The sequence below is a fragment of the Elaeis guineensis genome, chromosome 9 (genome assembly GCF_000442705.2).
Source record: "Elaeis guineensis isolate ETL-2024a chromosome 9, EG11, whole genome shotgun sequence".
In the NCBI taxonomy this organism is placed as follows: domain Eukaryota; kingdom Viridiplantae; phylum Streptophyta; class Magnoliopsida; order Arecales; family Arecaceae; genus Elaeis; species Elaeis guineensis.
Genome location: NC_026001.2, coordinates 52,286,363 through 52,430,541, shown reverse-complemented (window position 1 = coordinate 52,430,541; position 144,179 = coordinate 52,286,363). Strand labels below are relative to the sequence as shown.

General features: G+C 37.3%; 1 protein-coding gene and 2 non-coding genes across 4 annotated transcripts; 1 reads left to right on the top strand and 2 right to left on the bottom strand.

Moving 5' to 3' along the window:
* Positions 1-28,306: 28,306 nt before the first annotated feature.
* Positions 28,307-109,820, top strand: LOC105035553 (uncharacterized). Of its 2 annotated transcripts, XM_010911145.4 has the most exons (8): positions 28,309-28,522; positions 28,676-28,847; positions 29,646-29,731; positions 59,239-59,351; positions 84,226-84,291; positions 104,144-104,250; positions 104,557-104,622; positions 109,153-109,820. In XM_010911145.4, the coding sequence occupies exons 1-8, from the start codon at positions 28,413-28,415 to the stop codon at positions 109,552-109,554; spliced, it is 1,122 nt and encodes a 373-aa protein (XP_010909447.1). In that variant the 5' UTR covers positions 28,309-28,412; the 3' UTR covers positions 109,555-109,820. The 2 variants fall into 2 exon arrangements, with proteins under 2 accessions (XP_029117817.1, XP_010909447.1); XM_029261984.2 differs by lacking the exon at positions 84,226-84,291 and having other exon boundaries at positions 28,307-28,522.
* Positions 51,178-51,283, bottom strand: LOC140851880 (small nucleolar RNA R71). Its single transcript, XR_012134637.1, has one exon. It is a non-coding gene; the product is annotated as a small nucleolar RNA R71 (small nucleolar RNA).
* A 12,903-nt stretch (positions 109,821-122,723) lies between the features above and the next one.
* On the bottom strand, positions 122,724-122,829 carry LOC140851870 (small nucleolar RNA R71). The gene has a single exon (XR_012134627.1). It is a non-coding gene; the product is annotated as a small nucleolar RNA R71 (small nucleolar RNA).
* Between the last annotated feature and the right edge of the window lie 21,350 nt (positions 122,830-144,179).

Here is a 144,179-nt window from a genome sequence, read left to right as displayed (position 1 = left end):
TGAGTGTTATGATTGCAACTCTTCGACTTATCCGGATGTCGGGTACTATTGCTAGATGGTCACTTCGATTAGTACAGGAATTGGTTCCTGTGCTACCGGCTTAGGTTCGAACCTGCGGGTCATACACATTAGAGATTCCTATCTGATCTGATGGCTGATGTAGAATCCTACATGTTTGAGACTCAGTGATCGAGAATCAGGATTCTCTGATCACAAGTTCCACACATTTTGGGGTACCGGGACAAGAGTCCCACTGATTGGGACTTTTCGATCAGGATTATATATCGATGAATTCTGATGCCCGATTGCCCTTCGGATTTGGACTCAGTATTTATGAGAGGTTTAATTAGTGATTTGATCGCTAATTAACTCAATTTGATTGAGTAATTATTTTTGGATCAAGTCCAATTGAATTGAATTCAGTTGGGTTTGACCTGATCAGGGGTTGGGCTTAGTCAATTGCTGAACCTGAATCGGATTTGGTTAGATCAGATCCGGAGCCCATTGTTCAAGCACCCTTAAGGCGATCTGGTAGAGTACCATGTCAACCGGATATATACTATGGTTTCTTGGTCCGGAACGGCGATCCTATCGAAGTTGATGAAAATGATAAGGATCCGATCACCTACATGGATGCAATGCAGAGATCTGACTCTAAGAAATGGCTGGAGGCCATGAAATCCAAAATGGAGTCCATGAAGGTCAACGATGTGTGGACATTGGTTGACGCACCCAAAGGAGTAAAACCCATAGGGTGTAAGTGGGTCTTCAAGAAGAAGAGAGACGCAGACGGAAAGGTGGAAACCTATAAAGCCCGTCTGGTTGCCAAGGAATATCGTCAACATTATGGTATAGACTATGACGAGACATTTTCTCCTGTGGCAATGCTCAAATCCATTCGGATTATGCTTGCGATAGCTGCCCATCTGGACTATGAAATCTGGCAGATGGATGTGAAGACAGCTTTCCTAAACGGAGAGCTGGATGAAGAGGGTATATGATACAACCTGAAGGATTCACATCCACAGATGAGTATAAGGTGTGCAGGCTACAGAGGTCCATTTATGGACTTAAGCAGGCATCACGGAGTTGGAACATACATTTTGATAAGACGATCAAGACGTATGGCTTCGTTAAGAATGGAGAAGAGCCATGTATTTATAAGTGGGCTAATGGTCCAGTAGTAGTATTTCTTGTATTGTATGTCGATGACATTCTCTTAATCGAAAATGATGTCCCTGCATTATAGGGAATAAAGATTTGACTGTCGTCATAGTTCTCCAAGAAGGATCTGGGTGAAGCTTCCTACATCTTAGGGATGAGGATCTATAGGGATAGATCTAAAAGGTTGCTTGATTTATTTCAGTCCACGTACATTGATACTATGCTGAAGAGGTTCAGCATGGAGAATTCCAATAAAGGCTATCTTCCGATAGGCCATGGAATTTCTCTCTCGAAGAGGGATTGTCCAACAACACCTTAAGAGAGAGAGCATATGGGTAGGATTTCATATGCTTTGGCAGTGGGATCTATCATGTACGCCATGACATGTACACGACCAGATGTGGCATACTCACTAGGGGTAGTGAGCAGATACCAATCTAATCCAGGGGAGAATCATCGGAAGGTTGTCAAAACCATCCTGAAGTATTTAAGAAATACTAAGGACCAGTGGCCTGTTTATGGTGAATCAGACTTGAGACTTATAGAGTTTACAAACTCTTGTTTTCAGTCTGATCATGATGACAGCAAAAGTATTTTGGGATTTATTTTTACCCTTAATGGTGGGGCTATCTGCTAGAAAAGTTTCAAGCAGCAAACAGTGGCTGATTCAGTTTGCGAGGTGGAGTATGTCGCTGCATCAGATGCTGCCAAAGAAGCAGTGTGGCTGAGAAATTCATCACCGAGCTCGGAGTAGCACCCTCTCTTGTTGGTCCAGTTCTGCTCTACTGTGACAGCTCTAGAGCCATTGCTCAGGCGAAGGAACCAAAGGCACACCAGCAGACGAAGCATATTCTGTGCCGCTACCATCTCATCCGAGAAATTATGGATCGAGGTGACGTCGATCTTCAGAAGATCGATGGAAAGGAGAATCTGGCTGACCCATTCACTAAAGCCATTGCGGTGAAGGAGTTCGACAACTACAAGTCGAAGATGGGTATTAGATACTGCACCGATTGGCTTTAGGCCAAGTGGGAGATTGTTGGGAATAGTGTCCCAAAGCCAATCATCAGTCTGTTGACGGTTGTGCTCATTTTTGTATTTGTACATGAATTATGAATTAATAAAAATTATTTTGATATTTTTTTATCATAAAATATTTCATCTTCTAATGAACTCCTATATTGTGGTGAAGTCCTCAGGACTATTTAGACTCGACAAAGGAGAATTTATCGTTTAGTCTTTAAATCTGTTCGCGATCAAATGATACGTTGTTACCAAGGACGACAATGTTTATCAAGCATAGGTCGTTGTGTGCCATATAGGCTGGTTGTCCTCTTAACCAATGAGTGTGGAGACACTGGTATGACATACAAGTGAGATATAAGGGTACATCTGCACTGAACGTGACCGACTCCAAAGCTATTTCTGCTGTCAAGATTTGCTCCGATGGAATATGGGTATAAATATCCCTCCGACCTGAGATCGCAACGGTGACTTGCAAGCAACTCACTGCACTTAGGCACTGGACTACCTGAATTTTTAATTCAGTGACGGAAGGCTGCTGGGTGTAGTCAAGTACTTGACTTATCGGTGTGCGTGTCAAGATGGGATTGACCACTCCAGTTTAGGAGCTGTGTACAATCATGTTTCAATTTAGTAAAACTTTGGCCAGGGTAGTCCTTGTGAGGAGTCATAGGACTATTTGAGTTGAGCACGACTCGGATGATCTGATCAGGATTGACGATTTTACCTTGAGTCATCCTAAACACAGGGGTCAAAAGGATGAATTATACAGTAACCATATTCATGTAGGTTCTGAGTGTTATGATTGCAACTCTTCGACTTATCCGGATGTCGGGTACTATTGCTAGATGGTCACTTCGATTAGTACAGGAATTGGTTCCTGTGCTACCGGCTTAGGTTCAAACCTGCGGGGTCATACACATTAGAGGTTCCTATCTGATCTGATGGCTGATGTAGAATCCTACATGTTTGAGACTCAGTGATCGAGAATCAGGATTCTCTGATCACAAGTTCCACACATTTTGGGGTACCGGGGACAAGAGTCCCACTGATTGGGACTTTTCGATCAGGATTATATATCGATGAATTCTGATGCCCGATTGCCCTTCAGATTTAGACTCAGTATTTATGAGAGGTTTAATTAGTGATTTGATCGTTAATTAACTCAATTTGATTGAGTAATTATTTTTGGATCAAGTCCAATTGAATTGAATTCAGTTGGGTTTGACCTGATTAGGTTAAGAGTTGACCTAATCGTCGAGATGGTTTGGTCCTCGATTTGATCAGGGGTTGGGCTTAGTCAATTCCTGATTTGATTAGGATTTTATTGAGCCTAATTAAGCCTAATTAAGTTGGATTTAAATTAGTCTAATTGGATCTAACTTATTTGGTATAATTAAGTAGGTTTAAATAATTAAACCACCTTGACCCAATCTCCATGCACCACCTCACTTCCATTGCACCCATTTGAATTCATGAGAAGGAGGAACTTCTCATGAATTTTTTCCTCACGCCAAGCCCTCTCCACGCCCCACTTTAATGTACCAAATGAATGGATAAGGATGATTGGTTGGCCATTCAAATTCAAAATAAAGTTTGAATTTGAATGGATAATCAATTTTTGTACCGAAGAATCGACAGACATCGATCGAAGGAGTTCGATCAGCATCGATCATCAAAAGAGCTCTACAATGAGCTAGCACTCATGAGGAGTCGATCAGATCGGAAGCTTCATGTGGATGATCTGCAGAGGCCGGACACACTGTGTGGCTGCATCGCGACGATCAGACTCTCCCAACGATGATCAGATTGTGGCGATCTACTACCCGTACAAAGGTATTGTGTTTTGAACACATTACAATAAAGTATTTATTGTTCAAATTCAAATTTTAAATTTAAATGTATGCATGCTATATATTATATTTAGATCCTATTGTAGGATAAATTTAAGTTAATTAATTAGATTAATTAATATTTTTCTGCTGTAAAATCGTGATTTTGAAAAAATTTTAAAATTACCATTTTATCCCTGCACTGAATTTCTTCACAAATGGTATCAGAGCAGGTTCTTAAATATGATATATATATTTGCATGCGTAGATTAAGTTGTAATCTAAAAGTTTAAATTTGAAATTTGAAATTCAAAATTTTGAATTTTGAATTTTGAAAGTTGTTCGAAATTCAAAATTCAAAAAGTTAAAATTCAAAATTTGAAATTTGAAATTTGGTTGAAATTTCAAATTTGAAATTCAAAATTTAAAATTCAAAATTTGAAATTCAAAATTTAAAATTCAAAATTTTGAAATTTGAAATTTGTTTGAAATTTGAAATTCAAAATTTAAAATTTGAAATTTGAAATTTGAAATTTAAATTTTAAAATTGGTATATTTAGATATACTTGATCCAAGTAGCAAGTAATCGAATTGGGTTGGTTGCCATGGCCGTCCGATCATAGGAGAAAAGTAGGGTTTAAAGGCCCTCTCCTCCCATTCGATGGGGTCTCTTATGGCGGTAGCGGTGCCGCTGCAATTATATCCCATGCAGATGAAGCAGCGAAAGGAATTAATTGTAAAGGTTCAATTGTAAAATTTATCATGAATGTGTTAGATTAGATCTAAAGAAATATTCATGATTTATTTTGATTGAGTTATTTTCTGTTATGTAATTAGCAATAGGATTGCTATTTATGAAATGTGCTGATCTATTTGTGAAATGAGTCAACATATTTGGTAAACAGAAAATAAAACCTTTCAAATTTGAAAATTATTTTTGAAATGTCAAACCTTGACCTATCAGTCCAAATACTTAATTAAAAGAATTAAGTGTTGTCTAGTAGGTCTAGAATTATGAATTAAGACCTAAGACAATTGCATAAACTTGTGGGTCAATGGGTTAGATGGATTAGGTCCATAATTGGGTTAGACCTAAGGTTAGCTTAAAGAAATAGACTAAATTAGAGTAATTGATCAAATCTAATCAAAAGTTGAATTAGATTAGGTCAAGGATACTCTAGACTCAACTCCAATAGTTGTAGTTGAATGGGTCCATGTCTTTAACTAGACCAAGATGGACTTAATTCATGGCTATGCGGTGGAACCCTATTTAATAAGTTGATCAAATTAAAACTAATGACCTGGTTGGTGTCTAAGGTAAGTTTGACATTTTGACCAGTGATTTTTAAGTGTGAGCTACTCATAGTGATTCGATCTCTGACGAGTTAATGGCTTATCCCCACCACTGATCTCACTTACCTGACCAACCTGGTGAATTAAGTTTTGATTAGATCACTCGTGATTAGGGCTCACCCATGTCATTAGGTAAATCAGTTTGACTGATTTAGGTGCTCCTAATGCCAGCTTTAATTAAATCTATTTTTTAATCTGACTTGGTGAAGTCAGTGGGAGGATTGAAATTGGCTGGATATTTTCTTCTCATCTATCCTTTAATAAAATCCTCAAAAATTATTAGGTCTCTAAAAATGATTAAGTTATATTCATAACTAAGTCATAGCCTCCCATTAAGTGAGTGATAATGAGTCCATTAGTTTAATAATCATTGGAGGCCTAAAGGCCTGGTGCTTATTGACTAATGGAATTATCATTCATAATATGATAATTTGGTTTGAGTCTTTCTGATGGTGGTCAGGTTGGCCGGCCAAAGTCGGGCCTGATCATTTATTGATCCGATTCATCAAATCAAATCATGTTAATGGTTGGACCTAACCAGATCTTTTCAGTGGAGGCCAAAGCCTACTGATTAGGTTCTGGGGCAAAATCAATTACTAGAAGTTGTTTAAAGAAACAACTGGTTATGAACCTACCCATAGATGCACATGGGTTGACCAACCAAAGTTGGGCTCGTGTGTAGTCTGTGTGGATTCTAGTACCCACTAAGGAATTAAAGTAATTCCTCAAATTGGAGGTTGAGGCTACCAGTTCGTAAAAATACTGGGAGAAACTTTAGACTAAAATCCAAGTCTTTAGTATTTATAATTTATGTACTAATAGAGGTCTTGTTTTTCTTTATGCAGCTATGGCCACTACCCTGTCCCTTCGGTCATTATTAGATAATGACAAGCTCATGAGACCTAATTTCGATAGCTGGTATCGAAAATTAAAAATTGTCCTTGAGCATGAGCGGATCCTTTATGTAGTAACAGATCCGGCACCTGAGGAGCCAGCCTTGAACGCTAGAGGGATGGTCCGTGACACTTACCAGAAATGGCTCAACGACCGCACCACCGTCCGGTGCATTATGCTGGCGGCAATGAATGATGAGTTTAGCCGTAGGTTCGAGAATGCCCAGCCATAGGAGATGCTTCAAATGTTGAACGACTCCTTTGGCACGCCTGATGACGTTGAAAGGCATAAAACTAGTTGTGCCATTTTCAATGCTCGGATGAGGGATGGAGCCTCAGTCACTGATCATGTACTGTACATGATCGAAATGATTGAGCACCTAACTAAACTGGGCTTTCCCTGCACGAGCAGCTCGGTAAGGATGCAATCCTTAATTCATTACCCAAGTCCTTCCTCCCCTTCCTTACTCATTTTCGAATGACAAAGCCTGCAGTGAACTACCACGATTTGTTGGGGTTGCTATAGAACTTTGAGAAGGATCACCAGCTCTATAAGGAGTCGGTGAATGTAGTGGGAGGGTCTTCTTCTGGTCGTCGACCCTTTAAGAAAGGGAAGAAGAAGAACAAGAAGAAGAAGAATAAGAAGTGCAGCTGCATGCTGGGACGTTTGCACAGGGTCAGACAAGAAATGCAAGCCCGACCAGAGCCAGGTGGAGTGCTTCTTTTGCAAGAAGCAAGGACACTGGAAGAGGAATTGTCCTCTATACATTGCCTCCCTAGACCCGAACAGGCCGAAGAAGAAGTAAGGTACTTATATGATAACACCTTGCAACTTTTTTATTTGTGATACTACTGCTTAGGTATTGGATACCGAAAATCCTTATCATATTTGTAATTCGATGCAGGGTCTGCAGGTCAGTAGGAGATTTGATGAAGGCGAGAGATTCCTGAACGTTGGAGATGGAAGCAAAGTTTCAGTTCTAGCATTAGGAATCATGAACCTTGTAATCAATTCTCGAAACGTAATTCTGAGAGAATGTCACTATTATCCAAGCTTTTTATTAAATATTATTTCTGTAGGCCTTTTGGCTATGAACAGTTATCAATTTTTAATAAAAAAAAATATTTGCAATATCATTTTGAATGGTGTGACAATATTTGTTGGACCACTTAATAATGGAATTTACTTTCTATCACAACCTGTTAATGTGGTTCAAACCTTCGATAAATGTCCTAGAATAGATAATGTGTTAGAAGTCTACCTTTGGCACTGTAGGTTAGGTCATATCAATAAGAACAGGATAAACAGGTTGGCTCAAGAAGGAATTCTTGAAGTAGGTGATTGTGAATCACTTCCAACCTATGAGTCCTGTCTTCTTGGTAAAATGATCAAATCACCTTTTACTGGAAAAGATGAGCGAGCCAGTGAACTCTTGGGTTTGGTACATTCTGATGTATGTGGACCCATGAGCTCAAGTGTAAGAGGTAGATATTTCTACTTCATAACCTTCACAGACGACCTATCGAGGTATGGGTATGTCTATTTAATGAAGTATAAATCGAGTCGTTTGAAATATTCAAACTATTTCGAAATAAGGTAGAAAAATAAACTGAAAAGTGTATTAAAACTCTTCGATTTGATCGAGGAGGTGAATACCTTTCCAATAATTTTCTGACATATCTTGGGGAGAATGGGATTCTCTCTCAGTGGACTCCTCCGGAACACCACAACATAATGGTGTATCTGAAAGGAGGAATCGAACCTTGTTGGACATGGTTCGATCCATGATGGGGTTTGCTGGTCTGCCGATCTCCCTCTGGGGATATGCGCTCGAATCAACTTATTACCTTCTAAATAGAGTTTCGAGTAAGTCTGTAACCAAAATGCCATATGAGATATGGATAGGATGTAAGCCAGTACTCTCGTACCTTTGGGTTTGGGGGTGTCCGGCTTATGTTAAACATTTAATTATGGACAAGCTTGGACCTAGGTCTGACAAGTGCAATTTTATAGGATACCCAAAAGAGACCAAAGGGTATTACTTCTACCTAGCTGATGAGCAAAAAGTGTTTGTCAGCCTTAAGGCAATCTTTTTGGAAAAGAAGTTCCTTGGTGAAGGGACTGTTGCCTCTAAGGTCAAACTTGACGAAGTTCGACAGGTAAAAAAACCGACACAAGTTGCTGAACCTGAACCGGATTTGGTTAGATTAGATCCGGAGCCTATTGTTCAAGCACTCTTAAGGCGATCTAGTAGAGTACCACGTCAACCGGACAGATACTATGGTTTCTTGGTCCGGGACGACGATCCTATCGAACTTGATGAAAACGATGAGGATCCGATCACCTACATGGATGCAATGCAGAGACTCGACTCTGAAAAATGGCTGGAGGCCATGAAATCTGAAATGGAGTACATGAAGGTCAATGATATGTGGACATTGGTTGACCCACCCGAAGGAGTAAAATCTATAGGGTGTAAGTGGGTCTTCAAAAGGAAGAGAGGCACAGACGGAAAGGTGAAAACTTATAAAGCCCATCTGGTTGCCAAGGGATATCGTCAACGTTATGGTATAGACTATGACGAGATGTTTTTTTCCTGTGGCAATGCTCAAATCCATTCGAATTATGCTTGCGATAGCTGCCCATCTGGACTATGAAATCTGGCAGATGGATATGAAGACAGCTTTTCTAAATGGAGAGCTGGATGAAGAGGTGTATATGATACAACCTGAAGGATTCACATCCACAGATGAGTCTAAGGTGTGCAGGCTACAGAGGTCCATTTATGGACTTAAGCAGGCATCACGGAGTTGGAACATACGTTTTGATAAGATGATCAAGACATATGGCTTCGTTAAGAACGGAGAAGAGCCATGCATTTATAAGTGGGCTAATGTTCCAGTAGTAGTATTTTTTGTATTGTATGTGGATGACATTCTCTTAATCGAGAATGATGTCCCTGCATTACAGGAAATAAAGATTTGGCTGTCGTCACAGTTCTCCATGAAGGATCTGGGAGAGGCTTCCTACATCTTAGGGATGAGGATCTATAGGGATAGATCTAAAAGATTGCTTGGTTTATGTCAGTCCACGTACATTGATACTATGCTGAAGAGGTTCAGCATGGAGAATTTCAAGAAAGGCTATCTTCCGATAGGCCATGGAATTCTCTCTCGAAGAGGGATTGTCCGACAACACCTCAAGAGAGAGAGCGTATGGGTAGGATTCATATGCTTCGACAATGGGATCTATCATGTACGCCATGACATGTACACAACCAGATGTGGCATACTCACTAGGGGAAGTGAGTAGATACCAATCTGATCCAGGGGAGAATCACTGGAAGGTTGTTAAAACCATCCTGAAGTATTTAAGAAATACTAAGGACCAGTGGCTTATTTATGGTGAATCGGACTTGAGACTTATAGGGTTTACAGACTCTAGTTTTCAATCTGATCATGATGACAGCAAAAGTGTGTCGGGATTTATTTTTATCCTTAATGGTGGGGCTATCTGCTGGAAAAGTTTCAAGCAACACACAGTGGCTGATTCAATTTGCGAAGCGGAGTATGTCGCTGCATCAGATGCTGCCAAAGAAGCGGTGTGGCTGAAAAAATTCATCACTGAGCTCAGAGTAGCACCCTCCCTTGTTGATCCAGTTCTGCTCTACTGTGACAGCTCTGGAGCCATTGCTCAGGCAAAGGAATCAAAGGCACACCAGCGGATGAAGCATATTCTGCACCGCTACCATCTCATCCGAGAAATTATGGATTGAGGTGACATCGATTTTCAGAAGATCGACGGAAAGGAGAATCTGGCTGACCCATTCACTAAAGCCATTCCGATGAAGGAGTTCGACAACTACAAGTCGAAGATGGATATTAGATACTGCACCGATTGGCTTTAGGTCAAGTAGGATATTGTTGGGAATAGTGTCTCAAAGCCAATCGTCAGCCTGTTGACGGTTGTGCTCATTTTTGTATTTGTACATGAATTATGAATTAATAAAAATTATTTTGGCATTTTTCATCACAAAATATTTCATCTTCTAATGAACTCCTATGTTGTGGTGAGTCCTTAGGACTATTTAGACTCGACAAAGGAGGATTTGTCATTTAGTCCTTAAATCTGTTCGCGACCAAATGATACATTGTTACCTAGGACGACAATGCTTATCAAGCATAGATCGTTGTGTGCCATATAGATTGGTTGTCCTCTTAACCAATGAGTGTGGAGATACTGGTATGGCATACAGGTGAGATGTAAGGGTACATCTGCACTGAATGTGACCGACTCCGGAGCTATTTTTGCTGTCAAGATTTGCTCCGATGGAATATGGGTATAAATATCCCTCCAATCTGAGACCGCCACGGTGACTTGCAAGCAACTCACTGCACTTAGGTACTGGACTATCTAAATTTTTAATTCAGTGACGGAAGGCTGCTGGGTGTAGTCAAGTACTTGACTTGTCGGTGCGTGTGTCAAGATAGGATTGACTACTCCAATTTAGGAGCTGTGTATAGTCATGTTTTAATTTAATAAAATCTTGGCCAAGGTAGTCCTTGTGAGGAGTCACAGGACTGTTTGAGTTGAGCACGATTCAGATGATCTGATCAGGGTTGACAGTTTAACCCTGAGTCATCCTAAACATAGGGGTCAAAAGGATGAATTATACAGTAACCATATTCATGTAGGTTCTGAGTGTTGCGATTGTGACTCTTCGAGCTATCCGGACGTCGGATACCATTGCTAGATGGTCACTTCGATTAGTATAGGAATTGGTTCCTGTGCTACCGGCTTAGGTTCGAACCTGTGGGGTCACATACATTAGAGGTTCCTATCTGATCTGATGGCTGATGTAGAATTCTACATGTTTGGGACTCAGTGATCGAGAATCAAGATTCTCTGATCACGAGTTCCACACATTTTGGATACTGAGGTCAAGAGTCCCACTGGTTTAGGACTCTTCCATCAGGGTTACATATCGATGAATTCTGATGCCCGATTACCTATCGGATTTGGACTCAATATTTATGAGAGATTTAATTAGTGATTTGATCACTAATTAACTCAATTTAATTGAGTAATTAATTTTGGATCAAGTCCAATTGAATTGGATTCAGTTGGGTTTGACCCGATTAGGTTAAGAGTTGACCTAATCATCGAGATGGTTTGGTCCCTGATTTGATCAGGGGTTGGGCTTAGTCAATTCTTGATTTGATTAGGATTTTATTAAGCCTAATTAAGCCTAATTAAGTTTGGGTTTAAATTAGTCGAATTGGACCTAACTTATTTGGTTCAATTAGGTTGGTTTAAATAATTAAACCATCTTGACCCAATCTCCATGCGCCACCTCACTTCCATTGCACCCATTTGAATTCATGAGAAGAAACTTCTCATGAATTTTTTTCTCACGCCAAGCCCTCTCCACGCCCCACTTTAATGTGCCATATGAATGGATAAGGATGATTGGTTGGCCATTCAAATTCAAAATAAAGTTTGAATTTGAATGGGCAATCAATCTTTGCGCCTTATCCCTTTTTTTTATGCCCCATTTATTATATGAGAAAAGATTTCTCATAAAATCACTCCATACACAATTTAAGCCATTTCTCACGCCTTTAGTGGATAAGGGATGAGTTGGTATCCATTTGAATTCAAAATTTGATTTGAATTCAAATATGCAATTACTCATCTTTATCCTTTCTTTTGGATAAGAGTTTGACGTTGTTATAAAAGGAGGAGAAGAGTGGGGCGTGCAAGAAGAAGATTTTTGAAGAAAAATTCTGGGGTGTGAGAAGTCTTGTGCATGAGAAGAAAGTCCATATCCTTCCAAGAGAAAAAGAAAGAAAAGAAAGAAAAGTGGGTGCAAGGTTTCTGGTGAATTCTCTAGAGTTTTAACCTGGGGTTCAGGAAGTGAGAAAGTGAGCTACGAGTGTCGTGAGCCCACAAAATCTCAGAAGATCTTCAACATCCTCTCAAGCATATCTGTTGATGATTCGGAGCATCCAAAGAATCGATAGATATTGATCGAAGGAGTTCGATTAGCATCCACCGTCAAAAGGGCTCTACAATGAGCTAGCACTGGTGAGGAGTCGATCAGATCGAAAGTTTTGTGTGGATGATCCGCAGAGGCCAGACATGCTGTATGACTGCGTCATGATGATCAGACTCTCCCGACAGTGATCAGATTGCGACGATCTACTACCCACACAAAGGTATTGTGTTCTGAACACATTACAATAAATTGTTTATTGTTCAAATTCGAATTTCAAATTTAAATGCATGCATGCTATATATCATATTTAGATTCTAGTGTAGGATAAATTTATTTTAATTAATTAGATTAATTAATATTTTTTCGCTGTAAAATCATGATTTTGAAAAAATTTTAAAATTATCATTTTACTCCTGCACTGAATTTTTCCACATTTTATACCTATTAGTTATTATTTACTATATGGTTAAGTGGGTCCTAGGGTTTTTGATTTTTTGAGAGACTTGAGTTTCAAGAAAAATCTTTGAAATCCATCTTCTGTTGCGCTCCTCGGAACCCAACAATCCTATGGCTGAGCATTCTTGAATCTATAGCTGAACTCATCATTCATTGTCACCAACATAATGCAACGAATCGTAGTTTGGTCTTTGAGCTACTTTTGATAAGTGTCTCAGATCGTACTACGAGCATTCGGAGTTGGCTCTTCAGATATCAGATCTATCAGCACATACAAGATCCATTTGTGTCCCAAGATTATTTTTAGTTTTCGATACCAACTATCGAAATTCGATCCCATTAATTTATTATTATCCAATAGTGATTGGAGCGACAAGGTGGTGGCCATAACTGTAAAAAAAATCAAAACCTAGTTAGTATATGAATTGATTAAGTTTAAAGACATGGACTTTAGTCTAAAGGTTCTCTCACTATTTTATTTGAATTGGTAGCCTCTATCTCTAATTCAAAAATTATACTAATTTCTTAATGGGTATCAGAATCCTCACAGGCTGCACATGGACCCGAGTGTGGCTCGACCAACCCTTGTACACCTATGGGTAGGTTCTTAACTAATTATTTCATCAAATAATTTCTAGCAATTAATTTTACCCCAGACACCTCTTCAGCAGGCGTATGGCTCCTCCACTGAAAGTTCTGGTTAGATCCAATCATTAACCTATCGAAATTTAGTGCATCTGACAAAAGAGTGATCTGGTCTGAGTGTGACTCGACCAACCTGACCATCATTAGAAAGATACAACTAAATCAACATATTATGAATGATAATTCCGACAGCCAGTTGAGCACCAAGTATGTGGCATCTTCAATGATCATCAAAACTGTTGGATCCATTATCATCCAACTTAATAGGAGGCTATGATCTAGTTATCACCATAACTATTTCATTTTTAGGGACCTAATAATTTTATAAGATTTAATTAGATGAAATAAAAAATGAGATAAGACTTGATCAGTTAATCTTAATCCTCTCACTAATTTCATCAAGTTAGATCAAAGAAGACTAGGCATAAACTGATCTAGCCAACCAGTCATAAATCCTTCCACTGACTTTACTATGTTATGAAGAGGACTATAGACAAGTTGAACTAGAGGTATCTAAATCAGTCATACTGATTTTCTAGTTAGCATGGGTCAACCCCAATCATTAAGTAATCTAATCAAAACATGATTCACTACATTGGCCAAGTAAGTGAGATCGAAGGGAAACATATGCCATTAACTCACCATAAATTCAATCTATATGAGTAGCTTCCAATTAATAACCATCGATCAAAATTTTCATACTTAGTTTAGATACAAACTAGTTAGTCAGTTTCAATTTGATCAACTTATAGATTTAGATTCGACCATGGAGCTACAATCAAGGTCCATCTTAATCTAATCAAAGACATGGACTCTGACCAACTACAACTATTGAGAATTGATCAAGAGAAGAATTGATCCAATCAGAATTAACTATTAATTAGATTTGATCAATTACTAGTATAGTCCATTATCAATAATTTCTAACCCTAGGTCTAACCCAGTTAAATGGACTTGACTCAAGCTAACCTATAAATCCATGAATTATGAAATTTATGTCTTAGATCTTTGATTCTTAAATCTAGATCACTTAATTTTTAATTAAGTTTTGGGCTAACATGGGTTGGGATTCGATATTTGAAAATAGTTTTAAGTTTTGTAAAATATTTTTACAAACTATTATACAATCAAACGAACTTTAATTTTAGATCTAACATATAATATATCAGATCTAAAATAAATTTTTTTTAACTCTTTTCATTGTTCATCTTCATGAAAAAGATCATGCAGCACCCCTACGCGCTATAGGAGAACTCCATCGAATGGGAGAAGAGGGCCATAAAACTCTACTTTCTCTTATGATCGGATGGCTATGGAGATCTATCCAATTCAATTACTACACTACTCAGATTCAAGATTAATTATTTAAATCTAATCTAAATAATTAAAATCAGATTATATGCACAATATTCATGTTAAAAGCAATGAAGCTCTGATACCATTTGATGGAAAACCAACAGTTTAAAGCATGTATTTTTATAATTTTGCACATCAGAAGATAGTAGATTAAGCATTTTAATCTCCTACATATACTTTAGATCAGATCTAAACTACCTTTTAAGGATCTATGATATGAAATTTTGCATACAAAAATTTGATATAAAGAAAAATTGCATCGATCACATCAATGTCCTAGATCAGATCTAACCATTAAATCTAATTAGATGAGTTCAGAACTCATTATCTTTACACGGATCGATTGAGATATGATACAAGATTCTTCCTAATATCGAATAGCCGCATAGCTCGTTCGGCCTTTACAGGTCATCCACTCGAAGCTCTGATCAAATCATCCTTCCCGAGAGTGCTAGCTCACGTCAAAGGCTCTGGATGGCTGATTTAAGCTCCTTCCTTTGGATCACCTAGACTCTTTCGAATCAAAGATAGAGCTACATGAGGAAGTGATGGCATGAGAGATTGGAACAAGATACTGATATTTTTTTCTCACACAAAACCTAGAGCCGAAACTCTAAAACCCACCCTAAACCTCACACCCAAAGAGGAAGGACTCTTCCTTTGTTTCTCATGCACAGAAGCCCGCCCCCTCTCTATTTCATGCCCACACTATCTCAGAATAAGTTTTTCATAGTAAAAACCAATTCTTTGTCACACAAAAAGGAGAAGAATTTAAGGTGGCATGGAGATGGGATAGAATAAGGATGAGGTGGTTCGAATTAGATCGAATCCAAACCATTTTGAATTCAAACCAAAAACCACTTCATTCTTATCTAAGTGGGGCATCGAAGAGCTGAGACATGAGACATTTCTCACACCATTCCCTTCTCAAATTATCACACAAAACTCAGCCTTTCCAAAGGGTGTAGGCGATGAGATAAAGATAAGGTTAGGTTCAAGGTTGTTTCAAGTCATATTTCAAACTCTTTCGAATTCGAATGAAGAACCAATCTTATCCTCATCCAAATGGAACTAGAGAAGGAGCGACAAAACCTTTTGGGCATGAGAAAATATCCATGTGAGAATATTTTTAGCATGAAGAAAAAAAATGGTGCAAAGAAGAGCTGGTGTAGGGTTGGTTCAATTTGAATTCGAATTTAAATTCTTATCTAATTAGGTTCTTAACCCAACCAAATTAGATTAGATCCAATTAGACCACTGAACCTAATCTAATTAGATAACAAATGATCTCAATTAAATTCTAATCAAATCAAAAATTAATCAAACTCAAGTTCTGATCAAATCAGGAATCGAACATCCTTAGTGATTAGATCATCTTATAACCTAATCGGATCAAATCAAATTGAATCTAATTTAATTAGATTTGATCTAAATCTTAATGCTCAATCAAATTGAGCTAGTTAGCAATCTAATCATTAATCAATCTTCTTATAATTCATCAATAATTAGAGAATTAATTTATTATAACTTTTACATAAGATTAATCATCAATCGAATTGATGATTATATCCTAGAACAATTCTCAATCGTCGATCAGCCACAAGATCAGTCAGAGACTTCTTTTGAGTGTGACTCTATAGGTTCGAATCTAAATCGATAGTACAGAAATAATCTTTCTATACCAATCAAAGTGACCATCTAGTAATGGTACCTGATATCTAGATAGATCGAAAGATTGTAAAGCAACATTCATGAACCTATTGGCATATGATTACCGTATAATTCATCCTTTTAACCCAAATGCTCAATGTGACCTAAAATTTAACTGTCAATTTTAAAAAAATTATCTACATTGTATTTCAATTTTTTAAATCCATCACATAGATTATCCTGATCGAGATTTTACTGAATTGAAACACATTGATGCATTAGCTCCTACTTAATCGGATGGATCAATTTTATCTTGACTCACACACCGACTTCGCAAGTACTTGACTGTGTCCAAAAATCTTTCATCACTGAATTAAAAATTTAGATAGTCCAGCACCAAAGCACAGTGAGTTGCTTGCAAGTTACCATGGTGATTTCAAGTTGGAGGGATACTTATACCTATATCTTTCGTAAGCTATTCTTATTAGCAGAGTGCTCAGTAGTTGATCACATTCAGTAAGATATATCCCTACGTCTCACTTGCATACGATGTCAGTGTCTCCACACTCCTTGGTTAAGAGGATAACTAACATACGTGGCACACAACAACCTATACTTGATATAATTATTATCCTTATAATAGCATATTATTTGATCGTGAACTAGGATTTAAGGGCTAAACAATATATCCTCCTATATTGATTAAAATAATCTTAAAGACTTCATCATAAAACAAAAGTTCAAATAAGATATACACAAAGTGATGAAAAAATTAAATAATATTTATTATTTTAATAATTCATATATAATTACAATAATTAGCTCAACCGTTAATGGATCGATGATTGGCTTTGGGACACAATTTCCAACACATCTACCATAAAAAAGATCACATTTTGGCATGGGAATAGATCTGATTTTTATCACGAGACATCAGAGATTACCGAGAGGAAAAAGAAAAAAAAAATGGGGCATGGTTTCTAAGGGGTGGGCGACTCCTTATTAATATGAAAAAATAACCCTAGGTTTCCTAGGGTTTGGGTGTTGGGATTTGGGAAGAAATAAAAAAAGAGAAAAGAGTTTCTTCTTTTAATCTTCTTCCACCACTTCTTAATCCTCCTAGAAGCCTTCTTCTTCATATCTGAAGGAGTTTGAGAAATTTAAAGAAGGCGTCGAATCAGCCATCAAGAGGAAAGTCTGCAAGGGAGCTAGTACCCTGGTGACTTCGACAATCTCTGATCAGACAATGGATCTCGTGTGGATATCTATGGAGGTCAGACAATTGTGCGGCTCGAGAAACTTCATCGAATTCATGGATCATCAGTAGTAATGTATTTTGACCCATGCAAAGGTGAGATTTGATCTCAACTCGTACAGTAGATACGATTTGCTAGTAGATGTGATCTACACTACATAGATGTGATCTATGATTTATTTTTAGATTGCATGCATATCATATGATCCAAGATTAGATAGTTTTCAAATCTGATATGATACATGTTAGATTAAAAGATTTAATCTAGATCTATTTCGCTGCGTGCTTGATAGAAAAAATTTTGAATTACATGCATGAAACTATCAGTTTCTAACACAAGGGATGGTGGTGGCTGGTGGTTCTTGGCTGAAGACCAATGATGGGTGGTGGCAGCATAAGTCGAAGGTGCAGCAACAGTGGTTGATGGTGGGTAGCAATGTATGGACAGTGGCAAGGGCCGAATGGTGGGAAAAATCAAGAAAAAAAATTCAAAAAATAGGGAAAGTGGGTGGTCGTCATCTTCGATCATTTTCTAATGAAATCGAAGGCCGATGGTGAGGCTTGAGGCCATGGGGAGAAAGGGAAAAGGGAGAGGAAGAAGGGTTGGGGCTTACCTCGAGCTCCGATGGTGTCATTGTCCTTGATTTCTAGCAAGCATAGTGAAAGGGATTCGGTGAAAATTAAGAGAAAGAGAAAGGAAGAAGAGAGGAGGGTCGGGCTCATCATGGGATCCTTTGGAGGGAGGAGAGAAGGATATTTATAAGGGAGCCTTGGGGTCCTAGTTGCCCAAGGTTCCGGCTCTTCTCGGATTTAATCAGAGAAGGTGAAGAAGACTCCCATTGGGAGTCTTCTTCCTTCTCTTTTTTTCTTTGGTTGCCTTGAGATTTGAATTATCACATTCTAGCCCCCTTAAAAAAGTTTCATTCTCAACACTTAATATACTTTTATTTTCAAATAAGTGAGGATGCTTAGTCTTCATATCTTGTTTATCTTACTCAAGACCAGTGTCCATCTATCCTAGCTTCCTCATCCAAAATGATGCAATTCTCAATCAATATACATATAATGACTTATTCAATTCTATAAATATACAGTTAAACTTGAAAGATACAAAGAAATAAGAAAAATTCATAATTAAACAGCATATGACTATCTATAGGTTGATTAGAATGTTACTTATAACTACTTGATCATTTGCATTGGTATCCTTCTCGGTCAAAGCATAATCATGCATTCTCTTTTTGGTTTTGATCAATGAGTTTAGCGGACATAGAGTTGTTCTTTTTGTTAAGACAATTTCATGCCAAATGTCCCTTCTGACTGCACCCAAAATCACAAGTCTCTACTTCTTTCTTCTTATTAGAGTGGTCTAAGTTTTCATGTTAGTCACTCCGAGTTTCTATTGGTCTAGTTTTTTTCGTATCTTTTTTTTCTTGTTCCGATATTTTAATATCTGATTCAACTTTCAAAGCTCGTTCAATGCATCTTTGTAGCTATTAAAAAGGTTAGAGAACAAGCGGGACCGAATTTTATATCCTAGATCATACTCAAATCTGTTTGCTTTGCTTCTTTCAGATTTCATGAACTAGGGGCAAAAATGATCTAACTCATTAAATTGTTTGCATATTCCAGTACTGTCATGTCATCTTTTTATCTTAAAATCAAAAACTTATTCTCTTTTACTAATCTTATTGACTCAGAAAAATATTGATCATAAAATATTTTCTTAAACTCCTCCCATGTCAGCTGGTTATCAATATTCCCATATGCAACTTTTAATACCGTTAACTAAAACTCAGTATTTTCTTGTAGCATGGGAATAGCTAGCCTAACCTTCACATCCTTAGAATACTGCAATGCATAAATATCTTTTCTATTTTTTGAATCTATATCTCTGCAACTAGAGGGTCAGATCCACTTGAAATAGTGGTGGGTTAAGCCTTCTAAATCTCTTGTAATATGGCTCTAAAGATGGTATAGATCGAGAAGTGGCTTGTATCTACTATTGCTGTTGAAAAGTTGAGCCACCACTTGATATACTCCTGCAAAATCTGTCTGAGTGGCTGGTGCATTAGGGGCCAGCTTAATCGATTGGCTAGCATTTTCTCTCATAGTCCTTTTTGCTCTTTTCTTCCTAGTGGCAAAGTTCGCCAAGACTTCATTTTCTTTATTGCTCATTGTCACCTATAAAAAAAAATTCTAGCATTAATCAGCTTTCTTAAATAAGCAACAGGAACTTCAAGAAAACTTATGTATTCTTATTCAATTAACGTGATCTAGCTAAATGAAACCTAATTATCCATTATTAGACTTTAAGTTCTACCCATGATCAAATCTATTATTTTGATACCATAAAATGTCATGTCCCAAATCCAGGATATAATACAATCATACTACCAAGGGATACTACCCTTGATAATACGAAGTCTATCAATCATAATTAGACAAAATCCATCATAAATAAAATATAATAAGATATCTAATTTCATCATTCATCATGTAATTAAATCAAAATTAGTTCAAAGCATCTCAATCCAAAATTAAATATCAAATCCGTGTTTCAAAATTTATAAATAGTTAACCATAGGTCCATAATTATCTAATAATTTTCAAGCTTGCTAGTGTAAACCTCCAAGTCTAGATCATTCATTGTTTCTAATCTTATTCATCTGGATAGATTAAAAAAAAAAAGATATGAGCTACACTAGCTCAGTAAGTTAACCTTATACTATCTTTTCTGGATCAAGCATAAGTTTATACATGCATCTATAAATCATTTAGAGAAGATGATTATCATTGGAACATAAAACTGTCATAATAACGGTATATCATAAATCAATCATGCTTTTGCATATGTGTAAATCATCCAATTTACATAAATATAGTCTTCAATACATAGTATAAATAAATTCATAAATCATGTTAACTTCATATGTAAAGTCATAAATCATCTATCACTTTACCATATGATAATTTTAATAATTCTCTTAGACTAATTGCTAAGACTATTATTATACCTGTGATAGAGCCATAATCATATACCAACTACTATTATCCATTGATAGGGTCATATACCGACTATTATTATCTATTGGTAGGATCATATGCCAATTACTATTACTGACTGACAAGTCGTATACCAATTACTATTACTCGCTGACAGGATCATATGCCAATTACTATTATTTACTGATAAGGTCGTACATAACTATCTGAGAGCTTTTTACCATATTTCTTAAAATAAGCATTCTTTAAATCATATTTCATTGAATCATTTTTTTTCAAATCATGCATAAATAAAAATTATATAATTTTATAGAGCTCATAGTCTATAAATAGTTTTTAACAATAAAAGATCATGAAACTATTCCTTTCATAGCAAAATATTAATTTTATAAATATGAAGTTTATATTTTAGAAATAAATCATTCGTAATAAAATATTTATAGAATCATTATTTTATAATAAATCATAAATTTCATAATACATATGCTTGATCCTTATTTTATGAAAATATAGAATAATTCTTTTTATGATAAAATAATTGATAATTCAACAGCAAGTAAGAAGTGTGGGGTTTACTTATCTCTCCCATTTTAGTTCTTTAAATTTCTCTAGATAAATTTATCGAATCTATTTAACATATTAAAAATATAATTAATTATTATTCGATAAATTCAATCATAAAAAAAAAAAGACTGTAGGTGGAATGGTCAGTCCAACAACTTGTCCGGGCATCAGGGCAATTCAAGGCCTCCTAGTCAAGGATCAGATATAAATGACTCAATCAAGAAATCATGAAATATGGATTCAACTCAAGATCAAGATCAATCAATAGAGTTTATTAATAGTGGATTTTAAAGGTATTCCACATGGCCAGGGTGGTGTTCAACATCTTGCATGGATATGAAGTGATTGTGGGTCATGTTATTTTCATCTTAGGTTCATATTGGAGTTCATGGATCAAATAGAGAGAGAGAAAGGAGTAGAGAGAGAAAAATCTTAGAGAAAAGGAGAGAGAGACACAAGAGAAAGAACTTCTCTCTCTTTTCTTATCTTATCTTTTTTTTTCTTTTTCTTCTTCTTTTTTTTGGCCAAACAGGGGATGGTGGTGGTTAGTGGTTCTTAGCCAGAAGGCCGACGATGGGTGGTGGCGGTGTAGGCGCAGTGGCGATCAATAGCAGGCAGCAATGGATGGATGGTGGCGAGGGCCGAATGGTGGGAAAATCAAGGAAAAAAATCTAGAAAATAGGGGAAGTGAGCATACATCATTTTCAGTCATGTTCTGACGAAACCAGAGGCCAGTTGTCACGGACTTCGCCTCTTGGACGAGCAAATCCATGCGGCACCCCGATGTCACCTGCACAAAGGAGCCAGCCAAAATGCACCCAGCAAGATGCACAGAAAAATACAAGAAAAAGGCACGGCAACACGCTCAGATATGGCACTGTAAGAACAATATTTTATTAATGAAATCAAAAGAATACAATCCTATACAACCGCTACTCAGACTACAATTAGGAGCTCAGGAGGCAGGGGAGGCAACAATGGACACCGCAAGAATCTGCAAGGAAACCGGCCCACTGGATTGTTCTCGCCCACCCACCCAACACTATACAAGCAGGGCATCCACCCAAATCCCACCCCGGGAGTTTCAAATGATCGAGCAGCATTGCATTTTCATAGCTCGCCTTCGGAAGCCCCGACATGATGAAAATACCCCAAAACCCACCCAAAATAAGGAAAAATGGTGTGACGGTGGTTGTTCATGCCATCTAGTTACAAGGTATGTACAAGACTGTGCCAGAGGCCATTGCCAAACAAAAATGCAAGAAAAAAGGCCCTGACAGACTCTCCCACTTGATCAGATCGACGTCCTCATCGATGTGCTCCTTCTGTATGCTTCGACCCAATCCTCCTCGTGCTGTAGCAAATCCTCCGATTTCCAGCTGGCTTCTGACTCAGGAAGTCCTCTCCACTTCACCAAGTATTGGATTTCTTCTGCACCACTGGGTAAAACTTGAACTCTATCCACCAGAATGATGTCGACCCGTCTCTCCAAGGAGGTAGAAGTAGGGGTTGGACGGCTTGACATGTTCCTCATGGGATCCACCTGGTCAGCATGGTACGGCTTGAGGCAACTTTCGTGGAATACAGGATGCACCTTGAACTATACGGGAAGTTGCAGCTGGTAGGATACATTTCCTACCCTTCTAATGATAGGGAATAGACCTTCATACTTGCGAACCAGTCCTTTATGCACTTTGCGAAAGAACCAAAGTTGAGCTGGTTGGAGCTTGACCAGCATCATGTCGTCTTGCTTGAAGTCCAAAGGTCTCCTTCCCCTATCAGTCTACTTCTTCATCTTCTTAGCAGCCTTCTTAAGGTATGCCCGTGCAATCTCCGTATTGCGATGTCACTCCTTGGCCAAATGATATGCAGATGGGCTATTTCCTGTATACCCCACAACCACTGTATGCAGAGTGGAGGGTTGCTGACCAGTGATGATTTCGAAGGGGCTCCTGCCCGATGCAGAGTTCCGTTGCAAGTTGTAAGAGAATTGGGCTATATCGAGCAACTTCACCCAATTCTTTTGGTTGGCACTCACAAAGTGCCGCAAGTATTGCTCAAGGAGAGCATTTATTCTTTCAGTCTGGCCATCAGTCTGGGGGTGAAGGCTAGTGAAAAAGTATAGTTTGGAATCAAGGAGTTTGAAGAGACCGATCCAAAATCGTCCCAAGAACCTGGAATCTCCATCACTGACTATATTCTGAGGGATGCCCCAATACTTCCCCACATGCTTCAAGAAAAGTCGAGCCGCCTCCTCTGTTGAGCAATGTAGGGGTGCAGGAATAAAGATGCCATATTTGGATAACCGATCTACCACCACAAGGGTCGATCCAAAATCCCCTACTCTTGGCAAACTCGAGATAAAATCCATTGAGACGCTCTCCCAAGGCCGTTCAGGTATAGGTAGGGGTTCAAGAAGGCCACCAGGTTTGCACCGCTCTACCTTATCCTGTTGGCAAATGAGACACGTCTGAATATATTCTACCACATCCTCCCCCATTTTTGGCCAGTAGTATGCTCGCTCCAAGAGGGCAAGTGTTCGGTGCATTCCTGGATGGCCAGCCCAAAGAGTGTCATGACATTCTTGCAAGAGCTCTCTTTTAAGATTGCCCACCTCAGGAACATACACCTGACATCTTTTTGTGAAGATGAGTCCATCCTCGATCCAGAACCGCCGCGTCTTCCCTTCTTCGATGAACTGCTTCAGGATCACAGCTGCAGGGTCCTTCAGTAGCCCCTCTTGAATCTTTGGTAGAAGGGTTGCTTGCACTTGGCTGACTTGACTTTGCTCATCCACTATCAGAGCTGCGAGCTCAGCTTTATGACTTAAAGCATCAGCCACTTGATTCATACGCCCTGACCTATATTCCAAGACCATGTCAAACTCTGCTAGAAAATCTTGCCAACAGGCTTGTTTGGGAGATAGCTTCTTCTATTTTTAGAAGTAGCTAAGGGCCACATTGTCTGTCCGAACAACAAATCGTGACCCAAGGAGATAATGCCTCCATACTCTCAGACAGTGGACCACCGCTGTCATCTCCTTCTCGTGGACAGTGTATCGTCTCTCGATGTCATTTAATTTCGACTTTCAAAAGCCACCGGATGGCCCTCCTGAATTAGGACCCCTTCAATAGCATAATCAGAAGCATCAATGTGGACTTTGAATGGCAGTGTATGATCTGGCAGCCGTAGCACTGGCTCCTCTATCACTATTGCTTTCAAGTCCTCAAAGGCTTGCTGACACCTTGAGGACCAATCCCACGATCGGTCCTTCCGCAATAACTCCATCAAGGGTACGGCACGACGGGAATAACCCGCAATAAACCGCCTACAGTAGTTGACAAGCCGAGGAAGGATCGTAGCTCCGTCATCTTGGTAGGGGCCTACCACTCCTGGATGGCACGAACCTTCTCTTGGTCCATGCGTATCAGACCGCCCCCAACACAATGGCCTAAGAATAGAATTTCTTCCTAGGCAAAGTAACATTTCTCCTTCTTTACATAAAGGGAGTTCTCCCGTAGGATCCCGAGAATAATCCGCAAGTGTTCCACATGTTCCTCCAATGTTCGACTATACATGACAATATCATCCAAGTATACCACCATGAACTTGTCGAGATAGTCATGGAATAATTGATTCATCAATGTGCAAAATGTGGCTGGGGCATTCTTTAATCCGAAGGGCATCATCAGGAACTCGAATGCTCCATACCTTATCACATAAGTGGTCTTGCCTTCATCTCTTTCTGCAATCCGGACTTGCCAATATCCAGATCGAAGATCCAACTTGGAAAAATATCGAGCTCTACCTAGCTGATCGAACGAGTCCGCAATTAAGGAGATTGGATACTTGTTCTTCACAGTCACCTTGTTCAGAGCCCGATAATCGACACACAATCGAAAACTCCCATCTTGCTTCTTCTGGAAGAGAACTGGGGCTCCAAAAGGAGCTTTTGAGCTACGGATAAGCCCTCCTTTCAACAGCTCATCAAGTTGATTTCGAAGTTCTGCAAGCTCCGGTGGGGCCATTCGATAGGACGGACGAGCTGGATATTTTACTCTAGGCTCTAATTCAATCTTATGGTCCACCGCCGTCTGGACGATAAAGTCTTAGGCAACTCGGGGGGCATCACATCCTCAAACTCCTGTAGGACTCTCAAGACCCCAGGAGGAAAGGGACCCATATCCTTTGGCTCCATTTCCAGCTTCAAGGCAGCCACATATGTTAGTTCTCCCTTCTTTATTCCTCTCTTCAATTGAAGAGAAGAGATTTGATGTATCCTTTCTTGAGTTTGCCGAGCAACAGGAACAACACAAGGAGACTCATCTCCCATCATGCATAAAGCATATAGAAAGGGCATTGGCACCACCCTAGCAGCTTGAAAAAAATCCATACCCAAGATAACTTGAAAGTCATCTAGGGGTACGGCCATGAAATTGGCCTTCCCACTCCAAGTTCCAACCCGAATAGGCACATCCCTTGCAAGCCCACAATGGGCCGTGCTTCCGAGTTCACCGCCTTCATTCGACTGGAGTCCCTCTCCAGCTTCAACCCAAGACGGGTAGCTTCACAATCGACAACGAAGTTGTGGGTTGCCCCCGTGTCCACCATCGCCCGAGTCACATGACTGTTGAGCTCCACTTGCACATACATGAGTTCACTGGTCCGTCGGTTGGATTGCTGGTGAGTCTGCTATGGCTTGAGTTGTTGTTGGTGGTGTGGCTTTGATTGTTGCTGGTGTGACTTCTGCTGTTGCTGCTGCTTGGATGGCTTGGACTGCTCCCCCACTTGACCTTTGATGGCATTCAGCAACCTAAGGGCACCCATGCGAGGGCCCTCAGCCTGCTCCTCCTCATCACTGCTGTTGTCATCAGGGTTGGTTGGACTCTTCTGCACAGTAGCCTATAGTGTATTTAGAGCTTGTTTTTGGGGACAGTTCTTCACCATGTGTGGCCCTCCACACAGAAAACACCCCAACTTCGGGGCCCTTACTATTTCCTGATCTTTCATCTTGAAGTCTCTTTTCTTCTCATTGATCACAGCCTTACTCTTGGATAGCTTGTGATTCTTAAAGGTATTCGGAGTGGGCTTCCTCCTCTGATGGTCAGAGAGGAGGTAATCCGTTAGACGCTCGGCTGTGGCTTGGGCAGATGCCAAGTCTGCGACACCCCTCCTCTGTTACTCCTGCTGGGCCCATGGTTTCAAGCCCTCCAAAAAGTGAAACAACTTATCTTTTTCAGACATGTCTCGAATGTCCAACATCAATGCCGAGAACTGCTTGACATACTCTCGAACAGTCCCAGTTTGTTTGAGATGTTTTAAGCTTCATTGGGCAATGAATTCCACATTCTCTGGCAAAAACTGTGCCTTAATCTCCCTCTTCAAGTCCTCCCAGCTGGCAATGGTACACCGCCCAGCTTGAATGTCTTCATACCGAGTCCGCCACTATAATTTGGCATCTCCGGTTAAGTACATTGTAGCCAAGATAATTTTGGTGTCTTCAGAGTCAGACCGCACCACTTAAAAGTACTGCTCGATGTCGAACAAGAAGTTCTCTAACTCCTTTGCATCACGAGCTCCACCATAACTTCGAGGCTCTGGTGCTCGCATTCGGCCTTGCCCACCATCACCAGCAGTTGGAGTTGGTATGGTACTGACTGCTCAGGTCAAGACTGCGACTCTAGCAGCCAGATCATTGTATTGCTCCCGCAGGTGCTGGATAGACTCCTATGTGTTGTCGCTAAGGTTGTCCACCGTCTCGATGAGCTGCTCTTGATTCAACTCCAGGCTGGTCAGACAATCTCTCAAGGAGAACAAGGGCACCAAGCCCTCCTCAATCTGGGCCAAATGGGTTTCCACTGTAGAGATCCACTCTCGATGGCTTCGCAGTTTCTCAATGTCGGCTTGTCCTTCCACTGGGGCTGAGGCGGCAACCATTTCCTCCTGTCTTGCATCATCCCACTTGTCTCACCACTATTTTTGCGTCCCATCTGTGTTGCACAGGTTTCTTCGATTGTGCCTGCTCTGTAATCACTTTGTCACGAACTTCGCCTCTTGGACAAGCAAACCCGTGCAGCACTTCGATGTCACCTACACAAAGGAGCCAGCCAAAATGCACCCAGCAAGATGCACAGAAAAATACAAGAAAAAGGTACGGCAACACGCTCAGATATGGCACTGTAAGAACAGTATTTTCATTAATGAAATCAAAGGAATACAAGCCTATATAACTGCTACTCAGACTACAATTAGGGGCTCAGGCAGGGGAGGCAACAATGGACACCGCAAGAATCCGCAAGGAAACCAGTCCACTGGATTGTTCTCGCCCACCCTCCCAACACTATACAAGTAGGGCATCTACCCAAATCTCATCCCGGGGGTTTCAAATGATCGAGCAGCATTGCGTTTTCATGGCTCACCTTCGGAAGCTCCGACATGATGAAAACATCCCAAAATCCACCCAAAACAAGAAAAAATGGTGTGGCGACGGTTGTTCATGCCATCTAGTTACAAGGTATGTACAAGACTGTGTCAAAGGCCATTGCCAAATAAAAATGCAAGGAAAAAGGCTCTGACACAGTGGTGAGGCCTGGGGCCATGGGGAGAAAGAGAAGAGAGAGAGGAAGAAGGGTTGGGGCTTATCTCGCATCTTTGGTCTTGATTTTTGGCAAGCGCAGTGAAGGGGATTCAATGAAAATCGAGAGAAAAGAGAGGAAGAAGAGAGGATGGCCAGGCTTATCATGAGATCCTTTAAAGGGAGGGGAGAAGGGGATTTATAGGAGAGCTTGGATCCCTAATTGCCCAAGGTTTCGGTTCTTTCTGAATTCAATCGAAAAGAGACAACACGATTCATCGAAAATCTTCTTCCTCCTCCTCCTCCTCCTCCTCCTTTTTTTTTTTTTTTTAATTTTAATTTTTTTAATTTTTTTAATTTTTTATTTTGATTGCTTTGAAATTTGGATTATCAGAGAGTCAAGCTTGAATCTCTAAATATTTGTCTTGCACCAACGCAAGGAGGTCGTTGGAAATAATTTATTTTTTTTAATAACTCAAAAGATGTTTTGCTCAGCTGCTTGGTGCATTGAAAATACAATAATTGAAACATAGAAAATAGAAGGGAGCCGCCGTTTCCCAACACGCGCCCCCATTCCATCGGTAGAACGATACGCCACAAGTGTCGTCGGCGAAAGACGGTGGGAGCGAAAGAAAGAAGACGATGTGCGGAAGGGCTCGTTGCACTCTCAACCCTGGCCTGGTCGCTAAGGCCTGCGGCCTCGCCGACGGCGGCGGCAACGCCTCCTCCGTCCTCACTCTCGAAATGGACCGGTACTCTCGACTCAATCTTTAATCTTCTTCCTATGTTCCCACAAGTTTTAAGGCCCTAACGTGGGTGTTTTCTTTCTTTTTTTTTTTCCGAGGTTAATTCTTCTTGAGCGAGCCATGGTGGCGATTTTTATTGTTGATTTTTTCGCTGTGCAGTTACCGCCCGTCGTATAATGTCTCGCCGGGGGCATACCTACCGGTGGTGGCGGCGCGGAAGGAGGGGAAGGGTTCGGGACAAGGTCGAGAGGCCCCAGTCATCCACTGCATGAAGTGGGGCCTCGTTCCAAGCTTTACCAAGAAGACTGAGAAGCCCGACCACTTTAAAATGGTATCCGATTGTCTAACCCTCTCTTTATGTTCTTTTCCTCCTTTTGTGTACTTGGCCTAGGAACGCTGACAGTGGTGTATTTTCTTGAAGTTGGGACTTAAATAAGGTCATTATCAAGGGGTTCTCAGAGGGAGAACTGGGGATAGGCCTAGGCTTTAGTATTGTTTTAACATAAAGATAAAGTGGCATTATACTTGCAAGCCCAAGCCTTTACCATTGCACCAAGAAATTGCCCTGATTTTGAAGTTGGGACTTGAGAGTGTCAAATATTTGCTTAAGATTTGGATGAATACAATGATTCCAATTACGCCAAATATAGCTAAAGGAATAGACCTCCTTTGAAACACTGTTATTCCCTTTTATAGACAAAAATACAGGGCGCCATTTGCCTAATATAGCTTTGATTGGCTTTATTTGGGAAATAAAAAAATATTGGCCATGATGACAATAGTGAACAGTAATGAGAAGTTGATTTTTTTCACAAGTCACTGTTTGTAAAAAGATATCTTTATAACTGACACACATAGTTGAATTTAAATAGTATTTTTTCCAATGAATAGCGAAAAATTTTAAAATAATGTCCATTATCCCCATTCGTGATGCTGCTGAAATGGGACAATAGCTGAATAGCAGCTGCATTAGTTGTATGGCATTGTTATTTATGATCCGCATATATGCTGTTCAATAAAAGTTGATTACTTGGATTGGATAATTTCTTTGCAAGTTGTAACACTCCAGTACAAATCATAAAATATCTGTTCTGGGCGAGAAATGTTAGTTTTATTCTGTTATATGCAGTTCAATGCTAGATCAGAGTCAATAAAGGAGAAAGCTTCCTTTCGCCGACTTATTCCTACCAATCGATGCCTTGTGGCAGTAGAAGGGTATGATAGACAGTAAATTTGCTGGTCTTTATTTTCTTGTGCTGATGTGTCCTTTTTGTTCTTAGAAACATTTTTCTGAAAATAAAGTAATTTTTTTATGTTGTATCTTTTCCTTCTAATCTCTCTTTTTCTCTCTCTCTCTCCTTTTCTCTCTCTCTCTCATAGTTGTTAAGTCATGCTATCACATTGAAGTTGGATACTTGTTGAGATCAAGGGACAGTCTTTTTATTTGATTCATAGGGTAAATGCTCTAGCAAAGCTATGCTGAAATGTGAGATTATTTTGTTCTGGATATGAATGTTTAAGTACTTTATGGGTAGTGATATCTAAAGCATGGAATGCTGTATCGGACTGAGCTGTCTAGTACACCCCGTACCATGCTGGTATGGTGTCTCGTATTGTACTGGTACTTGATATGCCATCTTGTACCGTATCGAACCATGTACCAACACTGGAATAGAATGGTATTGGTATGGGATCTGGCACCGAGACGGCAAATTTTATTCTAAATTATTCATAATGTTAAATCCAAGGAACAATGAGATTTAAAAATTCTAGCCATTTGTTTTGCTTTGTATATCTCCATGTCTCCTTATCGAGTCTGCAAGTTATTTTTAGTTTTAGAGACTATTTTTAATGCTCTATATTCATTTTTTATGGATCTCAACCTGCGGGAATGGCTATATTCGTTATATGGAGCAGTGTTTTAAAATGTGGTGCATGCTATTGGATATGCAGCTGCATATGCATATGCAGTCCCTTGACCACACCACATTGTTGATGTATAGTGTTATATGCAGTCATACTGCACATGGATGAAAAAGGTGGTCCATTAGGATTTTGCAACCGTATAAGTGATCTGTATAGTATTATATGGATGCATATTTGAGCCCACCTTGCACTTTGGAGCTACACATACAACCTACACTTACGTGTTTCCATGTAGGTGAAATAGGTTCAATTTGATGGTTAGGGTTGATGTAGTTTTGGGTGAGCCCGATATAGCTATTAATAGTGATAAAATGTTGATTATGTTATAATTATTGCTTTAGATTAGTTGTTATTGCTATTAATTTTGCTGTTACCTGTCCATAAAAAAATATTGTAATTACTCTTGTTTTAAAAATTATTATAATTACTCTTGTTTAAAAAATTACTCCTCTTGTTATTACATAATATTTATTTTTTAATAGTTAAAAATGGTAACCGTATATGCACCTACATATCGCATACGCACTATAAAGTCCCTTCACCACACGCATACATATTCACTGCATATGTGACCCACATACCACATATGAACTATGTGGTCCCTTGACTGCCTGCATACCACAGCCACTTTTTAAAACACTATCATGGAGACAACAAGTGCCATGTTGTCAACCATAAGGAATTAGTGGAAAGTTAGTTATATAGTGCACTTGTTACAATGCTTATAATGTAATTTTGAGCACCATGGAGTCATTTTTATGTTGGGTTCTAGTGACGCAGCGGACATAGATTTCAAAAATTTAAACATGCATTCAACATTTGAAAACAAAGTTTAACAATTAAACTCAACCACCGGAACTCAAAAGCTTAGGAACCCCTTGACGATTTCAATCAAATCACAAAAAATAACATGCATATTAGGAGAAAATCAGAAGTCATATACCACCATGAAGACCACGAACTGGTGATTTTGAGATCTCCATAAGACTCCAAAGTAGAAGCCCTCCAACGGTGATTCACACAGGATTGGTCAGGGTCCTTCCCAATTCGTCATGGTGCTGCAGCCTTCTTCCTAAGTGCACCGCCGATAGTCCTTCGCAAGAACTTGATACACCATTGCTTGTATGCCTTCATGACCTTCATTAGGACCACTCTAGAAACCCTTTCCCAAAGTATCAAACCACACTCTAATCAGATTTTATGTTTAACACATGAACAATCTAATTTTAGGACAAGTATCTCATACTTTCCTTTTTCCTTCCTCTCTTTCTTTCTATTTTTTCTTTCCTTTCTTTTTTTATTTTCACTTCAGATTTTTCCTATCACTTTCTCATCTAATCCCACGTCCAAAATAAATTTTGGATGATTTTTATGCCATATGCGGCACCCTTTATATAAGGGATGAAGGGGCGCCACACAAGATATCAAGGGGCACCAACTCTTGGCATCCCAACTCCCTTACATGTTCAAATTAATTTTTAACGTGGAAACCAAGGGGTCAAGGCATGGAATAGGAAGAGTTTCATCTGCAGAAGGACTCCTCCTCTGCCAGAAAAAATCTGAACACCATAAAATGGCGCGTGGAATTAAGGGAGAAATAAATTGGTGCAAACACATCCCATGTGTCGTTCTTTTGTTTTCATAAAGAATAAAATCTTTTATATAGACACTCTAGGTGTGGAAGAGCCTTCAAGCAGAAGGACTTTTCCACTTTTGCGCCAACAATTATCCAGAACCATCACATGGCGCGTGGAAGGAAGAAAAACACGTGGAATAAAAGAGGAATTAAGAGTTCCATCAGAAATGGACTCTACATTTCTCAATGCCATAAATGGGGCGTCCACATTCAAAATGGTGTGGAGTTCCTTCCTAGTGAATGACTCCCTCTCCTCTTCCACGTCCCATATCCCAAGGTGCCATCTAATGGCACACAAAAATAAAGGGATGCGTGGAAGATGTAATAATTTTAAGAGGAGTAAGAAAGGACTCTCCTTCTTAATTCCAAAAATAAATGTGATGCCACCCATATTTATGCGTGTGGTTTGATGTGGAGGAGGTTGATTCCACGTGGAACACTTCCACAAAATCAGATAAAACCAACTTATAAATTAGATGGTTCAAACCTAATCACATTAGGTAAAGGCAACAAGATTAGGTTAGCACAAACACCTTTGCACTGAATTCAATTAGGAACTTGGGTTAATTCATATGCTAGCAATTTAATTAACCCATTGAATTTACAATAAATTCAAATTAATTGGATCAAGATCAAATTTCTATTGTGTGTGACCCATTGGGTTTCAAATCTAGCCAGCAGTGGATCCAAACTCTCGACGAAATCCTAATCCGATTGGATTAGGTCAGCTTAAGATCCCAATCAACTAGGACTCTTCCTAATTGATTTTAGAATTAAATTCTTTTAATTCTGTTGAGTCTACAAGTCAAGATTGACGTTTAGCAATGTGTCATGACTATCCAAAAAATTTGAAATTTGATGAAAATATCAAAATTACCCTTCCGTGATGAGTTACTGTGCAATTCAATCTTTCGATCACACAACATCCCGAAAAGGGTATGGATATGAAAAAATGTCAAACTCAAATACCTTACCATATGTATCTCGATCAGATGATGATGACTCGGTTGATAAACCAGTAGAAATCATTTCTATTGTTTATCCTTGCTCTGACCAGAGACTTTCAGAGTCACCATCCTATGAGATCACATAGGATGTTTTCTTCTCTTACAAGGAGTGATCGATTTTTTATTGACTACTCACAACCCCATGCACACTTTGTCATATCTAGAATATCTCACACACATCTCAAAATAGTGTGCTAGGGAATAAACCAAAGTAAAGGTCCATGCACACAAGGTATCATGGTGATCTCAGGTCAAAAGATTACATGCACCACTACCACTGAAGAACCATCTGCTGACATGCTGTAAGGCTTCATTAGATGTTCTTTTGCGGGTTTGTTCAGTGAACTTATTCTTTAATGAGCATCTACATCTTTGTATTAGTGTCACCATACAAGTGGTTGTGAGATCAACCACCCTTTCCATCGAGCATACATAGGATGGATCGGTCTTATCGGCATCATTGATTTCCGACTCGATGATCCAACGACTGAAAACATTTTAGATTGGGGTTATCAAAATTTTAGGTCTTACTGGCATAATCTCATCATGGTCCTAAAATCATTGTCCTAATCTATGAGATTTATCATAATCATATAAAAATGATACAGCAAATGATAAAACATAATACCTCATATAAATAAAATAACTAATGTCATACATATGAGCAGGAAGATAATGAAGAAATATCCCATCGCATCTCCATGCGATTGACTTGTAGGGCACTATTCTTTCAATTTTTCACTTGCACTAAAGCCAATCACCTCTATATCTGATGCCCATACAATCAAGATGGCGATTACACTGCTGCTATGTATGGCTTAGTGAATCGATCCATTAAGATGTTCTTAATATTAACTTATTTTATGATCAAATCACAAATGAGGTGAAAGTGCCTAGGATGTGCGTGGGTACTCGGTGAGACGACACCCAACTTAATGATGAACCCTTCATCAGGCAACTTTCTTTAGCAATCTTTACTAACAGCAATTAACTGAGTCAAACACAGTTTGCTGTTTGGAACTCTTTCAATTCACTGCTCCTCTAGTACTTCTCAAGTAGTAGGAGAATGCTTTTCATAATTTTCATAAGATCCTATAATGGATCAGCCCGAAATCAATGATTATGCGACATAATTCACATCAGACTCGGTACATTGAATATATAGGTTAGTAAACTTCTTTACACCCATTCATGTTGAACCCATTCAACATTAAATTCTATGTACCTAGACTGGGACAAGCCCTGCATCCACTTACACCTATCCTTATAAATGCCAAGTATATTGGATGCTTAATCCAAGTCTATTCCATGAAAACTTCTGTGATAAGCAAGCCATTGATCGAATGCAATATCAGAGCTACCTTCCCAATATGCTGTATGTCATCCACATACATAATCAAGAAGTTAGTGGAACTTCCACTTGTCTTTTTGCACACACATATGGTTCATCTATATTTGATGAAGTCAAATATTTTGACTATCCCATCAAAAATAGAAATACCCACTCATAAACTGCCTGAATTCATAAAAGCATCTGCCCTCCCACTAGAGACAACTTCTCTAGTTGGTGTATGGCAATAGCAAAAATCCGAATAGGCATCCTTGATAGCAACCTATTGGGTCATACCCATAGATGCTTCAACCACAGTCCATACTTGGTTGATGTACGGGGAGTTGATTTCAGATGTCAAGATTTCAGGCCAACTGTTAGAGTCTCTACTCATAATAATCTCCGAATGGGTCAATTAAAAACATCATTTACAATGATATATAGTGTATCGTCATTCATAATGACAAATCCATATTTTTTTAGTGGTGCATTACACACTCAGATTGACCTTTCGGTGAGAAGGTGTGTATCATGGTCGTGCCTCATCACTAGGCACATCTAGTTGAGGATTAACTTGTGGACTCTACTGGTTAAGATAGGATAGTTTATAGGTTTGGAACTTCTCAAGTTCAATTATCCTCCCACTGTCCCCTTTTAGAAAAATTTTTTTCCTAAAAGGTGGCATACCTACTGACAAAATACCTTTTGTCAGAAGGGTGGTAGAAATAGTATCACATACTATTCTTTTAAGATAACCTATATACTTATAAAAACCTGTTCTAGTACAAACTTATGTACATCAATCCTTTTCACATAAGTTGGGCAACCTACCTTTTGCCTTTTTCATATCTCATATGGAGTGCTTGTAACAGATTTTTACAGTATTTAATTCATACAGCAATTTCTGAAACATATCCTCAGAAAGAGACAATAATATTTGTGAAGCAAAAAACACATCATATCACATATGAAGTGTCAATCTCTGGGTCGAGATATTATTAATCTTCGAACATCCATATGTTTAAGACCTGATATGTTGTTGTCCAGAGATATGTGACTATCACATATTTATTTCTTGTTCTCATAAACATGAAGAACATCATCATCGAGTGACGAATTATGACCATTATAATAAAATCATAGCCACAACGTTTACCAGATGCAGAGTAACTTTTACTCTTAACATTAATTTCAAAATTATGCTACAATAACAAAAGATTTGAAATAATGTTTCTGATAAATTTAAGCTCATATCAATAGTCTATTAGTCTCTAAATCTTGCTAGAAGGTTATATAGGTTCTTACAGTCTTAGTATGAATGGACTATCCATTAGTGTCAAAAGCCAAGTAGTCACCTCACCTCAGCTTTATAGGTCCAATAAACACTTTGCATAAGAGGAATCTATATTAGGTATCACATATCTAAAAATTTAAAGCTGAAACACTTAATGATAATTAGTTTGTATCACATACAAACTATTAGCAGATGCAACTTTTGCATCCTTAAGACAATTCTTGCAAAAGACAATTCTTGCAATTTATTGCTCATCAATCTTGTATCGATATTAGATACATATAGTGAAGACATTCTTCACCTTCTATTCTTCAACCATTCCATGACATTCGATTAATTTTAAAAAACATCATAAGCAGTGATAGCAAAGATACAAATTTATATATAAGAACATAAATAGGACTACTCATAATGACATGCACAAGTTAGACGAGGATTTTTATCTAATTGCGTCTCCCACTATTTTAACGAATTTCATAGTCTTCAAATATGAAATCGAAGAATTTTATCATGAAGTTTCTTAGTGGGGTTGAGATTCCAATTTCTCATAAAAAGCTTTGTGGATAGCACAACAAGCTTCTATGAGTTCAAAGGTAAATAACTCTTTACTAATTGCATCTCATATAATTCTCAACATAACTTTTGCTTCTAAAACACTTATAGTCTTGTGGATAGCACAACAAACTATAGTATTTTAGTTAAATCGTATCCTTCAATCCTATATGGTCATATCTGAATAATACTACCCTTGTGGATAGCATAACAAGACAGTACTACCAAATATGCCATAAGCATCACTAGGTCAACATTATACCAATCATTATAGCAAGTCTTGTGGATAGCACAACAAACTCACTACAGTTCTTGATATATTCTATTGACTTAGTATGAGCTAAATGCAATTAGCTTCATTATGCACCAGGACAGTATTAAGCCAGTCCCCACAGCAAGCCTTGTGGATAGCATAACAAGCCTACTATGGTTCTTGACATAATAGTGACTTAGCATGAAGGAAGGCATAGGTAGTGTTCTTAACATTTTGCCATTAAGACTTAATATAATTTAACTGAGGGACTTAGGTCTCATGCACATCCTAAACATATACATGCATCATATGCTATGTAAACTCTATTTTTTTTTTAACTATCAGCATGTATGAGCATATCAAGGAAAACAAATAGTTATGGACTTTGAAAAAATCATCCCAGCCACAGGATGATCTTTGGATCTAACCCTAGGTGCATCATAGATTGAACCATCTTATAGTCAATCTTAATGTGCCTCAGCTCTCCAAAAGCCTGGAGTACAGTCTTCATCACCATGAAGACAACCATAAATGCTTGATCTTTTATTTGAAAATAGAAAGAAACAATTTTTATCTATTCTCAAATAATTTTTTTCTATAATTTTACATCATTATGTAAAAATCCCAATCAATAGTTGGGATTATAGAAAAGAGAGGTCTAGCTGATAATATAATGCATCAGGGACACCCAGTTCCTATTGCAACTCTTGCAGATGCATTAATATAATCAGCCAACATAAAAGCATTCTTGCAAATATCCATCACATGGATGTTGCATAGTCCATAACGAATCAACATAATATTTCATAATAATTATAAAATATTATAACAAACAACTCATGTTATTTTAATTGCAACATCATTCAAACACATGTCAATTATGATGTTCCAATTATATGGGCATAGGACCTATCTAGGGTTTGCGATTCGGATTCAACACTTGACCCAATTTTAACTTTTAAATTAACTATTTTTTATTTATTTAAGTTGAGTTGACCAATTCTTAGGTTAAACCTAATTCAATTAGGTTAACTTAAATTCGATCACTCATAACTTAAACCCTAATCATATTAGGCAAATGACAAATTTGATTAACCAAAATTAAACTTAGCTTATAATCAAATTAGAACAATGATTTTGATTTAATCTATAATCATTAAACTCTAATCACATTAGAACAAAGAATTATAGTTAAATCAATCCATCGGCAAAAACCCTAATTGATATATGATGCATCCTTTTCATGACTTAAATTTTTCGGCCCCACGCATGTCTCGGGCAACAACTAAGATGGTCGACCCACAATGGTGAGTCTCCAATAATATGGTGGTCGGTCCTTGGATCTTAAGTAAATACATCAAATACAAAAATCTTAATCTTTAGCAATGTACATCCATATGCAGTATTCTAACGCCCCCGCACATCATATGCACTGGATTTCAATTCCATAAAAAATAGATCATATGATCTAAATTAAACTTGTCACACAAGTCTATAAACCATGGAATTTTATATCCAAAGTTTGATCATGAATCGATAACACTTTATCAAAAACAAAAATACATCAAAATCATCAACGAAATATTAATCAGAAAAATTGATTTTGACATAGTTCGAACTGGATCTAATTTATATCACAAGAATAACACGAAATTTGACTGAATCAAGGGTGGCTCTGATACCACTATTGGGTTCCAGTGACGCAGCGGAACATAGATTTCAAAAATTTTAACATGCATTCAATATTTGAAAACAAAGTTTAACAATTAAACTCAACCATCGGAACTCAAAAGCCTAGGAACCCCTTGACGATTTCAATTAAATCACAAATAACATGCATATTAGGAGAAGATCAGAAGTCATATACCACCATGAAGACCACGAACCGGTGATTTTGAGATCTTCACAAGACTCCAAAGCAGAAGCCTTCCAACGGTGACCCACACAGGATTGGTCAGGGCCCTTCCCAACTCGTCATGGTGCTGCAGCCTTCTTCCTAAGTGCACTGTCGATAGTCCTTCGCAAGAACTTGATACACCATTGCTTGTATGCCTTTATGACCTCCACTAGGACTACTCAAGGAACCCTTTCCCAAAGTATCAAACCACACTCTAATCAGATTTTATGTTCAACACATGAATAATTTGATTTTAGGACAAGTATCTCATACTTTTTTTTCTTCCTCTCTCTCTTTCTATTTTTCCTTCCCTTTCCTTTTTTATTTTCACTTCAGATTTTTCCTATCACTTCCTTATCTAATCCCACGTCCAAAATAAATTTTGGATGATTTTTATGCCGTATGCGGCGCCCTTTATATAAGGGATGAAGGGGCACCACACAAGATATCAAGGGGCGCCAACTCTTGGCCTCCCAACTCCCTTACACATTCCAATTAATTTTTAACGTGGAAACCAAGGGGTCAAGGTGTGGAATAGGAAGAGTTTCATCTGCAGAAGGACTTCTCCTCTGCTAGAAAAAATTTGAACACCATAAAATGGCGCATGGAATTAAGGGAGAAATAAATTGGCGCAAACACATCCCATTTGTCGTTCCTTTGTTTCCATAAAAAGTAAAATCTTTTATATAGAAACTCTAGGTGTGGAAGAGCCTTCAAGCAGAAGGACTCTTCCACTTTTGCGCCAACAATTATCCAGAACCATCACATGGCGCGTGGAGGGAAGAAAAATGCGTGGAATAAAAGAGGAATTAAGAGTCCCATGAGAAATGGACACTACATTTCTCAACACCATAAATGGGGCGTCCACATTCAAAATGGTGTGGAGTTCCTTCCTAGTGAAGGACTCCCTCTTCTCTTCCACATCCCATATCCCAAGGTGCCATCTGATGGCGCATAAAAATAAAGGGATGTGTGGAAGATGTAATAATTTTAAGAGGAGTAAGAAAGGACTCTCCTTAATTTCAAAAATAAATGTGACGCCACCCATATTTATGCATGTGGTTTGACGTGGAGGAGGTTGATTCCACGTGGAACACTTTCACAAAATCAGATAAAACCAACTAATAAATTAAATGGACTCTACATTTCTCAACACCATAAATGGGGCGTCCACATTCAAAATGGTGTGGAGTTCCTTCCTAGTGAAATATCCCATATCCCAATGTGCCATCTGATGGCGCATAAAAATAAAGGGATGTGTGGAAGATGTAATAATTTTAAGAGGAGTAAGAAAGGACTCTCCTTAATTTCAAAAATAAATGTGACGCCACCCATATTTATGCATGTGGTTTGACGTGGAGGAGGTTGATTCCATGTGGAACACTTTCACAAAATCAAATAAAACCAACTAATAAATTAGATGGTTCAAACCTAATCACATTAGGTCAAGGCAACAAGACTAGGTTAGCACAAACACCTTTGCACTAAACCCAATTGGGAACTTAGGTTAATTCATATGCTAGCAATTTAATTAACCCATTGAATTTATAATAAATTCAAATTAATTGAACCAAGACTAAATTCTTATTGTGTGTGATCCGTTGGGTTCCAAATCTAGCCAGCAGTGGACCCAAACTCTCGACGACATCCTAATTCGATTGGATTAGGTCAGCTGAAGAGTTCCAATCAATTAGGATTCTTCCTAATTGATTTTAGAATTAAATTTTTTTAATTCTGTCGAGTTCATAAGTCAAGAGTGATGTCTAGCAACGTGTCATGATTATCCGAAAGATCTGAAATTTGGTAGAAATACCAAAATTATCCTTCCGTGGTGAGTTATCGTACAATTCTATTCTTTTCGATCACACATCCCGGAAAGGGTATGGATATGGAAAAATATCAAACCCAAATACCTAACCATATGTATCTCGATCAGATGATGATGACTCGATTGATGAACCAATAGAAACAATTTCTACTGTTCATCCCTGCTCTGGTCAGAGACTTTCAGAGTCACCATCCTATGTGATCACATAGGATGTTCTCTTCTCTTACAAGGAGTGACCGATTCCTTATTGACCACTCACAATCTCCATGTACACTTTGCCATACCCAGTATATCCCATACACATCTCAAAGTGGTGTGCTAGGGAATAAACCAAAATAAGGGTCCATGCACACAAGATACCATGATGATCTCAGATCAAAAGATCACATGCACCACTCTCACTGAAGAACCATCTGCTGACATGCTGGAAGGCTCCATCAGATATTCTTTTGTGAGTTTGTTCAGTGAACTCATTTTCTAATGAGCACCTACATCCTTGTATTAGTGTCACCATACAAATGGTTATGAGATCAATCACCCTCTCTATCGAGCATACATAGGATGTATCAGTCTTACCGGCATCATTGATCTCCGTCTCGATGATCCAACGACTGAGAATATTTTAGATTGGGACTATCAAGATTTTAGATCTCACTGGCATGATCTCATCATGGCCCTAAAATCATTGTCCTAATCTATGGGATTTATCATAATCATATAAAAATGATACAGCAAATGATAAAACATAATACCTCATATAAATAAAATAACTAATGTCATGCATATGAGCAGGAAGATAATGAAGAAATGTCCCATCGCATCCCCATGCGATTGGCTTGTAAGGCACTATTCTTTCATTTTATTCCTCTTTTCTTGAGATCTTGTGTTGACAGAGTTACTTGGCATTTTAAATCCCTGCAACAATCTTATCTTATAGTGTTGATATAAGTCATGCAATTTCATGTTTTAGTAATGTATTTGTCCTTGAAGTGGGAGTCAAAATGTGAAGGAATTTTATGCCAAAAAAGTAGCTATTGGTAATTCAACAAAAATTTATGACTCAATCGTGATTAGGTTTTAGGTTGTGATAGATTATAGCTTGACCCATAAAGCTTCACATGTAGTTTGCTTTAAGCTTGTTGGTTATGTTCGAGGTTAGGTGGGTAAAATGCTATGTTTAGGGTGCAAGTGGATTAGATTTTCCCACTTTTTATTAGGAGCTGACCTGAAAATTAATTTAGTCTAATCTGAGCCAAAGCTGATGAAAATCCTAAGCCATCCATACAGGTTTACACTAGATATGGGTGTGAATCCTGATTTGATTAGAATTTTTTTATATTAGTGATTTGATATGAAATCCTAATTTGATTAGGATTTTCTCAAAATTGCTGATTTGATTTGAAATCTTGATTTGGTTAGGATTTCCTTAGTTTGCTGATTTGATTTGATTAGGATTTTCTTAGTTTGCTGATTTGATTTGATTTGGTTTTCTTTATTTATAGGATTTTATATGAATTTTGGGTATTTTCTTATTTGTTAAGATGTGTTGCTTAATTTTGCTACTTTCCAACTGTGGGATTGTAAGCCTATATATATGGGCTTGTAAGACATCATTGGGATGTTATGAATGATTAAGAATTGAAATAATTTGCATAATTTTCTATCTATCTTCCCTGAGTACTCATCCTAAATTGCTTCTCTTATCTTGTTTTGCCATCTATCTTCTTTCTCTTCTTCTGTTTGGTTTAGCATCAATTGGTATTAGAGCAAAATTGCGATCCACAGTCGTTGTTTGCTTCACATAAACAACTCACCACCATTGTTGCTACAGAACTTCGGAGCCCTGCCACCATCATAATCATTGATAGCCCTCGCCATTGCCATCATCAAATTAAGAAGGTGTCCATCGTTCTTTCGTCGTCAGAATCCAAGCCTTCATTGTTGATCATCGACTTACCATCATCATCGTCGTTCTTCACCCTCATAGCACTTGGAAGGCCCATTCTCTTCTCTCTTTGCTGCTACTGTTGCTTTTCGGGCTGACCCGAATTCAGATATAGATCTATACCCGCAATCAGATCCGGATCCAACCCAGTTTAAGACTCTAAATCTAAATCTGACCGGCCAAAAAAAAAAAGAACAGAGAATCTGTTTCAAGTAAGTACGCACTTTTGGCTCCTTGGAATTTTGGCACCAGGTATGCTTTCTCTATACTTGAAATCTGTGACTAATTCCAAATTAAATGGTAAACAAGCAAATTACAAAGGGGTCCAAGTAAACCACTAAAGCCTATTTGTCTCTCCTTTTATTCAAAATTCTGCTTGCTTGCGCCATATTTTCTTAGATTTTTAGAATTTTTTCATTCTATTTGTTTGAAAAAAAAAATTTGTTCTCCCATATCACTTCACATAGTTGCATTTATTAATTTCGTGATTTTTTGCAAGAACAACATAGCAATTGGAGGATTATTACTTGTTGCAATTTGAGTCCAAAACCTAGCATTCATCTTTTTCATCAAAACTTCTCAAACCATACATTGTTGAGATGAAAATCACCGTGACCATTTGAGACCTCTCCGATGCCCAGGATGCGTTGGACAAGTAGGTCGACATCTTTGAACATAAAGTTATACTTTCAAAACAATTATAGACCAATTTTGAGAAGAGATGATTAAACAGTTTTTCCAATTATAAGTTGCTTTAAGTAAACGTCACTCTAAGGGTAACTCTTCAGTTTCCCCTAATGTTGAGCATGCTGGTAGCACAAGTAACATGCATAATCCTATAGGGACTTTAGATGCTAACCCAGGCTTGCTACTTACTTCTGTCGTTCCTCCGTTGCACTATGTTAGGACCCTTATTGTTAAGGGGAGTAGAGCACCACACATTGGAAGGAGATTTGCCCCTGTTGCAAATCCCCCTCAGATTGTTTATCACAGAGGACTCCCACTTGAGTTAGGACACATAGAAGAGGAGGAACTTTATCTAGAGGATGACTTAGGAGCCTATCCCATGCCTCAAAATTTTCATGCTAGGCACCATGATGGAAGTCATGAGAGACCGCAAAGGTACTCCCCTCAATACCACCGCAACCAGTAGGGATATTATCCTAATAATTCAGGGGATATCACTAAGAGAGTAAAGGTTGAGGCTCCTGGTTTTGATGGCAAACTAGATTCTAATGCCTTCTTAGACTAGTTAGCAGACATGGAGGATTTCTTTGAGTGGTATGATATGCCTGGTAGTCAGCGAGCTTATTTTGCCAAAATGTAGCTTATTGGCTCTGCCAAGCGGTATTGGCATGGAGTGCAGAAAACCTAGTGCATCTAGGATGAGACCCTATAGACTCGTGGGTTGAAATGAAAGAGAGATTGAGAGATAAGTACATCTCCACGTATTATAGGGCCACTCAACTGATGGAACAAATGTTCACGCTTAAACAACTATCTTCCAGTATGACTGAATACTTATCTAAATTCGAGGAGCTGCTCACCAGATGTGATATTGATGAGCAACCATGAGTGTTGGTTATTCAATTTATCACTGGACAAAGGCCAGAAATTAAAAAGAAGGTTAGTCTCTATTCACCTGATTCTCTTGAGGAGGCCTATCGCAAGGCCTTAGAGATCGAGAAGTTTCACAAAATGTCCACTCAGAGGTGCACAGCTTCTCACGCTGGGGAGTCATCTCAATCTAGAGTCACTAGGAGTACTTTCTTTGGCCCCATTGCTTTTAGAAAAAGTAGCAGTCTTGCTCAAAGGACCTTAATATATCAGGATAGAGATGCCGGTGTTACCAACCCTTTCTATAATATCTCTAACATTGAGTGCCATAAATATCATGGTAAGGGTCATATCGCAGCTCGGTGTCTTCATTATACTCTGACTTTAGATCATGATACTGGAAACCTACCAGCTGAGGATGATATTTAGGATTTTGAGGCTGAGGAGCATGTCTTCGAGTACAAGGATGACAATGAGGAGGGACAAAGCAATGATAACAAATTTTGTGGGGTGTGAGGTGTATTTTATCTGTCTTAATAAGCACCGATGAATGAAAGCGCACTTGCATTTTTCACACTTATTTGACATGTGGGGATGTAGTGTGCAAAGTTATCATTGATGGAGGAAGTTGCATGAATATAGTTTCGAAGTCAGTTCTTAAAAAGCTGAAGTTGCAGTCTGAACCATATCCCCAGCCATTCAGAGTGGCATGGGTTGACAAGACTTCCTTGCTAGTTATTGAATGATGTTTAGTTCCCCTACAGATGGGTGATTATTCGGATAAAATCTGGTATGACATCTTTCCTATGGATGTGTCCCATATCTTGTTAGGTCGACCTCGATTATATGATCTAAATGTCACTCATTATGGGCAAGACCTTAGCATGGACTTTATTCCATCTTAGTTATTGTGGATAGATTTTGTAAGATTGCCCATTTCATACCTTGTGCAAGGACAACTGACACCTCATATGTGGCTAAGTTGTTCTTCCGCGAGATTGTTCAAATGCATGGCTTGCCTTCTTCCATAATATTTGATGCCAAGTTTGTAAGCTATTTTTGGAAGACACTTTGGAAGTTGTTTGAGACAATTCTGAAGTTTTCATCCGCTTCCATCCTCAGACTGATGGACAGATTGAGGTAGTTAATCGTAGTCTAGGAGATTTGCTTAGATGCCTTTTGGGAAAAAAATTAGAAAATCGAAATTTGTTGCTATCTATTGCTGAGTTTGCCTATAACAACTCTGTTAATAGGTCTACTGGTAAGTTTCTTTTTTAGATTATCCATGGTTTAGCCCCTCACCAGCCCATTGACCTTGTGCCTTTATCCCATGATTTTTGTCCTTTTGAATCTGTAGAGTCCTTTGCTTGCCATATTCGAGACCATGCTGAAATTAGACGTAAGATTGCGATGAGCAATGAGACTTATGAACTTGCTGTTGATGTTCACCATAGAAATTAGAATTTTAATGGGGGTGATTTATGTAATGGTGTGTGTGCATCCTGAGTGCTATCCTAAACATTCTTTCAAGAAATTGCATGCTAGTGCTTCTAGACCTTTTCATATTATTTGTAAATTGGGATATAATGCTTATTTGCTTGATTTACCTTTTGATATAACTATTAGTTCTGTTTTCAATATGGAGGATTTGTTTTCTTATCGAGGTACTTTCGAGCCTTCCAAAGTGTTTGCAGGTATTCCTATAGGTGGAGGTCGGACTTCTTCTATGCCTATCCCTAAGTTTCTATCAGTTCATCAGTCAACGCGAGAGTAGATTGAGGGTGTCATTAAGGATGAGATTGTGGGTTTGACACATGGTGGATTCCAGTACTATCTGGTGCACTAGAAGAGACATCTTATCTCTGATGCTACTTGAATTACTGAGGAGTTTCATCGTTTCGATCATGATCTTTTGGAGTTATACTAGCATCATAACTTGCCGGAGTGGAGTTCTCTTCAGTCCGAGAGAAATGATGGAAATCTTAAGCCGTCCTGACACATTTACACTAGACGGGGACGCAAATCCTGATTTGATAAGGATTTCTTTATATTGGTGATTTGATTTGAAATTCTGATTTGATTAGGATTTTCGCAAATTGCTGATTTGATTTAAAATCCTGATTTGGTTAGGATTTTCTTAGTTTGCTGATTTGATTTGATTAGGATTTTTTTAGTTTGCTGATTTGATTTGATTAAGATTTCCTTAGTTTGCTGATTTGATTTGATTTTCCTTATTTACAGGATTCTATATGAATTTTGGATATTTCTTTATTTTGTTAAGATGTATTGCTCAATTTTGCTACTTTCCAACTTTGGGGTTGTAAGCCTATAAATATGGGCTTATAAGACATCATTGGGATGTTCTGAATGATTGAAAATTGAAATAATTTGCAGAATTTTTTGCCTATCTTCCCTAAGTGCTCATCCTAAATTTCTTCTCTTATCTTGTTCTGCCATCTATCTTTTTCTTTTTCTTCTTCTTCTATTTAGTTCGGCATCAAAAGTTGTTTGAGTTAAGCTTGGATTGGAAAATATGACTTGTTCCAAACATGGTTGGATAGAGATCACTAGGTGAACTAATCTGAATCATAGTCGAACCCAAACTAGTTGTGAGGATCTGTGTGGACGTGTGTTTAGTTCCAAATTGGTTGTGAACCCGGGAGATCGTGCATTGTTATACAAGGTCAAGGGGCCTAGAATGTACCTTTTGGCTAGCCTTTTTAGATGAGATTTTGGGTTGTTACACTAATGCACTATATTTTTCACCACCATCATTTCAATAAACTAATTTACTTTTGTCATAACTTTTATGTCGTTAATTGTCAATTTTGTTTATCATATTTGTATTTGGTTGTCTGCCATTTTTATGCAAAAGAGTTTGTTAATAGTTACATTGTTGTTTATTTGTTTCTTTCTTGCCAACAGTGTTCAGCATGTTATTAATCAATTTATATAGGTTTATTATGTTTTGTATTAGGATTATTCATGACTTGACTCAAGCTAGAAAGCTTGATGGATTGGTAAAGTGAACTTCTAACCTGATCAAACCCACTTCAAATTTTGAACTAATTGAAAAATTGAAATATGGATTGGGTTTTTAATTTTGCCAAACCTTGAACCAGAGCGACTTTCTTACAGCCCTGTGCATCTTAGCAGTTTATAGGAAATGGCTATAGTTTGAATAAAATGCTACCGTACTGGTTAATTATTTTGAAGACAAATTTATTGAAAAACCTAAAGTGTAATTGTTGATTTCTACACTAAAAGGTGTTGAAAGAAAGGCACAAAATTAGCTAATCAGAAGTGAATTTGTGCTAGTGGGAGTTTGTGGTATGACCATAAGAAAGACCAATAGCATTTGGAAGTATGGTACAATATGAGTTTTCCATGCTGGTTGAATGCCCATTATTGAAGAGTAATACAATAATCATATTATTTTTTTGTACAACCAAAAGAGTGGGATCTTTGGCACACTGATAAGTTTGCTCCATCATGACCTACGTGTCATGGGTTTGAATCATGGTAACAGCCTCTCTACATGTTGGTTAAGGCTGCATATGTTTTACCCTCCTTTATACCCTGCAACAATTGGAGCCTCGTCCATTGGGCTGTCCTTTTTTATTTTTTATAAGTAAAATCAAAGGTCTAGTAGCTTGTTTAATTTTCCAAACTCATCATAATGTTGTGAACAAGGTTTTGAAAACCGGTACCGATGGCCATACCGGTCACCAGCCGATTTGGTACGGTATTGGTTTAGTACTGTATCGACACACGGTACGGTTGGCCGGCACGCCAATTTTTTTGGGGGGCTGTCCCATCAAAATTTTATGGATTATGGAATGTTTTGAAGCCCAAATTGATATTTAGTGATATTAATTAATGTTCATATCACTCCGATACATCTTTCATCGCATGTGACACGAATTTAAGTATGGCATTATGTTATTTAGTATCCTAAATAATCAATACATGGACTAGATATCATTGGATCTTAAAATGCTTAAATCAATTAAAAAATCTAAAAATATTCTATGAAAATTAATGATTTCAGTGTCATTGTGTAGATTATCCATAGATCTGCAACATATATTAAAATCATGCCAAAATTTTTTTTTTTGACATGGACTGTCCAATCAAAATTTTATGGATTATGGAATGTTTTAAAGCCCAAATTGATATTTAGTGATATTAATTAATGTTCGTATCACTCCGATACATCTTTAATCGTATGTGACACGAATCTAAGTGTGGCATTATGTTATTTAGCATCCTAAATAATCAATACATGGACTAGATATCATTGGATCCTAAAATGCTTAAATCAATTAAAAAATCTAAAAATACTGTATGAAAATTAATGATTTTAGTGTCATTGCGTAGATCATCCATAGATTTGCAACATATATTAAAATCATGTCAAAAATTTTTATTTGACATGTTTTCCTCTTGTTTTTCCATTTTGACAAATTTTTAAAAGAAAAAAAGAAGAGGGGAAGAGAAGAAAGAGAGCTAGGAAGGAGAAACATACTTTTAATCTACGTTTTTTCGGAGTTTTCTTACTGCTCTCGGTGATAGGGAGTGAGAAAGAGAGAGATCGAGAAACACAGAGAAGAAGTCTCGAAAGACTTCTCTGTGTCTTAGACATTAAAACAGCCCAACACTCGAAATAGCTGCATACCGCCCGATTCAGGTCCAAACCATTTGGTTGAGGCCCGAACCAGGCGGTTAATATTTTTTTTTATTATTTCTGGGTTATAAATTTGTAATTGTAATGTTATTTTTTTCTTTATCAAGATTTATCACTTTGACTTTTCTATGATATTTCAAAGTTTATTCTCCTTTCCACATGTCATGCCTTTCGGTGCATTCAGTCTCCTATCAAATATTTTCGGGAGGACTTTACTCATGCTTATTGATAAACACTTAATTTAAGTCATTTAAAGCAGAAAATCATATTTAATTTATTTTATTTATTAAGAATTTGATGCTTCTTTTTATGTTTTACAGGAAAGATAATCGTCGATACAAAGAGTCCGATTTGCAGATAAAAAAGACTCAAGTTTGAAAAAAATTGGACTTAAAATAAAATTTAAATAAAAGAAGGATGCATATGGTATTATAGAAAATGAAGATACTATGCAAGGAATCCAAAAAAGATATAAGCGTCATTGTAAAGAAACAAAAGTTTCTTTTTGGAATAAAAAAAAAGGGAGTGTTCACGTATGGTTCACGCGGCATGGACGCGGCATGGATGCAGCATGGACGCGGACGCGGGCGCGAGCGCGGGCGGACGCGAGCGCGGGCGCGAGGCGGGTGCGGCACGGCAGGCAAGCGGGCATGCGGGGTTCGTGGGGACAGACGAACAGATGGAAGGAAAAAAATATATATATTTGGAAATACTTCAAGAGAAAAAATTTGTATTTTCTTTATCTGCGTGTGATCTTTCCATCTCATCCATCCATTTTTTAGTCTTTAATATTTTCTTTAGTCTCACATCGGAAAATCATGTAAAACTCCTCCCTCCTAACACCTATAAAAAGGCTTTTGTACTCTCATTGGAGGGGGGAGCCCAAAAATTCTTCTAGAGCCTTGCATAGAGGAATAGAAAGGGACTACTTCATGAGCAGCTAGGCTAGCAGTCTCGGGAGTGGAGAAGAAATTTTGTAACGACACAGAGATGGTTTATTGTTCTAAACTTTCTTGTATTTCTTTATATGCAATAAAGATTATGCTTTTTATTTAAATCGTCATGAGTTCTTTATTTGCTCTCTTTCATATGTTTTTATTTATGCTTTCCTGTTAGATTAATATTAGGAACAACTTTTACTTTCCGAAGACGTGCCGTGATTTATGGGTACGGGGCGTGCCGAGGAAAGAAGAGTTGTTTACCTAATACTTTTCGGAGATACGTCGTGATCTACAGGTACGGGGCGTGCCGAGGAAAGATAGGTATTTTTTTCTAAGATTAATCACATCTATTTAATTAAAAAAGAGATACAACTCTGCTAGTGCAAAATTAATTCAAAACTCCCGAGCTTTTTATTTTCTAATTACATCAATTTTAAAATAATTTATTTTCTAAATCAAAACAATGCTTCTTTCTTTTATTTTGTAATCTCAACTTAGCCCAAGGTCCCTGAGGATACGATCTCGACTCATCCTACCTACGTAGTGAGTAGAGTTATTTTTGGTGCTATCAACGACTATGCATTAAATTTTGGCGCCGTTGCCGGGGATCTTGGCACGGTTGAATTAAAAAAAAAAAGCCACTGACATTTCATAACACTTAAATAAAATAACGTAACCTCAAATATAAAAATTTCTAACTTAATTGGACATCTTGTTTCTTTGCATTGCATCTCCATAATTAACTTTAAGGGCGCAATCCATTAACTAAGATAAGGTGGGGATTTGATCAACCCTTCCTTGGCCCACAAATCACTCCCTTGCATTTGCATAATCTAGATCTTAATCTAAAATTAATTAGACGTTGACCCCTAAGGATTTCGAGCTCATTAGGACAAGTGATCCTGAGAGTTGAACCAGGTTAGACTTGGTCAGCTAGCTGGTGTCTAGGCAAGTGGTTTGCGGGACGACTGGGCCCGAAGGAAGGTGATTTTTAATTGGTTCCGTTCGCTGATCTGGCCAATTTAATTGGTGTCTAAGGAAAGCAACGGGGGGACTCCCACCAACCTTATACTTGGCCAGTTGGTTGGTCAAGCTCCGACTTGGAGGGATTGAAGGCTAACTACAGTTAGGAGCTGTCTAAAACTAGGGTAACTTTAGGATAGAGAGTTCACTGCGTGCTAACTTGATTGTAATTAAAATCTAACCACAACTAATTCTTCTATTAGTTTTAAACTTCTTAGGATCTTTTCTTTAGAACTCTTTTCTCTTCTCCTCTTTAAAAAAAAAAAATCCTTAACAGACTAGGATAGTCCTACATAGACCTTTTAGTTGCATGTTAGGTCGACGATCACTAAAATCCGACTTGCAACCATTAGACGAAGAATTAGAAAAGACTCTTAGGACTATCCGAGTTAGAAACATGGCTACACCTGGTGAGGCTAATCCTCCACGCTCATTGAGAGAATATTTCACTCCATCCTCGTATACTTACTCTCCATGCATTCAAGCACCTCCAGTAGAAGCTACCCAATATGAGATTAAGTCTAGTATTATTCAAATGTTGCCATCATTCTATGGACTTAGTAACGAGGACCCATGCAAACACTTGGATAAATTTTTTGAAATTTGTTCCACAGTAAAAATCCAAAACTTCTCCGATGATGCCCTTAGGTTGAAACTGTTCCCTTTCTCACTTAAGAACAAAGCCAAGCATTGGTTAAACTCCTTAAACTTTATAACCATTTCAACTTGGGATCATCTTCAGAGAGAATTTCTCAAGAAATACTTTTCAATTGAAAAAACAAATCAAATTAGAAAAGCTATCACTAGTTTTTCCCAATTGGAGGGTGAACTTTTTCATGAGACATGGGAAAGGTTAAGGGACCTCATTCGTAAATGTCCACACCATGCTGTCCCTAAATGGCAACTTTGTCAGTATTTTTATGATGGTCTATCGGAGAAACACCGACAAATGGTTGATGTATCATGTGGTGGGACATTCATGCTAAAGAGTGAGGATGAAGCCTGGCAGCTCTTTGAAACACTTAGTGAGAATTTCCTACATCATATGTCTGCCACTTCTAGAGAACAACCCATGCTTCAACAAAAAAAAAGTAGAATTTATCAGATTGGAAACGTCATGGATATCCACAGTAAGGTAGATGAACTGTCCCAAAAATTAGACCGTCTTCTAAATACTGGACAATCCTTGATTCCACCTAATCCAATCCAAGAAGTTTGTGCATTGTGTGCAAGTCTGAACTATTTTGTTAGTGAATGCCCAGCCGCACCTTAATTTCCTGAGTTTGTGCACGAGCAGGTTCAGCAAGCTCAAGTCCAACAAGCTCGCAGATCAGGAAACGATCCATATTCGAGCACTTATAACCCCGGCTGGAGAAACCATCCAAATTTTTCCTGGAGACCACAACTAGTGGTTGGCTTTGCCGCACCTCGACCTTAATATCAGGACCCAACATATAGGCATGGACTATACCATCAATTTCAAAATGCTCCTCAACCGTCTACTACTGGTCACAGCTCAGCTTTTGAGAAAAAAGTTCTGACAGCACTAGAACGATTAGAAGTCAACACTCAGATCCTTAACTCCTACACACAATCCATTGCTAAGCTAGAGACCCAAATAGGTCAACTAGCGACTGCATTCAGTAGGAGGGAAGGAGAAAAATTACCTAGCCAACCGAGAGCAACCCAAGAGGGCAATTTGTGATTGAGAATTTTAATACCCCAGAAGCTTTTTCTGAACATGCTAAATCAATCATGACTCTGAGAAGTGGGAAGGTCATTGAACACACTAGTAAAACCAATGAGACCGACCCTAAACCTCTAACCGAAGCCAAATCACCCAAGAACAAGGAGGATCTGAAAATAGAGAATGAACCAACTGCACCGAAATCATCTTACTTGCCTAAAGCCCATTTCCGGATGCCCTGAAAGCCCCTATTCTTGCAGATAAGAAGGGAGGAAAACTCGATGAGATGTTGGAATTGTTTAAGCAAGTCCAAATTAATCTTCTCCTTCTAGACGCAATCAAACAGGTCCTTGCTTATGCCAAATTTTTGAAGGATTTGTGCACCCAAAAACGTAAATCTAGATCACAAATCTCAAAGAAAGTACGCCTCACTGAACAGGCTAGTTCTGTCTTCCAGCATGCCACTCCTCCAAAGCTTAAGGACCCAGGAGCCCCCATTATTTCCTGTGTTATAGGAGATTATCACATTGAAAAAGCTCTTCTGGATTTAGGGGCAAGTGTGAATCTTTTACCTAGTTCGGTGTATGAACTTTTTGGATTCGGAGAACTGAAACCCACATCAGTCACTGCAATTAGCCGACAGATCAATTAAGGAACCACGGGAATGCTTGAGGATGTCTTGGTCAAGGTAGATGAGTTTTACTTTCCAGTTGATTTTCTGGTTTTCGACATGGAACTAAGTGGCAACCCAGACAAATTTCCATTATCTTAGGACGACCCTTCCTAGCTACGGCAAATGCATGCATTAATTGTAGGACAGGAGTCATGGATATATTGTTTGGGAATAAGAAACTGAGACTGAATGTATTTGGTGCTTTCCAAGGACCATCAATGGATAGTTGCTTCGAAGTAGATACACTAGAAGATATTATGGAAGATGCAACACCCACAATTCTAGCACCAGACCCTTTAGATACTTGCTTGGCTCACTTTGAAGTGTATGACTTTGAGGGATATATGAAAGAAGTTAACACCTTGTTGGATACACCATACGATAAAACCACTCCTCTATGGACAATCAAGTATGAGCCATTGCCCACATTAGCCAGTACACCAATAGTCCCATCTTTAGAATCACCACCTACGTTAGAATTGAAACCCCTTCCTGCTATGCTCAAGTATGTATTTTTAGGACCCAATGACACCCTCCCGGCAATCATTGCATCAGACTTGACCCCTAATCAGGAAGCACAATTGGTTGCTATTATGAAGGAACACAAAAAGGCTATTGGTTGGTCAATTGCCGATTTGAAGGGTATAGATCTTTCTGTTTGCATGCATCATATTCACTGCGAGGTTGAGGCAAAACCACATAGGGACATGCAACGAAGATTGAATCCGAATATGCGGGAAGTCGTGAAAAAGGAAGTAGTAAAATGGCTAGATGCTGGAATTATCTACTCAATTTCAGATAGCCAGTGGGTCAGTCCCACTCAAGTAGTACCTAAGAAGTCAGGTATTACCGTAATAGAGAATGATGAGGGTGAATTAATTCCTACTCGTGCAACAACTGGTTGGCGAGTATGTGTGGACTACCGAAAGCTGAATGCCGTTACTAGGAAAGATTATTTTCCTTTGCCTTTTATTGACCAAATTTTAGAACGGCTAGCAGGACAGTTTCTTCTATTTTCTAGATGGATATTCGGGATATAACCAGATCCCGGTATTTCCTGCTGATCAAGAAAAGATTACCTTCACATGCCCTTATGGAACCTTCGCTTTTCGGCGTATGCCATTCGGGCTCTGTAATGCACCCGCTACATTTCAACGGTGCATATTGGCCATTTTTTCGGATATGGTGGACAAACGTCTTGAAGGTTTTATGGATGATTTTTCTGTGTTTGGAACCACCTTTGAGGATTGTCTCCATAATCTTTCCAAAGTTCTTAAACAGTGTATGGAGACAAATCTTGTCCTAAGTTGTGAAAAGAGCCATTTCATGATGCGGAAAGGAATTGTATTAGGACATATTATTTCTGAAAGAGGGATCGACACTCATGTTAAGATTCGAGCAGGAATAAGATCGACACTCTTTTAGCATCTGGCTGAAGATGTTAAACTTAGCGCTTTTTGGGAGGCAACCAAATTTCTTTTATTTTGTTTTAACTGATCTTCATTTTTTTTAAAGAATAAAGGACCGCTCTGTATGGAAGAGTCTGTCAATAAACTTGACGTCTGGCTGAAGACGTAAAACTTAGCACTTGTTGGGAGGCAACCCAACGATTTCATATTTTTTTTACTTTACTGCAGCTATAGGAATTTAGAACAAGAGCCTATTAATCAATGAAGCTATCTTCAACTTTCAAAGCAAAATTATCTCAGGTGCACTCTCTCCTTTTATTTTCTTTGCTTTCCTACTCCATTGAGGACAATGTAGATTAAGTTGGGGGGGAAGAAAATGAAAATTAATCAAATCCTCGAGTATGGTCAGAAATAATTAGTTTTGTGTATCCGAATTTTATTTTGATTAAGAGTCAATTAGGCATCCTAATAAATGAATGATTAACGGTCAAGATAATTTTAGAGATACTGAGGAATAAATTATTAAGAAAACCCAATGAATGGTAGGATTTGGACTAGACCAAATTTTAGGAGTGATTCTACAATCCTCTTCTTACTGATCTCAATAAAGAATCTGCTTCATGAGAGATTGGGTGGAAAGGTCGAGGTATGCAAAAATTCTCCTTAAAATATACTTTTTATTAAAAAAAAAAAATATTGGTTTCCTACTGAGTAATCGGGCCCTTTCGCCTAAGTAAGCGTTGTGGTTTGCGTAAAAATGTGGGCAATGTTAAAAAAAAAATAATAGTGGATAATCAGGGGACTAAATTGCAAGAAGATAATAAACCTCTCTCACGTTAAGTTAGAAGATTTAAAGAGTAAAGTGGGGAGTTGGTGAAAGAAAAGCTCTTGAAATTTTTTTAGTTAATACTCAGTCACTAATTGGGTCAAATTGATAATCCAATGAAGTATCTCTTTAATGGTCTGACCAGGTATCATCTACCTTTTGGGATGCCTAATCTAACTTTTTATTCAAGATCGAGTCGGTACACAATGCTGATATATCTATTTTACTCGAGGACGAGCAAAATTCAAGTTGGGGGTGTGATAAACACTTAATTTAAATCATTTAAAGCAGAAAATCATATTTAATTTATTTTATTTATTAAGAATTTGATGCTTCTTTTTATATTTTACAGGAAAGATGATCGCCGATACAAAGAGTCCGATTTGCAGATCAAAAAGACTCAAGTTTGAAGAAAATTGGACTTAAAATAAAATTTAAATAAAAGAAGGATGCATATGGTATTATAGAAAATGAAGATACTGTGCAAGGAATCCAAAAAGGATATAAGCGTCATTGTAAAGAAACAAAAATTTCTTTTTGGAATAAAAAAAAGGGAGTGTTCACGTATGGTTCACGCGGCATGGACGCAGCATGGACGCGGGCGCGGACGCGAGCGCGGGCGTGAGGCGGGCGCGGCACGGCAGGCAAGCGGGCGCGCGGGGTTCGTGGGGACAGACGAACAGATGGAAGGAAAAAAATATATATATTTGGAAATACTTCAAGAGGAAAAATTTGTATTTTCTTTATCTGCGTGTGATCTTTCCATCTCATCCATCCATTTTTTAGTCCTTAGTATTTTCTTTAGTCCCACATCGGAAAATCATGTAAAACTCCTCCCTCCTAACACCTATAAAAAGGTTTTTGTACTCCCATTGGAAGGGGGAGTCCAGAAATTCTTCTAGAGCCTTGCATAGAGGAATAGAAAGGGACTACTTCATGAGCAGCTAGGCTAGCAGTTTCGAGAGTGGAGAAGAAATTTTGTAACGACACAGAGATGGTTTATTGTTCTAAACTTTCTTGTATTTCTTTATATGCAATAAAGATTATACTTTTTATTTAAATCGTCATGAGTTCTTTATTTGCTCTCTTTCATATGCTTTTATTTATGCTTTCCTGTTAGATTAATATTAGGAACAACTTTTACTTTCCGGAGACGTGCCGTGATCTACGGGTATGGAGCGTGCCGAGGAAAGAAGAGTTGTTTACCTAATACTTTCCGAAGACGCACCGTGATCTACGGGTATGGGGCGTGCCGAGGAAAGATAGATATTTTTTTCTAAGATTAATCACATCTATTTAATTAAAAAAGAGATACAACTCTGCTAGTGCAAAATTAATTCAAAACTCCCGAGCTCTTTATTTTTAATTACATCAATTTTAAAATAATTTATTTTCTAAATCAAAACAACGCTTCTTTCTTTTATTTTGTAATCTCAACTTAGCCCAAGGTCCCTGAGGATACGATCTCACTCATCCTACCTACGTAGTGAGTAGAGTTATTTTTGGTGCTATCAACGACTACGCATCACTTATCAAAAAAATGTCTAGAATATTTATCTTAATGTGGTAATCATGAGCTTTCTATAATCCAGTGTTCATCTCAAATTCTTATTTTTTAGCTGGATGACACCATGTTCATAACAATTGTTATTTATTTGAAGTAATGACCATCTGCTAGGTTTGATGAAAAGAGAAAAATAGCCCTCTAGCAGGTAACCACAACTTTTTTATCTTGAAATCTCATTTGGTTTGAAACATGGCTTCAATTGTTGGCCTTGCTTGTCCATTCCAGTCATCATGCGCCATATCTCCAGAAAACCTATTACTAGATATATATTCAGATTTTGTAGACCTGAATATGTATGCATGCTGATAGTCTGTGTGGTCTGTACTAGTGGGATCTTTTCTAGTAGATTTACAATGTAAATTGCTGAAAACCAGTGTTGGGTGTAGAGCCATGATATGAAGTAATTTCTAGTCTGTTGTTCATGTAGTTGTCATGTATTTAGCAATTCAGTTTACTTTACAAAGGCTTTTTTTTTGGCACATTCTCTTTTCTGCAGAAGCAGTCCTTTATTATCACATTTTGGTGTTAAGATACTAGTTGTGCTGATGTGAAAGATACTTTCTCAAACGTAACAATATTTTCATTCCCTTTTTTCCTTTTAAATTTTGTTTTGACAATCAGCTGCTGATATTGTCAAAGAAGTAACTACAATTGTCTTCAACCAGATTCATCCATACAATGTAAAACTTGATATTTCTAGTTGGAATTTGTATGTAGGTGTAGTATATTATTTATAAAGCTTATGTATGGCGAATATTCCTTGAAATTGTTTTCAAAATGTCTAACTGTGTCAGTTAAAGCCCATTGACACAATAAATTGTTGGGCTAACTCTGATGGGAGATAGTGACACCTATCTCATATTGGAATTGGCTTTGCTTGAATCTAGCAATGAGTGGTAGGGGTGTTTGATTTGGGTGTTTTATGTGTAATCATAAAAGAGCTCTTACTTATAAAATTGTGTACTGACAGGGAAATAATAATCTCTGCATATTATTGATGATAAGTGGAGATAGCCTATTGCTAGACAATCAGGTTTGCTAATTAGAAAGATTAACTCAAACCCAAGATTGTTGTATAAGTTTCTCACTATAACATGCAAGTATAGAAAATTCTTATATAAAACTGCAGTGGTCATAATTAAATCAAATTACCATGAATGTTTTGTCATGGATGAGTTGTTAGGTAGCTTATGACTGGTCACGTTGTTTGTTGCTGTTGTTGTGTGATGTATCTCTTGACCAATACTGGATCTACCTTCCAAGTTGGACTTACAAAGAGTTAGGTTCCCCTAGGACCAAAGTTAGCATCTTGAGCAAGCCTTGATTGATACAGTTTCCTTGAGCTGAATTTTGAGTTGTTCATGATGTCAGGTTGGAAGTCTTAGTGGAACAGATTGATCTGGTAAGTATCTTACATTGGTAAATATTTCTACTTTGGTGATACCAATGCATAAGAGACAGTAAATTAGAAAGTAAGCTCTCTCACAGATTGGCTTAGGGTTATACTAGATACCTACATACTTCAGCAAAACATTTAATTAGGTCAATACAAAAGAAAATTACATGGCTTGTCTATGCATGCTATGATGGTCTTTCTGTTTTGAGAAGCTTTTTCCCATTAAAAAATTCAGATACAAGCTTGAGGTTCAAGTCTACTCTTCCATCATTGTGCTCTCAATAGTACAATCAAGTTCAAAATGGAGTAGGGATAAAAGAGAAAAAGCCAGAATCTGATCTTGTTCAAGACCTGAAGTTTTTATAGTTTAGCAATACAGCATGTTTCTTTATGTCCTTTGTATGTCTCACCCTAAAATCTCTTATGATGCATGCCACAAAATTTTTGAATTTGTTAAGCAAAATGTCTCATATTCCAGGCTGGTTCAGAAGCCATTGTAGCCAGCCAACTGCGACCTTAGTATCCGTTTCAATCCATAATTTTGTATCGGTTATTTCATGCTGAATAATATGCTTTGAACCTCGGAAGGCTTAAAGGCATTTAATGTTGGATGAATGATGCTTGGAGCAAAGACTGCCTGAGTTCTTGAGAAGTGGGCTTCCATTTTTATCTTTAATTGAACCACCACCAGAAGAAATGGAGATATATTTTTCTGTTATAGTTTTTAGCCATTTGAGCAGGAAGTTTCCAGTTGATCACTGGGAAATTTTGTTTCCAATTCATCAATTTTGGCAACCTCCCTGGTTCAGTTTTCCAGCTACATTTAAAAGAAGATTAAACAGTGAAAGCAACTTTATCTGTTTGATAACTTAATAGGCTTGCAAATGGAAACCCTTAATTTCATCAGAAGCATTTGGTTAGTTTTCTCCTAGCTATTAGATATTTAAATACAAGGGCATATTACATTTAGCAAACATATGATACAGGTGATGCAATACCTAGATGCTTTTTGGGCAAATTTAATGTTTAGTGTCACATATATGTTGGGAAAAAAGAATAGAACAGATTGGCACAGATTTTCTGAAAATATGTACCAATTTACTATAATAAAGGAAATGCTTTGGTGCTTTTTTTTGAATGCCGTGTACTTATGGGTGTGGACTTGGAATGGGAAGAGTCTAGGTTGCTGGCTATATGATCAGATCTGTTATTGTATATTTGATTTCTATTGTTTTTGTTTTTCAGTTTAATGTACTTAAAAATATATGTTTTATATGTCGGGATGTAGATTCTATGAGTGGAAGAAAGATGGATCAAGAAAGAAGCCATACTATATACATTTTAATGATCACAGGCCTCTTGTGTTTGCTGCTCTTTATGATTCTTGGGTTAATTCAGGAGGTAGGGTTGGTTTCCTTTCTTATGTACAGTTTTAAAACTGCTTGTTCAATTGATGTATGTGGCTGTTACTCTAAACCAACCTTTTATTTTTCACATTTGACCACTTTTTTGTTTTTTTGATGTAAATGATGGTATATTTGATCTCCATGTTAAGCATTAGAAAGTTTTATTTTTCAAATTTTAAAGGAAGTGAGTGAGCTGTCATGTCTGTAGTCATCATCAAGATCGTTACCATCTTTTTGCTTATGTTTTTTTCTGACTGCCTCAACCATCTCTAGCAACTGATTTATTGTGTATCCTGCTTATGAAACCTCTATATTTTCATGCTGACAATTTAGATGATTTTTTTAGTCCAAGTAACTTCAAGCATCAATTTTTGTCATGAAAATGCCCCATGCTTTGTATATCCTTAAATGAATGTTAGATTTCTAATGTAAATTACCACCTTACAATCAAATCTGTAATGTGTTTCTTAAACTAGGAGCAGGGTTGATATTTGTAGCAGTAAGGCATGGATGCGGAGCAAGAGTAGATCAGCACACATTTCCAAATATTTGATATGGCAAGAAAAGAAAAATATAGTGACACATAAGTAAAACATTAAATCTATTTAGTATTCAGTTGTATGATAAGGCAAGAGTTGGGTTCTACTTTTATCCTAGCCATCCCTTACATCCATTCTATATAAATGGATCCTCAGAGTGAGCTGAAAAATAAGGAAGAAAAATTTGCAAAACTAGGGTAAACTCTATATCATGCCCCAACCTGGCTGTACAAGCTAGGCACGTGCCACTACCGCACATCCCACTAGGCTTAGCCTTATGACATGTGCAAGGCTTTTATTTAATAGCAAAAGCAAGAACAAATGATTATTCTGTTAGATGTATGTCCTAGAAGCCAATTAGATCGACACTTGTAAACATTCTAGGGACATATTTTTGTAATTGTATTTTTGAAATTAATAAAATTGAGTTATTTTTTCATTCATGCTGTGTTTAAATATCCATGAATCGTCCAAAGAATTAATAAGATGATGACACATTTTCAAGAGTTGAGAAGTTGAAGCATGTGTTGTTAACGATTAATTCTTAAATGCTCTCGATCAAAGGATAATCATGGGGATGGTGATTGATCTGATTGATGCACAAGTCGCTTCCTTTTAAGATAGACAAGTCTCGAGTCTGTAGTGTAGGGATACTGGAGTGAGAGTGCAGGTGTTTGTTAGAGAACAAAGGTATCGAGCGTGATCATTACGAAAAATCACTTTGATGACTATCCACTCGTCAGTGATTTACTCAATGCTATAGTAGTGTGATTAGTCCTTAGACCTGAGGTGCCTTGGCTGTTCACAGTGAGGTTGCTATAGTTTGACTGCACATAAACTCAGTCCTTATCCATATGGGTCTCTGCGCTGTATGTTGGCTATAGTATGTTCAATATAGGAATGGGTGTGCACCAAGATGGAATCTATCATCCTTGGTAGACAAGGAAGATGGTTCTATGTAATTTCTGAGATTGAGTTTAAAAGATCTTGGCCAGGCTAGAGTGAATAGTGGAAAGAAGTTTTCACGTACTTCACATCAGGAACTCAAGTAAATTTTATATATGACAGATGTTGTGGTTTGACAAGTTATCCACATTCTCCATCGAGTTGGGAACCTGATAGAAAGATTTTTTGCTACTTCACATCATGTTGTGAAAAGAATTGAAAGTGTTCCAATCCATTGAAAGGAGTTTTAATGATGTTGTAATGGAGATCATAACATGACTCACTACCAGACAGAATAGAACCTATAGGGTCACACATAAGGAGTATGAGACTGATTAGATGGTTAAAATTCAAATTATCAATGTGATTGATGATTGGACTTAACTTGTAATTGTTACAAAAAGTAAGGACTTAATTGCTAAGGGTTAGCAAAAATATTTGAGGAGGACTAATGTGCAAATATTGCATATCTTAATTTGATGGGATCAAATTAATTATGGCTGAATTAAAGCTGAATTAAATAGAGATTTGGTTCAATTAAATTTTGGGTCAAGGTTATATGCAACCAAAAGAGTTTGGATGCATTAGATAACCTATTTTGACTTAGTCTTGGACCAGTCATCAGGGCCCAACATCAAGGGTTTCTTGAATGAAACCCTAGGTGCCACAAAAGGAGCAAAAGAGGGAAGTATGGCGCACCAACACCTAGGGTTTGTGAAACCCTAGCTGCCCAAGTCTTTATGGAAGGTTGTTGGCTTATGAGATGGGATGGCACACCTGAGATTCTGTCTCCAAGAGTCCTAGCCATCAGGGGCTCTTTCTTGGAGATTATTTTCCTTTTAATAAGGGGCGCCACCCTAGGGTTTCAGCCTATATAAAGGTGGCCATGCCTCGTGGGAAGGTGAGATTAATTGCACCCAAAGTTTCCTCTCTCTTAGCCCCTACGCTAGCCGCCCAAGCCTCTTCCTTCTCTCTTCTCCACACCCCAGCCTCTCTCTCTCCTCTCTGGAAGAAGAAGCTATGGTTCTGCTTTGATCGCAAGGGGTTGATAAAGTTTTCTATCAAGCAAGGGTTCTGCAAGGGAGTTAGCACCCCAGGGAGCCAGTTGGTTGCTGATCAGATCTCTACTCCGTGTGGATAATTATAGAGGTCGGGCACTTGCGTGGCTACGAGGAAGAAAGTCTTTCTACGATCATCGATTGCGGAGATCTTCTACCTGCGCAAAGGTATAAAAGAAAATTATTTTCTTTTATTCTTTTTCTTTTCTCATCTGTGCATAGAGATTTTGATATTAGGTTTTTCTTTTTTCACATAGAAGGATAGATAGATTATTTTATTGTGTTGTGCTTAAATGATTAGATTAGATCTATTCATCTCTTTCTTTCTTGTTAATATGATTAATTAGATCATGTGAAATAGATTTTAATTAATATGATTAATTAAAATACATGGGAGTAACCTAAAAGATCTTTCATATTCTTTGGATAAGTACAATAGGTTGTGGCTAATGCTAGAGTAGATGAAGTCCTTAATATAGATAAAAGCTCAACCACATTGTCCAATCCAAGGAATGCCGAATTATCCCAAACCACCTGGTTCGGGGTGTATTGAGTTGTGACGGCAGTGGACCAGGATGGTTTCGGCACTCGAAACGAGAAACCGATGGAGGAGGAAAGGGAGAAGGAAAGAGAGATAGGGGGGAGGAGGGAGAGGGAGGGAGGGCTGCAGAGGCTGTTGGAGGGTCGGAGGAGGGGCTATGCCTTTCGGACGATCGAATAGGGGAAAATAGGTTTCCATCGGCTCTGCTTTTTTTATTTTGTGATTTTTAAGTGAAGTCGTCCTTGTGTTCGATCATTTGGAAGGCTGAGCTCCTCCTTCGACCCTTCGCATCCCTCTGGTGGCCTTTGCGGCCCGTTAGTAACCTCCACGACGCTTTGGCGGCCCTCCTCCCCCTCTCTCCCTCTCTCTTTTTTCCTCTGTCATGTTCTTCTCCTCCCCCACCCTCTTTGCTATGTCAAGATGGCCTCTATCGGCCTTCACCATCTCTCTCCTTTCTCTCTCCCTCCTTTTCTCCTATTCTCCCTCTCCCTCTCTCCTGTTCTCCCTCTCCCTTACCCTCTTTATTGTATTGGTATGGGCTTGATATGGAATGGTATGGAGGTGTACTGAACTATGCCATCGACCAATAGATTTGGCCCCCGGTACCAGCACGGTGAATCATGATTCAATCCATATCACTCTATAACACAAAGATCTGGAACTTCATATGTTTTAAGGAAATAGTTAAAAGTATCCTTTTCTAAGTTTCAGAGAAAAGTAACAAAAGCAATAAGATTCAACTAGAGCACATAGTCTAGACCTCATCCAGCAACAATTTGAAGCCTATAACTGCATTAGGTGTTCTGCTTATCTACAAAAAGAGTATGTGAATGCATCCTTGACAGCTCCATAAGAACCACACACAAATGCGGCCAAAATATATTTTAGAATCACATATTAAGTATATGTAGCAATTTTTTTGTACAATCATCCATAGAGGTACTGCATAAAATGTAAAGTGGATTTGCAATTTTCAACAAAATTAAATAAAAAATAATCTGACCAGGTCCTATGACATTTCTAAACTAATCAAGCATCAAGTTGATGCTTTTTTTTTTTTTTAAACTATGAGGTAGCACACTCAGAATCTGAAAGTACATGATCTATTAGTTTTCTTGATGGCAAACAAATTGAAAACAATCAATAGAAAGGATGATGCACATATCTGAAACTCCTATTAGATAGCAGGGAAGCTGAAATACCTCAAGACCTTCCAAGTCTTGGCTGGATCACCTGTGGACTGCCTTCTTCTTGATGGGAATGAAGAGAGAGTGAGAGACTACACTTAACGGGACCCAAAGACTCAAGCCCTTGGAGAATCCGAACCTCCACTTGTTTATAAGTGCCCATGGTGGTGGAGTGGGAGAAGAAGAATCCTTATCCCCATGGAAGAGAAATGGAGGGCAGGTGGTGGAGGAGGGGTAGTGCACCTCCATTGGTCAAGGAGAAGAATGAGAATTGATCTCTAGATGAAATAAGATGAAATATAGACTGATCCCCTTCTGCTGCTTAGTTGAGCTTGGGCTTCAACGTAGCCTAAACATTTCTCCTAATTTTTTTGGGCCCGGAAAACTAGTTTTTTATGATTACATTTAAAATGTAATCATGCATCATAAAACTCCACACATCTTTGCAATGAGCATTAAATAAAATTAATTGCTCCATGCTTGTCATCATCCATCTACTTCTAGAATCCTTTAAGGGCCTATTCCTTGAAAGGTAAATAACTTATCTGGGAATCTCTATTTTCCTAGGTAAGTGTTTCTCATTGAGATAGAAAAATAATTTACTAATGTTCTTTTATGCATTAGAAAATATTCAAAATTTATTACCCATGTTCTTTTGCATTACTACTTTCTCGAGTAAGATGCTAAGATCTATCCATAGTTCTCATAATACCCTTTATCATATAAATATATATTATATATTATTAAAATTTATATTATATTATATATTAGGGAAAACTAACGAGAAATATCTAATTGAGTTTAAACTTAAAAGTAGCTATCCATTTAAGTTTCAAGTAAAAAATCCTTCCCATTTGAAACATAACTTAAAAACTATTACCTAAATGGGATGAAATGACCTAATTGCCCTTACAGTTATAAAGTAACACTACACTATTATAAAGTAATACTATATTATTATAAAACAATACGGTACTATAATAAAAGCAATACTATACTATTATAAAATAATACTACATTATTATAAAGTTATACTATACTGTTATAAAGCAACACTATATTATTGTAAAGTAATATTATAATCAAGGAATACTACACTATGCTAATATAATACTACCTTACTGTTAAGGAATACTACACTAATATAATACAATAAAACAATACTATATTATTATAAAGGAATACTACACTAATATAATATAATAAAGCAACACTACATTATTATAAAGGAATACTACACTAATATAATGTAATACTATCTTATTGTAAAGGAATATTGTCCTATGATAATGTAATACTATTGTATTTTAAAGGGTATAAGGATAATTTTAGTTAAAATGGATAGTTGCTTTTAACTTATGTTTGAAATAGGTAGCTATCTTTACATAAAACTCATTTAAAGAGCTGCTTTTAAGTTGAAAGTAGAGCTGAAAATTTATCTCTAGTTCTCTATATATATAATTTAATATATCATAATATACAATGTAATATAAATGATATCTTTTATGCATTAGAAAATGTTCAGAATTTATTACTCATATTCTTTTGCATTACTACAAAATTATAAAATTATAAAATAAATGATATATTTATTTTACTATAAAATTATAATTATAATATATTATACTATATTATGTATAGCATAATATATGATAATATAGTACATTATAATATAATATAATATGATAACAAATAACATATTATGTTATAATAATAAATTATATTATAATAATATATATTATATTATGATAAAATAATAATATATTATGTTAGAACAATAGTGATAGTGTATTATATTATATTATCACAATGATATAATATTTAGTATCATATAATAATAGTTTATTATATTGATATAATATATTATTATAACAATATATTATATCAATATAATAACATATTATTATATGATACTAAATATTATATTATATAATTATTATATTATTATATGGTTAGAGTATTTTAGGATCTAGATTTTTTTGGTTGATGGAAAAATGACTTGCCACCTTCTAGGTGGGCAAGACTTTCTTTCCATTTTATGGCTAAATGCTATCTATGGAAAAAGAACTTATTTAAAGAAGCATAAGAACATGATTAAATTGGTCAATAGGAAAATTGACCAACTTTTCCATGATGTTTACCCACCAACGAATGGGCCCTAAGTTAGACGACTAAAATTGAGCAACTTTACTACTATTCCATAATCAATCAAGTGAATTTGCACAAGAAAGCCTATTTTGAAAAAAGAAAAGCTATAATAATGAATCTATAAGTCCATAGTATTCAACATTCTATACTGAACAATACTCTAAAATTCCATGGTGTAAAAGAAAATGAGTTTAATTCAATAACTAAGCTACGGTCATGCTCATGCCCCATAATTGGGCATTGATAATATCATATTATGTTTAGGTTGCATGACCGGGTATGAAAAGTGTGTCATACTTACGCACCATGACTGGGCATCGATATGTCGATAGTATGTCATGCTTACGCTCCTATGACAGGCCGTCAATAATATGCCTCTCTTACACCTCATGATCAGGCATCAATAGGATGTAGCTAGTTATCTCATACATGCTCAAAACCTTATACTAAAATAACCAAGTATTCTCATCAATATTCCAACATGAGTATCATTAATTGTCAAGTATCATAAAGGTTCGATTCATAATTTAATCAAAACATGAATTTTAGATCCAAGTGTTTTCATTGCACCATGAGAAATCCAAACTGAAGCTATTCATGAAAACATTCTCTAAGAATAATTTTCATCTACAACTTTCCCTATGATTATATTAATATATATGTATATACATACATATGTATTTATATATATACACTTATATACATATATGCACGTATATATATATATATATATATTGCATACATACATATACATATGCATATGATACATACATATATACACATAGACACTCATATGTACATATACATAGATATGTACATTTTTTACATATGTATATATCTATATAAAACAGGGATTCTTACAAAACAAAAGGGAGCATGTAAGAAAGACACTTACCTTTACACTTCCAACCAAAAGCACCACAATCCAATACCTCAACACCTCAAATAAACTAAAACAAATTAAAGTATGGGATAAAACACTAGTTCAGTGATCATCCTAGACTCGTGCCAATAGTGACTGCTACAAACAAAAACTTATTTTTTCCTATTGGTGTTTCCTAAAATATTTGACAACTGCACTAACCATATTTTCTACGTACAGAATTTGAAGTCCTAAAGTAGGGTAACCATTAACGGGAGTTTTATGACCAAAATAGCCACAGATTAAATATTAGACATGGGGTCTCCTTTCTTTTCTTCTCCTTTATGCCCCATTTTTTGTCTTTGATTTAATAATGAAGAAGTCTGACAAGCCAACATCATCTCCTCCCTTTTGGTACTGACGCCATCTGCACTGGCCTTGGCCCCAAGAGCATGGACAAGATTAGCTTCACCTTTGGCAATGTTATCATCACTAATGAGGTGATGTGGTGCCAAAAAAAAACTTAAGAAAGCAAACAGGAAAGGGAAATAAAATGAAAGGAAAATAAAGAATCAAGAGAAAGAAAAACAGCACACTTTAGGATTTTTGATTTGTTATTCCAAGCTGCCCCTTCAATACAATAGGAGTCTTTAAATAGACTCTCAAATAAGATGGAAATAAAATCACATTCTAATAAAAGTGAAACTCATATCTCTCAATATAGAAATAAGATAAACTTTTTCAAATAAGATGGAAACAAGATAAAATCTCTCTAAGATGGAAGCAAGGTTTTCTTTCAATATGGAAATGAGATAAAAACTCTCAAATAAGATTGAAATAAGATAAAATCTCTTTAAGATGGAAACAAGATTTTTTTTCAATGTAGAAATGAGATAAAATCTCTTAAATAAGATGAAAACAACATAAAATCTTTCAATTATTCAAAATCCTATAATTTCTAACTTACGATATTTTCGCTTAAAACAAGTGCTGAATTCCTGATTCTCATCATTTCCTCCTATCGGGGGTGATTTCGTACTAGCCGAAAGACATGAGACATATGAGGACATGAAGGCACTTTGGGCTTGGCCAGCTTCTCCTGATTTGCTTACTTTGGATAGCTTTCGATCTGAAGTCCGACAGGGGTTCGGCCGTCTCTCCAATCCCGACCCAATAAGGTACTTGAGCTGATCTTATTCGGCAAAATAGAAAAGGTTAACCTTCAGCCCCCATGCAGATTCTCAAATCTCGTGGCCATGCGGATAGGGAATAAATGATGACAAGCGGATAAGGAATAAATAACAAATAAATCTCTCCAGATAAGGAAAGGATAACGGTCGAATCTCGTCAGATAAAGTAAAGCTAACCATCTAATTCTCTTTTCCTCTCATGGCTCTTCAGTCTCTGCCTATAAATAAAGACCTACAGGGGACCCCCAAAGTATGAAAAAAATCTCTCCCATGTTCACTCCTTCCTATCTATGCTAGAGATCTAATTTGAGTGTCAGAGGATTTTCGTCGGAGCCAACTCCGATCGGAGACTTTTCTTGCAGGTCCTGCCACCGCTGTCGGGCTTGAAGACAAGGGCTCGCGATCCAAACTAGGAGATACAGGAATCCTTAGAATTTTGAATCATTCTTATTTCCTCTATAACATTTCAAACTTTGAATTCTGGAATAAGTTCTAAACAAGGAAGGAGATCACGACACCCAAATAAGGCTCCAAACGCAGAAGGAGATCACGTAAGAAAGGGAGATCCAAACAAAAAGGGATATCACGGTATCCAGATAAGGAATAAAATTATAAAAATCTCTGCCATGATAGACTCACGCTTCCTCTTCTATATTTTGAATTCTTAGTAGGATCCAAATAATATGGCAAGAGGGCCTCCAACAGCCTCTCGATTATTGACAGCTGTATTGGCATGATCAAGTTCGATCTATTCAACAATCTTGGTACTATTGCTGGATTCGAGATCGAGGAATTTATGGAGACGCTTACTGTTGAAGCCGATTAGCTAGTTCGGAGTGGGGTTCTACTCGACCAATCTTTCAAAAAAAAAAAAGAGAAAAAAGCTTCTTTATCTCCTCGTGGACTCAGAAGATCATTGAGAAGGAACTCAAGGTGCGAGAAACCCCCGCCGCCTCTGCTGTCGGCTGTCGGTTACTACGGGGACAGATGTGCAGGGAGCGGTGATGCACACACCAGCACTAGAGGAGGTGGGTGAGTACCTGCTAAAGGTGAAGAAAGAGACCCAAGTGGTGCCTGTGGCAATCATCCACGGTGGGTCACTGGCGGCATCGATGGTGGCTAAGGACCACCTTCGCGGTCGTCAGGACGGGATCCGATGGTCGTTGTTCGATGTTGACCTCGTCGGGGTGCGGCGGTCACAGTCAGAGCCCCAGCTTCGATGCTTCCTCGACTTCCCTTGCCTAGCCACCGCCGCCTATGCATCGATGAAACTCAAAACTAGCTGCTCTATTGGCCTGTTCTCCATCCCTAACTCGATTTGAAATTCGGAGGAGGCGCATGGGGGGACGAGATTTGTGGATCGGAGATGGAGAAGCAATTGAATTGGGTGGAGAGGATCTAGGAGCTGAGAGGTTGCTGGTGGGATCGGAAGTCCTCTCATAACACATTTAGAGGTCTCGGCTCTCGCTTTTTGATCGTGATCGGTCTAAGTTTTCGTCGGCAGAGTTTGGGGTTCTTGGTCTCAATTTCTTCGACTTTGGATCGAGGTATTGGTGAGGATTTTTGGGTGATAGAAGATGTTTGGAAGGGCGTCGAAGAAAAGCGACAACATGAGGTACTACAAGATCCTCGAGGTGTCGAAGAATGCGTTGCAGGAGGACCAGAAGAAAGCCAATCCAAAGTCAAAATGAGGCCAATCTGAAGCCCAAATTAGGCTAATCTGAAGTTAAATTGAAGACAATTCGAAGTTCAGATCCAGGCCAATTCGAAGTCCAGAATCAGGCCGATCCGAAGTCAAAATCAAGCCGATCTGAAGTCAAAATGAAGTCGATCTAAAGTCCAAATCAAAGCTAATTTGAAGTCCAGATTAAGGCCAATTCGAAGTTAAAGTCAGGCCAATATGAAGTCAAAATGAAGACAATCCGAAGTCAGATCCAGATCAATCCGAAGCCCAGAATCAGATCAATTCGAAGTCAAATCCAAGCTAATCCAAAGTCCAGAACTAGGTCAATCCGAAGTCAAAATCAAAGTTAATCTGAAGTTTAGATCAAAGTCGATCTGAAGTCATAATCAAAGGCCAAAATCGATGCTGAACCAAGGTATAGGACCAGGCAAAACCATCCATTATTCTATTTCCTTTTTGTAGGACAACAGGTCCTTGAGCACCCAAGCTGAGGTAAAGGCAGTTCGAGGCCTAGGCCATTAGAAAATCAGCTTCAAAAGGTCAATATCACTAGAAGGCAGAAGTCATCAGAAGATAAGTCCGAATGAACCAAGCTCGGGCTATCAAGCAAAAGGCTGACAGCTGAGATGAAGGACCAAGACTTGAGTGAAGCTCGATGCCAAGATGAAGCCTAAGGCCGATCTGAGAAGGTCGAGCTCCCGATATGGACGCCCAAAAATCAACCTCCAAAGGTCGACCTTCCAAAAGTGAGCTCTTGAAAGTCGAACTCCCAAAGGTCAACCTCTCGATATCGAGCTTTCGGAGGCCGAAGTGAATTAATTTAAAGACGCCAATCAATGTAGGCCGACTAGAGGCAAAATCAAGCTCCTTAACTTAATGGCTCAATGACACTCCTTGCCTATGGACGAAGGCCACAACAACAACCAAAAGGTGTGGAGCGGAGCCTACAAAGTCTAACCATCCGAGAAAAGGAAGACCACAGCTAAGCCACAGGAGTTCCTTGAAAGTGCTTCATCTTTGGACGAATATAGCCACGAGAAGGGTGCTTTGTCTCCGAACAAATATAGCCAGAATTTCTTTGAAGGTACTTCGTCTCCAGACGAATATAGCCACGAGAAGGGCACTTTATCTCCAGACGAATGTAGCTGGGGGTTCCTCGAAGGTGCTGTCTCCGGACGAATATAGCTATGCGAAGGGCGCTTTATCTCTGGATGAATATAGCCAAAATTTTTTCGAAGACGTTTCATCTTCAGATGAATATAGCCACGAGAAGGGTGCTTTGTCTTCGAATGAATATAGTCGGGAGTTTCTCGAAGGCACTTCATCTCTGGACAAATATAGCCACGAGAAGGGTGCTTCATCTCTGGATGAATATAGCCAGGAGTTTCTTGAAAGTGCTCTTTTTCTGGATGGATATTGCCAGGATTTAACCTACAAGGATCTCCGAAGGCTTTTCAGCGAGCAGAGCTGACGAAGACTGTAGGACTCGCTTTTCAACGAGCAGAGAACCTCAGTGATCAAACTAAAGTAGAAGCATGCGCCCCATGTCTTTGTCAGCTTCTACTTAATATACTCCTTTCGTTCGAACCAACTTTAGCTCGAACTCGGGAGTAGGAGGCTTATGTTGGGGGCGATTTCATACTAGCCGAAGACATGAGACATACGAGGACATGAAGGCACCTCAGGCTCGGCCAGCTTCTCCTGATTTGCTTCGGATAGCTTTTGATCTGAAGCCCGATAGAGGTTCAGTCGTCTCTCCAATTCCGATCCAACAAGGTACTTGAGTTGATCTTATTTAGCAAAACAGAAAAGGTTGACCTTCAGCCCCCATGCAGATCTTTAAATCCCATGACCATCGGAAATAAATGATGACGAGCGGATAAGAAATAAATAACAAACAAATCTTTAGATAAGAGAAGGATAATGGTTGAATCTCGTCAAATAAAAGAAGACAAAGCATCTGATTCTCTTTTCCTCTCACGGCTCTTCAGCTTCTGTCTATAAATAAAGGTCCACAGGGGATCCTCAAGGTATGAAAAAATCTCTTCTAACATGCTCACTCCTTTTCATTTGTGCTAGGGATCTAACTTGAGCGTCAGAGGATTTCCGTCAGAGCCAACTCCGATTGGAGATTTTTCTTGCAGGTCCTATTGCCGTCGCTCAGTCGGCGTCAACCTACAGTTGCCGTCAAGCTCCAACCAACCTGATCTCAAGACAGATTTCTACCGTAACACCTCCTGACTTGAAAGAACTCACCTCTGGCGAGGAATTGCGGTAGGTCTTTAGGAGATCTGGATCAATGCGGTGTAACTCATCCCCATGAACCTAAGTAGCATCTGAATCTGGTCTATTCTGCTATTTTACTAAAAATCTTTGAAATCCATCATGTGTAGAAAAAACAATCTCGTCAGTAATAATGTGCTCATTGCGGTCCCATGATGGCGACGGAAGTGGAGGAAGGACTGAAACTAGCACTGAAGATGAAGTAGTGCAACTAGTAGGAACACTTGCAGGCACAGTAGGAGGCTCGAAGGTGCTCCAATAAGGAAACAAGTCTGCAACATTAAAAACTGGACTAAATTTCAAATCAGAAGGTAACTCTAAATAATAAGCATTAGGTCCAAGTTTACGAAGGATTTGTAAGGGATGGGCATGCAATTTTTTGAATGAATATTTAGGACAACATTCTAGACGAATACAAGCTATCACATAGTCATCCTCATTAAACTCTACATTCCTACCGTGAGCATCAGCAGCAAGTTTATATTTCTTAGTGCTCGTAGCAATCTTTCGCAGAATATTGGCATGAATGTCGTGAATATGTTGACCAAAAGAGGTGGCAGGCTCAAAAATGCGGTTATCCATAGGTAAGGGAACAAGATCAATGGGTTGACAAGGATTAAGGTCGTGAACAATTTCAAAAGGGCTCTTACCAGTAGATCGATTCATTGAGTTGTTATAGGCAAATTTTGCCATAGGCAGTGACAAATTTCATGTACCAGATCTATCACCAACTAGACACTTAAGCAAATCACTAAGGCTATGGTTTACAACCTTTGTTGACCATCTGGTAAGTCCTCTGGGATCACATTCTAAAACTCCTCCATCAACTACTCAATCTTAGGAGATAGGTTATCTTGGGAGTTTAAGGTCAAGTGGATCTCACCCCTAGGGATGATAGCTAACATTGCTCTAGACTCCCGACTCTCTTTTTCAAATTTCCTATGAGTCAAGATATGACAGTTTTTCTGACTAAGGATTAGAAAAGAACTTTTATCCTTTTTTTGCAGGTTGGGACTCACTAGGCTTAGCAGGTTTTAACTTAATTTTCTTACTGTTATGCATGTAAACATAGGTATTCTCCTTGCTAAAGGTATGAGTATCCACGTCATAAATCCAAGGTCGACCTAACAAGACACTAGCAACCTCCATGGGTAACACATCATACATAATTTCAGTAGAGTAACCTCCCATTTGAATTGGCACTAGACAACACTCACTAACAGAAAGTGAGGTTTTATCTATCTAGACAACTCTATAAGGATGAGGATGAGGTTGAGACTTTAGCTTTAATCTACCAATAACAGATTTAGACATAATATTCATGGAGCTACCCCCATCAATGACAAGCTTACAGATCTTATCCCCACATTGGGCATAAGTATGAAAAATGTTACTACATTTTCACACCTCAGAGTCTGTAGGAGTGGTGATGATACCTCTTATGACATTAACATACTCTTCTAAATTCTCATAATTCTCCTCATGCTCTTCTTCTGAAGTAGCTGGCTCTAGAGGGTTAAAGTTTTCTATGGGGCCATGAAGTAAAGTTTCCTCACCTTCAATTTTCATGGTCAATGTATGACATCGAGTAGCTATATGGCCCTTATTATAACAATAATGGCACTCTATATTTGAAGAACTAACTGAATAAGATGCCATTTGGGCTGAGTCTCGGGTCCTAGTGATTGTGGGTTGCTGATTAGCAGTCACACTACAAGTAGGACCATAACTCGTACGAGAAGGCAATAGCTATGAAACATCTTTAGTGCGATTGACAGAGGTAGACCTAGATTGTCCAGATTCATTGGGGAAGGAAACTCTTCTTTGGAGAAAAGTCCTATGAAACTTCTCAATCTCTAAGGTTTTGTGGTAGGCATCCCCTATAGATTCAGGAGAATACAAAAAAATTTTCTTCAAGTCGACTCTTAGACTACTAACAAACTTAGATACTAGCTTTCATGACTCTTCGGAAACATCACACTTTAATTGTAAATCCTTAAAATAAGCCATGTAGTCAGTGACACTAGTGGTTCCTTGCCTAAGAGTATACCATTGGTCCAATAACTGACTCTTGTATTAAGTGGAAACATACTTCTCACAAAGCTTAGACTTCACCTCCTTCCAAAGGACTATAAGTGGATGTCCTAATCGCTCTAGATTCCTTTGGATTGTCTGCCAATACCTTTTGACAGAATCCACAAGCTTCATTTTAGCAAAGCGGACAGGAGATGCATGCGATATGTGGTACCACTCAAAATAAGCCTCTAGCTTCTGTAACCAATCATGGAATGCATTTGGGTCTAACCTACCATCATAGGAAGTGACATCAATCTTAATCCCTTTAGGTGATTCCTCTTCTCACATCTAGGCGGATACGGTCTAAATTGTTGACCTCGAGGTCTAAAGTGCCTAGGGCCACGATCATACCTAGTAGGTTGCTCAGGATGTAGATGAGAAAATAGGTTGTTCCACTTCTCCCTCATAGTTATCTCCATAGTACTCATCATCCCTAGCTTCTGTTATATAATCTGGAGGAATCCTACAATTATGAGGACTCGAAAAATTGTTTATGGAGTGGTGGGTAATTGGAGGGACTGACATGTAGATTGGAGGTGCCTGCAAGGACTAACTAGTTTGCAAGATATGACTCGGACCACTAGTTGGCTTAAGGGTCTAGGGAGGAGGCTGATGAATGGGTTGACTATTAGTATGGTCATCCTTTAGAGGTTGTTTACCTAGCCTTGACTCATTTACGGACAGTTGGCATTTGACCTGTTGACCTATGAGATTAGTCATGTCCACTTGGTGATTAACCTGATTAGTAAGAAGCTTATTAAGCTTAGTTTGAAGTCGGTCTAATGACTGGCATATTTGGTTTAAAGTCTCTTGGATTTGGATATTTTTAACCGATTCAAGCTCTTTTTCCAAAGCAGAATGAGCATCTTTCAAATTGCCAATGGTCATGGTAGTAAGGAAGGGCAAGGACAAATGATTTTAGACTAAAATGTTATAATCACAGAGAAATTCAGTCACAATGCTTATAATGAAGAATGTAAAGTCAAATGCAGTGCCTATATATTTTTTTTAACTCATGCAATATCAAAGAGGTGATGTGATATAATGGAGCTACTGAAGATAAATGTGAACAAAATGAGGCCAACAAAATGATTCGGGTTCTTCTTTTCTTTCTTCTTTTTTTTTTTTTTAAGAGGTGGTTTAGGGAAGTTTGAAATAAAAGGAAGCACCTAAGCAATTGTAGAAGCTACCCACAATTTGAAGGAGTCACAAGGTTTAATGAAGGAACCATGCCTTAAACGAAATGAGATTAGTTACCTCAAAGTAATTTGCACAATGCACAGAAAGTGATCTGACAGTGCTCTAATACTAATTGATGCAGTACCAAAAGAAACTCAAGAAAGCAAACAGAAAAGGAAAATAAAATAAAAGAAAAATAAGAAAATCAAGAGAAAAAAAATAGCACACTTTAGGATTTTCGATTTGTTATTCCAAGCTGCCCCTTCAATACAATGATTGTCTTTAAATAGACTCTAAAATAAAATAGAAATGAAATCACATCCTAATTAAAGTGGAAATCATATCTCTCAATATGGAAACAAGATAAAATCTCTCAAATAAGATGGAAACAAAATAAAATCTCTCTAAGATGAAAATAAGATTCTCTCAATGTGGAAACGAGATAAAATCTCTCAAATAAGATGGAAATAAAATAAATTCTCTAAAAAATCTCTTAATTATTCAAAATCCTATAATTCCTAAATTACGACATCTTCGTCCAAAATGAATGTGGAATTCCTAATTCTCATCATGAGGACACCACCATCATTAATAAGATCACCGCCCTCCTGCCCACCATCAAGATGCTTGTCAACCTCTTCTACTCCCACAATGTTGTTGCTAGTGATGACATCACCTTCATCATCATCCTTGCCAGCACTCTCCATCACTTTTTGTCCATCTGCTTTACTAGCATTCATGCCCATAGCCATCTTTGATGCCCTTTATCACCTCTTTCTCCACACCGTTAATGTCCTCCACCATGTGGCCATCCCCCTCGATCTCTCTGAATGTAGCTCCCTTGTCAAGTATTCTACGACCTTGCCATACTTGGCAAGGTCATTAGCTAATACCCCTCAACATTGGGATGGTGAAGAAGATCATGGTCACTAGCTGCATTGTGCTTCTCACACAAAGGAGTATTTTGGGGGATCGTGACTGACCTCTTGCTACTCTAGCTGGCCAAGGCCATGATTTTTGGCAGTTAGGGATAAGGAGATGGATGAGATTGAATTCATCAAAAAGACATTGAACAATCTGCCAATAACTAATATATTAAGCATTTCTACGAGGAGTTGGGATTTGTAGACTCGGTGGAGGTGACCTTTGTTGGGGATGTGAAGCTTGTGAAGATCACGGGGAGGACCATGGCTTTTGCCTCTCTTGTTGATCTCATTGTTAGTAACCTACCACCTCAAGAAGCCATCTTGCAAGAAGTTCCCCTCTCCTAAGCTTCCAGCCATCACTACTATTGACAAGGCGCCAACCACCAGCTCTTCCAATCCTTCAAGTCCCTTCGCTCCCTCATCTTCTGTCCTCACCATGAGTGGTGCTCCAGCGAGTCCTTTGTCTACCTCTCCCCCTTCTTTGACATCATCTAGAGCAATGAAATCTCAACCGCCACCTTTTGCATCACCCTCTCTGCCCACCATTCTCAAGATTCTCCACCTCAACTGCTTTAATAAGCCCATCTCGACACTTGCAAGATCGTCCACTTTTTGTATGATCTGATGGAAAGGGGAAGAGGTTTTAGTGTTCATGGAACCCTAGTGGAGAGTATCCAAGGTTGAATAGTTATTTACCATAGTTAACTAGAGACCATGGTTCATTGGGTTGATGGAAGTTAACAGAATTGTCTATTTGCACATTTCCTTGATCAATTTGTAAATATTGATAAGAGGATGTTTATATTTAATTTTGACAAAATGTAGGGTATGATTTGCAAAAAACCCAAAACCAAAGTTTCGAGAATTGACTAATGTTTTGAGCTTTCAAAATAATGCTTGATTTAGGAACATACAAGAAACAAATTTTACGTTAAAATTCATAGGTAAAAGAATTCCTTGGTTTGTGGGGTTTTAAGTAGTTTTCAAGGGCTGTTGAGTTTTAGGGTTTTTGAGGGATATCTAGGCTTGAAAATTTTGATTATGGGGCTTGCAAGGAACAAGATCTAACAGGACTTCAAGGGGTCATAGACTTTTTGCACTAAGGAAACCTTAAAGTCTGAAATTTGGCTCAAAGTTGAATGAAATCAAAATCTGGGAAGAACTTAAAGGCTTAGAAAGCACCACCTAAATTCCAAGGAAAATGGTAAAGTTACAGTGCATAGCCTAACAGAGCTCTTAATTCCTTGTTCCTCCTCCTTTCTTGACTTCTCTGGCCCAGTTCCTGCCTTTTCATGGTCGATCCTTCTTGCCTCTATTGCTAACAAAGGAAGGTCTACCTGGCAAGTTGGGGCTATTGGGTCAATTTACCTAAATAGGCCGGTTGCCTAAGTAGGTCTATTCTAGGACTTCAGTAAGTAGACTGTTATAGGGACAAACGGACTAATAAATAAATAGTCAAAGCTATATGCATGGACTTATTAAACATATTTAAGCGTATATCCATTTAATCAATATATTGTCAAGGATTTAGGTCCTAGCGGGACGTCCCGTAGGATACTAAGATGGGATACTTTTCCATGTATCGGGATAGGGCCATCCCGCTAGCATCCCAACGTCCCGATCGGGATGTCTTGGGACATTTTCTATCCCAAGTGTCGGGATGGAGTGGGATGGTGGCACATCTCGTTTCATGGAAAAATAGGGACAACCTCGTTCCATGAGATTTAAAATCTTGTATATTGCAATTAAATAAGCAAAAACTATCATGACTTGGAACCTCGCTAAACTTGGACCCGATTACTACAATATTGGTCAATGTTTGTAGTCTTGGATTGAACTGCGTGGTATGGGGCATACCAATACCATTTCAATAGGATACTGATACTTAGCATGCCCCCCCATGTTGAGTGTCGGTAATGAGGTATGTAATGTATCATCAATGGGTACGGGGTGTACTAGTTGGGAACCGGTACAAGGTCTTCATCATTAGTTTTGTAAGATAATAATTCACAAAATATATCTTGAAAATAATTTATTTATAAAAATAATGACCATTTGATCATGCAATACAAATTAAAGTATCATCCAAATTAAATTTTTACATCTCATAATCCTAACAAAATAACGTCCATTTACATATGATTATCCTACAATACAGAAAATAACTCCAAGTTCTTACCAAAGTTATTCAAAATTTTTAGTAGTCTAATTCAACAAATCTCCATATTGAAATATAATGAGCGAGCTATAAGTAGCCAAACTAAGTAAACAAGATATGGTCAAGCAATCTTAAAATGATTTAGGTAGCAAGATTTGATGCTTATTGACACTCAAACGTTTAGGAAATGGCATTTCAAAGGAGCAATCAAAATAAATACATTTTCCAAGATACCACATTTCAAAAACATCCAAAATTGGAATAGGTAACATTTTCAAATGCATTTTATTTTGAAAGCGTAGTAATTCAATTGAAATAACTTCATAGAATCAAATTGATACCAACTGGTCAATAACCAACTCTTATACACATGGTCAAGGGAAAGGAATGCTGAAACGACCCAAACTAGGTGATTTGGCCTGCACCAATGTTACCAAAGTTGGCCTAGGATGGTTCAGCACCTTAGGTTGGTTCAATGCTGTTTTAATAAATAAAACCCTCATCCCCTATGGATTGCTTCTATTCGGCTTTGAAATCCCTCGACTTTGCTCTTTCGAGACCTTCATCTCGACCTTTGCTCGTTAAAGACCCTCATCTCGCCCTTTGCTTGTTCTATCGCTGATCGCTATTGGTAAGTCCCACCATCTCCCGCCCTCTCTTCCCCCCTCCCTCCTGCTCCCTTGCGGTATGGTTTCCCCTCACTCCCCCTCCCTCTCCCTCTCTCTTCTTCTCTCCTTTCTCCCTCTCCCCCTCTATCTTCCCTTGTTTTTGTTTTGGAATAGGTGAGAGGAAAAATTCTATTTCAAACTCTTTGTTTTTAAAATTTTCGAATATTGAACTTGTTGGGGGTGATTTCGTACTAGCCAAAGATATGAGACAAGTGGAAGATCCAAACAAGTTTGGACCTTGCTAAACCCACCTTCCAACCGAACCACCTTGAGTGGTACTATCAGCCTCTTGACTTTGACCGTTGATCCCGACTTCAGCTGTCGGTCCTAGTTTCCAGCATCAGAGAGACACCCCTGCCAGTCATGCTGTTGGCCAATCTGAGGTCTCTTTGTCGGGTTCGACCTGATTTGGAAACCTGGCACCTCTTTTCAAATTCAAATGACCACGACATGACAACTGACCACAGAGCAGATAAGAAAGAAGATAACGAGCATATCTCATTCGATAAATCAAAGCTAATCATTTGAGCCAGCGTTTCCAACAAGACGAGATAACTAATATACATTTCTGGATAAAGCAAGAGAATAGGTGAATCTCGTTAGATAAAGTAAGACTAACTATCTGATTCTCCTTTCCTCTCACAGCTCTTCAGCCTCTGTCTATAAATAAAGATCCATAGGAGATTCCCGAGGGATGAAACCTCTTCTCTCTCTACACGCTCGCTTCCTATCTGTGCCAGAGATTTGACTTGAGCGTCGGAGGATCTCCACTGGAGTCAACTCTGGTCGGAGATTTTTTTTATAGGTCCTGTCGCCGCCGTCCAGCAGTAGCATCCTGTAGTCGCCATCGAGCTCCAGTCAATCTGATCTTAAGATGGATTTTCGACGCAATAGATTGACGTTAGAGAAAGTGGTCAGGTCCGTTTATGGGAAGGAGCAAGCATCTAGTCAGAGGAACTTCATCGCGTCACTCCAACGCCACCAAGTTCCTGGTGATCAAATCTGTCAGACGTCGATGATGTCCAGGCCGTCCACCTCCAAACCGAATGATGCGACCATCCATAAATCGGCTAATGCCGATCAGATCTGGTCGCCCTCAAATCGATCAGATCCAACTATCTTCGGGTCCTTTAGATGCCAACTAGATCTAGATCGGCCATCTCCAAATCGATCGACACCGATCAGATCCAAGTGCCTTCGAACCGATCAACGCCCTCTAAACTATCCTAATTAGGTTCCAAGTTGGGGGGCTTGCGATTTGATCCGAATGAGGAAGGAGATCGCGACATCCAAATAAGACTTCAAATGAGGAAGGAGGTCGCGACTTCCAAATAAGACTTCAAATGAGGAAGGAGATCATGCAAGAGAGGAGGATCCAAACAAGAAAGGATATCGCGATATCCAGATAAGGAATAAAATTATGGAAATCTCTTAGTCATCATAGATTCATGCTTTCTCATCCATGTTTGTGAATTTTTGGCAGGATCCAAACAAGAAAAATCATGATGGATTAAAATCTAAATAGAATATGTCTCTTAAGATGATTGAAATCTTTCGAATTTTGCTCCCTAAATCATGAAGGATCCATGTTTCCTCATCTTCAAAGATATTCCAGAAGAACGGGCTTGGAGCGGGAAAGACTCCCATGACTCAAGATTCTTATGGTAAGAGGCTTTCGAGTTTCCATCCACTATTTTATTTTCTTTCCTCACAGGGCCATAGGACCTTGAGCACCTGAGCCAAAGATCATGTCCAAGCCAAGGCAAAAAACAAATCTCAATCTGAAGCCCAGATCCAAGCCAATCCGAAGTCAAAATGAAGGCCAATCCGAAGCTCAGATCTAGATTAATCTGAAGTCTAAATCAAAGCCGATCCAAAGTCTAAATCAAAGTAGATCTAAAGGCAAAATCAAGGCCGATCCGAGGTCAAGCCCAAGGCTGATCTGAAGTCAAGCTTTAGGTCGATCCGAAGTCAAGATCAAGGCCGATCTGAAGTGAAGGATAAAAATTAAATAAGGTCATGATGGATATCAAATCCAAAGATGAGGTAAAGATCAAGCTGAGGTATAGACAGCCCAAGGCCTAGATCATCAGAAGGCCAGCCTCAAATGGTCAATATCACTAGAAGGTCGAAGTTATCAGAAGATAAGTTCGAGCGAACTAAGATCGGACTATCAAGCAAAAGACCAACAGCTAGGATGAAGGACTAAGGTTGGAGTGAAGCTCAATGCCAAGATGAAGCCCAAGATCGATCTGAGAAGATTGAGCTCCCGATGTTGTCTGTCCAAAAATCGACCTCCAAAGGTTGACCCTCCAAAAGTGAGTTCCTAAAGTTAAACTCCCAAAGGTCAATCTCCCGAAGCCGAGCTTCCAGAAGTCAAAGTGAATTAATTTAAGGATGCCAACCAGTGAAGGCCGACTAGAGGCATAAACAAGGTCCTCAACAGTCCAATGACACTCCTTTCCGATAGGTGAAGGCCACAACAACAACAACCAAAAAGCATCAAGCGGAGCATACAAATATAAGTCCTTCGGACCGAAGATCTTGATGACTAAGAAGTAGGGGCTAATCTATAAAGACCTCCGAAGGCCACTTGCTTTTCAATGAACCAACGTCCATGAAGATCTTAGTTATGCGAGAAACAAAGGCTAATTTGAAAAGACCTTTGAAGCCCATCGATCCAAGGCATCGACAATGAAGGCCTCAATGACTAAAAAGCGGGGGCTAACTTATAAAGGCCTCTGAAGGTCCACTTTTCAGCGAGTCAGCACTCATAAAGATCTTAGTTGTATGGAAAGTGGGGGCTAACCTATAGGACCCTAGTATATACTGAACCAACCTACATGGGCAGAAGACCTTGACAGTCGGGAAGTGGGGGATAACCTATAAGGGCCCCTGAAGATTCCTTACTTTTTAGCGAGTGAAGCCGATGAAGATCTCGGTTGATCGAGAAGCGAAGGCTAACCTAAAAAGATCTTCGGAGGGCTAACCTATAAGAATCTTTAGCCCACCAACTTCAGCTACACGAGAAATAAGAGCTAATCTGCAAGACCCAGAAGGCCCCTCACTTTTTAGCGAGTAGAACCGATGAAGATCGAAGACCTCTCGTTTTTCAGCAAGCAGAGCCTATGAAGACCTTAGTAACCAAACTAAAGTAGAAGCATGCGTCCCATGTTTTCGGCAGCTTCGACTTGATACACCTTTTTTTCGAACCAACTCTGGCTCGAACTCAGGAGTAGGGGGCTTATGTTGGGGGTGATTTCATACTAACCAAAGACATGAGGCAAGTGAAAGATCCAAACAAATTCGGACCTTGCCAAACCCACCTTTTGGCCGAACCACCTTAAGTGGTACTATCAGTCTCTTGACTTCGGTCGTCGATCCCGATTTCGATCATCGATCCTAGTTTCTAGTATCAGAGAGACACCCTTGTTAGCCATGTTGTCGGTCAATCCGAGGTCTCCTTGTCGGGCCCGATCTAATCTGAAAATCCTGCGTCTCTTTTCAAATCCAAATGATCACAACATGATAACTGGCCACAGAGCAGATAAGGAAGAAGATAACGGATATATCTCATCTGATAAGTTAAAGCTAACCATTTGAGCCAGCATTCCCAACTAGGTAAGAGATAACAAATATATCTCCCGATAAAGTAGAAGACAATAAGTGAATTTTGTCAGATAAAGTAAGGCTAACCATCTGATTCTCTTTCTCTCTCATGGCTCTTTAGCCTTTGCCTATAAATAAAGACCCACAGGGGACCACCAAGAGATGAAATCTCTTCTCTCCCTATACGCTTACTTTTTCTCATTTGTGTCAGAGATTTGACTTGAGCATCGGAGTATCTCCGTTAGAGCCAACTCCAATCGGAGGCTTTTCTTGTAGGTTCTGCCACCACCGTCCAGCCGTCGCAGTCCTGTAGTCGCCATCGGGCTCCAGCCAACCTGATCTTAACACGGATTTCTGTCGCAATAGAATTGAAGCCGGCAAACTATATGCTGACCTTAGTTCAAAATTTGTAAATAAAAAAAAATGGTTTAAAATGGACTGGAATGACACAATACCGGTATGTACCATACCTCTCAACAATCAGTATGGGTCCTAATGCCGGTACAGCTAACCTTGGTCAAGGGTTCACTAATGCACCTACTGTTGTACTTGTTGGTTAACATACACTAAAAAGCAACTAATACTTGTTGTTCAAGGGTTCATTGCTTGAATAAGAGGTTTCAATTCAATAAATAAAACATTAGAATTTTCAAATATAAAGGATAGATAGGGTCTAGTTTTCATACAATAGTCCTGATTATGCATCCCAATGGATATCCTCCATCTTTCTCCTCTTCTTCTTTCTTTCTTTTTTCTCCTTTTTTTTCTTTCTTCCTTCTTTTCTTTCTTTTTCTCTACTTTTCATTCTTTCCTTTCCCTTTTCTTTCTTTTTCTTCTCCATTCCTTTCTTTTTTTCATTTTTTTCTTGTTTCCTTTCATTTTTCCCTTTTCTTCATCTTTCCTTCATTTTCTTCTTTCCTCTTTCTTATTCTCTCCATGCAAGGATGGGTTTTGGAGTCTCGAGCCCTCCCCGATCTTGTTTTCTTGTAGGAACGGGATGGAACGGTTGGGACACCCGTTGTCGCGTCAGGACGTAAAATCTTGCTTAGAATCCTTTCTAAAGGACTATTTTCATATGATTTATAATCTGATGGAACAAAAACGGCTTCATAAGTGTTGAAGTGATGCATTTTTTGAAGGAATAAAGCCTCTCTTAAGCAATAAACTGTGCATTTCTAGAACCCATTCCAGCATTCATATGTACTATAACATTCATGTATGTACTGATAAAATGATAAAAAGAATGAGAAAATGCACCTGGATAATGCCATAAACATTTGTTCTTTAATGTACACATACACATAAAGACAGAAATTATGTTAGAACTAACAAAAGTGTAAGGTTTTCATGTTTTACTTTATATTATTGTCTGGTTGTTTTCATGAATGTGCAACTATATTTTGCATTGTACCGTCATCCACAACGAAGACTAATGGACTCTATATAAAACAAAGACTGCTTTTCATACTGGATTAGGGTATACCATAAAACGTGCACACTATATCTTAAAAGCCTACAAAATGTATTTGAGAAAAAAATGATTTTCTAGTGGTAATGGAACATCTCTATAAGCGAAGCAAGTCATACCATATATATGATTTTCTTGTATTAGAAACCTCAACAAATTAGTTTAGTTAATTTCATGCAGAAATGTATGAGTGAAAACCAAAATAAGGTGGTTTGTTTCTATTTTTCATATTTTTTCTATCAAATATTTTTTTGCTTTGAATTTCATATATTTAGAATGTCTTCTTGACCTTTTTTTTTAGTTTCATGGCTTTTAATTTCTCTAAGTTTGCTTTGTCCTTGGTCACAGGGGAGATTCTTCACACTTTCACTATTTTGACAACTCGTTCCTCAACAGCCTTGCAGTGGCTTCATGGTTAGCTATGTTATCATGTTCAATTCCTTGGAAATAGAATAATATTCAAAAAAATAGTTAATGAAAACAAGGTGTAATCTGAGACGGTAAGGTTGCCTGTAAGGTACAAGCTTCACAAAACTTCCTGTTGATGAAACAAATAATCAGAAAATTAAGAAACTGATACTGTAGAAGCATAATGATGGTTAAGCAAAAGGAATTGTTTCAATCATGAAGGAACTTCAAAAAGAGAACTTGCTTTTTGATGATCTTTGGGTTGCAATTTTGTTGCTTGCTTTTATGTTAAATTCCTTGAATGTGCATTATGGGATACCTAAAACCACTTTCAAAGTTATGTTGGAATTTGCTACACAACTCAACTGTTGTTTTATAAATGGGGTACAGATTGGGCTTCTCTGTGCCTTTCAAACCCCAAATGCAAGGTGCTCTTCTTGAACATATTGTGTATGGAAATCATATTTGTGTGACAAACATAGCTTTATAAAGCTATCAATGCTCATTTTAGCGGGCAACATGCAATTTAGAGAAATCTTGGTGTACTACTCACTTCTTTTGATGCACCATATAAACAATGCATCACTGCTACATAAATGCGGATGCAGGTATTTTATGATGGTGATCATGCTAACAATTGTCAAGACATATTTAGATCTTGCAAATAAACTTAAAATTTGCTGGAAAAATGGGATGCCAAATTTTATTGTGACCCTTTTTTTATGTCATGCATGCTTGGGTCTTTCCCATAATAGTCTCAGATAATAACAATATTTGGATGAAGAATGAATTTGAGAGGATAGATTGGGAAGAAGGGTGGATCCTGTGAGACAGAGGATCCTCTTCTCAAGTGGTGTTACATAGTGTCATTGCTAGCCCAAGATCTTGAAGCAAATATAGAAGATTAATTACATACTTGGGTCAAAGGGGAAGGCTTCACTATATTATGAAAGGGATACCAACTTACAAAGACAAACTTGACAAGGAAAGTTTCATAAGCTAGCTTCACTGGAAAAGGGAGCTGCTTCTTCTAGTTGGACATGCACATGCCAACTTGCAAACAGAAAGTGAATGGTGGTTTATGTGGCTGTGGAGTTTCTAAAAGTTGTCTAAATAGGGTGATTTAGAAAAGAGAAAAGATGTTGCCTTGTCTCATGGAAGCCTGATCATTTATGAGGGATAAGTAGGTGTTAGAGAATGGTGCTCTAGGAAAGAGTTACTTGGATGGGCTGATAATAAATGGGCACGTTCAACAGCCAAAATTGATGGCATTTGTTGGATTTTGATAGGATGCTCATGCATGTAGATTTCAAAACTCTTTTGAAAATGCAGCGGAATAATAGATTAAAACCTTTTAATCTGGAACATGCATATATCAAAGCACCTAAGGATCTAGTTCATGTGCAGAAATTAGCAAAATCTGATTTTATTTTGAAAATAAATCATGTGATCAGATCACATACCTGTTTCGCTTTTTCTTTTCTCCAATCTGGATCTAGAAGATGAACACGTTCTGTCACGCCCCCGACCCGAGATTGTGAATCGAGGGTCATGACAACCGCCGCATACTTATAGAATACTTTTTCCATAAGCATGCAAGGCATTTCATCATGATATCTTCATAAATAGTTAAATAAATTTTTCTTTATTCAATAATCAAACCTTGGTTCAAATAACAAATCAAAACTAAGTGTTCAAAAGAAAGTAACTGTCTGACAAAGCCAATACTAAAAATAAAACTAAAGGTCTTGAATCAATTCTGAGAAAAATCCTAAATCAAAGAGTTAACTCCATCTCTAATTGCTTTCCCAACCGAAATCCCACATCATGCTAATTTTCTGGATCTGTAAGAAAAACATAAAACTTATCATGAGCTAAATAGCCCAGTAAGCAGTGTATACCTTTAACTGAATAATCAGGCAAATAATACTATGCATAACAAATCAATATGTAATTTCATGAAATCATATTCATACTATCAATCATATAAAAATCAATTCATCATAATTTCTAATTATACTTTTCTTCTTAAATTCATCAATTTCTTAAATTCTTCTTACCAACCATGACTATGACCACATTATCCCTGTGGCAGGGTCATAATACCGCGTATCTGCTTGCGGTGGGCTGCGAATCATCTGGCAGCCAAGTCCTTTGGAACCGTTGGTCTAACTGGCGGTTTTGTCGCTGGTCTATCTGGCGACATGTCGCTGGTCTTACTGGCGACGTAAACCCTCAGGACAATCAATTGCCAACGTATATGCCCCCATTGGCGGGGTCCTCAACACAGTCAGGTTGTCAATTTCATATTGTCTTCCAATTCATATATTATTTTCAAGAATAATAAAATTAATTGATATTCGAATCAAATCAATTATAACATTCTTTGAGATCATATATCATCATAATAATTGCTCAACAAATAACTTTAATCATAAATAATTTCCAACAATTATTTCAATAAATAATTTCAATCACAAGCATGCATAAATTTATTTAATTCATAATATACCAGATAAATTCAGTAAAAGTAAACACTACTTACCTCTTTCATCTTAGATCTTTAGACTTCGTTAGAAGAATCAGCTAATCCTATTTAAAATATTCAAATCATTATCAAATTCTATTCCATAAATATAACAAGATTAAATCATAAGGAAAGAGGACTGTTGTCCGGATGTGTCGAACCATCCAGATACCAGGGCAAATTCAGGATCTCTGATCTGAGGGTCAGATTCAAGTGACTTGATCAAAAAATCGTGAGGCACAGATCGAATTAAAGTCAAGATCAATCAATAGGGTTCTTTAATAATAAATTTGAAAGATCTTTGATACGATCAGATGAGGTTGACATACAGCACGGATATCAAAGCAACTTCAGATCATCTTGTTAGAGTCAATATGAGCTTCTAAAAGATAAAGGCATGACTCGATACAGGATTCATAGACCTTTTTTAGAGAGAGAAAGTCGGTCATGAGAGAGAAAGTAGAGAGAGAAAGTGGAGAGAGAATCTTCGTATCCTTTAAAAATGACAATCATGATTGAGATCATCAGAGGTTATATCAGGATGACTTAATATGGATTAACCATGATCGATATTATCAATTTCGAAGAAGGATCGGATCAGGATCTAGTCTACTGCACGAATTTCGAAACAGTCTCAGATCATCATATTTTTATCTCAAGTTTACCCTAGGGTCTGTGATGCAATCAGAGAGAGAATGACCCTAGAAAGACGAAATCCATAAAAAGAGATAAAAGGTTAGAGAGAGAAAATAGGAAGAAAATCTAGAGAGAGAAAATGAAGAGAGAAGGAGAGAGAAGAGAGAGAAAGAGGGAGAAAGAGGGGAGAGAGGAAATTTTTCTCTTTTCTTATTTTTTTTTTTCTATTTTGTATTTTCTTTTCTTTTCTTTTTCTTTTTTCTTTTTCTTTTTCTTTTTCTTTTTCCTTTTCTTTTTCTTTTTCTTTTTTTTTCCCCCTAGCCTTCTTTGGCCGGAACAGGGGAGGACTAGAAGGACGTTGCCCGTGGTCCGGCGGGCTGTGGCGGCACGACCGGTGGTCCGGCAGCGGCGACCGACGGCGATGGAGCCGGAGATGGCCGGCGGCGAGGATCGGCCAGTGGGAAATTAGAAAAAAATGGAAAAACAGGGGACCGCCCCTTTCCTTGAATTTTCTCCGGTCATTGGCCGATCACGGCGGCCATGACCTTCGGAGAAGATAGGTAGAGGGTTGGGGGTCCAAACCTAGGGGTGCGGCGCCATGGACGGCGGCGCTGGTGGCCGGAAAAGGGAGGGAGATGGCTCGGCCGAACAGAGCAAAACATGATCTTGGATCTTTGTGGATTTTCCGACGAACCCGACGGCCGGCGAGGGTGCACGAAGCCATGAGAAGGAGGGGAAAGAAGAGAGGAAGGAGGGCCGGGGCTTACCTTCGATTTCGGTGAGGTTTCCGGCGAGAAATCGCGGCGAGCACAGGTCGAGGGGCCGTGGCTTCAAACGAAAAATCGGAGAAAAACTCCGACGATCGTCGGTGACCGAAGGATCTACACTTAGAGGAGAAGAGGGGGTTCTTATAGAGCTCGTCCTAGGGTCTTTTAATGGCCCTAGGACTCCGATTTTTGATCGGAGACGGGGAAGAGGAAGACTCCGATCGGGAGTCTTCCTCCCTGCTCTGTTTTTTTTTTTTTTTTTTTTCTTTTCCTGGTGGGCTTTGTGGGCTGGTTTTGGGCCCAATTGGGCCGGATTATCACATTCTACCCCCCTAAAAAAAATTTCGTCCTCGAAATTTACATACCTATAGTCTCGAAGAACTGGGAATATTTTTGCTTGAGTCTTCATAGTTTCTTACTTGAATCTCATCCTCAAATATTTCAAAATTCTAATTCTTAATACAAATTCATTCTTAAATCATTTCATAAGAAAAAAGTCAATACATCAATATCAATATGATACGGAACCATTCATTTTCTTATTCATCAAGATCAACATCTCAAAGATTTTCAATATTTCAAGATTTCAAAATTATGATCTCATTTCCTGTAAAAATTAATGTTCAATATCTCATGACTCAAATTAAAATCAAATCTATCTCTTGTGAATAGAAGAGATCAATGTCTCTATTCTTGCATAAGAACTTCATTCATCATCATCATTCATTTTTTTTTTTTTGAAAATATTAACCACTCTTAATTTCAACCCATCATAAAATAGGAAAAACATACTTCTTATGAATCATATGATGACATCCTAACCAATCAAAATTCAAAAATATTTTCTCTTATTCATACTTTCAAAGGTTGAAGATTTATCATTTCAATCTCATTCTCGAGCTTTTGATATTTTAATTCTCGATACAACTTCATTATTAAGTTATTTCATAAAGATCAATATCACCATTGTTGATTGAATCAATATCACTATTTCTAGTCATCGAAATTTTCTTACTCAAACCCTCAAACTCTTTAAATATTCTAATTCTTGAAGCAAATTTTATCATTAAGTCATTCCATAATAAAGATCAATAACTCAAAAATTGATCTAAATCAAAACCATATTTTTCTTATAATCAAAATCAATGTCTCTATTCTAAGTAAGTATATCAAATTTCTTTATCTAAACATTAACAACTCTTAATTAATCAATTCATTATCAAATTAAATTATAAATAACTCTAATCCATCTTTTGTAGAGCAATCGTCAATATCAATAGATAACCTCAATCTTTTTCATTCAATCAGAGAAATAATAATGATCAAAAGAATTCTAACTTCAAATTTTATTATACCCTGGAGATAAATATTTGAGTATAATAATCTAAGATCAAAATCATCATTCGATAAACAATCTCAAGTTCTTCCTAGTAATTAGAGAATTATAAAATTTAATTCTAGGATAAAAAAAATTTATCTCTAAATATTCTAAATCTAAAATCAAAGATCCACTCATCCTAGAATTAGGATGCTAATTATTTTTGTAGCATAGTAGATGGAAGCTCTACTTTTAAAAATCACATTAGGATATCTAAAATAATTCAAAATTTTAAAATATTATTCTTTCTAATATCAATAAATTTCTTGTATCAAACCATATCATTTATCATAATTCTTTGACTCAAAGAATCAACATTCTTGACTTACTCAAAGTAGTCCAGATTACCATGCTTCCGCTGCGCACTCTGATCTAACAATCAAAATTTCTTAGCTTCACCGAAAAAAATTTTGATCAAATTATTTCTTTATCTTATCAATAGAAAAGATCTAAAATTTTAAATTTCAATTGAAGTCAAAGATTAACTTTCGATTCTCATTCATACTTTTACTGATGTACAATAATCTTGATTAACCCTTGAGTCCAATATCATATTTAAACCATCATATAGATTTACTATAATCAATATGAATCAAATCTTAATTCTCATATCACTTCAATTCGAAAATTTTCAAACCAAAAATCTTTATAAGTCAAATCAACGAGAAAAATCCTTCGATGCTCCACCAAATTTGGACATAATCTGAATATATATGAATTTCAAATCATTAATATATTTTTTTTTTCTAAAATTTCTATCATCAGGATCTTCAATATCTATTAAATATCCTTTCATAACAATCATACAAGCTTCAAAAAAAATCAAATCTCGATTTAATAGTAGATTCAATTAAGGACCTCGTTAACAAAAGCAAAGAAACTCCATATCAATTCCTAAATCCAAAATTTCTAAATTATAAAATTCATATGGATCCCTTAGTCTGAAATAAATATAAATTAGATCTTTTATCTTAATCTGAAGATATCAATTTTTCATTAACAACCTCAACAATAATATTAGAAAATCTCTTTATCAACTTTGATACGAAATTTTTAAATTGAAATTTCATACACATCATGTAGTCTCCAAGAGACATAATAAGATCCATTATTTAGATCTAAGGATGATGGTTAAAGCTTTCAATACAATGAATATTCTACAACCTCATAATCAATTTCATCAATAAGAAATAGGCTTCTTTGCAATATCTCCAAATATGCATTCATCCTAATATGCCACTTTATATATAATCCACATACCAAATTTAATTTCGATAAATATTCCAATCAAGCATCATAAAAGATTTTTCTTAGCCCATTCTGGAATAATATTTTATTATCAAATCTTTATCTTGCCAATAATAGTCAATCTCTCAACTAGAAGTAATATCATAATATTATTCTCACATCAAATTTGAACTTACGATTTACTTGAATAACCAATGATCAAATTAATAACCATAATGCACAATATAATTTTATATCAATCCTTTTGTGATTACTTTCGATCAAGATCTAACTAATCATATCATGATCAATAGATCATCCATCATATTTCAAATTCTATATGTTATAATCTATTGTGATCCTTTTATACATAATCTCAATGTTTAATCAAAAATTTTTAGATATTTCTCCCACTACAATCATTAAAGATCTATACTATAATGTCCCTGGTGTCTATCCACTTACACCCATTCTATATCTGATTCTATGTTTCATAATTCATTCACTTATGCTCTGATACCATATTAATTGTCACGCCCCCGACCCGAGATTGTGAATCGAGGGTCATGACAACCGCCGCATACTTATAGAATACTTTTTCCATAAGCATGCAAGGCATTTCATCATGATATCTTCATAAATAGTTAAATAAATTTTTCTTTATTCAATAATCAAACCTTGGTTCAAATAACAAATCAAAACTAAGTGTTCAAAAGAAAGTAACTGTCTGACAAAGCCAATACTAAAAATAAAACTAAAGGTCTTGAATCAATTCTGAGAAAAATCCTAAATCAAAGAGTTAACTCCATCTCTAATTGCTCTCCCAACCGAAATCCCACATCATGCTAATTTTCTGGATCTGTAAGAAAAACATAAAACTTATCATGAGCTAAATAGCCCAGTAAGCAGTGTATACCTTTAACTGAATAATCAGGCAAATAATACTATGCATAACAAATCAATATGTAATTTCATGAAATCATATTCATACTATCAATCATATAAAAATCAATTCATCATAATTTCTAATTATACTTTTCTTCTTAAATTCATCAATTTCTTAAATTCTTCTTACCAACCATGACTATGACCACATTATCCCTGTGGCAGGGTCATAATACCGCGTATCTGCTTGCGGTGGGCTGCGAATCATCTGGCAGCCAAGTCCTTTGGAACCGTTGGTCTAACTGGCGGTTTTGTCGCTGGTCTATCTGGCGACATGTCGCTGGTCTTACTGGCGACGTAAACCCTCAGGACAATCAATTGCCAACGTATATGCCCCCATTGGCGGGGTCCTCAACACAGTCAGGTTGTCAATTTCATATTGTCTTCCAATTCATATATTATTTTCAAGAATAATAAAATTAATTGATATTCGAATCAAATCAATTATAACATTCTTTGAGATCATATATCATCATAATAATTGCTCAACAAATAACTTTAATCATAAATAATTTCCAACAATTATTTCAATAAATAATTTCAATCACAAGCATGCATAAATTTATTTAATTCATAATATACCAGATAAATTCAGTAAAAGTAAACACTACTTACCTCTTTCATCTTAGATCTTTAGACTTCGTTAGAAGAATCAGCTAATCCTATTTAAAATATTCAAATCATTATCAAATTCTATTCCATAAATATAACAAGATTAAATCATAAGGAAAGAGGACTGTTGTCCGGATGTGTCGAACCATCCAGATACCAGGGCAAATTCAGGATCTCTGATCTGAGGGTCAGATTCAAGTGACTTGATCAAGAAATCGTGAGGCACAGATCGAATTAAAGTCAAGATCAATCAATAGGGTTCTTTAATAATAAATTTGAAAGATCTTTGATACGATCAGATGAGGTTGACATACAGCACGGATATCAAAGCAACTTCAGATCATCTTGTTAGAGTCAATATGAGCTTCTAAAAGATAAAGGCATGACTCGATACAGGATTCATAGACCTTTTTTAGAGAGAGAAAGTCGGTCATGAGAGAGAAAGTAGAGAGAGAAAGTGGAGAGAGAATCTTCGTATCCTTTAAAAATGAAATCATGATTGAGATCATCAGAGGTTATATCAGGATGACTTAATATGGATTAACCATGATCGATATTATCAATTTCGAAGAAGGATCGGATCAGGATCTAGTCTACTGCACGAATTTCGAAACAGTCTCAGATCATCATATTTTTATCTCAAGTTTACCCTAGGGTCTGTGATGCAATCAGAGAGAGAATGACCCTAGAAAGACGAAATCCATAAAAAGAGATAAAAGGTCTAGAGAGAGAAAATAGGAAGAAAATCTAGAGAGAGAAAATGAAGAGAGAAGGAGAGAGAAGAGAGAGAAAGAGGGAGAAAGAGGGGAGAGAGGAAATTTTTCTCTTTTCTTATTTTTTTTTTTTTCTATTTTGTATTTTCTTTTCTTTTCTTTTTCTTTTTCTTTTTCTTTTTCTTTTTCTTTTTCTTTTTCCTTTTCTTTTTCTTTTTCTTTTTTTTTCCCCCCTAGCCTTCTTTGGCCGGAACAGGGGAGGACTAGAAGGACGTTGCCCGTGGTCCGGCGGGCTGTGGCGGCACGACCGGTGGTCCGGCAGCGGCGACCGACGGCGATGGAGCCGGAGATGGCCGGCGGCGAGGATCGGCCAGTGGGAAATTAGAAAAAAATGGAAAAACAGGGGACCGCCCCTTTCCTTGAATTTTCTCCGGTCATTGGCCGATCACCGGCGGCCATGACCTTCGGAGAAGATAGGTAGAGGGTTGGGGGTCCAAACCTAGGGGTGCGGCGCCATGGACGGCGGCGCTGGTGGCCGGAAAAGGGAGGGAGATGGCTCGGCCGAACAGAGCAAAACATGATCTTGGATCTTTGTGGATTTTTCGACGAACCCGACGGCCGGCGAGGGTGCACGAAGCCATGAGAAGGAGGGGAAAGAAGAGAGGAAGGAGGGCCGGGGCTTACCTTCGATTTCGGTGAGGTTTCCGGCGAGAAATCGCGGCGAGCACAGGTCGAGGGGCCGCGGCTTCAAACGGAAAAATCGGAGAAAAACTCCGACGATCGTCGGTGACCGAAGGATCTACACTTAGAGGAGAAGAGGGGGTTCTTATAGAGCTCGTCCTAGGGTCTTTTAATGGCCCTAGGACTCCGATTTTTGATCGGAGACGGGGAAGAGGAAGACTCCGATCGGGAGTCTTCCTCCCTGCTCTGTTTTTTTTTTTTTTTTTTTTTCTTTTCCTGGTGGGCTTTGTGGGCTGGTTTTGGGCCCAATTGGGCCGGATTATCACATTCTACCCCCCTAAAAAAAATTTCGTCCTCGAAATTTACATACCTATAGTCTCGAAGAACTGGGAATATTTTTGCTTGAGTCTTCATAGTTTCTTACTTGAATCTCATCCTCAAATATTTCAAAATTCTAATTCTTAATACAAATTCATTCTTAAATCATTTCATAAGAAAAAAGTCAATACATCAATATCAATATGATACGGAACCATTCATTTTCTTATTCATCAAGATCAACATCTCAAAGATTTTCAATATTTCAAGATTTCAAAATTATGATCTCATTTCCTGTAAAAATTAATGTTCAATATCTCATGACTCAAATTAAAATCAAATCTATCTCTTGTGAATAGAAGAGGATCAATGTCTCTATTCTTGCATAAGAACTTCATTCATCATCATCATTCATTTTTTTTTTTTTGAAAATATTAACCACTCTTAATTTCAACCCATCATAAAATAGGAAAAACATACTTCTTATGAATCATATGATGACATCCTAACCAATCAAAATTCAAAAATATTTTCTCTTATTCATACTTTCAAAGGTTGAAGATTTATCATTTCAATCTCATTCTCGAGCTTTTGATATTTTAATTCTCGATACAACTTCATTATTAAGTTATTTCATAAAGATCAATATCACCATTGTTGATTGAATCAATATCACTATTTCTAGTCATCGAAATTTTCTTACTCAAACCCTCAAACTCTTTAAATATTCTAATTCTTGAAGCAAATTTTATCATTAAGTCATTCCATAATAAAGATCAATAACTCAAAAATTGATCTAAATCAAAACCATATTTTTCTTATAATCAAAATCAATGTCTCTATTCTAAGTAAGTATATCAAATTTCTTTATCTAAACATTAACAACTCTTAATTAATCAATTCATTATCAAATTAAATTATAAATAACTCTAATCCATCTTTTGTAGAGCAATCGTCAATATCAATAGATAACCTCAATCTTTTTCATTCAATCAGAGAAATAATAATGATCAAAAGAATTCTAACTTCAAATTTTATTATACCCTGGAGATAAATATTTGAGTATAATAATCTAAGATCAAAATCATCATTCGATAAACAATCTCAAGTTCTTCCTAGTAATTAGAGAATTATAAAATTTAATTCTAGGATAAAAAAAATTTATCTCTAAATATTCTAAATCTAAAATCAAAGATCCACTCATCCTAGAATTAGGATGCTAATTATTTTTGTAGCATAGTAGATGGAAGCTCTACTTTTAAAAATCACATTAGGATATCTAAAATAATTCAAAATTTTAAAATATTATTCTTTCTAATATCAATAAATTTCTTGTATCAAACCATATCATTTATCATAATTCTTTGACTCAAAGAATCAACATTCTTGACTTACTCAAAGTAGTCCAGATTACCATGCTTCCGCTGCGCACTCTGATCTAACAATCAAAATTTCTTAGCTTCACCGAAAAAAATTTTGATCAAATTATTTCTTTATCTTATCAATAGAAAAGATCTAAAATTTTAAATTTCAATTGAAGTCAAAGATTAACTTTCGATTCTCATTCATACTTTTACTGATGTACAATAATCTTGATTAACCCTTGAGTCCAATATCATATTTAAACCATCATATAGATTTACTATAATCAATATGAATCAAATCTTAATTCTCATATCACTTCAATTCGAAAATTTTCAAACCAAAAATCTTTATAAGTCAAATCAACGAGAAAAATCCTTCGATGCTCCACCAAATTTGGACATAATCTGAATATATATGAATTTCAAATCATTAATATATTTTTTTTTTCTAAAATTTCTATCATCAGGATCTTCAATATCTATTAAATATCCTTTCATAACAATCATACAAGCTTCAAAAAAAATCAAATCTCCATTTAATAGTAGATTCAATTAAGGACCTCGTTAACAAAAGCAAAGAAACTCCATATCAATTCCTAAATCCAAAATTTCTAAATTATAAAATTCATATGGATCCCTTAGTCTGAAATAAATATAAATTAGATCTTTTATCTTAATCTGAAGATATCAATTTTTCATTAACAACCTCAACAATAATATTAGAAAATCTCTTTATCAACTTTGATACGAAATTTTTAAATTGAAATTTCATACACATCATGTAGTCTCCAAGAGACATAATAAGATCCATTATTTAGATCTAAGGATGATGGTTAAAGCTTTCAATACAATGAATATTCTACAACCTCATAATCAATTTCATCAATAAGAAATAGGCTTCTTTGCAATATCTCCAAATATGCATTCATCCTAATATGCCACTTTATATATAATCCACATACCAAATTTAATTTCGATAAATATTCCAATCAAGCATCATAAAAGATTTTTCTTAGCCCATTCTGGAATAATATTTTATTATCAAATCTTTATCTTGCCAATAATAGTCAATCTCTCAACTAGAAGTAATATCATAATATTATTCTCACATCAAATTTGAACTTACGATTTACTTGAATAACCAATGATCAAATTAATAACCATAATGCACAATATAATTTTATATCAATCCTTTTGTGATTACTTTCGATCAAGATCTAACTAATCATATCATGATCAATAGATCATCCATCATATTTCAAATTCTATATGTTATAATCTATTGTGATCCTTTTATACATAATCTCAATGTTTAATCAAAAATTTTTAGATATTTCTCCCACTACAATCATTAAAGATCTATACTATAATGTCCCTGGTGTCTATCCACTTACACCCATTCTATATCTGATTCTATGTTTCATAATTCATTCACTTATGCTCTGATACCATATTAATTGTCACGCCCCCGACCCGAGATTGTGAATCGAGGGTCATGACAACCGCCGCATACTTATAGAATACTTTTTCCATAAGCATGCAAGGCATTTCATCATGATATCTTCATAAATAGTTAAATAAATTTTTCTTTATTCAATAATCAAACCTTGGTTCAAATAACAAATCAAAACTAAGTGTTCAAAAGAAAGTAACTGTCTGACAAAGCCAATACTAAAAATAAAACTAAAGGTCTTGAATCAATTCTGAGAAAAATCCTAAATCAAAGAGTTAACTCCATCTCTAATTGCTCTCCCAACCGAAATCCCACATCATGCTAATTTTCTGGATCTGTAAGAAAAACATAAAACTTATCATGAGCTAAATAGCCCAGTAAGCAGTGTATACCTTTAACTGAATAATCAGGCAAATAATACTATGCATAACAAATCAATATGTAATTTCATGAAATCATATTCATACTATCAATCATATAAAAATCAATTCATCATAATTTCTAATTATACTTTTCTTCTTAAATTCATCAATTTCTTAAATTCTCTTACCAACCATGACTATGACCACATTATCCCTGTGGCAGGGTCATAATACCGCGTATCTGCTTGCGGTGGGCTGCGAATCATCTGGCAGCCAAGTCCTTTGGAACCGCTGGTCTAACTGGCGGTTTTGTCGCTGGTCTATCTGGCGACATGTCGCTGGTCTTACTGGCGACGTAAACCCTCAGGACAATCAATTGCCAACGTATATGCCCCCATTGGCGGGGTCCTCAACACAGTCAGGTTGTCAATTTCATATTGTCTTCCAATTCATATATTATTTTCAAGAATAATAAAATTAATTGATATTCGAATCAAATCAATTATAACATTCTTTGAGATCATATATCATCATAATAATTGCTCAACAAATAACTTTAATCATAAATAATTTCCAACAATTATTTCAATAAATAATTTCAATCACAAGCATGCATAAATTTATTTAATTCATAATATACCAGATAAATTCAGTAAAAGTAAACACTACTTACCTCTTTCATCTTAGATCTTTAGACTTCGTTAGAAGAATCAGCTAATCCTATTTAAAATATTCAAATCATTATCAAATTCTATTCCATAAATATAACAAGATTAAATCATAAGGAAAGAGGACTGTTGTCCGGATGTGTCGAACCATCCAGATACCAGGGCAAATTCAGGATCTCTGATCTGAGGGTCAGATTCAAGTGACTTGATCAAAAATCGTGAGGCACAGATCGAATTAAAGTCAAGATCAATCAATAGGGTTCTTTAATAATAAATTTGAAAGATCTTTGATACGATCAGATGAGGTTGACATACAGCACGGATATCAAAGCAACTTCAGATCATCTTGTTAGAGTCAATATGAGCTTCTAAAAGATAAAGGCATGACTCGATACAGGATTCATAGACCTTTTTTAGAGAGAGAAAGTCGGTCATGAGAGAGAAAGTAGAGAGAGAAAGTGGAGAGAGAATCTTCGTATCCTTTAAAAATGACAATCATGATTGAGATCATCAGAGGTTATATCAGGATGACTAATATGGATTAACCATGATCGATATTATCAATTTCGAAGAAGGATCGGATCAGGATCTAGTCTACTGCACGAATTTCGAAACAGTCTCAGATCATCATATTTTTATCTCAAGTTTACCCTAGGGTCTGTGATGCAATCAGAGAGAGAATGACCCTAGAAAGACGAAATCCATAAAAAGAGATAAAAGGTCTAGAGAGAGAAAATAGGAAGAAAATCTAGAGAGAGAAAATGAAGAGAGAAGGAGAGAGAAGAGAGAGAAAGAGGGAGAAAGAGGGGAGAGGAAATTTTTCTCTTTTCTTATTTTTTTTTTTTCTATTTTGTATTTTCTTTTCTTTTCTTTTTCTTTTTTCTTTTTCTTTTTCTTTTTCTTTTTCCTTTTCTTTTTCTTTTTCTTTTTTTTTCCCCCTAGCCTTCTTTGGCCGGAACAGGGGAGGACTAGAAGGACGTTGCCGTGGTCCGGCGGGCTGTGGCGGCACGACCGGTGGTCCGGCAGCGGCGACCGACGGCGATGGAGCCGGAGATGGCCGGCGGCGAGGATCGGCCAGTGGGAAATTAGAAAAAAATGGAAAAATAGGGGACCGCCCCTTTCCTTGAATTTTCTCCGGTCATTGGCCGATCACCGGCGGCCATGACCTTCGGAGAAGATAGGTAGAGGGTTGGGGGTCCAAACCTAGGGGTGCGGCGCCATGGACGGCGGCGCTGGTGGCCGGAAAAGGGAGGGAGATGGCTCGGCCGAACAGAGCAAAACATGATCTTGGATCTTTGTGGATTTTCCGACGAACCCGACGGCCGGCGAGGGTGCACGAAGCCATGAGAAGGAGGGGAAAGAAGAGAGGAAGGAGGGCCGGGGCTTACCTTCGATTTCGGTGAGGTTTCCGGCGAGAAATCGCGGCGAGCACAGGTCGAGGGGCCGCGGCTTCAAACGGAAAAATCGGAGAAAAACTCCGACGATCGTCGGTGACCGAAGATCTACACTTAGAGGAGAAGAGGGGGTTCTTATAGAGCTCGTCCTAGGGTCTTTTAATGGCCCTAGGACTCCGATTTTTGATCGGAGACGGGGAAGAGGAAGACTCCGATCGGGAGTCTTCCTCCCTGCTCTGTTTTTTTTTTTTTTTTTTTTCTTTTCCTGGTGGGCTTTGTGGGCTGGTTTTGGCCCAATTGGCCGGATTATCACACGTTCTATCTTAGCCATGCAAATACCCAGCCTCTACGGGTATTTAGGATTGGTCCTCTTGATGCAATCCTCCTTGTTTAAGTTGGATGTTCTCGTGAATCTGAACTAAGCTGGATTTTTGATCAACTTTGATCTCTCCTTGATCTTCTTTTCCTTTTTTCTGATTTCCCTTCTTGATCTTGAAGCAACCAAGATGCAGAAATCAGATAGGAAGAGGGAGCCCAACCTTCTTGGGCGTGGGAACTAGAAAAAGGGAGAGAGAAAGGGGGTGTGGAGGCTATGGAAGAGGCTTGGATGATCTGAAAATTTTAGTTAAAAGATCTGGAGAAAGGTCTCTTAAATAGAGTTTTTAAGTCCTAATCAAAATCAAATTGGTAAGACTCTCCTAATCGTATTAGGACTCCTCTTTATGCTCATCCTTTGTCCACGCCTCATAGAGATAAGGAGGTGCCAACTCTTGGCGCTCTCTTCGGGTTTCTTCACGCACAAAAGAGAGGAGGGTGTGTACCCCGTCTCCTTTTTTTCTTCTCACGCTGCCCCAACATATGGGCGCGCCTCAACTTGATCTCATCAAGTGGCACGTCCCTTGATTAAATCCAGACCATCAAGGAGTTAGGGGATTAGGCCCCTTGACTTGATCCAAACTATTTGGACGCCCAACATTCGGAGCTTATTGAATCCAATTCAATTAGGTTCAATGCAGATATTTGACTTGGATTAATTCTTATCAAATAAGTAATCAAAGTCTAAAGAGGTATTGAGTTTAATCATATGCTAGCAAGGTTCTCCTAAATCCAATAGGATTTCTTTAAATCTCAACTTAATTATGACTTCACAAGTCCAATTGTTCAATCCAGGTCAAATCTCTTTGTTGTGTGACCTCATAGGTTCAATTGTCTGGTAGTGGGATATATCATGATCTCTATTATAGTACCATTGAAACTCTTTTCAGTAGATCGGAATAATTTCACTCTCAACAAAAATCATCAATCCAGAAAATCCTAGGGAGTTCTCACAATCCACCAGTGACGCCTAGTAGTATGTAGTGGCAATCCAGTAGAACCGAATAAAGAATCTCTAGGTATAGTTTTCGTACGATTAAGTCCTTCTATCGTGAGTCCCGACTTGATGATATGTCATGGATAAATCGTCAAATCTCAACATCAGTCATATGATAGATTCAATTAGTTCAAGTCCAATAGTGATTCTCATGAAAATTCTTATATCAATCGCACTGCTGTGGCCACAGACTTAAAGACTTAGCCTCTCAAATCTCATAAGACTATTTTCTACGAAGGTCGATAGATTCCATCTATATGTGCATCCTGCTCTTACAGTGGATTAACTGTCGCCAACATACATTACAAGGACTTAAGTGCCTAAGAGATCATGTTTCTATGCAGTCAAACTTCAGCAGCCTCACTGTGAGCAGTCGTGGCACCGTAGGTCAAAGAATCATTCACACAACTACAGCATCGAGATGATCACTGACGATTGAATAGAAATCCACATGATCTCTCATATGGTCACGCTCAGTACTAGTTGTTCTCTAACAACTATCCGTACTTGTTGCTTAGTATCTCTACACTATAGACTAGAGACTCATCTACTCCGAAGGAAGCGATCCATGCACCGGTCTATTCGAATGGATCACCGTCCTCATGATGATACTATGATCGAGAGTAATTTAAAAATTATTATACATGCCTCTAATTCTCAACTCTTTGAGAATGTATCGTAAGCATTAATCTTTTAAACGATACAAGGACACATCACACTTGAATGGAAAATAAAATACTGCCATTTTATTGATAAAATCAATATTTTAGATACAAATTTGTATCCTAGAAAAATATAATATGTCTGCCATATTGGCTTCTAGGACATACATCTAACAACATTAATAGTGGAGACTGGAGGGAAATGGGCTCATGTAGATGTTTGTCTCAAGATTGGGTATGTATGCCCTGCATGGTAAGGGGGTCTATTAAGAGGGGCTTGATACAAGACACATACTGCAGATTGTATTGACGAGTGAACCTAGTGATATGCATTGATATGGTTGGCACACCCTTGGTACAATGTTATTTGGCCTTTGTTATATGGTTTTTGTTTTTCATTATGTTTTATTTTCTTAATGCTATGTTTTGAAAGAATTAGTTGAGGCTATTAAGTTAACTACTTAAGTTATAGTTGTTTGTCTTCTAAAGTCATTAACATGCAAATTTATCAAAGCAAATCACATAACTTGGAATCTAAAATATATTATGTGGGAAAAGCAATTAGCCAACTGAAAATCCTAGAATTATTCTACAATGGGTGTAGTTGGGCATTGTACAGTACGAGTAGTGGGTAGATGTCCATTAAAGAAGTCTAGAAGTAACATTGATCAATTTTCTATTGAACAAGTAAATTCATTTATAATGTCATTCAACAATGATATCATATTCTTTAGAAGTTGATATGCAAATGCAATTCCTTGCCTTAGTGCCAGTGTGAGTGCCTGGCAAGCTCATGGATGTCCTTATTGAGTATCAGGTCCACATTGCGTATCCACTTGATATAATCTTGGTACTGATCCAATATCATGTACTGCTGGTGGTGTGCATGGTCATGCTTGTACTCATTATATTGCATAGGTCATTCCAACGGTATGATTATCACCATAAATGGAGAATAGTGTCTCCCTGTAAGATAGGACAAACAGATAATATCTGAAGTTGTGTGGTCATATCAAGGCTCATGGGCACAACTACCTGAAGGAATATATGAAGGGTAGTCATATCCACTGAATATATGAAGGGTAGCCATATCCGCTGAACTCCAAATTGAAGCGCTCCTACTAAACAGTCTAAAGGAAAGTATCTTATATATTTGGTGTCATATTAGGCATAATTTATGGTACTGTAACCGAACCTCCTGGTTCGGCTGGTATCATATTGTAGCAACTACAAACCGGAGGGTTCATGGTCTCGATATGGTATTTGGCCTAAATCAGAGCAGCGTTTTAAGTGGTTCGGCCTGGTTAGGGTCCCATATCGGTTTAGGGCCTCAGTAATTCGGAGAGAAAGGGCTTTTCTCCCTTTGTTTCAAGGTAAGAGAGGAGAAAGAGAGGAGAGGGAGCGAGTAGGAGAGCGAACAGGAGGTCCAATTTGGGTAAGGGCCTCTTTTTTTCTTTTCTGTTTCCTGTTACATCCCATAAATGGGCAACAAGTGACAAAATATGGGGAAATCATGCCCAAATAAAAGTATATTACATTTTATGTTTTCAATGTTATACTTTGTTAATTTAACATATACCATTGTTATGCCATTCTTTAGGCATGTAGCATAAAAAATTAAAGTACATTGCATTTAAACATCAAAAAAAATCTCAAAAAACTAAATAAAGGTAGCTTAAAATTGTTGAAAATAAAAAATACAATAATATTTTATTTTGGTGTTTTGGTATGGTCTAGTATGGTATCAAATTATCAATACAATAATATCCTATGGGTATGTAGTCCACAAGCGGTATCGCAAACCTTAATACTAGGTACTTTGAGCATTAGAGATGGTCCAATATATTGAAAACCAACTTAGTCTAGAATCACTTGTACTTGAATTGTAATTGGATCCTTGTCGATGCAGATATTGAAGTAAAAGTTACAATTTTACTTGTCATTGTTTCAACTAATTTGTAGAACTTTATTCGTTTGAACTCATAAATTTTCTTGGTCTTCATGTTACCCTTGTCCAACTTTGTAATCTATACTCTTGGTGATACTATTCACTAATTGTCTTCCTCCTCAGCATGCCCAACAAATCAATCTAACTTTCTTGTTATCTATGTTTTTTAGGGGAGTTCTGTTTGTGCTTTGTTGCTGCTCACTTCTCTGTGTAAAACAATTTGCTGAATAATAGTTAATTTATCCTATTATTTGATATATTGAATTATTGATTATGTTGTACCGATCAAATTGTATTGTTTTACTTGTTTTCTTACTTGATAGCATGCATGAGTATTCTCTAATACTAATTTAAAATTGAGAATCCATTTATTTATCTCATTAGCCAGAATCTTCTACCTATGGCAATACAAGCTTCAGAATCTTCCTAGAATCTTGAATCTGCACTCACTTGCTCAATGCTTCTTTACAAAGGCTTTTTTAAATACCTGCTTCCCTGCACCTGCACCTGCACTCAGTTCTGGTAACTAAGTCTTTACCATGTTGATGACAAAGCTGAATCTCGAGATAAAGAAGAAATGCTGACAAAATTCTAGCTTAAGCTTTTTGTTTTTTTAATGTTATTTAGCATTATTTAATATTTACTTATGTTTCTTGTTTTTTTCTATGAAGTAGTAATAGAGTATAATGGCTAATATATCCATTCAACCTTCCCACTAATCTTGCCATATTATCAACTCTTTTCTTCTTTTTATTTCTGGGAAACTATAGTTATGGAAGTTATAGCCTTAATATATTGCTGTATGACTCTTAATGCGCATTCCAACTGCAGATAGAATGCCTGTGATCTTGCGAAATAAGAGCTCCATTGATGTTTGGCTAGAAAAATCTACACCAAAGCTTGAAGCGATCCTTGGGCCATATGAAGATTCTGATCTGGTAAACTCTTTTATACCATATCTGGCATTGGCCTGCACTGTCTTGTGGGAACTTTTTCTGAAGACTTTTGAGGGAAAATCTTTCGTACCTGAGAACAAAAATATGAACTAAACTGTAATATACTTATTGACGTAACGATGATCTTCTTCATCTTTTCTGTTATACATAATCCATGAATGTATTCCTTCAAACTTTTTGTTTGTTGCCATTTTGATTGTTTCTTGTTTACATATACCAAATTCCCAAGATTTATTGATTTCAGTCATATGTTATTAATTTCTTGTACTTGTAACATTGTTTGCTTAGGTTTGGTACCCTGTGACCACTGCAGTCGGTAAACCATCCTTCGACGGCCCTGAGTGCATTAAAGAGGTATTGTTTCTAAGCTTGTATTGATTTAAACTGGTCCTTTTAACTTAATGGCAAGCAAATCCAATTTTTAGTAAGAAAATGTTCCGGAAAACAGCATACACATTTCCAAATTCTAGAAATATTGTAAAATTACTTGAGATTCCTATCAACTGATACGGCTGATGAACTCTCAGACACTTTCTTCATGCATAACAAGGCACTTCTTGTCACCCAGGTGAAAATGTATCTTTCACTAATGGAACTTGAAAAATTGTACAGTAGGGATGAAACTCTATTAAATCAAATGAAATATGTGTTCAGGTTGACCTTTTATATTGTTTGTCATGAGTTGTAATTTTCCTTTTACTGGGTCACCGTCTCTGGGTTGTCTGCTCGTGAAGGATAAATAACTCAAAAAGTGTAGCACTTAAATTACAGCCTACATACAGGAGACTAAAGTAAATCTTATAACAACATAATGTAAATTCTATTTTCTTTGGAGAAAGACATCACTGTAGCACTAAATGAGAAGAATCTTTTCCATAACTTGATAGATATCGGCTTAAGGAGTCTATTTAATATTAGTAGGGTGTTGATTTTGTGTTTCTACAAAAAATTTTAAATGAGAAAGGATGATTCTCTTTGTTCTTTTCATTTTTCTCAAGGCTTTGCTTCTTATTTTCGTGTTGGAATATTTAGATCAACCTATGGTAACTTCTGACTCATATTTTTATATTTCTAACTGGAAATTTTTAATGAGAGAAGATGATTATGGTTCCTCTTCTTCTTCTTTTACAAGAAGGCTTTTCTTCCAACTTATAATAAGTTACTAAGCTAAATAAATTCGAGGATGTATTGTCCATGGGCTCAGCATGCTACACCATATCACCAATAGAGCAAGAGATATGCTTTTGCTTCCTGACCTCTATGAGGTGAATATTGTAGGATCATATCTGTAAAAACTTGAGACCTCACCTGAAAGGGCTAGTTAAAAGATATTGTTTGGGCTCCTTTAGTTTGCTTAAATATCAAAGACCTTGCCAACGCACAATTGATGTGGGAGTAAATATGCTTGTGCAGGTCCTCACATGCTTCCCCTGTTTGCCAGGGAAAAAGTCCAATTGCAAACACCATGATCGACTTATGATCAGTTCCAAAAGGGGCCCATGCTGCAATCTAATATAGCCACATGCGCTAGGGCAGGTTTAGCTTTGATACCATTTTGTAACAATGTAGGACCTCACCTCACCCAAAATGGGCTAGTTAGAAGGTTGTTATTTGGTGTCCTTGGCCCTACATAAGTGCCCAAGACCTCCCAAACATGCACCCAATGGGGGACTGGACACATGTCCATACAGGTCCTCAATCATTTTGTCAGTGCAAAATACATAGTAATCCATCTTAGCCAAGAATCAACAAAATTAAGCATGATATACAACACTTAGAATCTCATTAAATACCAAAAATAAAATTTGGTTTTACGTTTCCTGCCAGCCCTTGTTCATTTAGTTGGCATCCCTTTCTGATTGCAAGTGGTGCATGGTTCAAAGTTCAAACCCTAGTGATGGCATCCCACTGTATTTTCAGAGAAGGTTTTGTTTAAGTTTCCTTATGTATGGTTGAACAATGCCAAAATGGGCATTACTGCTAGGTGTGGGGTGCTGAAATGTATGCTGCATACATATCAATGGGAATTTGTACTAAAAATAATGATGCACAAATCTTAAAGCAAATATAGATCGATATTAGATATTTGGATTCTTCAAGACATTAATTTGGCTTGTGCCTTTATTTTCTTGAATAATTATTCATTTCCTGCCCGTTATATGATTAAGAATGTTTTGGAATATTTGTTTCTTGACATTTTAGAGTTATCAGTCAGGATTAACATGTGTTGCCATTTATATTTCATTGGTAGGTTGAAATTCAATTGTAGGATTGTGGCTATGTAATATATATGTATATACATGCACATACGAGTACATGCATACAGAAGCACATACCTACATATTACATATGTATATATTTAGTCTAGTTGATGGATGCCCATAAAGCAGTTGTCATAATGAATACCAGAGTTATTATTTATGATGTGTCAACATCTGCTTAGTTACTTAAATTAAATATGCTATCATAGAGGCTATGGTGCCAAAAATTACTTTCAAAATATGGGCTTACTCTTCCAAATCCATTTGTTTGGTTCACCACATCTTCCTTTCTTCAGCTTCTTATTGCCATGTCTTGCATCTACCTTGTTCAAATGCACCTTCCATGTTTCCTATATACAGATTTTAGCTACTGATGCATCAGATTATCTTCTTAAGTTATCAAAAGAGTGAATCAGTGAGATATGTGGTTAAGGTGAAATTGTAAAGAGAGAAGGTTGGTGGTCTTTCCTGAAAAATATTAGAATTTTTTGTATTTAGAAGTTTTTATAGATCTAAATTTTATTAATTACACAATCACAACAAGTTATATTATATACTAAAATATCAGCAGTCATGTAATTGAGTGGCCTTGGTGATGTGTTAACCTTTTCATATACGAAAATGTAGGCATAAAAACTGGCAGGGGCAGAGCTACTTCAATTTTTACACCCTCCCTATGCTAACCCCCTATTAAGCCTGATATACATTGTCAACACTTCCCTTGCAGCTTAAGCTTTTTGGGTTCAGGTGCTTAGTTAACATGTATCAAAGGTAAGTTTATAGATCTTTTGAGTTCAAATCCCCCAAATCAGTTAATTGTTAGTTAACCTGGCTGTCATCTTAGTTGTTCCCTTATCTTGTTCATCCCCCCACATGCATGGTCCAACGCACATGAACAGGTTTCTGAGCCTGATTTTTAATATCAACCCATTCCTCAATAGCTTAAGCTCTTGGGTTAAAGTGGTTACTTAAGACCCCTTAGTTGGGAAAAGGGTGTGAAGCTTCTATGGTAAGGCCCTACAGAATCCAACTCATTGTAGTTCCCTTGTATATGGGCTTCATCTCTCCTGATAATGACCATTTGAGTCCCCATTTTTAAGCTTCTATATAAGTTGGGGATGGAGATCCTAAGATCTTGAATCTTGATTTAAGTTGAGTGAGTCCCATTAATTCTCTTACTCTACAGGTCTATTATCTCAATATGCGTTATTTGAAGTAGTATCTAAAACTTGAATCTCACTCTGATGTTCATTTAAGCGTGGAGACATAGAGGTCACCTTATTTTAAAATCTTAATCTCCAGCTTGGGAGGCACTGTTTTTGCTTTTATAGCCTGTATGTCCCATGATCCCATCAATTCTCTTACTCTATATATCAACTATCTCAATCTATTATCTCAAAACTGTTCTTTTGAAACTTGTTTCTCAATGCTCTTCAGAAACATCCAATGTTATTTCAATAGTCTTGAAATATTAGGACTCTTTCCACTCAAAATCTTGAAGCTTTAAGATTCAAAGAATCTCAACAACTCAACCAAGGTCTATGGAAAATAATTTGGACCCTACCACTCTTTGTGTATGTCTGTGTTTCCAACTTAAATTTGAAATTTTGTAGCCTGAGACAGTTCTTTTTCTCATAGTCCCTTGCCCTTGATACCAACTTTCATCCACTCATTTTATGAGAAACTAATACTAGTTTATAGACTCAAGGACAGCAAGGTGGAAGGCAAATGCTAAAAAGTTTCTACATAATAGTTCGGATTCCATCTCTTTTGTCTGCATTGGTGAAACTTGACGTTGATGTCTTATTTCATTTGAGCTTTTCTTTTGGATAAGATGCTTTGAATCATTGTGGGTCATTATGGTAACAACCTTGCCCCAAACAGAATTTTTTTTAGCTCTATTCCCACCCATTGGATGTATTAGGAAAGTTCTTGGAAATAACCTCAATAGTCTTGCATTTAATTCTTACTCCTAAAATCCTAAATGGAAGATTTGGTTTATAAAATGTATTAAATTTTCAGAAAGCAAGAACATTGGTGATTTAGATGCACACTTGCTGTGATCGTCACTCTAAACAATAAGATTGACATAGGGAGTGTATATTAATATTGGGAATGTATTTTTGAATTCCACTACCATAAAGGCGTGGGGCCAATACTAAAAGAGGAGAGGGCTCAGTGGTGTGACTCCCATTGGAGTAAGAACTGATGATTTATTTAAGTTGAATTTGATAGTCTAGCTTCCTTATGGCTTGGGCTGGATAAATCTTGTAAGCTAGCTTAAAACTTCAAGTCCCACATTAGGCAAAAGAATGAATTAAAGCTTGGCTTGTATAGAGATCAGTTTGTTAGCTAGGTTGAAAACCCTTGGCAGCTGGCAGAGCTGCTCTACTCATAATTGGTGCATGAAACTTATATCAAAATGCCCTGTTTGGATACACACGAGAAAATAAATTATAACCTAAAACTCTACAGGGTCAAATTTTGGATTCCAATTGTCAACTTCTCTTTGTTAAATGTATCATGATGATGCTGCTTCGACTCTTTATGGAGTCAAATTTTGTACTATGGTTGCTCAAACCAAGTTGATTTGTTTTTCATTTTTATACTTTCAAATCTACAGATAAAGCTGAAATCTACTGGTGAAAATCCAATGTCCAAGTTCTTCTCGAAGAAAGTCGATAAAAGCCATTCCGAACCAGAACACAAGAAATCATCCAATGAATTTCCACAAACGGATGCTTTCAGCAGTGTCAAAGATGAACTCGATGATGCAGAAATTGGAGAACTCACTAGGGAGGAAAAGAATGGCAAGTCTGATCACTTTGCGCTGGCCAAAAGCGAAACCATTGAATCAGATGTTTGTGGTATTAAACGAGAATTTGAGGAAATGGCAACTAATTCTGTACCTCAGACTGAGACTGCAGTTGTCCTGCCTGCTAGTCCAGCGGAGAAGAAGGGAAAAAGTGTCAAGAGCACTGGTGATAGACAAGCATCGCTGCTTTCTTATTTTGGTAAAAGATAGAGCTTATTGCATCCGCACTAGCTCTTTTCGTTTTTCTGTGTATGTTTCTGTTGCATGTCTCATATGAAATGGAAGTCTTTTAGTTTATGGTGTGAATCTTCCATTGCTTTTATAACAACTTGACCACTCATGGATGCTTTTTGTTGTTGTAACTGCCGCTAGGGCATGCTTATCATACTTGTAAAGTTGATCTAACCAAAGAAAAAATTAACAGAAAATCTGATTTGATATATGGACATGTGATCAGCTCACTGAGTTGTTGATTACTTTCAGTCGGATTAAAGTAAAACTGCTTTAGAAACAACATCCAAATTCATTGCACATTCTTCATTTCATATGATAATGGTTCCTCAGACAAAGGTGGAACCATTCATAAGATCTGCACATTTTTATTGTCTTTTACAGCTTCGGGCGTTTAATTTGGTTTCATCCCATACAGAGTTGTGGTTATGCATGTCAGATCATCGCCATTCTATCAGCAATGCGAAATTAGTATAAACCAAGTCATCAGGACTTTAGGTCAGGCTTTGAATGCCAATTGAACACCAGAAATAAAAAAACAATGTGTACTTGGGGAGTGGAATTAAGCACAGAGTAGCTGCCCCAGGTCTCAACCCCTCACCATCCAAGCTTTTTACAATTGCACCCAGCAATGACCCTTATCTTTAGTTGATACCTATTCCTAAATTTGATGCCTGAAATTCAGACTGCAAAATATTGAACAATAGTGGTATTGCCTTTTATGGATGGTGTTCTTGGTATCCTTTTCTTCAGGAAGAGAAGGAATCACAGGATACCGAATAAAGTATGTGATAAGGACAATAGGAAGCTTCTAAATGAATTCAGATAGCTAGAGCTACAAAGAGAAAATTAACAAAAATAGTTTAAGATCATAAACCTACTTATACACTAATTTCTTTTAAAAATAGCATGTGCCAGAAGGAAAAATAGCCGATGGACCTGCTACCAGCATATCATGTCACTAATTTTATAGTTCATAAGCATCCTTAAGAAAATTATAAGTCATATAATTATAAATAAATGACAATTTTTAATATGAATTTAAATATAATCGCAAGATTGTTAAGCAAAGAAATAAATGAGAATAATTCAAAAGTACTTCAAATTTGAACAGTATGATTACCGCAATACCCATCATCATCAGTGCAACTAGTAACCATTGAAAGCAATAGGTGATACCTCCATCATCCATGATAAAGAAACAAATAGAATAATCCCTTCAGTGAGTTCAACTGAACAAAGATGATTGTTTGTCAGTTGGTGGATTCCATATCATCTTGTTAGGATATGGCCTAATAACTTAGATGCTACGCCCTAGCACCCTACAAGATTCCGACATAACTGTCTACGATCCTATCTCTATATAAAGAGGTAACGAGGAGATTCTTAGTTAAGTCTAACTTTGAGCAAGTCTGACTTCAAAGTAAAAAATCTTGTGTCTATTCTCTTTCTTTCTCCTTCGGCTATTTTCTAAATTTTTGTTGACTTAATCATAGGAGAGGGTTCCCTGTCGGACACACTCCGACGAGTGGACATTTTTTGTAGGTCCATCGGCTATCACGAGCGGCCTACACCACTCAACGTGCTTGATCGACCTTTGGATATATTGTCCATTGGGGTTTAGTGGCAACAGATTGGTGCACTAGGTAGGGGGAGAAATCAACTCCGAGGACTCATTTGGTTCGCGGAAAGTGGAGGGGCGAAGAGGCAATTCATAGGAAGTAGAGAGAGGGCTTTTTGCTTGGTTGGAGTTTTAAAAGAAGAGAGAATAAAAAAACTCTTCTTATGAAAAATTACTTCCTATATTTTATAAAAAGTAAAAATCCATGGGGAGTGGATTTTGCAACTTTCTATGGGATAGAAAGTTGTGGTACTTTTTTCTTTTCCAAAATATCCTTTTAAGATCTATGGCTAAGATTTTACAAAATATCATGGATGGTTGGATGAAATACTAAATAGTGATAATATAATATTATATTAATATTATCATAATATTTATATGAATATAATATAATATTTATATTAATATTATAATATTTATTATATTTTAATATTTATACTAATATAATATTTTTATTAATATTATATAGTATTTATCTTAATATATTAATATTTATATTAATGTAATATTATATCTAATATTATATCTATTAAGATATTAATAAATTTATTATATTAAAATATTGATATTGTATTAACATAATATGATATATATTAATATTATGTTAATATAATAAACTATTATAATATATTAATATTATTTTTATATTAATATAAATATAATATTATTATTTATATAAAGTTTTGGAGTGAAAATATATGGCCTTATATCTATTAAGGGTATAATAGATATTCTATATAATCTTTTCAGAAAAATAGATACTAAATCAAATATATCAAAATTTTATTTTCAGAAAGTAACTTTTTGGGAAGAAAAATTCTTCCCACGAACTAAACGAGTCTTGAAGGAGGAAATGGTGAGGACATGAGCGTAAAATGCTTCGGTTAGTTCCCATCGACGTTCATCATGATGGGATGAATGACCAATCCCATAAGTCAAGCCTGATCCTGCTATCTTGTCATAGTGGTGGGCCAACAATAATTTGCTATTTTGGTACAACAAATACAAACCTTTACGGCCACCATCCAAAGTTTTTAGCCGACAGCGGAGAAGCAGCAGCCATAGGAGTAGGATCCATATGATGCTCCATCTTAGCATAACTGACGATCTTCTCGACATAATTCAAGACAACAACAGCCTACTTGACAGTCTTACCGCTCGGTGTTAGATGTATGCCTTAGAAGCTAATCAGGCTGATGCATATATTTACTCTAGGATATAATTTTATATTTAATATTTTTATTATTAAAAAAATTAGATTATTTATTCTATTCATGTATGCATGTGTCTATGAATTGTCCAAAGAATTAATAGGATGATGACACATTCTCAAGAGTTGAGAATTTGAGATATGTGTCATTGATAATTAATTTCTAGACTATTCCCGATTGATGGATTATCATGGAGATAGTGGTTGATTCGGATAGATTGGTGTATAAATTTTTTTCCTATTAGGGTAGACGAGTCTCGAGTCTATAGTGTGGGGATACTGGAGTAAGAATATAGGTATTTATTAGAGAACAAAGGTGTTAGATGTATGCCCTAGAAACCAATCGGACTGACACATTAATTTTTTCTAGGACATAATTTTATACTTGATCTAATTAGTTTGGATAGTAAATTTTATTTATGTAGTGTATGTGTTCATGAATCATCCAAGAAATTAATAGATGATGACATATATTCTCAAGAGTTAAAAATTTGAGGCATGTGTCATTGATGGTTAATTCTTAAATTACTTTCGATCAAAAGATCATCACGGAGATGGTGATTGTCTGATAAGATTGTTGCACGGATCACTTTTCTTAAGATAGACGAGTCTCAAATTTACAGTGTAGGGATACTGGAGCGAGAGTGCAGTTATTTGTTATAGTGTGGGGATACGTGTGGGGATACCGAGTATGACCAACATGAAAAATCACTTGGATATCTACTCACTTGTCAGTGACATTCTTGATGCTGTAGTCGTGTGAGTGATTCTTAAACTTATGGTGCCTCGACTGTTCACAATGAAGTTGCTGTAGTTTGATTGCACCATAACTCGATCTCTTAGTCATATGGAATCCTAAGGTATATGTTGGCTGCAGTAGGTTTATTGTAAGAATAGGATGTGCACTAAGATGGAATCTATAAATCTTAGTAGTAAAGTAGTCCTATGTGATTTATGAGATTGAGTTCGGAAGACCATGGTCAGGACAGTATGAATGATGAAAAAAAAATTTCATCAGATTTCACAAATGAACTGAAGTCGATCAAATCTTACATATGATAGATGATAGGATTTGACAAGTTTTCATGACCTCTATCTTTTCAAGACTTATGATAAAAGAATTGAATCACACGGTAACTACACTTAGAGGTTCATCATTCTGTTCTGCTGGATTGCCACTATATATTGCTAAAGATATCACTGGTAGATTGTGGGATTAGTGAAAATTATTTTGATGATCAATAATTTTCGATTGGAGAGTTAAAATTATTTCAATCCATTGAAAGGAGTTTTAATGATATTTTGATGGAGATCAAAATATTTCTCATTACCAGACAAAATAGAATCTATGGGGTCACACATAAAGAGATCCTGATCGATCGATCTGTTGAATCACAATTTTGAATCTTAAATCGTAAGTGGTCTCAATTATCAATCTAATTGATGATTGGATTTACATGTAAAAATTATATAAGGTACTAAGTGTTAGTAAGTTATAGGAGGACTAAATTATAATTATTATAAATTATTTGATTTCATCAAATATATGAATTAGGTTCTAATCAAATTAAATTTGATTAATTTTGATTTGAGTTTGACTCAAATTAGATTTCATAGGTCTAATGAGATTAGACCTAATAAATATTTGATCCAAACCTATCTTGATTAGGTTTGACCTAATCTTTAGTCATGTTTGATTTGGATACGATCTTAGTCAATTTAAATCAAATTTAATTTGACTTGATATGGTTTGGATTTGACTTGGATTGAGTTTTATTAGTCTAATGGGATTGGACTTAATTTATATTGAAACCTAATCTAAGTTGGACTCCAAATATGATTTGGATTTGAACCCAAACCACCCCTTAACCAAATCCAAAGAGGAGATTAAGCCATAGAAGGACTCTTCCTTATTTGGTGCCTCTCATAGCTTTTTAGTGTGGAAACAAAGATAGCGTGAGAGCTTGGGGCATGGAGAATATTTAAAGAAGGGTGGGGCGGCAATTCTTGCTAGAGTCTAATCCTTCTTGGACTCTTCAAACCCTAACTAACCCCAATCCCTTTAGTTTAAATCGAAGAAAGTTGTGGGCGGCTCTAGATGGATAAAAGCAAGAGTTTTTGATGCCACAAAAGGAGAGGGAGTGAGATGAGGGATGCCGGAGTGGTTATGGCACGTGGAAAGGGAGTTTAACATGAAGATGGTGAAGCGAAAATTCAATGCAGGGGCAAAATGATAATTTTAAAACTTTTTCAAAATTACTATTTTACAATGAAATTATTAATTAATCTCATTAATTAATACTAATTAACCCTATACTAGGATCTAAATATGATACAACAGCATGCATTTAAATTTGAAATTCAAATTTGAAACAGTAAACTTTTTACTGTACTGTGTTCAGAACATATTACCTTTTGCGGGTAGTCGATCACCGCAATCTGATCACCGTTAAGGGGCTCTGATCATCACATCGTAGCCATACTAGTGTCTGGCCTCTGCGAATCGTCCACACGAAGCTCCCGTCTGATCGGCTCCTCACGAATGCTAGTTCGTGATTTCACCCTTTTGATGGCTGATGTTGATCGAACTCCTTCGATCGATGTGTGCCGACTCCTCGGATGCTCTGGATCATCTACACGGTTGGTTGAGAGGCTGATAGATCTCTTCCTAAAATTTGGTGGACTCACGACACTCGTGGCACACCAATCTCACTTCTCGAACCCTAGGTAGAAACCCTAGGGTACACACCAAAAACCCTGCGCCCAATTTTCTTTCTTTTTCTCTCGGAAGGTTTTGGACCTTCACCTCACGCACAAGGCTTCCTCACGCCCCACTTTCTTTTTCAGAATTTTTCTACGCATGCCCCAGCTCCCTATCTCTTTTAAAACAGTTCAAAACGTGTCTTATCCGCGTGAGAGGATAAAGATAAGTGGTTACACATTTGAATTCAAATCAAATTTGAATTCAAATGAAAACCAACTCATCCCTATCCACTTATGGCGTGAGAAGAGAAGGGCATGGACTCTTTGTGCGTGGAAAGGTTTCACGAGAAACTCTTTCTTGTGTGAATTATGTGGCGCACAAGATGGATAAGCTTGAAGGCAAAAGAAATAAGTTATCCATTCAAATTCAAACACGCTTTGAATTTGAATGGTTAACTAATCAGCTTTATCCATCCATATAGTGCACAAAAGTGGGCGTGAGAAGGGCTTTGCGTGAGAAAAAATTCATGAGAAGTTTTTCTCGTGAATTCAAATGGGTGCAGAGATTTAAGGTGGTGCAGGGATTCAAATTTGAATGGTGGTTTGATCTTAATTGAACCAACCTAATCAAAATAGGTTAAGCACAATTAGACTAAATTAAATCTAACTTAATTAGGCTTAATTAGGCTTAATAAAATTCTAATCAAATCAGAAATTGACTAAGCCCAACCCCTGATCAAATCAGGGACCAAACCATCTCGACGATTAGGTCAACTCTTAACCTAATCGGGTCAAACCCAACTGAATCCAATTCAATTGGACTTGATCCAAGAATAATTACTCAATCAAATTGAGTTAATTAGTGATCAAATCACTAATAAAATCTCTCATAATTATTGAGTCCAAATTCGATGGGCAATCGGGTATCAAAGTCCATCAATATGAAACCTTGATCGAAGAGTTCAAATTTCAAATTCAAAATTTAAAATTTAAAATTTTGACCCCAGTACCCAAAATGTGTGGAACTCATGATCAGAGAATCCTAATTCTCAATCATAGAGTCCCAGACACATAAGACTCATAATCAGCCATCAGATCAGAAAGGAACCTCTAATGTGTGTGACCCTGCAGGTTCAAACCTAAGCCGGTAGCACAGGAACCAATTCCTGTACTAATCGAAGTGACCATCTAGCAATGGTACCCGATGATTGGATAGGTCAAATAGTCGCAATCGCAACATTCAGAATCTACGTGAATATGGTTACCGTATAATTCATCCCTTTTGACCCCTGTGTTTAGGACGACTCAGGGTTAAACTGTCAACCCTGATGAGATCATCTGAATCGTGCTCAACTCAATTAGTCCTGTGACTCCTCACTAGGACTATCCTAGCCAAAGTTTTGCTAAATTGAAACACGACTGTACACAACTCCTAAACTGGAGTGGTCAATCCCATCTTGACACACGCACCGATAAGTCAAGTACTTGACTACACCCAGCAGCCTTCCGTCACTGAATTAGAAATTCAGGTAGTCCAGTGCCTAGTGTAGTGAGTTGCTTGCAAGTCACCGTGACGGTCTCAGGTCGGAGGGACATTTATACCCATATCCCATCGGAGTAAATCTTGACAGCAGAAATAGCTCCGGAGTCGGTCACGTTCAGTGCAGATGTACCATTACATCTCACCTGTATGCCATACCAGTGTCTCCACACTCCTTGGTTATGAGGACAACCAACCCATATGGCACACAACGACCTATGCTCGATAAATGTTGTCGTCCTTGGTAACAACGTATCATTTGGTCGCGAACAGGTTTAAGGACTAAGCGACAAATCCTCCTTTGTCGAGTCTAAATAGTCCTAAGGACTTCACCACAACACAGGAGTTTATTAGAAGATGAAATATTTGTGATGAAAAAATATCAAAATAATTTTTATTTATTTATAATTCATATACTAATACAAAAGGAGCACAACTGTCAACAGGCTGACGATTGGCTTTGGGACACTATTCCCAACAGATGGGATGCCTCCTCTTCCAATCTATTCTTTCTTACAACCAAGTTGTTGGTTGAAGGTAACTCTCCCTCTCTCTCCTATGTCCAAAGGTTGGACATGTCTCCATCTTCCCCTCTCCCAAATATATCCAAGAGTTGGACATTAAAATTAGATTTGATCTGATTTTTTTTCTCTTATTTGGTCCATGAGATGGATAAATAAATTCTCCCAACGATGTCCAAGAGTTGGATATGATTAAAATCAGATTTGATCTGATTTTAACCTCTTCCTCTGTCCTAAAGATGTTCAAGAGTTGGACATGGTTAAATCAGATTTGATTTGATTTAATTTTTTTGATCCATGAAATGGACGGTTCTCATCTACCTTTTCTAGATCTAGTCCAAGAGTTGGACAAGAAGGAAGAAGAAAGAGATTTGATCTCTTGTCTTCTTCAATAGATCTTTGATTTTCTCTTGAGAAGAGAAAAGTAAAAAAAAAATCAGATGTAATTTGATTTCACCATCCTCCTATTGATCTAATTGATTCTCTTGAGAAGAGAATCAAAAGATCAAACTGATTCGATAATCTAGGGAGCGATCTCTGCAAGAAAGCTAGCACCCCAGTGAGATCGAGTCTTCCTGATCAGATCAGTCTCAATGGATACTTATAGAGGTCGAATGCATGTGCAGCTCTATAGAAACTTCATCAGATTACCATGGACCATCGGATTGTGGTGAAGATCTACCCACACAAAGATAAAATTTTAAATCTGATTTTTATTTTTCAACATCTTAATTTCAACATGTGAACGCTCCTAGCATATATAAATTAGATCTATATTTTGTGCATGTTAGACTTAAAATAATTTTAAATCTAGGTCAATTTTATTTTCACTATGTTCATAATTTTTAAAAGTTAAAAAGCTGCATGTTCTGATCTCTGCATGCATATCCCAGAAGTCAGACTTTCTTCAAGTGGTATCAGAGCCATGAATTTTGTTAAACATGCATATTCTTAAGATCTGAAAATCAGATCTTTAGATCTAATAAACTAGATTTGATCTAATTTAAATATACATGAGATGCATTAGACCTAAATTATACATGAGATGTATATGCATATGTGATATGTATAGATTTGAAAATCAAATTTTTAGATCTGAAAATTGGATTTAGTAAATTAGATTAGATCTAATTTAAATATATGTGATGTATTACATTTTGTTTATATATGAGATATATAATTTATATGCATATGTGATATATGTAGATGTAGTTATGTATGAGATACATAATTTGATTTGACATTGCATGAGATGCATGTTATGAGATGAAATTATACATGAGATGTATGATTGATAAAACCTATTTTTGATTAGATTTAAATTGGTCAGATTAATCAAAATCATCTTGACAGAAGGTTGTCCATTATGCTAAATGGTTGTCCTAGAATGATATGAAATGTGACTCTTTAATTTAAAACCCTAGATTCATGTATGAGATACATAACTAAATATTTAGATATGAAAGTAGTTTCGATATCTAAACTATCTCATGTTCATAATGCACCTAATTAAAGAACTAAAATTAAAAATTTAAGATCTTAATCTTAAGTATAAAATATGAGAGTTTGGGCTTGGATAGTTCAATTTGATCTAGTAATTTGATTACTTTTGATAATCGATTTGTACATGATAGAACTCAATCAAGATGAGCGGTTGACCTAACTCAATCAAGAGTTGATTAGGATTAGATTAAGAGTGCTCAAGATCAATCCAATAGTTGAAGATTGGTCATATCGATTAATGGCCTTATATTGGATCAATTAACTCCAAGTTCTGATTTGGCTCAGTGGCTCGAGCCTGAGTTATACAAGCTAACTTATTCAAAATTGATTGACCTATTGGTGTCTAAGAAAAGTGGTTTAAAGAGAGGTGGTTATTTAATTAGTTCTGTTCACTGATCTAGCTAATTTATTGATGTCTAAGAAAAGCAATAGGGAGACCTCCATCGATCTTATACTTATCTGGCCAATTTGGTTGATTAGTCTTGACGTGGTTGCTTGATGATTTGAGCTAGCCTATGCCCTTAGGATTAGTCATAATAGTTATGACTAATTAGGATTAGATCCATTGTAATTGTGGATTTACATGAGATGTAAATTAACAATTAAAGCATTAAAGAGACCTATATTAAAACCTCCTCAATAATATTAAGTCGAGGGATTTTTCACTATTGTAGAGTGCCGTGCCCTCTCTGATGTTGATTGTTCTCAGGTGGATACAGTGGGTTAGTTGCATCAGGAGAAAAGCAACCACTCTATATGCAGGATGGAAATGGGGTTGGGCCCCAGATTTGTCAGGTGAGGGTCCAATGATGGCTTCACTCATGCTCAATGATGGATTTGACTCAACTAAGGACTGAGACCAAGATCCATTAGGTGAGGTCTCAGGACTTAGAGACTAAGTCTGTTGTAATTTGCTTAAGAAGTATTGGGCAAGAGTTTCCAACTCATTAGTTGATACATTTACCAAGATCTGTTAAATGAGATAGTGTGGCAATTGGTGAGACCACAGTACCCGCTAGAACTCCTAACTCATAATGGGGTTGAAGGAAAAATTCTTCCGATCTGATCGAATCGTTAGAGTGCATCTGAAAATTCTTTTTATTCTATTAATTTATAATCTTTATAAATTATCTGAATTACAGTGGAATAGGAATTAAATTTTTAGGAGGTTGCTCGAATCTGATACCTGATAAACACTTAATTTAAGTATTTTAAATTAAAAAAATTATATTTAATTTATCTTATTTATTAAGAATTTGATGTTTCTTTCTATGTTTTACAGGAAAGGTGATCGCCGATACAAAGAGTCCAATTCATAGATCAAAAAGACTCAAGTTTGAAGAAAATTGGATTTAAAATAAAATTAAAATAAAAGAAAGACGCATCCGGTATTATAGAAAATGAAGATACTATGCAAGGAATCTAAAAAGGATATAGATGTCATTATGAAGAAACTTTTGTTTCTTTTTGGAATATAAAAAAAAGGTTCACGTGAATTTTTTGGTTTTGGGCAGTTTCACGTGGATTTGGGCGTGTGAATAAGGCTCTGGGCGGTTTGATCTGAAATTCAAAACAAAAGGAAGCTGGCGTGGACGCAGGGATGCGGTTTGGACGCAGCGCACGGACGCGGACGCGGGAAGCTGACGCGGTTTGGACGCAGGGCGCGGACGCGGGACGCGGCTCACGCGGGTGTGGGCGCACTGCAACATGTTCAAAATAAGGAAAAAAATAATATTTAGAAATATTTTGAAAGATTTATATTTTTTTAGTCCCACATCGGAAAATCATGTAAAACTTCTCCCTCCTAATACTTATAAAAAGACTTTTGTACTCTCATTGGGGGGGAGCCCAGAAATTCTTCTAGAGCCTTGCATAGAGGAATAGAAAGGGACTACTTCATGAGCAGCTAGGCTAGCAGTCTCGGGAGTGGAGAAGAAATTTTGTAACAACACAGAGATGGTTTATTGTTCTAAACTTTTCTGTATTTCTTTATATGCAATAAAGATTATGCTTTTTATTTAAATTGTCATGAGTTCTTTATTTGCTCCCTATCATATGCTTTTATTTATGCTTTCTTGTTAGATTAATATTAGGAACAACTTTTACTTTCCGGAGACGCGTCGTGATCTACGGATACGGGGCGTGCCGAGGAAAGAAGAGTTGGTTACCTAGTACTTTCCGGAGACGCGCCGTGATCTACGGGTACGGAGCGTGCCGAGGAAAGACAGATATTTTTCCTAAGATTAATCACATCTATTTAGTTAAAAAAGAGATACAACTCTGCTAGTGCAAATTAATTCAAAACTCCCGAGCTCTTTATTTTTTAATTACCTCAATTTTACGATAATTTATTTTCTAAATCAAAAACAACGCTTCTTTCTTTTACCTTGCAATTTCAACTTAGTCCAAGGTCCCTGAGGATACGATCTCGACTCATCCTACCTACGTAGTGAGTAGAGTTATTTTTGGTGCTATCAACGACTACGCATCAAATTTTGGCGCCGTTGCCGGGGATCTTGGCACGGTTGAAAAAAAAAAATTTTTTTTTTAAAATTTAAAAAAAAAATAAATAAATGCTTTTCAGTTTCTATTTCTCGCTCTAATTTTTTTTTCAGTGCTTTCTAACTAGATAATCTTATTTGCATAATTACATAATTATCTTGCATAAATATTTTACTACTTTTTAATCTTAGAAATTTTTCTGCTTAGAATAATTTGCTACTTTTCATAGCCCAGTAATTTATTGCTTTTTAGACTTAATCACTTAAATTTATTTTCTTGCAAAACAAAAAAAAAAAATTAAAAAAAATATACAACAAGATAAAATTATATATATATAAAAAAAAAAACCACTGACATTTCATAACACTTAACTAAAATAGCGTAACCTCAAATATAAAAATTTCTAACCTGATTGGACACTTTGTTTCTTTGCATTGCATCTCCATAATTGATCTTAAGGGCAATAACCCATTAACCAGATAAGGTGGGGATTTGATCACCCTTCCTTGGCCCACAAATCACTCCCTTGCATTTGCATAACCTAGACCTTAATTTAAAATCAACTAGACGTCAACCCTAGAAATTTCGAGCTCAATAGGATAAGAAAGCTCTAGAGTTGAACCGAGTGCGGATTGGTTAATTGCTCGGTGTCTAAGGCAAGTGGTTAAAGAAAGTGGTTTTCAATTGGTTCCGTTGACTGACCTGGCCAACTTAGTTGGTGTCTAAGGAAAGCACGAGCAGGGAACCTCCCACATCTTACGCTTACCTGGCCGAGTCAGTTAGTCAGTCTTGAGCTTGGAGTGCTCAAAAGCAATCTTGAAAGTTAGGAGCTGTCTAGATCTAAGTTAACCTTAGGATAGAGAGTCTATGATTGTTTAAGTTGATTGCAATTAACATCTAAACATTAATTAATTTCTCCCTTTTCATAGATTTAAGATTCTTAGGTTCTTCTCTTTAGATTTTCTTCATTCTTTTCTCACTTTATTATAAAAATATATATTATAAAAAATTAAAAAAAAAAATTAAAAAAAAAAAAAAATTCTGTGTGTGCTCTACAGTATAATTGTAAGGTGTATGCTTGGCCGTAGATCGTTACGACCAGAAATCTAACCTTTTGATCCAGAAATAGAAAGAACCTTCAGAGCCAACAGACATAAAAAGATGGACCGAAATCAGGAGAATGATCCACCCAAGCAATTGAAGGAGTACTTTACTCCTTCCACATATACCTACTCTCCTTGTATTCAAGTACCCCCTGTGGAGGCCACTCAATATGAAATTAAGTCAAGTATCATCCAAATGTTACCTTCATTTTATGGACTTAGTAATGAAGACCCTTATAAACATCTTGAGGAATTTCTTGAAATATGCTCAACTGTCAAAATTCACAACTTCTCCGATGATGCTCTTAGGTTGAAATTATTCCCTTTTTCACTTAAGGACAAAGCCAAATACTGGCTACATACTTTGGATTCCATGACTATATCAACCTGGGACCAGCTGCAAGGAGAGTTTCTCAAGAAATATTTTTCCATAGGAAAAACGAATCAAATAAGGAAAGCCATAACTAGTTTTTCCCAATTAGATGGAGAAATGTTTCATGAAACATGGGAGAGATTAAAAGACCTTATTAGAAAATGTCCCCACCATGCTGTACCCAAGTGGCAGTTAATCCAATGTTTTTATGATGGGTTCTCTGAAAGACATCGACAAATGGTCGATGCATCATGCGGTGGGAATTTATGCTGAAAAGTGAGGATGAGGCATGGCAACTGTTTGAAATTTTAAGTGAAAATTCATTACATCATATGTCTGCCTCTATTAGAGATAAACCCATGTTAAACTCAAAAAGAGGTGGAATATATGAAATAGGAAATGCCATAGATATCCATCAAAAGGTAGATGAACTGTCCCAAAAATTAGATCGTCTTCTAAACACTGGACAATCCCCGATTCCACCTAATCCAATCCAAGAAGTTTGTGCATTGTGTGCAAGTCCAAACCATTTTGTTAGTGAATGCCCAGCCGCACCCCAATTTCCTGAGTTTGTGCACGAGCAGGTTCAGCAAGTCCAACAAGCTCGCAGACCAGGAAACGATCCATATTCGAACACTTATAACCCCGGCTGGAGAAATCATCCAAATTTTTCCTGGAGACCACAACCAGTGGTTGGTCCTGCCACATCTCGACCTCAATATCAGGATCCAACATATAGGCATGGACCATACCAGCAATTTCAAAATGTTCTTCAACCGTCTACTACTGGTCACAGTTCATCTTTTGAGAAAAAAGTCCTGAAAGACTAGAAAGATTAGAAGTCAACACTCAGATCCTTAACTCCCACACACAATCCATTGCTAAGCTAGAGACCCAAATAGGTCAACTAGCGACTGCATTCAGTAGGAGGGAAGAAGAAAATTACCTAGCCAATCTGAAGCAACCCAAGAGGGCAATTTGTGATTGAGAATTATAATACCCCAGAAGCTTTTTCTGAACATGCCAAATCAATCATGACTCTGAGAAGTGGGAAGGTCATTGAACACACTAGTAAAACCAATGAGACTGACCCTAAACCTCTAACCAATCCAAATCACCCAAGAACAAGGAGGACCTGAAAATAGAGAAGGAACCAACTGCACCGGAATCATCTTACTTACCTAAAACCCCATTTTCGGATGCCCTGAAAGCCCCTATTCCTGCAGATAAGAAGGGAGGAAAACTCGATGAGATGTTGGAATTGTTTAAGCAAGTCCAAATTAATCTTCTCCTTCTAGACGCAATCAAACAGGTCCCTGCTTATGCCAAATTTTTGAAGGATTTGTGCACCCAAAAACGTAAATCTAGATCACAAATCCCAAAGAAAGTATATCTCACTGAACAGGCTAGTTCTGTCGTCCAGCATGCCACTCCTCCAAAGCTTAAAGACCCAGGAGCCCCCATCATTTCCTGTGTTATAGGAGATTATCACATTGAAAAAGCTCTTCTAGATTTAGGGGCAAGTGTGAATCTTTTACCTAGTTCGGTGTATGAACTTTTTGGATTTGGAGAACTAAAACCAACATCAGTCACATTACAGTTAGCCGACAGATCAATTAAGGAACCACGTGGAATGCTTGAGGATGTCTTGGTCAAGGTAGATGAGTTTTACTTTCCAGTTGATTTTCTGGTTCTCGATATGGAATTAAGTGGCAACCCCAGACAAATTCCCATTATCTTAGGACGACCTTTCCTAGCTACGGCGAATGCATGCATCAATTGTAGGACAGGAGTCATGGACGTATCGTTTGGGAATAAGAAACTGAGACTGAATGTGTTTGGTGCTTCCCAAGGACCATCAATGGATAGTTGCTTCAAAGTAGATACACTAGAAGACATTATAGAAGATGCAACACCCACAATTCTAGCACCTGACCCCTTAGATACTTGCTTGGCTCACTTTGGAGTGTATGACTTTAAGGGATATATGAAAGAAGTTAACATATTGTTGGATACACCACATGATAAAACCACTCCTCCATGGACAATCAAGTATGAGCCATTGCCCATTTTTTTTTGGTTTTATTGCATATGACGTCTGGCTGAAGACGTAAAACTTAGCGCTTTTTGGGAGGCAACCCAAATTTTTTCTATCTTGTTTTAACTGATCATCATTTTTTTTAAAGAATAAAGGACCACTCTGTATGGAAGAGTCTGTTAATAAACTTGACGTCTGGCTGAAGACATAAAACTTAGCGCTTGTTGGGAGGCAACCCAATGATTTCATATTTTTTTTTTTTTTACTTTATCGCAGCTGCAGGAATTTAGAACAAGAGCCTATTAATCAATGAAGCTATCTTCAACTTCCGAAGCAAAATTATCTCAGGTGCACTCTCTCCTTTTATTTTCTTTGCTTTTCTACTCCATTGAGGACAATGTAGATTAAGTTGGGGGGGGAATTAATCAAATCCTCGAGTATGGTCAGAAATAATTAGTTTTGTGTATTCAAATTTTATTTTGATCAAGAGTCAATTAGGCATCCTAATAAATGAATGATTAACGGTCAAGATAATTTTAGAGATACTGAGGAATAAATTATTAAGAAAACCCAATGAATGGTAGGGTTTGAACTAGACCAAATTTTAGGAGTGATTCTACAACCCTCTTCTTACTGATCTCAATAAAGAATCTGCTTCATGAAAAATTAGGTGGAAAGATCGAGGTATGTAAAAAAAAAAAAAAAAAAGTCTCCTTAAAAAAAAAAAAAAAAATTAATTAAAAAATTAAAAAAAAAGAAAAAAGAAAAAAGAAAAGAGAGAAAAACAACATTGGTCTCCTACTGAGTAACCGGGCCCTTTCGCCTAAGTAAGCGTTGTGGTTCGCGTAAAAAGGTAGGCAATGTTATATGTATATATATATATAAAAAAAAAAAAGGAGACTGAATTGCAAGAAGATGATAAACCTCTTTCCCATTAAGTTAGAGGATTTAAAGAGTAAAGTGGGGAGTTGGTGAAAGAAAAGCTCTGAAATTTCTTTAGTTAATACTCAACCACTAATTGGGTCAAATTGATAATCCAATAAAATATCTCTTTAATGGTCTGACCAAGTATCATCTACCTTTTGGGATGCCTAACCTAATTATTGATTCAAAACCGAGTCAGTACACAATGCTGATATATCTATTTTACTCGAGGACGAGCAAAATTCAAGTTGGGGGGTGTGATAAACACTTAATTTAAGTATTTTAAATTAAAAAAATTATATTTAATTTATCTTATTTATTAAGAATTTGATGTTTCTTTCTATGTTTTACAGGAAAGGTGATCGCCGATACAAAGAGTCCAATTCATAGATCAAAAAGACTCAAGTTTGAAGAAAATTGGATTTAAAATAAAATTAAAATAAAAGAAAGACGCATCCGGTATTATAGAAAATGAAGATACTATGCAAGAAATCTAAAAAGGATATAGATGTCATTATGAAGAAACTTTTGTTTCTTTTTGGAATATAAAAAAAAGGTTCACGTGAATTTTTTGGCTTTGGGCGGTTTCACGTGGATTTGGGCGTGTGAATAAGGCTCTGGGCGATTTTTCAAAGGCTCTGGGCGGTTTGATCTGAAATTCAAAACAAAAGGAAGCTGGCGTGGACGCAGGGACGCGGTTTGGACGCAGCGCACGGACGCGGGACGCGGGAAGCTGACGCGGTTTGGACGCAGGGGCGGACGCGGGACGCGGCTCACGCGGGTGTGGGCGCACTGCAACATGTTCAAAATAAGGAAAAAAATAATATTTAGAAATATTTTGAAAGATTTGTATTTTTTTAGTCCCACATCGGAAAATCATGTAAAACTTCTCCCTCCTAATACTTATAAAAAGACTTTTGTACTCTCATTGGGGGGGGAGCCCAGAAATTCTTCTAGAGCCTTGCATAGAGGAATAGAAAGGGACTACTTCATGAGCAGCTAGGCTAGCAGTCTCGGGAGTGGAGAAGAAATTTTGTAACGACACAGAGATGGTTTATTGTTCTAAACTTTTCTGTATTTCTTTATATGCAATAAAGATTATGCTTTTTATTTAAATTGTCATGAGTTCTTTATTTGCTCCCTATCATATGCTTTTATTTATGCTTTCTTGTTAGATTAATATTAGGAACAACTTTTACTTTCCGGAGACGCGTCGTGATCTACGGATACGGGGCGTGCCGAGGAAAGAAGAGTTGGTTACCTAGTACTTTCCGGAGACGCGCCGTGATCTACGGGTACGGAGCGTGCCGAGGAAAGACAGGTATTTTTCCTAAGATTAATCACATCTATTTAGTTAAAAAAGAGATACAACTCTGCTAGTGCAAATTAATTCAAAACTCCCGAGCTCTTTATTTTTTAATTACCTCAATTTTACGATAATTTATTTTCTAAATCAAAAACAACGCTTCTTTCTTTTACCTTGCAATTTCAACTTAGTCCAAGGTCCCTGAGGATACGATCTCGACTCATCCTACCTACGTAGTGAGTAGAGTTATTTTTGGTGCTATCAACGACTACGCATCAATACCTCATGAGGTCTGAACGTAAAGACCATGAGGTCTGAATGCAAAGTCCCTCTACTTTATGCACACGTCAAGCTTCATAGGGAAGAGGGATGATTTTCTTGGACATTAATCTTTAGAAGAAAAGCAGGGAGGGTTAAGAGCCAATCTCTGAAGGGAGTCTTCACACCTAGGAAGAAGCATCCAGAAGAACCCACACCAATAAGAAATCAGTGCCCTCCTTTGTCACAGTGGTTATTCCTCACAGTTTTCATGTTTTGTCGCACAAAAATGTCTCACGCTAACCACCAACCATAACTTCCCTTTTTAAAGGTTTGGATGCCCAATCTGATCCAGTCCTAACTAATTTAGGACACCATGAATTTGAATCATATTCAAATTAGGATCTCATCCAACTAAGAAACCCAAGACACCAACCCATGCACACATCTAAAGTCTTCACGCACGAATAGAAAATAGGAGCGAAAGAAATCAGCACCTTCTCTTTTTTTGCTCTGCCAATTTGAGAGAGGGAGTCCCTGGGTTTTGGGACTCTCTAGTTCTAAACCAATCTGGCTCAAATTTGACCTGATTTGAATCCGATTCGAATCCGATTTGAACCAAACTTGAAGAGCCTGTCATCCTAATCTAATTAGGATCCTGGTCCAAGTCTAACTTGAATTTTTAACCCATTCAAGCCTAAATAATTCAGATCTAATCTAAAATTAATTAACATTTGAATTCAATCTCTTATAAATTCTTTGGATCATTTATCAGATCATTATCATCTCTAAAATTAAATCTAAACCTCATGTCTAGTGCTAGCTAGACATAGTCAACTATTTAATCCCGTATGATCTCTAACTTAATTTTTAATTAAGCTAATCTATTTATTCAATCAAATCTCATACTTTCAAATTGAACACATAGACTTAGATCAATTCTTCTTACTTTGTCTGACTTTGTGCGTGATTCCATAGGTTCGAACACTAAGCTAATAGAACAAAAATTATTTTCTGTATCAATTGAAGTTACCATCTAATAATGGTTTTTGATATTCGGATAGATTGAATATTTTGCAAGGTAACACTCAAGAATCTAGAAATATATTACTGCATAATTCATCCCTTTGACCCTGAATGCTCAGGATAATCTAGGATTTAACTGTCAATCCTGGATTAGTCATTCACATTGTATTTCATTCTTTTTCAAATCTATGATCTATCACATGGATTACCCTGATCGAGGTCTTACTCAATTGAAATACAGTGATGCATTAACTCCTAAAATATAGAATTTTCTGGCTATTGGATCACATTTAGACTGCCCAGATCAGATCAAAAGATCCTGTTTAAATCCTTCTCTCAATCGAGAACTCTGTCAGCCATTCGATCGTGTGTCAGATGGAATTTGGGTCGTTAATCAGCATTCCACTCTTTCTATTCTCAGTTGGGATGAACACCAGCCATCAGATCAAGCTTCAGATCGAGTTTTGACCATCAGATCATGTTCAGATTTTCTTCTTCTGGTTTAGTTTTCAGCCGGCAACGAACAACAGCTGTCCGATCTTGTTCGGGTTTGATTTGGACCGTCGGATCGTGAAAAATCTCTTCCACCCACCATAAACTGCATCAAAGATCATGAACTGTTCCTGTGGACCGCGCCATTGCTTCTATAGACCGAGCGACCAATCCATCGTGCATCGAAGGCTATTTTTAATATATTTTTAAATATTTTGGCTTGATTTTTCCTCCGATTTTATGCCTGAAAAATAGAAAAAATATACATTAATTTTTTATTAATTTTTTATTATTTTGATGCTTAAATTACTCAATTAATTTGACATCTATTTTTCATAAATATGCTCTAATTTCATATTTTTTAAAATTATTTATTTTTATAAAAAAATTAATTTATTTATAAAATTAAATTTTTTAGAATATGTTAGCACCATAAATTATCAAAAATATCTAAAATAAATGTTAAAATATGTGACTTATCATGTCTCCGTAGATTAGCCATTGGTCCTTGTATTTCTCAAATACTTAAGGGTTGTCTCAACAACCTTCCTATGATTCTCATATTGGAAATCGGGGTTTGGTTCATGCATGTGTGTTTCAAAACTTTATTTTTTAAACACCATAGCAGAGAATAAGATTAAAATAATTTTAATCTAAATTATGCATGCATAAAAATATAAAATCATATGGATCTATTTCATATGCTGAAATTGATAAATGTTGAAATTCAGATTGTGATCAAATCACATACCTGTTTCGCAATCTTTTTCTTTAAAACTGGATCTGAAAGAGACGAGGCTCTCTATTAGCTGTACAAGTATCCAGCCTCTATGAGTATCCACTCAGGATCAACCTGAAACAGTCCTCTATAATCTAAAATTTGATTCTCCAAAATTTAGCCTGTTGAATCTGAATGAAGTCCGGATCGCGATCAACACTTGATCTTTCTTTTTGATCTTCTTTTTCTCCTCTTCTCTAGAGTTTCTTCTTGCTATGTGCTACTACCAGATGCTAGAAACCAGCAAAGAAGAGGCACCCAAACTTCTTTGGGTATGAAACTCCTTGGGATGCGCATCCCAAGGAAGGGGTGTATAGAACACCCAAAAGAAGAGAAAGGGAGAGGAAGAGAGGGCGTGGGGAGAGCCTTTGGGTGTGAGGGGCTGCTGGTTTTGATGCTCAAGGGATCTTAGGGGAGGTCCCTTTAAATAGGTCTAAGGATTGAATCCTATTCAATCTCATAATACAAGTCCTACTTGCATTAGAATTCCTATTAACATAAGTTATCCAATTTACATTAGGAAGCCCATTAGGCGTCAACTATTGGAGCCCTTGCACCCATAATTAGACACCCTCTTTTGTACCCAAGAGACACCCCATATGAAAATCAAAGGTCCTTTAATTAATGGACACGCCCAAATTGATCAAGTCAAAGTGGCGCTCCATAATAACTATCAAGGAGATTCATAAGGGACTTGCACCTTAATTTATATGATCCATAACCTTCGACACCCAATAATTAGAGTCTCATGAATCATATTTATGTAGGTTATTAGCAGATAATTAAGTTAGAATTATCTTATCAAATAAGTAATTTCAATAGAAAGAAAAATTAGATCCAACCATGTGCTAGCAAGGTTACCAAGAACTTAATAGATTTTTCTAAATCCAATTGACACTTCATAAGCTCAATTTCTTATTCCAGGCCTAATCCCTTTGTTGTGTGACCTCATAGATTTAATTCTATCTGGTAGTGAGATATACAATGATCTCTATCATTATATCATTAAAACTCTTCTCAATGGGTCGGAATAATTCTACTCGAACTCAGCAAGGATTGTCGATCCGAAACAATCCAAGTGAGCTCTCACAATCCACCAGTGACACCTAGCAGTATGTAGTGGCAATCTAGTAGAACTAAAATGAACCTTTATATGTAGTTAACATGTGATTTAGTCCCTCTATCATGAGTCTGGACTAGATGGCAGGTCATGGATAAATCGTCAAACTTTATTATCAGTTATATGATAGATTGATTAGCTCAAGTCCAGCTGTGACTTCTATAGAAACTCTTTTCCATCAATCATACTGTTATGGCTACAGACTCTTGGACTTAGCCTCTCAAATCTTATAGGACTACTCCTCTCTATCAAGATCGATAGATCTTATCTTGATGCGCACTCCACTCCTATAGTGGACCAACTGTCGCCAACATTCACTACAAGGGCTTATTGAGATCCATGTTTATGTGACAATCAAACTCCAGCAGCCTCACTATGAGTAGCAGTACCATCTCAAGTCAAAAGACCAGTCACATACCTATAGCATCGAGACAATCACTGACGATTGAATAGAAATTTAAGTGATCTCTCGTATGGTCCTGCTCAGTGTTAGTTGTTCTCTAATAACCACCCGTATTTGTCGCCCTGTGTCTCTACACAGTAGATTAGAGATCCATCTATCTTGTAGGAAGTGATTTATGCGACAGTCTATCTGGATCTATCATCACCCTCATGATGATCCTATGATCGGGAGCCTTTAAAAATTAAATACATGTGTTTCTAATTCTCAATACTTTGAGAATATGTATCAAAACTAATTTCATGGACAATTCAAGGACACATTACATTTGAATGAAAAAGAACTTGCCCTTTTTATTGATCATATCAATATATTAAGTATAAAATTATATCCTAAATTTATTACAATGTGTCAGTCATATTGACTTCTAGGACATATATCTAACAATCTCTCACTTGGACTAAAGTCAATTGGCCACAAATCTAAGTTCCATCTTTTCAAGGTGGACTTTCATTTTCGGTTGGCTCAATTGTTTAGTCAGTGGGTCTGCAATGTTATCCATAGAGTCTACTCTTCATACCTCGACATGAGATAGTCGCGTACATTGCTGCTCTATGTGTTTGAACTTCTGGTGAGACCTTGGGCTCCTTAGCAAGGGCTATGGTGCCATTATCTTTGCAGTATTGTATCATGGCATGACATCCAGTTCTACAACTAACATTAGAGTCAGTATTCATCTTACACATCTACAGCATATTCAGCCCCCATGGATCGTATATTCAGAATCCTTCTAATATATCAAACAAGAATACATCCTCAACTCGCAACTCAGAATCCCCTCTAAAGATCAAGAACAAATCTTTAGTCATTCTTAAATACTTAAGGATATTCTTCACAGCTATCCAGTGCTCCTTGCTTGGATTCGACTGATACCTGCTTGTGACACTCACAGTAAGGGTAATATCAGGTTGAGTATATAGCATGGCGTACATGAGGCTCTCTATAGTCGAGGCGTAAGGAATCCTACTCATATGCTGCACCTCCTCAGATGTGGTCAAACACATCATCTTGGAGAGACAAATACCATGCCTAAGAGGTAAAAGATCTCTCTTGGAGTTTTTCATGCTGAATCTCTTCAGCACCATCTCTATGTACAGCTTTTGTGACAGGCCAAGCATCTGTTTAGATCTATCCCTATAGATCTTTATTCCGAGAATATAGGATGCTTCCCCTAGATCTTTCATGAAAAATTTTTTGGACAACCATCTTTTGATCGTGGTCAGCATGGAAATATCATTTTCAATGAGGAGAATATCATCCACGTACAGTACGAGGAAGGTGATTGCACTCCCACAGACTCTCTTGTATACACAAGGTTCCTCTTCATTTTTGATGAAATCAAACAATTTGATTGCCTCATCAAAATGATAGTTCCAACTCCGAGAAGCCTGCTTTAATCCATATATGGATCTTTACAGCTTGCAGACTTTGTGATCATCATCATCGAATGTGAAACCTATAGACTGCTCCATATAGATATCTTCCTTAAGATATCTATTCAGGAAGGTAATTTTCACATCCATCTGTCACATTTCATAATCATAGTAAGCTGTAACAGCAAGCAAAGTATGGATGAATTTTAGCATCGTTACAGATGAGAAAGTTTCTTGATAGTCAATGTCCTCACACTGACTATAACCTTTAGCCACAAACCTAGCTTTATAGATCTCTACCTTACCATCGGCACCTATCTTCTTTTTGTAGATCCATTTACATCCAATAAGTACAATACCTTCAGGTGGATCCACTAAAGTCCAGACTTGGTTCGAGTGCATCGAGTAAATTTTTGAGTTCATAGCATCTAACCATTTTTCAAAATCGATGTCAGACATCACCTCATCAAAAGTATTGAGATTATCACTATGACCCTTATCTCCCATAAGAAATATTTCTTTTACTTCCTTCGTAAGCATACCCATGTACATTTCAGGAGATTAGGAGACCTTGCTAGATTTATGAGGTGGCAGAGGAACATCAACTACTGGCTTATAGACTATGGGTTCCTAAGGATTTATAGCTCTAGACTCTTCAGAGACCTTCTCTTCGAGTTCCACTAACCTCCCACTGTCACCATCCTGGATAAACTGTCTTTTCAGGAACACAATATTTTGACTCACAATCACATTGTGATTTTGTGGAAAGTAGAAGTAGTATCCCATGGATTCTTTTGGGTACCCTATAAAGCGAGCTATAATAGACCTATCCTTCAACTTTTTCATCATCTATCTCTTGACATAGGCCGGACATCCCCAAGTCTTAAGATAACCCAGACTCGACTTCTTACCGAACCATATCTCATACGGTGTGGCAGGAATGAACTTTGAAGGAACTCTATTCAATAAGTGAATGGCAGTTAACAAGGTATGTCCCCAAAAAAATAAAGGTAGATCAGTGAAGCTCATCATGGACCTGACCATATCCAATAGGATCCTGTTCCTCCTTTCGGATACCCCGTTGAGCTGAGGTGTTTCAAGAGGGGTCCACTGAGAGACTATGCCGTTGTCCTCAAGATATCTCAAAAATTTTGATTAAGGTATTCACCTCCTCGATCAGATCGAAGAACCTTAATGAGTTTACCCGTCTGTTTCTCTACTTCATGCTTGAATTCCTTAAACTTTTCAAAGATCTCAGACTTATGTTTTATTAGATACACATACCCGTTCCTAGACAAATCGTTGGTAAAGAAAATAAAGTAGGTGTAACCACCCTTGGCTTGCACATCAAATGGCCCACACATGTCAGTGTGTTCCAGGGCAAGTAGCTCTGTGGCCCTTTCCCTATGTCCTACAAAAGGCAACTTGACCATCTTTGCTCGAAGGCAGGATTCATAAGTTGGATACGGCTTTGGGTTAAGAGAGTCAAGGATCCCATCCTTCTTCAGTCTGTTTATCCTGTCATCTCCAATATGGCCTGGTCTATGGTACCACAAGTACTTCTGGTTAATTTCATCTTTGGGTCTCTTTTGACCTATGGCACTCACTATTTGCTCGTTTAGATTCACATTCGCATCAACATACAAGTGATAAAGACTGTCAATTAAAAGACCCCATGCAATCAATTTATTTCGTAAATAAATGGAATAAAAGTCTTTATTGAAATAAATTTCAAAACCTTCCTATACTAACATAGATATGAAAATTAAATTTCGACTAGCTACAGGAACATAATAACAGTCTTTGCTCCATTACCGATCCGAAAGATCATATCATCTTTCTTCAACCTCCTATTTTCTATCAGACCCTGCATGGAGGTGCATATATGAGCACTTGAGCCAGGGTCTAATACCCAACTAGAAGTTGAAGAAGCCATAAAGTTAGATTCAATTACGAGCATACCTTCAGAAGGTTTGTCATCTTTTTTAGTCTTTAGGCTCTCCAGGTATTTAGGACAGTTCCTCCTCCAGTGGCCTTCAGCATGACAATGAAAAAACTTTTCCTTTGCCTTGCCGCCTTTGGACCATCCTTCTTTAGCTTGCTCTCTCTCTTCTGCTTCTTTACAGATTTAGCCTTCTTCCTTCCAATGGACTTTCTCTTGGAAGAAGAAGTCCGCTCCACAGTGAGAACAGTATCCCTTGAACTCTTCAAGGTACCCTCTGTTGTGACCAACATGTTGACAAGTTTGAAAATAGTACAGTCAAGTTTGTTCATATGAAAATTCATGATGAATTGACTATATGAACTAGTAAAAGATTGAAGGATCAGATCCATCTACAATTCTTTTTGTATATCCAGCCCGAGCTTCTCAAGCTCCTTAATATCTTTGATCACTATCATACAGTGCTCATGGACAGACTGTCCCACATGCATCTTTAAGTTAAAGAGTCTCTTGGACACTTCGAAGCACGCAGTACGGCTCTGCTTACCATACAACTCTTGTAGGTGAGTGATCATAGGTCAGGTAGTGGGCATATGCTCATGCTGGCTTTGTAACTCGTTTGACATAGATACCAGCACATAGTACTTGATCCGACTGTCTTCATCCGTCCACTTCTCAAAAGCGGCTCTCTGCTCAATAGTAGGATGGTTTGACAATACAACGAAATCCTGATCAAGAATATGACTTAACTTTTTTGAGGTCAGGACAATCTATGATTTTTAAGCCAGTCTTTGTAATTATTACTAGTCAAATGATTGATTTCAAGGATGCGAGCTAGAGGATTTGGAGCTGACATGATAGTTTAACTGCAAGAGTAGAGATTCAAGTTAGACTTTTGTACTTAATATTTTAATTTACTTATAGAGATTTTAAGATGTAAATAATGACTCTCACTAATTTTTTAGATCTCTCCACTCTCCGAAAAGAAAATGAAAACCCTGACGCGATAAAAGATTCCTAGTGGATACTACGGTCCCACCGATGACATACACCTCACCTAACAGTTATTGATAACATGCACATCGATGCGTAGGCAACTCCTTGTCCAAATGCTTTACTAAGCATGTTACAGCAACTTGATCTCTAAGTCATGTGGGCTCACCTAACAGTTATTGTCCACACTTCTTAGTTAAGCCCGACCCACCGTTTACAAATAGATACAAGGCTGTCATTGGGTCCCTCACCTAGCAGTTATTAGGCCCAACTCCATTCTTACCCTGGAGCAACTCTTTGCTAATAGAGTGATTGTATATTTTTGATGCAACTGAACCACTGTGATCAATCGAGAACAGTCAACACCGATAGCATGTCCGCACATCTACAATGATGGAAGACCTATGGACTTAATATTTATGGAGAGATTTGTCGGAAATTATCCTAAAACTAATCGTGTGATGATTGAGTTCATCCATGTATATGATTATTGATTATTGAATAATAGTTATTCTAATATTTTTCATCATAAAGTGACATCTTCCTTGAACTCTTGTACTGTAATGAAGTTTTTAGAACTATGCTAGTGTACGATAAAGAGAGGATTTATCGTATAGTTCTTAAACAAGTTTGTGATCAAATGATACATCATTACGGGATGATGACATTTATTGAGTGAAGGTCGTTGTGTATCATATGGGTTGGTTGTCCTCTTAACCAAAAATATGGTGACACTAGTATGTGTTGGAAAATGTGTCCCAAAAAGTCAATCGTCAAGCTGTTGATGGTTGAGCAACCAAGTATTGTAATTGATTTGTTAATAAATAAAATATATTTGGCATCTTCATCATAAGCTTTCATCTTCTAATGAACTCCGTTGTTATGATGAAGTCCTTAGGACTATTTAAGTTCGATAAAGAGAGGATTTATCGATTAGTCCTTAAAACTGTTCACGACTAAATGATAAGCTGTTAATAAGGATGACAGCTTCTATGGAGCATAGGTCGCTGTAGGCCATATGGGTTAGCTGTCTTCTTAACCAAGGAGTGTGGAGACACTGGTATGGCATACAGGTGAGATATAAGGGTACATCATCATTGAACGTGACCAACTCCAGAGTATTCTGCTGTCGAGAATATCTCTGATGGGATATAGGTATAAGTGTCCCTTAGACTTGAGATCGCCTCAGTGACTTGCAAGCAACTCACTGTGCTTTGGTACTGGATTAACTGAATTTCTAATTCAGGGACGGAAGGCTTCTGGGCACAGACAAGTACTTGTGAAGTTAAAGTGTGATCGAGATGGGATTGACCACTCCAAGAGTTGGAGAAGAATGAGTCACTGTATTTCAATTTAGCAAAACTTTGGCCAGGGTAATCTATCAGATGGATTTTATATTTTGAAATACAATGTGGATAAACCTGATCAGAGTTGACAGTTGAACTCTGGGTATCCTATGATCATTTTGGTCAAGGGGATGAATTATATGAAAACTATATCCGCATGGGTTCTAAGGATGTTGTTCTACACATTCGACCTATCCGGTCGTCGGGTACTATTACTAGATGGTCACTTCGATTGGTACAGAAATTTGTTCCTGTGCTACCAGCTTAGGTTCGGACCTATGAGGTCACACACATTAGAGTTCATGATCCGATCGGATGGTTGATCAACGATTAAGAATCATTCTAGGGTTAAATGATCAATACGATTGACATTTAACCCAGTGCAAGTATTGCAGGAGGATCGATTAGCAATTCGATTGCTAATTGGCTTAATTTGATTAAGCCAATGGGCTGAGATTAAGTCTAATTAAATATGATTTAATTAGATTTATTTTAGACTTGATTGGATCAAGTCTAATTAGTTTATTGGATAAGCCAAGTGCAAGAAAAAACTAGTCCTAGTTCAACTTGGACTTGGGTCAATCTAATTTCTAATTTGATTAAAAAATTAAATCAGATTTAAATATAATTTAATCTGATTAAATTAGGTTCTTAATTGGTTAAGACCTATTTTAATTAGGTTGATCTAATTTTAGTTTGATTTGGTTTGGGAAACCAAATTAAAACAAGTCATAAGATAGAATCCTAGTAAGACTAGGATTCTACCTTGCGCCACATAAGCCTTCCCCACGCCCTCTCTCTTATTCAATGCCAATCTCCACTTATTTTATGTAAAAAAAGCCCTCTCCCAGGTCTCTCCCATGTTCACAAAAGGTTTTCTCTCTTCTTTCTTACATGGAAGGTGGTTTGGATCAAATCAAAAAGGAATAAGTTTGGATTTCAAATTCTATGAGATAGAGTTTTAGAAATCCAAAACTCTTTCAATTTTACACCGAATTTATCCAATTTTTTTTTAGAATTTTTATGGCTTTTAGGGTACACATTGTGCACCCTTTGCTAGTGATCCATACACAAAAATATGGAGGAGGTGCTCAAGAGTTGGGCGCCCCTTAACTTGCCATGTTTGGATAAGCCTTGACTAGGTATTTGACCTAGACAAGGACTCTATCATATCTCTCTGTATAAAATGAGTTTCTTCATGAAATTTTAGGAGAAGATAGAGATTTGAGAGATCTTTGGCCATCCAAAAATCAGAGAGAAAGACCTTTGGGTCGTGGAGATATAAAAGATACAAGTTAGGGTGTCTAGAGAGAGAAACGAGAAGAAGAAGAGGGTCTTCTTCTAGGGTTATTTGTTTTCATATCTTTCCTCCCTCCATCTTGAGTTTCTTGAGAGCATCTCAGATCTAAAACTCCTCCTTTTACTTTCCATCTTTGGAAGAGTCCAAATCAAGAAGAAGGAGGTACCTGATCAACCATCAAAGAAGGATCAGCGCAGTACTATCATACTGCACTGATTTCTTGAAGCAGGACTTCTGATCGAGATTCGTGGGCTCGTGTGGACGACTCCTAGAGGCCGAACGTGTGTGTGGCTTGAAACATCATCCTCAAGTCTGGATCAGCGAGGTTAGAATGTCTAACCTGTAAGGTAATAGATCTGATCTATTGTTTAATACATACATTAGATGTAGTATAGAAACATGTTGATATGATCAACATGTAGTTCATGCTGTATATATATATATTTTAATTTTTGATTTAATGCTATGTAATAATCATGTAATAGGATCTTAGATCTAGGGATTTTTTGATTTTAAAAAATAAATTTTGATTTATTTTATCTTCCGCTGTATGATCTTAAAAAAGTTTCAAGATCTAACCCTGAAACCCTAGATCTGGTTCCTACAATTGGTATCAGAGCCTAAGTTCTTTATTACATGATTATTTATACATGGTTAGATTATTTCTTAGATTAGATCTAATTTATAATCTGATTATTAAATCTAAAATTAAAATTTTAGATCAATCACGAACTGCAAGGTTGTCCTGCTGTAAGGTTTACCCCTTACAGTGCAAAGGTTGTCCTAGTTTGTGTAGATCTATCTTTAATCATAAATTTATTAAATATGATCTAGATTAAATTTATGATTTATTAGATTTAAAAGATGTTTAAATCTGAAATAAAATCTCTTTGTTAATAATTTTTGTGCAAAGAAATTATTTAAAGTTGAAATTGTTTCAATTACATGAACTTGTTTAGATTGGATCTAAAGTAGTTTCATGTTTATTTCACTTGTATCTTGATTATGAATCAAACATGCAATATGGTTGGTAGAATCATATTATAAAATTATTTTACAAATATAAAAATTATTTTTTGAAAAGTCGAACCTAACCCTCAGCCCAAAACTTAATTAAAAATTAAGAAGTTGTTTGATTAGGTTCTAGGATTGTGAATTGAAGAACCTAAGACACAAATCATAACACATTGGGTTAATGGGTTAGTGGAAATTAGGTCCATTAATTGGGTTAGACCTATGGTTAGATTAAAGATGGACTTAATTAGAGAGTTGACTAAATCTAATCAATTGTTGTCTTAGATTAGGTCAAGGATTCTCTAGATCAATTACAATAGTTGTAGTTGGTCAAGTCCATATCTTTAATGAGAACTAAATGGACCTGATTCTTGGCTAAGCGGTCTAGCACGAACTGTTAAGTTGATCTAATCGAAACTAATTAAACCAGTTGGTGTCTAAGGAAAACCAAACCGGTGGTTTTTAATTGGGAGCCCGCTTACCTAGCCATTTCTGATGGTGTCTAAGGCAAGCTTTGGCAGACCCTCCCACTGATCGAACTTACCTGACCTCTTGGTGAAATTATGTTTTGATCGGATCACTTGACTATTCGAGCTGACCCATGTCAGCTAGGTAAATCAGTGTGACTGATTTAGGTGCTCCTAGACAGCCCTTTTAATGGTCTCCCTTAAGCTGACTTGGTGAAGCCAGTGGGAGGATCATGATAAGTTGGTTCATCTGACCTCATCCTCTATATTATTTAAATCTTCTAAAATTATTAGGTCCTTAAAATGATAAAGTTATGGAGATAACTGAGTCATAGCCTCCCATTAAGGTGTTTGATAATGAGTCCATTAACTTAATAATCATTGCAGACCCAAAGGCCTGGTGCTTGTTGACTAATGGAATTATCACTCATCATATGATGACTTGGAAGTGTCTCTCTAATGGTGGTTAGGTGAGCCAACCAAAGTTGGACTTAATCATTCGTTGGTTAGATACACCAAGTATGATCATGTTAATGGTTGGACCTAACCGAATCCTTACAGTGGAGGCCAAAGCCTACTGATTAGGTTTCTGGGGCAAAATTAAAATTACTAAAAATTATTTAGAGAAATAATTGGTTATGAACCTACCCTTAGATGTACATGGGTTGGCCAACCAAAGTTGGGCTTGTGTGCAGTCTAAGTGGATTCTAGTACCCACTAAGGAATTAGGGTAATTCCTCGAATTGGAGGTAGAGGCTACCAATTCGAATAAAATAGTGAGAAAATCTTTTGATTAAAGTCCAAATCCTTAGGTTTAATGAATCAATTACTAATTAGGTTATGGTTTTTCTTTGTGCAAATATGGCCACTTCCCTATCGCTCCGATCATTGTTGGACAATGATAAGTTGGTGGGGTCCAACTTCGGTAGCTGGTACCGAAAGTTGAAGATAGTCCTGGAGCATGAACGGATCCTATATGTGATAATGGATCCTGCACCTGAGGAGCCAGCTGTCAATGCATGTGAAACAGTCAGAGACACTTATCAGATGTGGCTCAATCACCGGACCACGGTGCTCTGTATCATGCTAGCTACCATGAGCGACGAGTTCAGTCGTAGATTCGAGACGGCTCAGCCAAAGGACATGCTTCAAGTGTTGGAGGATGCCTTTGGCACACCCGATGACGTAGAGAGGCACAAGACTAGTTGTGCCATCTTCAATGCCAAAATACGGGTGGTGCCTCTGTCACTGATCATGTATTGTACATGATCGAGCTGATGGAACGATTGAGCAAGCTCAGCTTTCCCTTGCATGAGCAGCTTGGGAAAGATGCAATACTGAACTCGCTGCCCAAGTCTTATCTCCCATTCCTCACTCATTATAGAATGACAAAGCCTGAAGTAAACTACCATGGGTTACTGGGGTTGCTTCAGAACTTTGAAAAGGATCACCAACTCCTCAAGGAGTCGGTGAACTTAGTGGGAGGTTCGTCTTCTGGTTCTCGACCTTTTAAGAAAGGAAAGAAGAACAAGAAGAAGAAAGTGAAGAAGGTACAAGTTCAGACTGGGACATCAGTACAGAGCCAGACCAAAAAGATCAAGCCTAATAAGAGTCTATTCTACTGGCAAGCACCCTAGATCAGATAGTGTGTCAGATATCTACTTATGGCATTGGAAGCTAGGTCATATAAACAAGAACAGAATAAACAGGTTGACTCAAGAGGGAATCCTCAAAGTCAGTGATTGTGAATCACTTCCAACCTGTGAGTCTTGTCTTCTTGGTAAAATGACCAAGTCACCTTTTACTGAAAAAGGTGAGAGAGCTACTGAGCTCTTGGGCCTAGTACATACTGATGTATGCGGGCCCATGAGCACCAGTGCTAGAGGTGGATATTTCTACTTCATAACTTTCACGGATGACCTATCCCGATATGGATATGTCTATCTGATGAAACATAAGTCGGATTCATTTGAAATGTTCAAACGATTCCGAAGTGAAGTAGAAAAATAAACTGGGAAGAGTATTAAAACTCTTCGATTTGATCGAGGAGGAGAATATCTTTCTAGTGAATTTCTCACATATCTAGGAGGGAATGGGATTCTCTCCCAATGGACTCCTCCAGGAACACCACAGCATAATGGTGTGTCTGAAAGGAGGAATCGAACTTTGTTAGACATGGTCCGATCCATGATGGGTTTTGCTAGCTTGCGATATCCTTCTGGGGATATGCACTCGAATCGACCAGTTATCTATTAAATAGGGTTCCAAGTAAGTCTGTAATTAAGACTCCATATGAGATATGGACGGGACGTAAGCTAGCACTTTCACACCTTAGGGTCTGGGGGTGCCCGGCCTATGTCAAACTATTAGTCATAGACAAACTTGTACCTAGGTCTGACAAATGCTCATTCATAGGGTACCCCAAAGAGATAAAAGGATATTTTTTCTACCATGCTGATGAACAAAAGGTGTTCGTCAGTCTTAAGGCAATCTTTTTAGAAAAAGAGTTCCTTGGTGAAGGAACTGTTGCCTCTAAGGTTGAACTTGATGAAGTTCAATAGGTAGAAGGAATGACACCAATAGCTGAACTTGAGTCGGATATGTTAGATCAGATCCAGAGCCAATATACCTGCACCATTAAGGCGATCTGATAAAGTACCGCGTCAGCCGGACAGATACTATGGTTTCTTGGTTCGGGATGGTGATCCCATCGAACTTGATGAGAATAATAAGGATCCGATCACCTATATGGATGCAATGCAGAGACCTGATTTCGAGAAATGGCTTGAAGCCATGAAATCCGAAATGGAGTCCATGAAGGTCAACGATGTATGGACATTGGTTGACCCACCTGAAGGGGTTAAACCCATTGGGTGTAAATGGGTCTTCAAAAGAAAGAGGGGCACAGACGGAAAGGTGGAGACCTATAAAGCCCATCTGGTCGCCAAGGGGTATCGTCAACGTTATGGTATTGACTATGATGAGATATTTTCCCCTGTGGCAATGCTCAAATCCATTCGGATAATGCTTGTAATAGCTGCCCATCTGGATTATGAGATCTGGCAGATGGATGTAAAGACAGCTTTCCTGAATGGAGAGCTGACTGAAGAGGTGTATATGATACAACCTGAGGGGTTTACATCCACAGATGAGTCCCAGGTGTGCAAGCTTCAGAGATCCATTTATGGACTGAAGCAAGCTTCTCGGAGTTGGAACATGCATTTTGATAAGGTGATCAAAATGTATGGCTTCATTAAGAATGGAGAAGAGCCCTGCATCTATAAATGGGCAAATGGTCCAGTTGTGGTATTCCTTGTCTTGTATGTGGATGACATTCTCTTAATCGGAAATGACATCCCCGCACTACAAGGAATAAAAGTTTGGTTGTCATCACAGTTCTCCATGAAGGACTTGGGTGAAGCATCCTACATCCTAGGGATAAAGATCTATAGGGATAGATCTAAAAAGATGCTTGGGTTATCTCAATCCATGTACATAGACACTGTGCTGAAGAGGTTCAGCATGGAGAATTCCAAGAAGGGCTATCTACCGATAGGCCATGGAATTTCTCTCTCTAAGAAGGATTGTCCGACAACTCCTGAAGAGAGAGAGCGTATGAGTAGAGTCCCATATGCTTCAGTCGTGGATCTATCATGTATGCCATGACATGTACAAGACCAGATGTGGCATACTCACTAGGAGTAGTGAGTAGATACCAATCTGATCCTGGAGAAAATCACTGGAAAGTGTTTAAAGCCATCCTTAAGTATTTGAGAAATATTAAGGACCAATGGTTGGTTTATGGCGAGTCAGATCTGAAACTTGTGGGGTTCACAGACTCCAGCTTCCAATCTGACCATGATGATAGCAGGAGCGTGTCAGGTTATATCTTTACTCTGAATGGTGGAGCCATCTGCTGGAAGAGTTTCAAGCAGCATACTGTGGCAGACTCTGTTTGTGAAGTGGAGTACATCGCAGCATCGGATGCCGTGAAGGAAGCTGTGTGGCTGAAAAATTCATCAACGAGCTCGGAGTAGCACCCTCCCTCGATGGTCCGGTCCTGCTCTACTGCGACAGCACTGGTGCCATAGCTCAGGCGAAGGAACCCAAAGCACATCAGCGGACGAAGCACATCTTGCGCCGCTTCCACCTGGTCCGGGAGATCGTGGATCGAGGTGACGTCGACCTTCAGAAGATCGACGGAAAGGAGAACCTAGCCGACCCCTTCACTAAAGCCCTGGCGATAAAGGAGTTCGACAACCATAAGTCGAAGATGGGTATTAGATACTATGCCGAGTGGCTTTAGGATAAGTGGGAGTTGTTGGGAAATGTGTCCTAAAAAGCCAATCGTCAAGCTGTTGACGGTTGAGCAACCAAGTATTGTAATTGATTTGTTAATAAATAAAATATATTTGGCATCTTCATCATAAGCTTTCATCTTCTAATGAACTCCGTTGTTATGATGAAGTCCTTAGAACTATTTAAGTTCGATAAAGAGAGGATTTATCGATTAGTCCTTAAAACTATTCACGACCAAATGATAAGCTGTTAATAAGGATGACAGCTTCTATCGAGCATAGGTCGCTGTAGGCCATATGGGTTGGTTGTCCTCTTAACCAAGGAGTGTGGAGACACTGGTATGGCATACAGGTGAGATATAAGGGTACATCATCATTGAATGTGACCAACTC

Bases quoted from the DNA above. Each gene is read 5' to 3' on its own strand.
- LOC105035553 (XM_010911145.4), top strand. From the start codon at position 28,413: ATGTGCGGAAGGGCTCGTTGCACTCTCAACCCTGGCCTGGTCGCTAAG. The intron at 104,251-104,556 runs GTAAACTCTTTT...TTGTTTGCTTAG, and splicing joins CATATGAAGATTCTGATCTG to GTTTGGTACCCTGTGACCAC. The intron at 104,623-109,152 runs GTATTGTTTCTA...TCAAATCTACAG, and splicing joins GCCCTGAGTGCATTAAAGAG to ATAAAGCTGAAATCTACTGG.